Consider the following 144,179-nt stretch of genomic DNA (forward strand, 5'->3'; position numbering starts at 1 on the left):
TGGTAGCATCACCCAGGAGCTAAGGATCGACCATAAAATAATTTTAAGCCATTTCCGAAAAAAATTACGCAAAAATAATGGATTTATTATATTCAAAAATTTTTTTTGTAAAGCTATAAATTAGTAATGCCTCCCAAATTTGTTTTGATTTTTTTTCATGTTTTAGACAGATGAATATCCTAATCCAAAAGCTCGTAGTTTCATAAACAATTAAGGGGGGAGCCTGGTTTATACGAGTAAGGTCAAAAAAATCAATTTTTTTTTTTTTCATTTGAAGCGATTCCTAATATATTTCAGAATATTCACACAAAGTTACAGAGCCTAATTCTCAATATTTCCGTAGAGGTAGTTACGCTGTGACCGGACAGCTATAGTACAAACTTTATCTTCTTTTCTCGACTTTTCATTTTTATGATTTCTTTGAATTGACGTACATGAATGAAAAAAAACTTATGAACCTTTTGAAATGAATCATAGCTTGTTCCCTTCAGTATTAAATTCTCTTCTATTTGAACTAACAAAATAGATAAAAAAAACAATTTCAAGATTTTTATACCAAGTTGATGTGAATTTTTTTTTATAGAAAGGCGTTTTTTTCTTTAAAACGTCCAAAAAGTTGAAATTTTGGAATTTCTCTCAGTTTTCTTAGTTCATCCAGAATAAAAAATCATGGTAATTAGAGATCCATTTGCATTTTTTGCTTTAGGTAATAATTACGAGCTGTTTCTTGTACGCCAGTTGGAAACTCCAGCGTTGCAGCGCTCTACTAATTTCTATGTTAAACATTTTTTTCAACTTATTTTAACCAGTACAAAATTTTTTTATACTTTTTAAATGTTCATTAAAAGATAGAAAAAACTTTGCAGTGCTAAATTAAGTTTTTCCTTAAAAAAAAAACTCGCAAAGAGATGCAATTTTTAGACCTCATAAACCAGGCTCCCCCCTTAAGATAACCAAAGCCACACAGAAATAAAATACACCTTAACTTAGTATTTCCAACTTAATTTTTAGATTTTAACAATTTCAACCAGTTTCGGTACATTTCGCAAAAGCTTTGACAGTTTGAATCTTAAAAACTATTACTTTCCCACACAAAATAAATTTTCCCCACTCTCAGAAAAGCTATCCATGTACAAATGTTTGATATTTCCTGTGGCATATCCTCCCAAGTCTAATGAAGGCTGAAGTTATTATTTTATGGAGATATATGAGAATATTTTTTGGTATTGGTTTTGATTTGTTAAGGGTGATTTCGAATTTTCAAAAAATCGATTTTTCGTTTTTTCGATATTTCGAAAGTGTAGTATATTAAGAATATACTATGAAACTTTGATGTGGAAATTCCCAATATTATAGCTTCTACAGCCCATTAACTAGGTAGAGAGTTGTCCGCGCGCTCCTCTACCTCAAACATTAAACTCATTTATCTCAAAACGACTTTTTTCGGCACGGCGGGGATGAAAACAAAAAAACTATTCAACCGAATCACTTGAAATTTGGATATGTTGTTCACAATATGTATCGCTATTGTCAGAACTAGAATCATAATTTTATTTAAATAATTTCCTATTTTTTAAACTAAAAAACTAGTGAAAAAAACCCGATTTTACGAACTTTTTTTTCAAAAGTGCGCCATTTTGTCAATTTTTCATTTTTTCGATTTGTTCTAGTTCCGACCATAACTGCAGTCTTTCTGATTAAGAATTTTCTTGAATTTTGTGTTTCCGATGAGTAGAAGTCTCGAAATCATCTACGCCGTCCGGGTTCGATTTTTCGAGAGGGTCATTTTCAGCGGCATTTTTATAATAATAAATATTGTTTCAAAAGTAAAAAAAAAAAATTTTTTGTATGCTCAAAAAACGTACTAATCAGCCCGAATAGTTGAAACATCGTTTTTTTAATTTTTAATGGCAAAAAAAAAATCGTGAAAATAGGTGAAATTTTCGAGCTATGGGTACCCTTAATCTGCATTTGAGAGGGTATTGAAAAATTGATACACGCAAAGTTTTCTCCTGCTATCATTGAAGTGCCGCACGATTTTTACGCATATTTTATTTTTATTTTGTCTCTTTTGCCCAAGTTTTGCGGCTCAATAAAAATAGTATTGCTTGCTAACTTTTTTAGCTAAATTTTTCATTTCAATGCTTTTGAATGCTTTTTCTTTAGAATTTGCTGTGATATAAAAAATAGTTTTTCCGAGAGACAACACGGATTTATCAAGTAGCTCAAGATGGCCGACATCTTACATCACTTCTAGTTACTGCTTCATGGTAACTATTATGTTTTTCTATTATTTTTATAGCTTCTATTTATTAATTGACAACCCTATTTTGAAACATTTCCAACTAGTTAAAATCTACTGGTACAGAACTTTCGTGTAGGATAGCCGTACGTATGCATATTCATATGTGATTATATCTATGTATGTGTGTCTACAGGAATCGTGTGAGAGGATGTCTGTGTGTATTTGTTCCTTGCTGATTTTAGCAACCTTTGCCAACTCTCTACAGCAATAATCAAGTGTCCATAACTACACTGTTATGTGGCTGCAATCACTTCAGAATTTGTTACACACTCGCACATACACTCAAATATATATGAGTGTGTGTGCTTTGCCGCTTCACTGATTGTAATCGCAAAATTGTTATTGACCAACTTGTTTTAGTTATTTCAGTTATTTTAGTTATTGTTGTTCGTTTGTACATATTATACCGATTCTGTACACTCATACACAGATATATACATATATATGTATGTAGTTTGTGATTCGTAGCTTATGTTGTCATATATTTGGTGCAATTCCTGTGGCTTTTCCTTATTCAGAACACGTTTGATATTGTTTGTAAACTAAAATGTGCATTTCTGTTATTATCAAAAAATCAAAACCAACAACAAAATAAACTTGACCCATTAATTTTTATTAATTTATTTATTTTGATTACTTTCATTTTGAAAAGTTAATCAATCACTCGAAATTGCTTATTTTAAAAGGAAATATTTATCTAGCCCCACATACATTGCGAAATCGTGGTTATACTGTCACACATACCTGCATACATACATGTACATGTAAACGAAAAGTTTCTAAAACGGCCAATTTGAAATCTACGACCATAATTTAATTTCTATCATCAAAATTGCACGAGTATTTTCAGCAAATGCTTTAAATTTATTATTTTATGAAGATCTCTGGGAATATTGTTTTGGTAATTATTTGGTTTTCTGTCATTCTCATAACTTTTAGTTTTATTTGGGTAAATTTCATAATACATTTGAAGGGTAAGATTAATTTGCAAAGCATGCAAGAGGCTCCACTATAGGCAAAACTCTGTATTGTAGTAGATTTGATTAAAATGCCGCATATTTTCATTTATTCAACAAAACAATACATATGCATGTGACAGTTATGAGCTATGACAAGTCAGTTTCGTCCACATGCCTCATAAAAAAAGAAGTGTTTAAAATATAGTCGGTGAAACGTATGTTGCATTCACAAACTTATACTTGCGCGCAAAACAATTAAGTCAAGGGGGCATATATAAATCATCTAAGCAAATATTATGTCACATTTGATTTATGGGTTGGTGCATGACTATCATTCGGCAGTGCTTTGATTTTTTTCTAAGAACGATCGTCCATCGGTAGGAAATCATTAAGCTAAGAGTGGTTTTCTGCCATGAAAAAGCCTCTCACAAAAAACTAACAGAAAAAAGTGTCTTAAACAAACGCTGTGCGACTTACTGTATTGACTTGATCTTGATTTGCCGTGTGAATAGGTGAAATAATAGGGTAATAGGTGATTTGCCGTGTGAATAGGTGAATAATAATGCCCCTAGCAGGAATATGTAAAATGTGAATATATTTGGAATAAGAGCAGCTATGATTTCGAAACAGATTTTTTACGGTGAGCCATTAACAAATACATCTCCCTTTACAGTTTTTGTCGCCATTTTTATGCAACCTATCGTCGCTTTCTAGTCTAGTCTAGTTCTTTTTGATTGATACTCTTTTTTCCAATATTTTCTTAAATGGCAATAGGACTGATTCACTTGGTTTGATAAATTCTGCCTTAAACCTTTTCCACACCTACATGCCAGCTATCTGATGTCCTGAAACATGACCGTATCGCGAGACCAATTATAGATTGATGGTTGGCACTACCGTCTTCCATTTTGGACCCATCAGTAACCACACCTGTGCGTCCTGTTTTAGGAATATTTCATTGTGTCTCCACGCTGAGCGGTCACTAGTGACCACTTTGAATTTCTTGGAGAATTCTAGTTTCCTTTCCATCTTGTCGTGAACTGTCAGACACAGAGAGTTCCGGATTGAACCCAGAATCCTAACATGTCCTGTAAGTTTGCCTTCTTTGAGATGAAGTAGATTAGAAAGCCTTAGAGCTGCACCGATTGCCATCTCTTTGGCTACAAGATCCACGAGTCTAGTGACCATGCCTAAAGCTGCTGTGGGGCATGTTCGGATTACTTCCATAACTCTCAGATAGGCTATTATGTATAGCTTGTTAAGTGTTATCTGAGTCTTAGTTTAGTCTACTTTTGGCCACCGCACCAGAGAGGCATAGGTGATCGATGAATAGTTTGCCTATAAAGAAGAGGGGTTTTACAAGGTGCGAGGTTCAGCTGTGTATTCTTGACAAGACGAAATACTCGTTAAATCTTGGAATAAATTAAAGCCATTAAAGAAATTATATCATTTAGTACAACGTACAAGATGGTTCTTCAGAGCAGAAAGGCAGTAAAAGGGTTGGCAAGGGTCATAAGGGCATGGAAGCGAATGAGATAGTACACAATATAGCGAAAAACGAGGCCTTTCTATCCTCAGGACTTGTTAACGAAATAACAAAGACAATACAAACATTATAACAACCAAAAGAAAACATGATAAAAAATTCAGCACAAGACTCTCCCACCTATCTACTTGCAGGAATGCAAACATGACGGGAAATAGCCCAGTAGCAGCGTATGCTTCTAAGATAGGAGTCTCGGATAGCGAGGAATGTAGGAAATGTAGAGCAAAGGGCTTAAAGGAAACTGTGGAGCATCTCCTTTGCAGATGTCCTGCGTTACTCAAAACTCACTGAAAATATTTGGAGACACCACAGTTGACTCATTGGAAGACATCTCAGCAGTGGGTTTTAAATGTATCTTTCAACTTGCAATAGAAACAGGCACTATATGGGTCGAGTATTTTAAACTCATAACTAATGAAATCCATTTGGGATGCTATGGTTCGAATCGGTCTATGCATGACTGCAAGTCAACCAGTTCAAACTAACCTTATCTTGGAATAATTTCTACTTATGGAATAAAGAAATGCTTGGGTTTTCAGGCCACTTATTTAAAAGTATCCTTCTGTAGCCAGATATCCAGATATCATTTGAACATAAATGGTTCAGCAATTTGCAGTCAGCAGCCAGCAGGCAGAGCATTGTCCTTTCGTTAAAAATATATGCAGAATGAAATTCATTTAATCGAAACATCTTTCGTTAAAAATATATGCAGAATGAAATTCATTTAATCGAAACATCTTTATTGAGCATAAAAGCAGCAATAAAAAAGGAGAAAAATTACAGTTCCAAAAAGTCGGTGGGTGAGTGAATGGGCGCATATGTGCATACACACATATTTAAATGCGCGCACAAATACACTAGAATACTCAGAGGCCTTTAAACAAAAGTAATTAACTTAAAAATAAATTAACGACACAGAAAAATCAGTTTTCACTGAAGTGCACGTTGCAATGCGGGATACTCTATATTAAAGCACTTTTATCAAAAAAAAGAAGAAAATGGCCAAAGGAAAAAAGCCTTTTATTATATGTACATAAAACTCTCAGTGTACAGGATGAAAAAGGTTACAGAATTTTTTGTACGGAATTGGGTGTAAAAATGGTCCGGCAAGATAATTACAAGTATGAATGCCCAGGGCAATTAGTGGATCCATCGATTAAACAAAAAGAATCAAGTAGATAATTAATGTTAAATAACTTCCATAATAGATTAGTGAAAAAAAAAAATTTGAAAAGGCTTTGAAGTTACACAATTTAGTTAGCGCCGGAGGCGAGTAAAAACAAAAAGGTAATAAATAGCTGAGAAAATAAAAAAAATGAAAGAAATACCGCACGCTCTCTTTAAAACATGCACGACTAGAAACACTTTTAAATTTTAAGTTCATATATGGAACTTATTCCTTGTTACTATTTCTACTAATACGACAAAAAAAAATATATATAAAAATATTTGCCTTAAAAAGTGTAATTTTAGCGTTGTTAATACTGAAGTTTCAATTCTGGATTAGAGCTCACTGTTTGCACCTCTCAACTTGCTTCGATATTTTTAAAACAAAGATGTACGAGATTTTTATTTATATCAGTAAAGGCTATGAAATTCCTTCGTGTACAAAAGAAATATAAAAATTTGAGGAACATGTTTTTTTATTATATGATACTTGTAAACTTTATAATGGCAAAGGTCATAGGGATAAATATTTGAGCTTTGCTAAAGAGTTTAAGCGTCTAAATAAAGTTCCACAGTGTAATTAGGTATATAGATTTGAGTATGAAATTAAAAGGAATCTACAAGCACTCAGGCGTCATTTGAAATCCAGGAAAAATCTTTAATCTTCAGTAGAAAATCTGTTTCCTTTACTAAGAAGGGTGTAGACCTTTTTGTGGACTCTGTAAGTTCCAATTTTGACCTGCACCAGAATCAAGTAGATATGATAAAGGAAATACTGTTCCCTCTATTAATTTTGGTTCTCTTGTGCTAACAACGTTTGGGTAGCTATTCAGCACATCAAACGCTCATCAAAAGTCGATGTTGATGAATTGTCATCTTAATTTTTTCAAAACAGATCCAGGTTCTTGCCTATCCACTTCTGATAATCTACTTCTTTAATAAATGGTGGTTAAATTTCAAGGGCCGATGTTGAATGTGAACCACACCTAAACGTCAAGTTTTTTTCTGCATTTCATTTAACATTTTTCAATTTCAGACCAATTCAATTTGAACCATGGAAAAATACACAATCGAGCAACGCGTTAAAGTTATTCAGGCTTATTATGAAAACGGGCGTTCAAATCAAAATGGATATCGCGCACATCGTGAAGAAAATCATCTTCAGTGGTGAGGCACATTTTCACCTCAGTGGATTCGTCAATAAGCAGAATTGCCGCATTTGGGCGAATGATAATTCAAGAGTGGTTGCCGAAAATCCAAGGCAGCTACTAAGAGTGACTGTTTGGTGCGGTTTATGGGCCGGCGGCATCATTGGGGCCGTATTTTTTCCAAAATGAGGCCGATCAGGCAGTTACTGTGAATAGTGTTCGCTTCCGTGAGATGATAACGAACTTTTTATGGCACGAACTGGAAGATATGGATGGAAACAACGGCTCATTTGCGCGAAAAATTTGATGGCGTCGATGCTTGACACCGTTGGACTTCTTTCTTTGAAAGAAAAGATGTACGTCGATAAGCCGGCAACAATTCAAGAGCACATTTTTGGCAATCTTGTTTATATTGATGCAATAATGATAAAAGAAGTATATTTAAAAATCTTCTGGCGGATTTTTTCCAGCAGGACAACGATCCCAAGCACACCACGCATACAGTGAAGATCTATCTAATACATATAGTGAGTCAAAAATGTATTGGCACACTCAAAAGCTCAAAGTTCTCAGTGCTATAACTTTTCTTCTAATTAAAGTATAAAAAAATAGAAAACGGTATTTTCAACCTTGAAAGGTAAAATATGGCGCAAATTCACATCGAAAAAGTATTGGCACATTCTTTATGTTAGCTTATGCTTTTGGCGTCGTAACGGTTATTTTCACTATCGCTTTTTTTCGCGATTTAAACGGACAAAAACCAAAATGGGCGTGGTGCTGAAATTTTCCTAGAACTACGTCAATTAATGATAAAACCGTATTTAGAAAAAAAATCCTATCGCGAAATTGGCAAACTTGTCGATAAATCATGGTCCAGCGTTCGAAACATCGTTATGCATTATTGAAATATTGGCAAAATAGCTCCGGAGAGCAGATCTGACTGCCCAAAAAAATTAACCGAAAGACAGGAGCGAATTATGGGGTGAACGGTGGCACAAAATTCAAAAACTTCGGCTGTCAAATTGTGCGAGACCCTGCAAAATTCATTTGAAATCAGTTTTAACTCCCAAACTGTTTGTAATACCTCATATAAGGATGGATATCATGGCCGGGTTCCTCGACGCAAACCCTTAATTTCGAAGGTAAATAAGAAAAAGAGACTAGAATTTGCTAAACAGCATTTAAATAAGCGCGACGCTTTTTGGAACACCACCATATTTAGTGATGAATCAAAATTCAATTTATTTGGGTCAGATGGAGCACAAAAGATTTGGCGAAAGCCAAATAAAGAGCTTCAAGAGAACAACCTGCACAAAACAGTTAAACATGGTGGAGGAAATGTGATGGTTTGGGGGTGTTTCGCGGCATCTGGTGTCGAAAAGCTCGTGTTCATAGATGAGGCAATGGATAGGCATGTGAATTGCGGCATTCTGAAAGAAAATTTAAGTCCAAGTGTCGGAAAACTGGGTTTTAATGGGACATTTTGGCAATTTCAACAAGATAATGACTCAAAAAATTCGTCTTATCTTGTGCAGGAGTGGTTGATATACCATTGCAAGCAGCTTAAAACACCTAAGTCGAAATTAATTTTTGTTTGTTCGGACATGTAACAAATAAATACATTTAGAAAGTCCCGTTTACTATTTTTTTATAGTTTCATTAGAAGAAAAGTTATAGCACTGAGAACTTTGACTTTTCGTGTGTGCCAATATTTTTTTGATTCACTGTAAAGACCTCATTTGTTATATTCTATGGTTTTTTTCCTTCTTATTTGAGAATGGGATAGTTTATATTTTATATTTTCTTATATTTCCCACAGGAACAATTAACTTTTTTTAATTTTTAATAAATTTTAGCACAAAGATTTTCTATCCGACCATTGTTTCTAAATCTAAACTTAAGGAAATAGGATGCAAATTCTAAAGCATTTTTTATGTATTTTGTGCAAGATTTCTTATTTAATATCGTAACACACGTCTTACTGTATTGAAGCAAATTATACGCTGCGAGGAGTCCCGAAATTCAGAATTTACGGGATTACGTAAATATATCCCGAAATATCGGTATCAAAAATCACCGCTAATATGGGTATCCTTAATCACCAGGCATAAATCGATAAAGCCACAAGAAACCTTCAACGTTTGTGTATTTGCTGCTAAGGTGTTCAACCAAAAATAATGAAAACTTTAATATTTACTTTATAAATTACTGCTCAACTTTGAAACAGGTACACAAACGTGCGTATTCTAACAGAGAACCGTATCGCCAGTCATAACTTCAAAGTAAACAGCTCCAGCCAAGATAAACAAATTCTAAACTGTGCACATGCCTGCACATGAGTAAATAAAATAATAATTACAGTAACAAGAGTAGCGATAACAATAACAAACTATTCTTAAGCTAACCGCTTTGTTATTATTTGTTTTCATGGCTTCGTAGTTAGTAAATAAGTTTGAAGTCTAACCAACCGGGCAACCAATAAACTAATCCAATCGTTGGTTATCCAACACAAAATTTTAGTTTACACAGGTATATTATTTGTGAAAATATTTGTATACACAAGTGCATATACGAGCATATATACCGACGATGTTTCATACTCAAGCATCCATAAACAACTTGCCGCAGAGCTTCTATCTTGAGTGAGTGCACGTATTACAAGTACCTAGTTCTAAATACGTTTAAAATTTATTTACCCAATGTCAGTAATAAAAGCTATAGCAACGAAATAACAACAACACAACATATGTAACCAAGCTAAAAGAAGTTGTGCAATTATTAAATAAACTCCTGCAAATAAATATTGTTGCTTTCAAGTGCTCTGAATTACTCGTTTATTAGAGTATGCACTTGGAAGCTTTAAGAAAAGCATTGAATGCGTACAGGCGCATATGCAATTACCCATATATGCATTTTGAAATCTTTGAAAATTTGTAACGCTTTATCGACGTAATAGTAGAAACTTGTAGTGTTTCCTTTTCTCGAATGAAACAGTTCCTCTTCATACGGAAATATGAAAGTGAGAAAATATTGCATACTTCATATGAGAGAAGGACAAACAAATTCTAATTCAAACATGCCCACAAATTACATATTGAATTTAATAAACTTGAATGGTTTACTTGCAGTTTTTGTAACAAGTAGTTTGAAAATAAAGTCAATAAATAAGATAAATTAATAAAGAAAATGGGTTGAACCTCTTCCGAAAAAGAGGTTGCTTTTAGTTATTTTTGAGTAAATATTTTTATTGTATAGGGATTTTTAAAAAGATAATATAACACTGATATTCACAGAAAAATGCTATTTTTTAATACAAATGATTGGATGTTTATTTCAGTATAAAGAGGAAGGAATGTCGTTAATAGTGGAGAATAACATCAGGCAAATGATCACCACGACCACGCTTACGGGACAATTTCCTTTTCATGAAATTTTCCCTAACCGAATTGCAAAGTGGCTGCCCTATTCCCGGATAGCCTCATGAATTCCATCGTTGAGGTCTTGAAGCGACTCAGGGCTGTTGGCGTAGACCTTCTCTTTCAATTGTGATCCCCTCTTTGAAAGATAATGAGAAATAAACGTTGTACAGATCAATACCATCCAATTCCGGCCATAAAAAATCGTTAACCATCTGTCGATAGCGCAATCCATTCACCTGTAACACATGTTTTTATCAAAATGCACCAAACTTCGCCTACATATTGAAAGTGAAAATTATAAATACTGTTTTGATAATTATAGAAATTGGACAAAACCACATCTATCTGTCATACAACGGAAATTTGATTTCGAGCTGTTCAACTCCAGTAACTTAAACACAAATGCAAAGTACTAAACGTGTACATGGCTTTTCGGATATGGATGGGTTTGAAAATTATAAAAATTGGTTTGCAATAAGATGAAAGAGCAAAATGAAGAAAAAATCTTTCGAAATTTTTATTCACGTTGGGAAGAGAAGAAAAAAAATCTTCCTGGAAGTTTCGGTCGAAGATGATGACTTCTGTTTACAGCTTAGATATGCTCAATGAGTGCGCTTGTTTCAGGTCGTCCACGTGATTTCAATGATCTACTTAAGCTACCACATAACGAACGAATCAGATTATTATTATTATGAGAGGTTTTATAATGAAAGATATATTATTTCCCCTTCGAAATTTAGCTAACGAGCCCCTGCTATTTGGTCGTAGGTAGGTAGGTAGTAGGCGGCCACCGTAGCTGAATGGGTTGGTGCGTGACTACCATTCGGAATTCACAGAGAGTTCGACTGTATTTCTGCTATGAAAAAGCTCCTCATAAAAATATCTGCCGTTCGGAGTCGGCTTGAAACTGTAGGTCCCTCCATTTGTGGAACAACATCAAGACGCACACCACAAATAGGAGGAGGAGCTCGGCCAAACCCCCAAAAAGGGTGTACGCGCCAATTATATATATATATATAGAAAGGTAGTTTTTCTTAGGCTAAAAACATACTGGAGCGATGAGCAAATAGAAGAGCAATGCATCGAGCATGACGCAGTTTTACACTCGATATAGTCTCCATCCTTCCAACTGGGGTGAAGGTGGAATGAAGTAAGTATTACTTCACGCTTTGTACGTGATATTTACCAGAACTCGATCCTGTCTAGCTTTTGGTAAGTAGTCATTGCAAATATATTCTTTTTTTCTAATATAAAGGTCATATAATTATGTCCTCAGTGGAAACCAATATTTTTTCCATCTTTCCTATTATCACGAGCGGCAATAGAGTAGCAAAAGGTTTGACTTTCTGCTGCGATTACAGTTTTTTACACTTAACTTCACTTATGCTGCCGAAACAGCAGAATAACGATCGGAGTTGATGCTCGATTAGGAGTCATATACTTGAGCTGGAATTTCTTTCTTCATCTCGGCCAGGACAATCGGTCGTTATTCGTTAGCACAGATTTTTCTTGGGTCTCGTTTACCATATGCCCCATATAAGTGTCGCATTTGCATATTATTTTCTATGAGACTTTTATGTATGTCAAAAAATAATACTAGTGTTTTGAAGGTATATATGTATGTGAGGTCTCGATCGCAGTAGTTGACATTCGTTTGAAGCGTAAAGATCCTTTTTTATCTGACGTCAAAAATGTCTACTTTCGTCCTGAAAAAACTGCATTTGCGGGAAGTCTTGCTTCATTATTACCTTTTAAAGAAAAGTGCAGCTGAAACGTGTCATATATTGAACAATATTTACAGTAATCACGCTCCATCAAATACAACTTGTAAAGAGTGGTTTCGACGTTTCCAAAGGGCAATTTCGACGTTAGTGATAAAGATCGCAAAGGGGCACCGATTTTGCTGCATGACAACGCCAGGCCACACTTTGCTCAATCGGTCCAGACATGTTTAGAGGGACTGAATTGCAAATCTTGGCCCACCCGCCAAATTCACTGGACATTGCACCTTCGGATAACCATCTGTTTCGATCAATAGAGTCAGCCCTTATTGGAGAGCGATTCACTTTTTATGAGAACATTGCAAACTGGCTCAATGAATGGATCAAGTCAAAAGAATTCGAATTTTTCGTCAGAGGAATCCGTATGTTGCCTGGAAGATGGAGTAAAGTTGAAGCTGCTAATGGTACTTACTTCACATAATACAATGTATTATTGTAAAGGTTTAGAAAATTCGTAACTTTGGCGAAGAAAGGACGGAAACTTATTCCCATCCAAAATATATTCGGAGGTTTGTCAGCATCTGCTGAGTAGTGACTGCAATTAATAAATATATTTTTCAACATTTGGTATGTTTTATATATGAGAACATAATTGTCGACTAACATACAAATTTCTATCAACCTAATTCTACATATACTGCACGATTAGCCCTTGTTGCACGCAAATAATCAAAGTATACAAATTTTGCTTTAAAAATAATCGAGATTTATTTGTAACGGTTTTAGAAGCTTCAAATCTACTTATACCATATACATGCATACTCGTACATAGTTACAGTATGCATACAACGTTATCTTCCAATATTCTTTTAAGCACAACAAAATATGTATGAAGAAAAATATTGTAATTGCAGAATCCAGTGCTGCCTCCGGACGTTCAACATAATTAAGCTGAGCTACACACGAGTATGCACGAGTACGTATGTACGTGTGTATACCATGCATACGGTTGCATGTTTATGACTTCACTTTAGATTACATTAGGCGAGAGCGTAAAGCAATATTCCAAGTAGCAGCAACACTGGTGCTAACGAGCCATGAACCTTGAACATCCATTCACCGGCATTAATTCATTCATTTATGTGCATACTCGTAGTTGCTCACCATGGAGGTAGCGCAGGCCGATATCCCTCGCCTTGTGCCTTGCTACTGAAGTGTCTTCTTCAATCAAAATTTACGCACGTTCAAATCGTAACTTTGGTGGCACAATCCAAGTAAATTCCAATTATCTAACACGCAATGCGACAATAATCGAAATTAATTCCAGCAAGCTCACCACAATGGAATACACTGGATGTAGCGTGGCAAAAGCAAGACAATACACACAATTAATATCACACACACAAAATCGAGTAAATTGGTATATACAGTCTGTCTAATAGAAGCGTGACCGCCATAACTTGGAAACTATTAGACAAATTTGATTCTAACAAACTGCTTTGTATGGGCTTATTATATTTATTATACGCAATATTTGCAATAAAATGTATAGTCCCCACTATGAGCTATAATGGCTTCATATCTTCGAGTCATACTTTGTGTTGATTTCTCCGCAAGTAGTGGAGATAATCGTCTCCAAATCAGTCGAATTTGGCTCGATAACTCCTTGACCTTCCATAATTGCTTTCCTTTGAGTTTTTGCTTAACTATTAACTAATCTTGTTGATTCCACTCTAGACTCTTTCGGTTGCGTTGCTTGAGGTCATTGTCTTTTTGAAAAATCCTAGTTTGGATAGTTCTGCCTAACATCTTTGCAGTTGACAATAATAATGCTTGCCATTTTTGGGCCTCTAGGATCTGTAGACTTCAAGCTGTAATTGATAATAAAGGATATTCAACAAAGCACACAAAATTTTAAAAATTAGGAATAAATAGTTACTATTTTTAACTGCATCACTTAATCTGCGGCGCGAATTTTATGCATGTTTTGGTTTTTTTACATTACAATGAACACTTTACAAAAAATCGTATCTGTATTAAATGAGCTGTAAGTGTTTGTACAATGTACATATAAGTAGATATAGCCTGCAGGAAAGTGTATCTGCACCGACCTTGACTGCTTTTTGTACACTAAGAACCATGTCTAGTTCACGTTATTAAACGTTTCTATACGAGAACTTTTGAATTTTACACGGTGATGCTTTAGGGATTGACAATTTTGAGCCACCTCATCCCTATGGTAGTAGTTCCTAGTTCTAAATTAATACTTAGTACTAAAGGGTTTTCCAATAACAGGTGTTACAAGGGAATGGATTGCGCTATCGAGAGATGATTAACGATTTTTTATGGCCGGAATTGGATGTTATTGATCTGGACAACGTTTATTTTCAACAAGACGACGCTACGTGCCACACAATCAACGAAACCATTGATCTTTTACCGGAACATATTATCTCTCAAAGAGGTGATCACAATTGGACTTTTTTCTTTGGGACCACGTGAAAGAGAAAGTCTACGCCAACACCCCAGGATTGTTTCAAGACCTCAACGATGGAATTCGTGAGGCTATCGAGGACATAGGGCAGTCACTTTGCAATTCGGTTATGGAAAATTTCATGAAAAGGATATTGTCCTGTAAGCGTGGTCGTGGTGGTCATTTGCCTGATGTTATTTTCCACCATTAACGGCATACCTTCCTCTTTATACTGAAATAAACATCCAACATTTTATATTAAAAAAATAGCATTTTTTTGTGAATATCAAAACAACACCTCTTATTGGAAAACCCTTTATATGCTCAAAAAAAAAAAACTTTTGCAGCCCTGGCTAACGAAAAAATGAAACAATACTAGAAAAAGAGGCAACACTGGTTTTTGCTTATAAAGAGGAATAAGTCTAAGGGTAGTATAAGTTCAAGAGTTTGCGCTGATATATTTTAATAGGCCTCGAAGTTACGAGAAAAGCTTAAGAGTTTGAGTTCAAAGAGTCTTTCGCTCACCAAGTCGAGTTTGAGTTCGAAATTGTGGGACTTATATTGAACTCAAATTTTATGGCTGATACCCGTTGGAGATTCTAGGGTATTTTGCTTGGAAAATATCTATTTGACTGGCTTGCGTTTAAATTCTTTCCCGCTTGAGAGCATGCAAAAAGTTGTTTTTTTGTTGATCATTTTATTTGAGTAGATCGCTGTACCTCTCAAAGAGCTTATGAAATCTTGACTCCACAATTCACCGAAATATAAGGATCAATAAATTTATAAACAGATGTTTAGCTGCCGTACTGTTCTGCACTAACAAGTCTAATGAGCTACGAAGCTCAGAGCTCAATGCATAAATGAGCTCACCTAGAAGCTCAGGCAGCATTCCCGCTGTCATCTATTCCCCACTCTCCCTAAGTTATACAGGAAGTAGCTTTTAATGTTTAAAGTTTTTACATTTTGAACCCACTTCTAATGAAAAACACCATCTCATCTTCCATCCATACGAGGTAACGTAAAAATCAGTGCCAACGGCATGCTTTCACATGCTTTATTTCCAGTGGCGGAAATAATTGTCTTTACACAAATGGTCTTGCTACCTTGGGTACGCATCGATTTTGACTGTTGCGTCAGCAAAGGCGACTGAATGGGGGCATCAAACTACATAAATACACATTTATGTATGAAGTGTAAATGTTGGTGCCTGTATTATATAGCAGGGTCAATGTCACATTATTTGTCTCAGTAACTTCATTAGGAACCCGTAGCGGAGGCTAAATCAAGCAAACGCGTACTGTGAACCCTCCAACCCTCCTCTTAATTGACTTATGGGAAATTTCTTTTCGGCTTAGGTGTGCGATTTGTTTATGCCTCCCTTACAATTTCAGTTCGATGCCTTTTTATTCCATACCGCAATCACTTTGTCCACTCAGCTGACATTTTATCTTTGTTCATTGTTTTTTTCTTCTTACCTTCGCAATTACGCGCATCTCCGACCACTGGTTATCTTGCCCAATTTATGTGCATAATTTATGCGATTCATGTGCCATTTAGTCTCGTTTAAGTCGTAAAGTAAACGAACAACTGCTTCTTTCATAAAGAGGCGCGCAGCCATGTACAATCGTTTGCTCTGTAGTCAATGATTCGCGGTGGCACTTATTATTACCGCCTTCTTATATCCACAACAGTAACTTGTCTGTGGTTTAGGAAACTACGTTGACATTTGCTGCCCACAATATTCATGCAAACTAGGATGTATGCTTTTCGGGCTTAATATGTCCATTGGCGTACATACAGGTACATATGGATGTAAGAATGTTAAACAGTGTTCGTAAAACAGCTATGAGATAAGCAAAATGTATCGTGGTAACGTAGTCGCACTCACACAAATACTACATACATAGTAATCAGTGTTGCAGAAAATACTCTATTCGGGTACCGTCCAGTTTAAGTTTCAAATCGATTTTTGGTTTTGTTAACGCTTAAAGGTTTTGTTCGCACAACGGTTGTAGGAAACAACTTAAAGGAAACGAGATAGGTACAGAGAATAATGAGAGGAGTCGATTTAACCTTAGGTCTGTACTTTATGTTGCAGTAAAATTTGATAGTAAAGAAATTTAGTAGAGCTTTCACAAATATCATAAAAAGTACAACAACACAAAACTTGTTAGAACTAGCAAGTTTCCATAGCGCGCAATTGAAAAAACTAAAAAAATAAAAAAATTCAAATTATACTGCGATCTAGGTTAGGCTAGCCAGGCTTCTTGTCTAAGAAAAGACATCTTACTTTTGATTTCTATCCCTGAACTAAGGTGCTCAAACCGGTTGGGTCGTATTAAGGACTTGGATCTTTTTTAAATGTCTCCAGTGAGAAATTTTGCAATTTACGAGGTTTCAAATAAAAAGACATTTGGCATGGTTTCTTTGAAGTGCGGGACATTCACAGAGAATATGTTGTACCGGCTTAATTTCTTCTTCATTTTCGCAGTGGCTGCAGAACTCACTGTGAAGTACACTTATTCTACTGGTTAGTGTGCCAAAAGCGCAGTAGCCCGTTATAACACCTGTGAGTTCATTGGGAGTTGATTCGTTGAAACTAAGCAGACAATTTGTCCTTTTCAGGTTTAGTTTTGGCCAGAGGCACCTTCTATTGTTTTCGCTATTACGGTCTAGTCAATCGCAGTGCATACATAGTTCATTTAGAGGAATGCGTATGTCCTCTTACACTCGATGAAGGTGTAGTTAAGATCGTTTTCTGCGACACCTATCCACTCTTTCATTTCCGTTTACTCTAGAGTGGCCGGAGACCTTACAAAGTGTAGTGTGGTTTTGTTGGATAAGCGAGAGCGACCTTCTGCAACACATCTTGAGTAGATGCGCGTGCCAGTGCCTTGATCGCGGCTTGACTATCAACAAAACTGGTAAACCTTGCTGCAGGTAAGTCCATCCATCTTCGGTTCCATCCATCGGTTTTGCTGCATTGTCTGTAGCGTAGATCTGAACTTAGAAGACGCTACACCAGTCTGGTAGTCTAAAGAAGCAATTTAAGGATAATTGATCGGAGTGCATTCCCCATCCAATCATTCATTCCAGACATTGACGCGGGAATCTTATGACATTTGCATCTTCAAAATTTTCCAACTAATTGCGGGAGAGGCTGAAAGCCTTAACTGATGGCTGTGATATAAAAATATGCCACCCGATTTCGTCCATTTAAAAACGAATTCCTTTCATGTACCACACTTCGGATTACAAATTTAAATCTAAGTAAAAAATTATTGGCAGCTGTTTCTTTATTTATCTAAACATGAACCGAAATACTTCAATTATTATCTGTAGTTCAAATGTCCAATACCAGACAGCCACAATTGAATTGATTGTATTTATTGTTGGATTTTAAATTGACCGCATTTTACTTACTTAGCGGAGGCCTGTCAAAGAATATATTTATGGTAATTCAAGAGCTTTAAAGTGATTATGGGTTTTAAGTATGAAATTTTGTAACATAGTATTTTTACTTTTTATTCTTCCAAGGAAACATGTGAATTTTTTTTATTTATTTGCAGCACCAGCTGTTGCATTTGCATTCCATTTATGAACATGCTAGTTTATACGATTTTTTTTATATATAGGGTTGTTCAATAGGTGCGCTTCAACTCCGATAGGGTGGGCGAACGACGCAATATTTTTTATTTTTCGCTTGTCATTTGTAAACTTCATTAGTATACATTTCATCATGGAACGCTACACACTTGAGGAACGATTGCAAGTCGTGCAAATTTTTTATGAAAATAATCGTTCTGTTGCTGCTACTTTAAGAGCATTACGGCCATTTTACGGTCCATTTAACAAGCCGTCCCGTTTTGGGGTTATGTGAAGTCATTGGTCTACAGTAACAAGCCGGCGACGATTTGTGAGCTCAGTATATATATATACTTTTTTTATTCGTAAAGTTTACGAGTACGCATTTCATTTCATTCAGTTTTATGTTCCAAATTCAGTCCATTACGTTAGTGGAGAGTACGCAAGTATCCTCAGAGAATGTTACAATTGTGCTGAACACAAGAACGGGAAGATCTGAAGTTTATAGCAAGCAGAAAATAGGTCCAAGTATGCTGCCCTGAGGAACGCCTACATTCATTTTCTCTATGTTTGACGGTGCCTGTCCATGCTTTATTCGAAAATACCGATAATTGCCATAGGCTTCGGAATTCAGAATTCTTGGACAACAGGAGGTGGTATAAAATTATCAAATATTTCAAGTGGTTGCAAGATTCTTTCAAGATGTTGCGCGAAAACTTCAACCTTTACGATGTCGCTTTTTGCCCTAACTTGATAGTTAATTGGGATTTTTAATTGTAGGAATGTGAATGATTGGTTTCTTTATGTTTGCTGTGGCTTTTTAAATATCAATAATCAGATTTCTTATCAGCTTAAAGGCTTTGTAAATTTTTGTTCAGGAATTTGCTTCTGTTTTCTCGTAATTTGTCTTTGAGCAGCTTAGTTAATTTTTTAAGCTCAGATCTTGATGGCTTGTTGTTTGTCATTTTTTCCTTATTTATCATTTTTTGTTAATGGGACACAGAATTTCATGTGGATGTTAGAAAACTTAATCAATCAGATTTCTGTTATTGCATTATCAAGTCCATTATTTGCTGTTCAAAAGTATCAGGGCTGTTAATTGCTTTATTTTTGCTTGTAAAAGTGTCAGACCTATGTTTGAAGAACTTCGAATGATCCCCTAATCTGTCCACTTATTTGATAGTTCCCACAACTTTTCATTAGTCCTTATTTCACTGCTGATAGTTTTTAACATTATCTGAGTTTAGGTCTGAACCATCGTCTACAGTTACCAAGCTGATCGGAATTTGTCTGGCAATCTAGGTCTGTTGGCCAGTAAGTTGGATTTTCGGTAGAGATAAATTGGTAACCCACCTGCTTTGCAGCTTTCCAAATTCCTCGACACTTGGTTGTTGATAGGCGTGAGTCCCAATCAATCCGTTTCGCTTAAATTTTCCATCAATAATATATCTTCCTTTGTGTTTGCTAAATAGTTGTTTGTGTTTTCTGATTTTAATGTTGTGCCTTGGGAGACTAAATGCTGTAACTATATAATGGCGATCTCCTCCTCCTATTTGTGGTGTGCGTCTTCATGTTGTTCCACAAATGGGGGGACCTACAGTTTCAAGCCGTCTCCGAACGGCAGATATTTTTTTATGAGGATCTTTTTTATGGCCGAGATACACTCGGAGGTTTGCTATTGTCTGTCTGCCAAGGGGTGACCGCTATTAGAAAAATGTTTTTTCTTCATTTTGGTGTTTCACCGAGATTCGAACCGACGTTCTCTCTGGATCCGAATGGCAGTCGCGCACCAACCCATTCGGCTACGGCGGCCGCCTGTTTAACTGAATAGTAAAGCTTGAACCTCCTATAGGTCATAACCGGTGACGAATCATGGGTATATGGTTATGACATGAAAACCAAAAAAGTACGCCAAGTTCGATCAAATGTCCAGGTTTTGCTCACTGTTTTCTTTGATTACCATGGCGTAGTGCATCAGGAGTTCTTAAAATAATTAAGTTCGTAAAATAATTAATAAAGAGTAAACAATACCAAAAAACGCCATTAATTGTGCGAAAAAAATGCATGGTTTTTGCATCAAGATAATGCACCTGTTCACTCAGCTTTGCTTGTGAGATATGATTTAGCCAAAAACAACACCGTTATCATGTCTCAGCCATTATATTTACCAGATTTGGACCCCTGCGACTTTTTCTTATTCCCAATATTGAAGAGACCCATGAAAAGACGGCGTTTTGCGACGATTCAGGAGAAAAAAACCGAATCGCTGGGAGAGCTCAAGGACATACCAAAAAGTGCATATGGGAACTGCTTCGAGGATTGGAAAAAATGTTGGCACAAGTGTTTTATATCTGATGGGGACTACTTTGAAGGAAATAAAATGTAAATTGATGAATAAATAAATATTTTTTGAGAAAAATGAAAATTCACCTATTTTTTGAACGCACTATGAATAATACGGTTTGACACATAAAAAAGGTATTTTAGTTATTCGCTTTAGAGTTTTTAACTGAAGACGTTGTGCTATATTATTTCAATATCCGTATTATTTGCCAGTCTCCACGTTTGTTTCGCATAAGTCCAGATAAGCTCAAGGATGGTTTTATATATTTCTAATTTATTTTCTTGTAAAAGTACTGATTTTTTACTATTTTGCTCCCTCTGCGCTTTCAGATGATATTTCCAGGTGAGCCTTCTATCTATCGGTAACTATAGGTATTTCATATGACCAATTAGGATTTTATTTATATTTTAATTATTCTGCCCATATATACAGTGTCACTTAATGAAGCAACATACGGAACAATTCCTCATTTACTTATTGTCAATTAATAATAAGACAAATTGTAAATTTAACTTGAATAAAGAAAAAATAGATAGAACAAACTGATCGTTGAAAAACCGATTAATTCAGAAAATTCTACCTATCATACTTATGTAATATGGACTTGTATATACTTATAAGTGTAAGTATGCATTCAAAGAGCAAAATTCACATACAATCGATTGCAACTGCCTGCACAACGTGCAGCAATAAATTATATTTTATTGCTTTAATTTGAAGTGCCATGTACAAGGGAATTCATCACTTTGAAGCGCTTAACTGCCACTTGATTTGCGCTCAGCTACGTTATGCATCAAGTCAATGCCGAGAGGGCACTTAACGTGCATAGCAGATTCATTATGGTACAATATACAGCAACATGCTATTTTTACGTACATATATATGTATATACATACATATATGTATGTGTAGCTGCTGGTATATTTATAAGACTAAAGGTTCAACTTTCAGGTTGCTTGTTTATATCAGCTTAGTATCAGCTAGCTGCTGTGCTTCGGCTATTAAACTTAAGCTGAGTATATCCTTTTTAGCTTTTGAAATGTTGGCTTACTCTTTCGTCACAAATTCATATACACTGTAATCGTTAAAGTACACTTGACTGTATTTAGTGCGCTCTTGAGGGACTTTAGGAGAGTAGTTTTATTACATTTTAAATTGTTCTTAAAGGTAAATTTTATTGTTGGTTTAAAATTAAACGCTTTCCCGGGCGTATACGTAATTTGTACGACGCATACAAGAAAAACTTAGATAATTCAGTTTTTGTGTGGGTATCTGACAGATTATGCCGCCTTTTTATTAATTGTTTTTTTTTGTTTTTGCCGTTCTGGGAAGTTGATTTTAATAGCAGATAAGGCCTGCAAGCGCTCTCGACTACGACAACCGCTTCTTATTGCATTATGTGGCATAATTTTGATTCAAATGACATAATAGCTGAGCTCCAGTGGCCAGTGATCGGGATCTGGACAAACATTTTACATGCAAATGCAACAAGAGCGATGTAATCTGCTTAATATCTAGTTCAATTTATGATCCGCTCTGCTCATCTTGTTTTTCGTTGTTAGTTTTGCATCATAGCCCTTTGTAACTTGTAGCACCCACCGGGAAGTGAATGCATAAAAAAACAAGTTATTGTATAAGAAATAAATTAGAAAAGCTTTCATTTCAAATATAAATTTCGTGCTAAATAAGGTATAGAAGAAGGTATAGAAAATTGCTAGTCCACTATACGAAAACTATTCAGACGGTTTTTCTTTTCAATTAGTATTGAACCGCTTTTCACTTGATGCAGTGTGGTAGGCAGACACAACTCTCAGAGCTGGCGTCAGTTGTACTGATGCTAGGAGCTTACACGTTTGATTTCTCTCTAACGCATTTTCCCACAATTCAGCTCCGCATAAGAGAACAAGAGTGTGATAGCCCTGAATATTTCCCGTTTCGTTAGGGTTGGCCCTTCTGTATTTGTCCACTGTCTACGGAGCAGGGATGCCATCTTGGCGGCTTTCTCGGCTGCTTGCTTTATTAAGGGGTTAGGTGGGTTTGAAAATTTCAAAAAATCGATTTTTTTTTTTTTTGTCTTATTAAATAGTATAATATGTTTAAAATATTCTCCTAAAATTTCAAATTGATCCGAGTAAAATTCTACGAGATAGACCCTTCAGAAGTTCCGCCCATCAGGCCATGTCAGTGCAGCGTTTCACAGGTATACGCGTTTATCTCAAAACTCGATTTTTTAAGTCGGTGGACACGATTTCTCGAAAAGTTATAAAGTGATTTTGTTCAAATTTTGCACACATCTTTGGAATAACATTATCAAGTTATTGAACGAAGGATTTTTTTTTATTTTTATTACAATTAATTTTTTCGAGCCAACACATGACGAAAATTTGACCAAAAAATGTGTTTTTTTGTTCAAAGTCTGTCAAAAATTCAAATTAAATTTTATTTTTTTTTCCTTCGTCCAGTAACGAGATTTATCCATGTACTAACGAAATACTTTTGGTTTTTTGATTTTAAATGAACCAATAATGAGTTATGCTGTCCACGGCAAGAGCATTTTTTTGTGAGACGTTAAGGGAGATGAGGTACCAACGGCTGAGTTTTCGGAATTTTTAAATAAAAATTTCACAAAATACTGTTTAAATATGTATCTTTGATATGCTGAATTGTTTAAATAAAATATATGATTGTATATATTAAAAAAAAAATAGTAAAAATACCCTTTTTTTGAACCTCTGTAACCCACCTAACCCCTTAAGGCCTAGAAAGTTAGCGTTGGGTCCAGCCTTATGCCTAGGTAATTTATAACCTTTTTTGTGGTTAGCGTATTTGGGAAAGTTTGCGTGCTAACTTCTAACGGGATGTACTTCTCAGTTAGAAGTGTTATCTCCGTTTTCTCTGCGGCTAGTTTTAGACCATGTGAATGTAGATACGTTTGTGCTATATCATGACTTGGTTAAGTTTTCTATGAGCTTCTTCAAGTTTTCGTGCTGTGATGACTACGGCGATATCGTCTGCGTATCTAACTAACTATCGGGAATTTCTATATTGAATATTTTTTCATAACTATTGTTCCGTAAATATGGACGGACTTGTGCCGCTCCGGCTGTACTTGGCTTAACATTAATGGAACGATTTATATCCAAGAAAGGATTGTCATACTAGCAGTTTTATTTAAATATTTATGTATCCAATGCTGTCGTATTCCAAATAATAATTAGTATGAAAAGTACATTCAAATATATGTAATTATAAGCCGGAATATTTTGATCAGTGCTGCCTGGATCTATAAAAATTAGGCGCAGCATTTCGATGGGAATGGGATAACCCAAGAAAACATGATAAGACAATCACATCACAAACTTATCTCAACACACCAGAGAACTGTGAGTTCAATGACTTGACATTACAAATGAGCAATACCCGCTTGCCTCCAATAGGCTTCAATCATCGCAAGTGATCTTTCAAATTCATCGTAAGCGAAAAAATTATATGGAGATTTGTTTGACTACTACCTTTCGTAGCATGGGATTTCAATTAGCTAAATACGAAAGCACCTATTTGTAAAATGTTATTGTTTTTCTATAAAATAAAGAAAAGATCTAAACATATTTTTTCTACTCTCGAAGCATCATCCTCTTTGGGTTTTGGGTCGAGCTCCTTCTTTTTTGTGGCGTGCGTCTTTATGTAATACACTCCGTAATTTGCCATTCTCTGCCGAGGGAGGACCGCTATTAAAAATACATTTTTCTATAACTTGGTGTTTTATTCGAACCTACGCACTTTCGAAGGATACTCGCGCACCAATCCACTCAGCTGCGGGGGTCCCCGAAGTATGTCGTATTGCTTAAGAAAAGTTCCATTCTAATATTTACCAAAGGAGCTGAGAAAAAATGTTTCTGAAGTTGCAATTTTAGACCTTTTTAGGAGAAACTAGTTGAAATTTGAAGGGTTGAATTTAATAAAACAAAATCAAAACGTTTCAAACGTGAGAATTTTCAATAGTTTAATTCAATAATTCCATTGACCAGCTTGCTTGGGCCTAGTGCACTAAATAATTAAAGCAATAAGCGGATAGTTTAAACACTGAAAAACTTAACATTTAGTGACAATGAAACCCTTATTTAACTAACACTAAAAAAATAGGGGTAGTGCAAAATGCCCAACCCTGCTGACCAGATATTAAGATGACTATCCCCTTTATAGTGTCTGTGTAAAATATTTTGCCAAAATGCCATGCAAAACTAAATCTAAAAACATTTTCCAAAGCTTCTCTTCACTAATGTAATTCAATATTTTGTTTTAGTCATTTTGCACTTTGCACTTACAAAGCGAAACCATCCACACCTGCCCCTCTCAGTGCTCTCTCAGCTAAAGTTAAATAATTGCGTAACTTTACTGTCTGTTGGTATTTAATGTTTTATGCACTAAGTAATTTAATAATCAGGGACTTCCTGCTTCCGCGACTAGTATCAAATCACCGGCAACAACAACAGGAAAAACAAAGAAGCCACGCATTTTTATGCCAGCCCTTGACGGTTCTGATATGCCGCCAAAAGATATGCTTCGAATTTTGTTATATATTTCAGTGAAAACATTTTTATACTCCTCTACTTTTGCTGCCTCACCTTCAGTAACTAAAATGTATAATTAACTTTATAATAACTTTTAATATGCTTACCTTCTCACTGAGTCCCTTACACTGCACACTGCACATAACACAACGCAACATTGCTACTTAACTTACGAGTTTACCTAACTTTTCTTTACTTGTTTATTTTCATGTTTCTTTCTTCAGCTACTCGCCGCCATGCACTTGGAACTCGAATCTGCGCAAATTCGCTGACTATTACTGCTGTTGCAGTCGTACGCTTATCACCACCAACATAATATAGAACGTTGTTGTCAGTAGTGTTGTCGTTGGAGCGCAAACGTTGGTTGGCTCGTGGGTTGGTTAGTTGCATTGCCGTGACGTGACGATGCATATCTTGCCGACAACACTAATTCATGCTGAATTATGCGAGCATAACTCATTTTGTTGCTGTTACTGTTGCTGCTGCTACTATTGAGCTATTGTGTTGTAACACCATCAAAGCGGGCAGCAGTAACACCTCGCGCAGTGTAGTGCTTGTTGTGGTTCTACCAGTATCAGCGTCAGCCATTGCGTACACTCATAGAAGTGATGGCGCTTGTAACGCATCCATTAAAGGTAAGTAACTGAGTCAAGTTTTCTGAAGTTGAGCGTCGTTGAAGTTAGGTGAGGTTCTTTCGAGTTGTTACTAATTTTTAGTTACTTGCACCCTGAAGTACTATTACTGACGCTGTTAAAAGTGACTTTTAATGCTGTTGCCGCACACAAATCGTTGTTGGTAAGGTAGTGGTGCTTAAGTTGCAGTGAAAATAAATGTGTAATGCTGCCCAATAGTGGGTGGTGATATACACGTATCAGGTGAAGTAAAAAGTTCTGATTGTTTTCTGCTACAAGTCTGTGGTGGGTCATATCTCAGAGTGTATACAGCGCATCCGGTTATTCTATATGATGATTTAAAGGTGAGTGTTATAGCATTGCAAAATAAAATTGAAAAAGAGAAAACAAAGGTAAAAATAGTAATGATTCCAATCAACCAAAATATTAGTCATAGAAATCACCGAGTCGGCATATGAGAACCTCTTGAGTATTGGTACTGAATAAGGAACAGTATTTGAATAAAGATAAAATATAGGTTGTCAAAAAAGTCTTGCGGTATTTTTATTGAATTTTCAATTGTTCATAAAATTGGTTATAATAATGCGATTTAAGTCAAATGTGCGCCGTTTTGTTCGATGACGAGTTCCCAACGAGATGCCAACTTCATAATGCCCCTCTTATAGAAGCTCGCTTCCCTATTGTCAAAAAACTCGGAGAGCAAATTTTCACAGGACTCTCTTGTGGACAACTTCCGACTACCAAGCTCGTTCGCCATGGACAGAAATAGGTGGTAATCACTTGGTGCGAGATCCGGACTATACGGTGGATGCAAAAGAACCTCCCATCCGAGCTCCCGGAGCTACTGGCGCGTCACCAAAGATGTGTGTGGCCTGGCGTTGTCCTGATGGAAGACAATTCGGCCTCTGTTGATCAAAGATGGCCTCTTCTGCATGAGTGCTGCATTCAAGCGGTCCAGTTGTTGGCAGTACAGGTCCGAATTGAGCGTTTGGCCATAGGGGAGCAGCTCATAGTGGATGATTCCCTGCCAATCCCACCAAACACACAATCCAGGCTTGGCCACCGTCTGGGCAGCTTCACCGCTTTTCGACCACGACCGTTTGCGCTTCACGTTGTCGTAAGTGACCCACTTTTCATCGCCAGTCACCATCCGCTTCAAAAACGGTCGATTTTGTTGCGATTCAGAAGCGATTCGCATGCATCCATACGGGCAAAAATGTTTTTTTGCGTCAAGTCGTGTGGCATACCCATACATCGAGCTTCTTTTTGAATCCAAGCTTCTTCAAATGGTTTATAACGGTTTGATGACTCATGTCCAGCTCTTGGCCGATGCTACGGCTGCTACTATGCCGGTCTTTTTCGATCAATTCAGCGATTTTATCGCAATTTTCGACCTTCCAGACCGTGGCGCAGCTTCGATCACCTCTGCACCAGAACGAAAACGTTGAAACCATCGTTGTGCGGTGGAAATGGAAACTGTATCGGGTCCATAAACTGCACAAATTTTAATGGCAGCATGAGATGCATTTTTGCCTTTATCGTAGTAGTACTGTAAAATATGCCGTATTTTCTCTTTATTTTGCTCCATGTTTGTGACGCTATAACTCACGAACGACTAAAAGCAAACAACAATTAATCAAACACGTGTTAGCACGTGAAAAGAGCTTTCCAAAAAGCTCTAGCGTGAACCGATGCGACGAATACAACTAGAACTACGCGCTTGCAAAGACAAGCTTGCGGAAATACCGCAAGACTTTAACGCTATTTTAATTTTGGGGTTGAAATGCAGCGAAAAAACTTTGATTACTTTATAATTCGCCTAATATAAAAGGAAAAAAACGGCGGCCGTAGTCGAATACGTTCATGCGTGACTACCATACGTAAGTGCCTAGGTTCGAATCTTCTAATAATGGTCGCCCCTCGGCAGACAATCGCAAACTTCCGATTGTATTTCTACCATGAGAAAGCTCCTCAAACCATTTGCGGGTAGGAGTCGACTAAAAACTTTGGGTTTCTTCATTTGACATCAACATCAAGACGCACGTCACAAATAGGAGGAGGAACTCAGCCAAATACTCAAAAATAGTGTAAGTTGGTGGGAAACAATAACGATTTGTTTGCTGTTTGGCAAAGGGTAAGTATTCATTCGATAATTCTCTTTCTGCTCTACAAAACTAAGTCCATTGTATTTTTGATTTATTTAATTTTTTATTAGTTTTGAGGCTTATAAATGGAATACCCAGGAGGCAAAAATTAACATTTCCGACAACCTCTCTTCTTTGCTTTTCATCGAGGTCAAAAAGCTGGCGAAGTAGCCAAGTTCATTTGCGATGTGTATGAAGGAGGTGTCATAAACGAGTATACAGCACGGAAATGGTTTGCAAAGTTGCAAAATTACATCGATGACACGTCCCGCAGCGGAAGTTCGACTAAAATTGATGAAGAACGTCTCAGATCACTTTTGAAGGAGAACGGGCGCCAAATCAATCGTGAATTGGCTGAAGAAATGAACTGCGATTGTAAAACGATCCTCAGTCACCTTCATTCAATGGGATTTACAGAAAAATTGGAAGCCTAGAAGCCTCACGAGCTTAACGAAAAAAAAACAAAGAAAGTCGCCTTCAAATTACTTCTCACGCGGTCATAACCAGCGGTTTTTTACCGAGTCGTCACGGGAGATGAGAAATGGTGTCTACACATCAATATGAAGCAAAGAAAGATATGCCCAACCCGAGAGTCAAGCCGCATCTTTATCCGATACGATATGTGTTTGGTGGGACTGGGAGGATAAGGTGCACTGAAAAATGCTCGAAAATAAGGCGCGGTCAAAAAGGAGCTTTACCTGGCCCAGCTACACCACGTGAAGGCTATTCGACTGAAAATACCTGACCGACATAGTCAAACCATACTTCTTCACGACAACGCCAGGTTCCATGTTGCATAAGTCGTCAAAGCAGCGCTCCAATAGCTCGAATGGGAGGTCCCTCAGCATCCGTCGTATTCTCCGGACTTAGCACCGATTGATTACCATCTTTTTCGCTCCATTTCAAACCATGTGGAAGGCGTTAGAGGTCCTTAAAAGCTGGCCTAAAAATTTTTAGACACCAGGCGTTTTTTTTGTGAAACTGGTCGAGAGGTGGGAAGAGGTTATAAGCAGCAACCCAATAGATAAGGGAGAAAGGGAATAGAGCCGAAAAAAAAGTGTATGAATATGTATTCCAAGAAAAAAATTCGTTTTCCTATATGCAGTAGTTTCTACTTAAGTTTTGAGATAAACAAGTAAAAAATAAATAGTTATGATCGAAAATGTTCCACTCCGATATAATATATCGATCGCTTCTGCAGGATTTGAACAACGTCGACCTCTCAGTTTGTGACAAACACTGAACTCACGCACTGCGTAAGTTTCACTAACTGAATCCAAATTTTAGCTGAAGTGCAACGCACAGTAACTGTATGCGTGAACCAAGGGCACAATATTACGTATAAATAAAAGAGTATGAGAGATAATGCCAGTTTTGATAGTATGTTCGGCTCTGCTAGTAAGCACGGCGTAAGTCGGGTGCTACTGAATTTAAATCGTTCGATGCTGGCCAAAAGAATCGTCTCGGTGCGAGCAGAGGAAGATCAGCTGGAATCATCCGGGATTTATAGAGGTTGCTCTCAAGGCGCTGTACTGTCTCCATTGCTCTGGTGCATGGTAAGCGATCCTTTGCTCACCACCTTAAACGATTCGGGAGTCTACACACAAACATATTGCGGACGACGTTGCCTGTTTGGTAACAAGCACTTCGCTTATGTTTAACATCTGTAAGAAAGTGAAGAAAACTCGGGATATGATTAACAATTGGTGCTTATTTTATATCTTTTTTATTTTATTTCAATATTGTGTGCGTGCAGTAAGCCGTATATTCACGCAAACGAGCATGTGACATTCCACGCAAAAACTCATTTTAAGCAGTATGCAACAACTGATAACCTCTTATCCGCAGAAAACTATGTTTGAAAGTCACAGGCTTGTACACTCAACAAATGGATAATGCAGCTATTCATAGCATCCGTTCAGTAGAAGAGACATTAAGGGGGGAAGCTGGTCTAGAGCGCAAAAAATGGGCATATTTTATGAATTTATTTTGACTCAACAAAGGAATCAATCGAAAATCTGTGAAATAGGTTTAATAATATAGCTTTCATGGTACAAATAAAAAATTTTTCATCTGAATTAATTTCAAAATGGCCGCTGTCCAGCAGTTCTCCTAAGGCGCCTTTTTTTCTAGTGGGTCCATTGCCGAAGACGTAAACTCCTTAATTTTTGTCCTGGATCAAAAAATAAAATTTTTTTAGTTTTTATATAACAACAGAAAGAGACGTACGTAGGATTTTTTCGATATTTTGTTTTTTCGCGAAATGGTGCACGTTTGAACAAAAAGTTACAATTTTCACTATAAAGAACGACATAAAATTGTTGATTAAAAAAAAAACTATGTAATATAAATAAAAAATCCTACGTACGTCTCCGGAGAAAGGTATTTCGCATGTATTGTCAAAATTTCGTAAGAGTCGGTAAAGATTTGTTCGAGTTATGTCTTCGGCCAGTTTAAAAAAAGTGATTTCGAGAAAAACGCGTTTAAAGTTGTAAGTAGCGTTCGGGGCATACCTGCGAGGCACTGCCGTCGAATGAAAAATTTGGGCATTTAGACATTTTTGCAGGCATCCCTCAGTTGGTATATTATTTCTAAGACCCTAAAGCACCTTTTAAGACAAAAAAAAATTTTTCGATTTTTTCAAAATTCTAGACCAGCTTCCCCCCTTAAGTTGTGCGATAGGAGTGGGCTTGTTACATAGCAACTCTTCTGGTACATTTTAACTTGAACTCAGAATTCTGAAGTAGACATAACTATTTAAAATTAATTCATGTTTTTAACTATTTATGAGAATGCAAATTGCACTTCAGTTCAGAAGAAATCATTGAAATCACATATAGCAAGACATTTGGGAACAATACTCATGACGTTCGGCTACATTCAAATTTTCAACTGTTTATCTGTATATCTGTCTGTCGGAGTGAAACAGTGTCTCACAGTGAAATAGTCTATCTAACAGTAAAGCGAATAACTCGAGTAAAAATTCCACTAAACTGATATTGCTCTCTTCATCAGGTTAGTTGCTTTTCTCCATTTCAAATTTGTTTCATAACAATGCCCTGTATATTATAAATAAGTAATAAATACTTATGCAAAGGGTTATTATGGGTGTAAAGTGTTAATAAGATCAGATAAAATCCATGCCCACGTTTTATATGTTAGAAATAAATTTCTTTTTGTTCTTCTGATGTTGCTGGCGTTAACTCTCGTAGCCTAAGAGTTTTTTGATTAGACTTTAGTAAAATATGTGCGGGTATGTAGAGTTCTGTTCGAACCGAATTTTGCACTTCCTGCCTTGCTTAAACTTCAACCAGAATAATCATTACTTTACTCTTTACTCTCGTTAGGTAACTGACTCAGCTTCTTCTCTTATTTGCGGTGTGCGTATTGAGGTTGTCTCTCAAATGTAGGGAGCTACAGTTTTTGTCATTTACAGCCGCCTTTTTTTATGAGAGAGGTTTTTTCTTGCCATTTCTCAACTGAGGGACGTCCGAAACTATAAGTAAGAAAAAAAAAATTATTATTAAACAAAAGAATGTTAAAAAGGTCACTCTGAGAAGATTTTAGTGTTAATGAAAATTTGTTGGTTCTTATAAATTTGATATTTTGAAAGTGTAAGTTTAATTTTTTGCTTATTTTAAGGTTATGTTAGGAATATTAAATGTCCCTCTTCCAACTCTTCTTAACATTGAAAACCTGTTTTTGGGCAATTTAGTGCGTTTTTATATCCAAAGCTAGGCAACACTGAAGTAGCCAGAGAGAGATTTGATTGCTGAAAGCAGAAGAACACCAACAACAACTGCAAACGCTGGCAATGCGACCAGATGTCAAAAACAGTAAAGCTAAATAAAACTGAGTGAATTATTGAACAATTTTTTGAAAAATGTATATTTTAGAAAATTATAAACATTATTTTTAATTAGAACTGGCTAGAAAAATGACATTAAAAATAAATTAAAACTCCGCGATTAAATAACAAGAAAAATGCTAAATCAAGTTACGAAAATGATAATCTGGCCATACTGGTGCCAATACGACATAGCTCATTGTCAAATTCGCTGAGAGCAAAGTAACGGTAACACAATAGGCGCCATCTCATTATTCTTTCCATCATGGGGACGACCAATATTAGAAACAAACTTTTTTTCATGTTTATGGTGGGCATCAAAGACGAGCCCATCCAAATGGTAGGCGCAAATGAACACATTCACATGACAACATATACAATAACATATTATAAAGGGTGTTTTTTTTAGAGGTTAGGTTTTCAAGGTGGCACTACTTTTTTCGTAGATGGTCTTTTTGACAGCTGTCACTTGATTTATGCTCAGTTTGGTTTGCCATTTCATAATGACTAGACTTACACCTGAACATCGTTTGCAAATCGTGCAAATTTATTACGAAAATAATGGTTCGGTTCGCGCGACGCATCGAAGAAAATTTTGTTCAGCGATGAAGCTCACTTTTGGTTGAATGGGTATGTCAATAAGCAAAATTGTCGCATTTGGAGTGAACATAATCCACAAGCCATTGCTGAGACGCCATTACATCCTCAAAAAGTCACTGTTTGGTGTGCTCTATGGGCAGAGAGAATGATTGGTCCATATTTCTTTAAAAATGAAGCCGGCCATAATGTTACAGTCAATGGAGAGCGCTATAGAGCCATGATTAATGACTTTTTCGTGCCTGAATTGGACGATGTTGATGTGGACGACCTTTGGTTTCAACAAGACGGCGCTACATGCCATACAGCCAACGCAACAATCGATTTATTGAAGGAAACTTTTGGTGAGCGCATTATCTCGCGCCGTGGACCTGTGGCGTGGCCTCCAAGATCGTGCGATATAACACCGCTGGACTATTTCTTGTGGGGCTATGTGAAGTCGCTTGTCTACGCAGATAAGCCCGAGACGATTGACGTCTTGGAAGAGAATATTCGGCGCGTTATTGCTGACATACGGCCCCAACATAATGGCAAACCCTTATCTTTATAATAAAGCTAAATTCTTGGCCATAACATTAAATTATATACGTTTTATTTCATCTTGAAAACCTAACCTCTAAAAAAAACACCCTATATTAAAGCTGCTTCATTTTGCGATGCCTTGAGGCACGTCATATTTCGATATTTGAATTCAAAAACATAGAAGAATTTAGAAGTTAGTTTTTTGTTTTGACTGCTAATCATTTTCATGACAATTTCTCTCCAAATTTAACATATTCGAAATCTGATTTCGTCTTTGAAGTGGCGATCATCAGTTATAAGAACTTTTTAGCTCACTTTCTTCTTTATTCACGGTAGGGATCGAACACTTGACATGGCATTTGATTACTCACTGAAAGTTATGGAAATTCACAAAGAACTGACAAAAGGCAGCGAACAGCTATATTCTTTCATTGCTTCTGCTATTTTTTTGTTTCGCGTGGAATGCCTCGACATATTTATACATCTGTTGAACTGTTATTCAGCCAAAGCATTTTCTCTCTTTCATTGTGCTACTCATGCATGCATGCATGCATGTATGTATGCCGCCTAGAGCATTTGCATGTGATTTTGCCCCCTCTGGTGCGGCTTGCGGTATGCGTTCAGGGATAAGTGGCCACAAAATGCTGTTCAGCGGCAAAATTGACGCAAAGGAGCAGCAGCATCCGTCGCCAACTACAACCACATTTATTCCACGCGAGTTTTTCTGCTTTTCAGCCATTGCTCATTTATTTATATAATTTTTTGTGACAAAGAAAAGTTTGTTGTTTGTTTATTGGTGGTTTAAAAATAAGCTCTTAACTTTTTCCTGTCATTAAAAACACATACTTGCATAAATCCATAAAATTCACATGCACTGTACATATATGTATATGCACTGGCACAAAGCAAAGGTGTCTAGTATTTTTGACGATTTTTTTCTTATTTTGTTCTTTCTGCACTTGGCATTCTACTTTTGGATTTACGAAGTTTTCTATTTGAAACAAAAAACGTAGCAAAAACACTCTTACCAGAAGCTCCTCTTTGGCCGTATTTTCTTTTTGACTTCACAATCGTTTTACTTTGGTCGGGCTTTGTTGGATAGGATTATCCTTGACAAGTTTATGCGAAACCAACATGACTCCTTCAAAAAGTCGGCTTTTGTTTTGAAAGTTTTTAGAATTAGCTTTATGCGTACCTCACTTTCGTTTATGTGTATGTGTGTGTATAACCTAATGTGTACATCTGTATTCCACTTGCACTTGGTTTACGCATGCGGTGTATGTCCTTATCTTTAAAATAAAATTCAATTATTGTCGCCTTAAAAATATGAATTACGCCCAAAATCGCGTTTAGATAAAATTGCGTACGTGAGTTTTTTTAGCGAAAAAAAGTTTTAGATTGGAAAATGTACGTGATATTAAAGAAATTGGATAATTTGTTAGTAACAGAAAAGTTTAGGCAAGGAAAATTTGCTGAGGTATAATTTAATTAATTAGAATCAAAAACGTGTCTGTTAAGGAGTATTTGTTATAAGGTGGTATGAATTAATATGCTGATGCGCACATATCATACTTACCAAAGTATTTGCATACGAGGGCGATGCAATAAGTACCCGTGTTTGATGACCGAGGTTGTTCCTGAGGGAAGTTGGTATAAGCATCGTGGGCTTTCATCCATCAAACGACAGCTACACAAGTTTCAGACTGCTTGATAGCTTAGTTTGGATTTGGCAGCTCTTCGAGTAAGACGTTTTTCATGATTTTCGCTAAGATGGAAAAAGCGCAGTATCGTTTGGTAAATGATTTCTGTTTTTGGATGAGAAATAATGGGAGGAGATAAAAGCCAAGTTGGATACGGTTTATGTAGAGGCTTCGCTCTCTATGACCACAGTTAGATATTGGTTCAACGAATTTAAACGTGGGCGACATTCGTTTTTGATGAGGAGCGACCAGGACGCCCGGCAGACGTGGTTACCGCAGAAATAATTCAAAAAGTCCACGACATGATTGTCACTGATCGATGAACGAAAGTGCGCAAAGAAACAGAGGCCATTGGTGTGTCGGCCGGAACGGCAGTAATATTTTACATGGTAAGTTGGCGATGAAAAACGTGTCGGCCCGATGGGTGCCTCCATTGCTCACGGTGGATCACAAGCGGATGCTGTTAACTTCGAAGAAGTGTTTGAAGCAATTCAAGTAAGACCTGAAGGAATTTTTTCGTCGAGTTGTCACCGCTGATGAAACCTGAATTCATTATTACTCACCAGAAACTAAGCAACGATCAAAACAATGGGTTTCTCTCGGTGAATCTGCTCCAAAGGCCTAAGCTTTGGGAGAAGTGTATCTTTCTAAAAGGGAACTATGTATGTTAAAAAAAGTATTTCTAAAGAAATGGTAACTTCATTTTCAACACAGGAACTTATTGAACCCGCCTCGTATAAGGGCAAAACTAGTATGTTGTACCAACACCTCGGCGATCTTGACTCATCTTCTAAAATTGATAATGCGGTGAGTTTTGTTACCAAAATCTGTAACTCTGCTTTAAAGACATCATTTTCTAAACCCGTCTTAAGTCAAGACGGGACCACCCAGGAGAAATCAGGAGATTTCCACCTTGAGGAGAGAAGCAGGAAGATTTATTATTTAGCAACAAAAGCGACACCTAGGCAAGCTAAAAGGATGGATGCTCTCAAAATCTTCAAAACATCCCTAAATGAATCCTGAAAGGACTTCTACGAAAGTTATGCAGAAAGCTCTGAAGGAAATCGTTTACATAAATTATTACCGAAAACATCATAAATCATAAAAAAGTGTAATTGGCCATTAGGTCCTTCTAACCAAATAAATCTCCAGGACTAGACCGTATCCTTTTCCCTGGATCACAAGCGATCCGTAATCTTCTAAGCCGTCTTCTCACAAATACTTATAACGCTTGCCTCAACTATTGCCACATACCAAGGGGATGCACTATAACAACAGTGGCTTTCATTTGCAAATAATGTAAAACTAAAGGATTTTGGGTCAACAAACCTCACCTCCTTTCTTCTCGAAATCTTGCAGGGATTATTGGGAGCTCACATCCGACAAAAAATTCAACAAAATTGTATTTCAAAGCGTCAGCACGCATACTCTAAAGGCAGATCCGGCAACATCTCACGGCAAAAATACTTCTTTAAAAGTAGCAATTGAATTCATTTTCTTCTTAATGAGCTGGCTAAGCGGTGCAATTTCCTGAAATGTCTCTGTGCTCAGACATTTCAGGAAATTGCATGGCAGACAACCCGGTAAGGAAGAGAATTGATTCTGATAAACATGTTTTTTAAGACTTAACTCCCAGTATATATATCTACTCTAACTCTCAATTATTTCATCAATTTTACATCTTTTACACCACTCAATTATGAGATTCACAAGTTGTGGTAACACAATGCGCAGTCATAATATCGTATAATTTAATTAGAGTTTAACACTTTTGTTGCTAACTTGCACAGGAAAAGAAATTAAAGAAAAAAATACAATTTTAAGTGGTATTTGTAGGAGGTTTTATAATTGCTCAACTGATTTCTGTTGACTCCAATTGTGCTTCTGTGCTGTGTAAGACAGAAATTTCTTATGTGGATCTTGAAGCAATTTGGTACAACAAAATTATAGGGGCATTCACAACTTAAAAATTCGCTTTATAACTTTTAACTTTAAGAGAAAATGTGTATATGTGTCAGTTCAATAACACTACAGTTATATATAAGAAAATTAAAACAACTTAAGTTTGACCTCCACTTATGGAAAGTTGGTTTAAAATCGAGTTGAGTGGTTATGTCCTGATTTTGCCAAACCCAAATAATTGCAGTTGGTGTTGGTAAGATGTGTGAGTACAAATGCTTGCCCATGTTGCGGTATTTTAAACGAATTTATGAGCGCCCAGTGTGTACTAAACTATCGTAAAGGAAGCTAACCGCAGTACACCCACAAAAGTCTCCTCCCCCACATACTAACCCACTCGTGACTGCAGTTCGCAACCTCTCACGCCTCCACATATGTACATTGGCGTAGGTACTGACTCTCTACTATTTTATGCGCATTATTGGAATGACGTTGGTCACGTTTAGTTGCCTGGTTTTTGCTGTGTAGTCAGTCGTTGCAATTTAATCGATTTTGTGGCAAACACCAAACGTGTATGTCCTTCACACACATACTCACAAAAATACATGTGCACGCAAATAATGAATTGATATATCTTTAGGATTAAGGCTACTGGCTTCCACGCATCTACATACGTATACCACGAATATACGTACGTTCCATATAAGTATATATAGGGTTATTCAATAGGTGCGCTTCAACTTTTTTCCGATAGGGAGGGCGAACGACGCAATATTTTTTTATTTTTCGCTTGTCATTTGTAAACTTCATTAGTATACATTTCATCATGGAACGCTACACACTTGAGCAACGATTGCAAATCGTGCAAATTTTTTATGAAAATAATCGTTCTGTTGCTGCTACTTTAAGAGCATTACGGCCATTTTACGGTCCATTTAACAAGCCGTCCCGTTTTGGGGTTATGTGAAGTCATTGGTCTACAGTAACAAGCCGGCGACGATTTGTGAGCTCAGAGCCAATATTGAACGCGAAGTTGCTGGAATTTCGGCCGATTTATGCAAAAGAGTGGCCGAAAATTGGGTTCAACGATTGGACTTCGTAAAACGTGCACGCGGTGGTCATGCAAAAGAAATCGAATTTCATACTTAAATGTATATGTTCAAACTCGATAATAAAAAAAAAATTAGTTAAAAAAGTCAAACCGTTTGTGTTTTATTCAAAACAGTTCAAAAGTTGAAGCGCACTTACTGAAAAACCCTTTATAAGTACATACATACAGACTACATGGCAGACAAGTGGCAGCAAAAGAAACATGGTCTCCGGCGGTGTACCTTAAGGATCGGTGCTGGGATCAACTTTTATGGAACGTCCTTTACGATGCAGTTCTGAAAGTTCCGGCCAACGTCGATATTGTGAGATACGCCGATGATATTACCATGGTGGTAGTTGACAATTTAAAAGAAAAGCGCAATTATATCGCAACGATAGCTCAGTTAGAGTTAGCAGTTCAAAAAACCAAAGCAGTTCTAATAAATACTGGAGTGTGAAATTCCATTGAGCTGAACATTGGTAGCCACCAAATAATTTCGAAAAGAGCAATCAGTTATCTTGGGATCTGAATCGACACAAAACTTTGTTCAGGCAGCAGTTAATAAATCCATGCGCCAATGCAACTTGTGCGAATAGCGCGACTCCTCTCTAATATAGAAGGGTCCCAAGTTAATCGTGGGCGACTACTCTCATTAGTTGCTGACTCCATAATCCTTCATGCAGCGCCCATCTGTGCAGAAATCAAAAGATTCCATTAAAGTCACCAAAACACATTGGCAAGGAGTGCCTTTATAAGCCAGCAGGAGAGGAATCTGGACTCAGGTACTTGTTGTGTTTTTAAAGATAAATTCGGCTTTACGTTCTTATACTTCTGTGGTCCTAGTATAAAATTTAGCCGAGGTGAGGGAATTGTTATAGTATTAGTAAAGGCACGCCATACATACCATGGGTGCCTGGGCACCTTTGAGATGTTTCTGACATTTTGACTAAACCTCCTTAAAAAATGTGTACTCATATATACATGCATACTATTACTACACATGCATATTGATAAAAACGGTATACAAATGTTAGGTTAGAAAAGTTAGGTTAGAAAGATTTAATGGGAAAGAGTTCGGATACCGCATATTAGGAACTTGATAACCTATGTAAATACTTTTTAGTTTAAAACCGAATAAGTTCTTATACCTTCAAAACATTTTGAGCTTTACCGCGGCTTGACACAACTTTGTTGTTGATTTCGATGATTTATTGGCTGCCTGCTTCAATTTTCCACTTTGGTCTTTGTGGTATTGGAGATTGCAATGATTTTTTTTTCCTCTACTTCGGCACATTGAAACACAAGGCTGGTTTGAACGGACATAGAACTGTCAGATCACCCTTTGTTTTAAAACGTAGTGCTACCTTTAAACCACCGCGTAGGATTATTCGAAATCTTGAGATATAACTCCACTCCATTAAATACATGTGGCAAAAAATTGTCACAACTTTTACTTTACTTTTTACTTCCCCACGTACACTTACTTATTTTTAAATATATATTATATGTACATAAATAAAATATGCCGCCAGTAGAGTGTGCTAGTCGATTATAACATAACCTAAACGTCATAAACCAAGCTTAGACATATGGTAAACAAACTGCTTCGACACATTAGCGATTTTGGTTTGGTATCATATCCTTTTGGTTTTGTGAAAATGTCTGATTTTGTGCCGAATAATAGTCATTTGTGGGAAGTATTGATTTTCCTCTTTCATTCGAAAAAAACGACGGCTGAAGCTACAAAAAATGTTATGGAGATGCTGCTTTAAGTGAAATAACGGGCCGAGATTGGTTCCATCGCTTCAAAGATGGTGATTTTAATGTTGACGACCGTCCGAGTGAAGGAAAACCTTCGACGACGCTGAATTGGAGGTACTGTTCAATGAGGATCCGTGTCAAACGCAAGAAGAGCTTGCTCCAGTATTAGGAGTAATCCACCAATCCATTTTCAAGCGATTGCATGCTTTGGGAATGTTTCCGAAGCAGGGGACTTGGGTTCCTTATGAGTTAAAACCAAGGGATGTTGAACGTCGTTTTTTCGCCTGTGAACAACGGCTCCAGCGGCAAAAAAGGAAGGGTTTTCTTCATCGCATCGAGAAGGGAGATGAAAAATGGATTCATTAGCAATCCAAAGAAAACAAAGTCATGGTAACTGTCTGGTCATGCTTCTACGTCGTCGCCTCGGCCTCAGAATATTCACGCTGCGAAAGTTATGCTATGTATTTGGTGGGACCAAGTTGGTGTTATTTATTATGGTGGATCGGTATCGACTTCAGTTGATGCGATTGAGCTGAGCACTGCGCGAGAAGCGGCCGCAACACGCGGAGAGGCATGAAAAAGTGATTCTACAGCATGACAACGCTCGGCCTCACGTTGCTAAACCCGTTAGAACCTACTTGGAAACACTGAAATGGGAAATCCTACCCCACCCGCCATATTCTCCAGATATTGCGCCGTCCGATTATCACCTGTTCCGATCGATGGTACATGGTCTAGCTGACCAGCAGCTGCATTCATATGAAGACATCAACAAATTGCTTGATCCGTTGATAGTCTCAAAAGATGACCAGTTTTACCGCGACGGTATACGAGATCCACCAGAAAGATGGGAAAAAGTAATAGCCAGCGATGGGCAATACTTTCAGTGATTCACTTCTAACCATTTTTTCAGAATAAAGGTGTATTTTCATCAAAAAAACAGCGAGAACATAGTTGCGCACCTAATACTTATAGTGTATATACAGTCTATCTTATAGAAGTGGGATCGACAAAATTCAAACTAAGAGTTCCGTTATAAAGAAACATTATTACTATTATTATTCTTAAATTTGTATAATAACAAGTTATACAAATATGTACTATAAGAAGGCAGCAGCACTAGCAGCATGGACCATCGACTGCCTGATAACAAGAAATGTAAATCTATTTTAAATACGGTCTAATGTTAAGTAATTATTTGAGTGCTTGCGAGTATAACTAAACTAAGCAGAGGTAAATATAAGCTAAAATTTTAGGTCCGTCTTAACAAATCGTTGGCTTTTGTAGACAGTCAGTATATTACTTGCGAGAGGATCCGATAAGAATTGTTATCTGGAGTCTGGAAAATGAGTTCCGCCTATGAAAAAGGATTTGAAGCGTGTCCCTAAAGCTTTAAAAAAGTACATGTATCTGCACCAAAATATTTGAAGAAGTTATACCGAAGTTAAAACCGTCGACGACTTTCCTGGACGAGGAGCAAAGAAATACCACTCCAAAGCAAAGGCAGAAGATCATTAATTTGTTTGTGAGAAAAAGTCGAACTTATTGTCCCTTGAAGCTGAAGCAGTTTTAAGTTTATCCAAAAACACGATTCGTGGATGTTAGCATGCAGAAGACTTCAAATTCCATAGTGCATTGACAAAACATTATCACACATTGGAAAAGTACTTCCTGGGCTAAGGAAAGTCCAGAACGAAAGTGGCAAATGTAATATTCCAGGATGAATTTTTCTTTTGGGCGTCGTTGAAACTGGTGTAGTGTTGACAATCACTGTTAAGCAACTAGTTAATCTTCTTGTTTAGGGTTGCTTCAGCGAAATATAATATGGCTATTTATTCATGTTTACCGTCAATTTGAAAGCAGTTTTAAATTACCATGCAGATGAATAAAATTTACCACAATGAATTATTAGCGAAAGGTGCGAAGATGTTTTGAGGAATTAGACGACCTTTGATTTTACAAGAAGGTAACAATTTCAAGCATTGAAGCCGAAGGTGTGTAGAGTGGAAACAGCAAAACGATATTGAAATGTTGGATTGGCCTTTACAGTCGGTTGATGTCAGCTTTATTGAAAACATTTAGGCAACAGTTAAGCAAAAACTCAAAGGGAAACAAATATGAATGTTCAAACAGTTATCAAGGCAAATTAGATTGATTTAGAGGCAACTTGCGCAGAAATTGACTTGAAGATGTAAATCCATTATGGCTAATAATAGTGACTATAGATTTTATTGAATACATATAAAGTATATAATAAAAATTATAAGTCCATAATGTAGTTTGTTAGCATCGAATTGGTTAAATAGTTTCAATTTTATGGCGGTCACGCTTCTATTACACAGACTATTTAAGAACTATAATTTAGTATTTATTTTCTTAATAATTCAATGCCCCTAATTTAATCCTCTTCTTGTTAGAAAGTTTTCCCAAAACAATATTCATAAACAAATCGTGCTCCTAATCTAAATATGATACGAGTCTATGGAAAAGTTCCCATTTAAGTAGAAGCTCGAATAAATAAATTTTAAATTGTTGCAGCGACGAAATAAAAAAACTTCAACTCGCCTAGTAGAAGAAACGTAGAGTAGTATTTTTTATCTGTTACATTGCGGCGGATACAGTAGCAACGCTGTTTAAAAAACTTCATGAGGATCTCCAATATATAGCAGTAACAAGCGCAAGTAAGGACGTGGAAAGTTCCTCCATGCAATCAACCAAACGTCAGCCAATGCCAGCAACAACCTCCACAAGCAGCTACCCGCAAACATGCAATACTGGCCATGCACACAATAACAGAATATGAAAACAGAAAAAGGAAGGAAAAAAGTGCAGCAAAATTGCGGAGCATGCGAAAAACTTTGGCGTTACAACATAAATGCTTTCACGCTGTTGGCGGGAATGAATGAGCCACATTGTGCTGGCAGCAGTTGTATAATACATATACCATATACATGCTTAATACTATAAGTATGTACAAAACGAAGGTTCACTATGGCGTATGAATTGGCTTTTCTGCTATTTATTTGTATCTTTTTATACACGCGCACTTGTGAAGAAAGGTATCACATCATAAAGGAATCGATATAGATATAGACAAATGCATACAAAAATGCTCCGAAAGATGTAAGGAGGCAATTTTACCATGTCTGTCCGTCCGTCTGTCAATTTGGCCGTCCTATAGCTGCAGCAAAAACCTATATATTTTTTTTTTAAATCTGGTGCATATGGAAATGAAATCAGTTGAAAAAGGGCAAAATGGATTAATAATCATGCCCATACAATGGTATATTTAAAAAATTATTAAAAATTTGGCAAAAGTTATAAACTCAAAAAAGGATAATCGATGAATTTACAATTTTGATAAATCTGAATAGTGCAGCTCGATAACGACATAGTGAAACTCGCCCAAATTTCGGATCAGGTAAGAATTGCTCCCAACTATTTATATGTTTCAACTAAATTTCCATCCGTCTGCCAAAAATTAACAACCAGTCCAAATGAATGTTAAAAAAAATTGTTGGCGGGAACGAATATAGCACGGGGTGACGTGATAGTGCAGTGTGTGGCTTGAACAACGCACTTAAACACTCGTAGGGAGTCGCTATTATAACTCTAATAGTTATCGTTGCAGTTTTAAGCGAGTGCCTACCAATTATCCTCACCAGTTAGTAAAGCTGTAATTGTAGGTATACACAAACTAAAAACTTCTGTGTATACAACCATATGGTGAATGGTTTTTTTATTGATACGAAGTTCAATTCGTAATGTTTATGGCTATAGAAACTAGTATATCTTCAGTTAAACGTCGAGGGGATAACTTTTTCGCTACTGTCCACGGGCTAGTACATAGCAGGAACTTGGCAAAACAAAAATTTTAAGTGTAAAAAAAAAAAAAAACACGTTGCTACGCTACTATTCATCTACTTAAAATGGAACACTTCTCAAATTGTGTTGCCAGAAGTAGTGTTTTCTTTTTTTCTCGGACGTTTGTATAGCGAAGTGTCATCAAGTGGCACCTATGAGTCTCTCTCATTACACAATCATGATAATCCACCGAGTGAATAGTAATATTATAATAGTAAATTTGTGAATGAGGGTTCAGGAGGGTTCCGGAGCATTCTTCATAGGCTGGTCTGCTATTTCTTAGAAGAAATTCAAGCGCCAATAGGGAATAAATAGAAAATATTATCGTACTATTCGGTAGAGCGCTGTAGAGTTGAAGAAATCAAGATTTTCTGAATGTCTGTGTTGTATGTACGTAAGTTTTTGTTCTCCCAGATTGGCGACTTTAAGCGTTGAGTATTAAAAAAAATTGAATAAGTTTATATACTAATATTTTGACCATCAAAAGGTCTTTGTGGGAGTTTTCGGCTACGAGGTGTGTGAATGTGTTATTATATTTTTGGGGAAATTTGAGAAATTACTTTTCTAGACTTTCAGAAAAATTTGTTTTATATATTCCCTAGAAAAAAACCGAATATGTCCTATACTGTTCGCACTAAGCGGCAGTGTTGTTCCCTTATTCTAATATTGAGTACTTCTTCAGACTTCTAGCCATTTTCCTCATACCTATTAGTTTATGGTAAATTTTTGTGGGCTTCTATTATTCTATTTTTTTGCTATTTGAAATGCAAATGACGTGCATGCAAATAAGTCTCTAATTTGTAGTCGGTTGTCTTTAGCACATTTTACTGTGGCATAAATTAACTTACTAGGTGGACCATATAGCTTCAATGCTCGGAACGAGTTGATATAGCCAGCTTCCAGATTTAGACGGAACCCTTTAGTGGGAAAGTGCTAGACCTGAACTTTCACAATTTCCTTAGGGGCAGTAACCTGCACAGTATCAGCAGCGCATCCAACTATTTTGACTCTTTCTGGAATGAAGAAACGTAAACCACTATCGTAGGAAATGATCCACAAAAGCGAGAAATCTTACGGAGCATAACTGGGAACTTATACATTCCATATATACATTCCAAAGAGATAAATCTTTATTATATTTATGAAACACACTGAAGTTTTGATCGCCCTCGGTATACTAATAATGTCCAATTTAACAAATTAAAGTGGCAATAGTAAAAATCCGATGTTTGACGAAAGACAGCGATATTCTTTGAGCAATCATTGAAGCAGTTTGCGATTCAGTGTAAAGACTATTTCTGTACTAGACTTTAGGACAGTCTAATTGACAGTCCATGCACCGCGGCCACCGTAGCCGAATGGGTTGGTGCGTGATTACCATTCGGAATTCACAGAGAGAACGTCGGTTCAAATCTCGGTGAAAGATCCAAAATTAAGGAAAACATTTTTCTAATAGCGGTCTGAGTGTATTTCTGCCATGAAAAAGCTCCTCATAAAAATATCTGCCATTCGAAATCGGCTTGAAGCTGTTGGTCCCCCCATTTGTGGAACAACATCTGGACGCACACCACAAATAGGAAGAGGAGCTCCGCCAAACACCCAAAAAGGGTGTACGCGCCAATTATATATATTTATATATATACTAATGCAACTATACTAATTGTACTGTATATATACATATATATATATTATGTATATATCGTAGTATCTGCGTTAGCTCTCAAGTAGGCTATGAATTTTTGATAAATCAAATTGTCGTTGGAAAATTGTAAGCGAGCATATACGACTAACAAAGTCAGCTGCAAGTTACCTGTAAATTCTAATTTAAAATGATTGACGGGCTGAAAGTTTTCCTGGCAGTTAGCAAACGATACGAGCAAATACAAGTGCATCTTAACCCATTCATGTGTGTGTTTATATAGCGCATATATCCAACTGTACTACCTCATGCAAATAAACTGCAGATACACTAATATATATGGCTATCGATTGTGCCAAGCCACATAGACATTTACAAGTGAATTATTAATGAATGTATGTGTAAATATTAATTATGTATCGGTAGCTCAAGTTTTGATCCGAATATCTGACTAATTAAATGGCTTTACAAAGATAAACTATTGTTTAAGTGGTGCAAATGATACCCTGCGGCATTGTTTTACTTAATGTTTCCTTCCACAGGAGGCTCGGTATTGAGGCAACCAATTGCAAGTGGTTACCTTAGGTGTGAGTTGTAGGTGATGAGTCAATGTATGTTTTTGAGATTATCTCTATTAAGGAAAATATCTTTGATGGAATCCTTCCATACCATTGTAATGAACTACGAGTATATATACATACATATTTTTTTTGCTGGCGAATAAATACTCAAATTGGATGTCATTTTCAGTAAAACTAGTAGTTGTGATGATACATTCCTTTTCTGATGCATGGACATACAGTTACATATATGTCTTTCTAATTAAAGCAGAAAAATAATTTAAGCAAAATTAAGATAGATATGTGCCAAGAGGATCTAAGACTAATACTGCGAAGTATGTATGAGCCTAAATAACTGTTTCTATACCATAAGTATGAAAATTATATCTCCTAGCTCATTAATTTATAATTTAATGTTTTAAACGGATTATAAATTAACCATTCCTAAAAAAGGGGCTTGAAAACGTTGGGAAAATATTCGAATTTTTTTCAATAATTTCCATTGTACGCAACAGTAAAATATCCTGTCAATTCGTTCTTTATTTAAAAGCCATTTAGTATCGACATGCCACATCATTTTCGACAATGGAAAAAAAACGAGTATCGTGCGGTGATTGAATCGAACACTTCGGAGCTTCGAAGGTGCTTTGGAGCTTAACTGCTTTTGGAAGTATGTAGGGACAAAATTTATAAGATTCGAACACCCAGTAGAATTGGACATGTTTTGCAAGAAATGTTTTTAATTTTTGAATGGAAATACTCTGAATATGCTGCAAATATTTTATTCTATTTCACATTTCAAACTCAACAGATGTTATAAGAGGTAAGAGAAATCAATAAACGCCAACGGAATCAGACAAAAGCCAGTGAAATCCGAAAATGAGTTTTCGAGATTTCGATTTCGAAATTTGAACAGTCGTCGCAGGGGAAATGTAATATTAGTTTACTGTCAAATTTTGCAGAATTATTATTATTATTGCACTCTCTGCTCTGCACTCCTCATCATCGTTGCTGTCAGTCGTCGTAATATAAACGCTTAGCCTGCAGTTGAAATGCCGTGATTGACAATTGTTATGGTTGCAAATACCGTTCACAGTTAACTAAACAAAGCTTATTGTTATAGAGTTTAACTTTTTTTTTGTTTATTTGTTGTTTGCCTTGTTTCGCAGCAACCGTCTGTGTCAGTCACTCATGCATGGCATTTGTTAGCAACATGTCACGTGCAGTTAGTGGCATTCACGGATTTGAACAAATTTATATTACAGCCTTAGCGTTACGAGTCGGTTTGATGCTAACAAAAGCATGAATGCTTCACATAAGCAGCAAAGAAATTAAATTGCAAAAAATAAATTTAAAAAATTATACCTGCATTTTTTCTAAAACCTATTCAGCAAAAAGCTTAATATCCCAGCTTTTTAAACAGTTTCATTTTTTATTATACGTGCGCCAACGTGCACAAGGCATAAATTGAATTTTAATCAATATTAAAATATACGAAAAAATCAGAAAAATGGCGTCGTGGGTGAAGGATGGATAATAATATTTCTTCTTGTTTATATTTAATAAAATAATTAAAAATAAGTATGAAAAACCCATAGATTGCATTTTTATACTTTTTCTATTGATTATTTTGGAAACAACATGTGACTTAAAAAACAAAAGCATCTCTCCAAATGGCCCATCATTTACAAATATATGTTTCCACACAAAAATATATGTTTCCAACACGAAACGACTAAACGAATCACTTATTACCTTTTTTATAATAATTTCGATGAGGAGTCTATTTTCCAGCATGACAAACGGAAACCTACTATTTTAGAAATACCTGACTACAGCCTTGATCTTAAACCAATCAGAAATGTATGGACAATACTTTCTTAATTGGCGTTCACAAAGGGAAGACAGTTTGATAACGGTAAAACCCTTAGAAGTGCGATTAGATAGAGGGATATATGTTTATTTTATTAATTACATAACTGATACAAATAGTACATTATAAAAAAAATATTACGTTTAAAATGACATATTAAGTCATTTGCCGGAAAGGAGATGAATACCTTCTACTCAAATATGAACGAGACGTTATCAATAAAACGGTCCGCGGTTGACATATGGCAAAAATAAATTTTTTGTTTTTTTGTAGGACTGTTATAAGCTTACATGGCAAATTTCAGCGTGATATTATATGTCACATAGTTTGTTTTCTGTGCTACTGTCAAGCTCGAGTGTGTTCTTCGAATTTAACGATGGAAATTCAAGTTGAACAAAGAATTTGTTTCAAATTTTATTATTCCAACAAAATTTCGGCTTCAGACGCCTTAAAAATGTTGCAGACAACCTATGGGGACTCTTTTCTATCGCGTGCACGTGTTTTCCAGTGGTACAAATCGTTCAAAGAGGGCCGTACATCAACTCAAAAAACCACGCCAAAGTCGCTCAAAAATTAAGGTTATGCTGACTATTTTTTTCGATTACGAAGGTGTGGTGCACTCGGAGTTCCTTCCGCAAGGCCGATCGGTTAACGCTGAATATTATTTAGACGTTTTAAAGCGTTTGCGCGAGAACATTCGTCTTAAAAGGAAGGAATTGTGGGACAACAAATCATGGTTCTTGCATCACGATAATGCACCAGCTCACACATCACGTCTTGTTCGCGATTATTTGAACAAAAATAATGTTAATATCGTTCCGCAAGCACCGTATTCGCCCGATATGGCTCCATGTGGCTTTTTTCTGTTTCCCAAGCTCAAGTTGCCGCTCCGTGGAAAACATTTTGAGACAATTGAAGTCATAAAAGAAAATTCGAAGAACACACTCGAGCTTGACTTGTTTACAGTAGCACAGAAAACAAACTATGTGACATATCACGTTGAAATTTGCCATGTGAGCTTATAACAGTCCTACCAAAAAACAAAAAATTTATTTTTGCCATATGTCATCCGCGGACCGTTTTATTGATAACGTCTCGTTCATATTTGAGCAGAAATTGCCTATATCGCAAAGCACCAATAGCAAAGCCCGTAAGATTTCTCCAATTTGGATCATCGCTCTCATATTGGACTAGAAAAGGTTTCCCAAAAGCTGCGTGTCAATAAAATTTTCACATGGGACATCTTCCTAGAAAACGCTGGATTATTTCTATTTAATTTAAGTTACAGCTGGAGCAGTTTTTCTTACGCTACCCGTTGAGCATAATGCACCCATTGCTAGCTTAAAAATCAACGACATTCGGTACCTATTCAAATCATCTCTAAAGTAATTATATCCTATATTATGATCTAAAAGCTTATATATCCTGTCAGTATTGTTGATTCCATAATGCAAAATTGTTCCTTTGTTGGCTGTTTCAATGCTATTCAACATTACTTCGCAGTTATTATTCCAATTTCTTGTGTAATTTTCCATGTCATCCCATCTTAGGCCATAAGAATTTCCAATTTTGTTGAGTTCTCTAATCACAAATATTTTTCGCTTTAAAACGACTTTTGATAGAATATGAGACAGATCGAATTATATTTTATGTATATATGTAGGTATGTCAAGTGTAGTGCTAGAGTACAAATATGTCCTTTTCAAGATAGATAGCGTAAGAGAGTGCGCAGTCAGGTAGTTTTTAAATCTTCTTTATAAAATGCAAAGGCAATTTATGCACATCTTCAAATAATGGCCCCATACCTGAGCTACATAAGATTGAATGGCTCGACAAACAGCCTGGAATATTTTCCTTTTCGCAAAAAACTACTCCAAAGGCGTCAAACAGGGATGCTTATTGTCGCCAATACTATTTGCTCTTAACATAAACGACTTACATGAAAGCTTAGAAGAAGGATTAAGCATAGAAGGGAAAAATATTAGACTTCTAATGTATGGGGCTGATATCATTTTTTTTAGCGGTTCACCCAGGCAATCTACAAGTTATGATTATTAACCTTGAAAGCTACTGCAACCTGTGGAATCTTGAAGTAAACCGCTCAAAGTCTCAAATCATGGTGTTCAGAAAAGTTGGGAAACTTAGTAAACTAAGGAGAAATGGTATTATAGTAAGGAAGAAATACAGACTGTGTCTCGATATACTTACTTAGGAGTGGAAATAACACCTCAGATGAATTTTAAAAAACATGTTGCAAACAGAACAGCTGCAGCAAAGGATGGTATTAATGCTTCATGGACTTGTCATTAAAAAAAGAAAGAAATTTCAATTCAAGCTAAATGGAATCTTTTTCTTGCAGTTTGCCGTTCAATACAATCATACGCAGCACAGGTGTGGGGTTTCGGGTGGTTTGAAGAAGTTGATATATTGTATATGCACAAGTATTTTGTAAAGCGAATTCTGAAGCTACCATCTTACATACATACTTTTTTTGGAAATCGACATGCAAGAAAATCATTTGTTCACTCTAGAACTGTTCCTTAAGTATATGCCCAGAATATTGTTTATATACTCAGAAAATCGGCTGCCACATTATCTGTCCAAAATTGTAATAAAGAAAGAAGTCTTCTGGATTAGAGATCTAAAGAATTTGTTTAGTAAAAGAGATGTCATTTAGCGAACAGATAACATACAATCAGAAAGCTGGATAGAAGATTCAAACTTGCTTTTAACAAACCACGACCAGGCTAGGATGAATATGTACATACAAAAAGCCTTAAGTACATACTAGTAGGATATATAAGGAATTAGATACAGAGATTACTTAATAAAAGAGTTTAACTGGTTTTAAAAACCGTAAACCGAATAAGTGTTTTGTACGAAAAATAAATCGACAGACGGCTCATGCCATTGTCGTTGAATTATTGTAAATATTTTTTTTTTTTTCTTAATATTATAATAAGTAAATTTCAAATTTTATATATTTTACTTTTATTTGCAATAAATACTACTACTACTACTACAAAAGCTATTTATACTTGCTATTGCCACGTTGTTTTTATTTTGAAAATGCTTTTTAAAGTACATTTTTGGTGTAAATACTTATTTACTTATTTACGATTATTATTTCTTTTTTCATGGAGAGCCATTTTTTTCCTAACTTTCCCGCTTGACTGAACATCATTCTCGCCGATTTTGCAAGATTCACCTCCATATTCAATTTTTCGCAATATTTCTAAATTTTTTATCATTTTTCGTAATATACTTGTATATATTTTGTCCGAAAGAAGCACTACCATATATCATCCGCATAAAGTAAAAGTCTTATATTGTAACTATCAAATGCCGTGCGATTATTGACGCATGGTGAAAATTTATCAAAATATTATAGAAGACGATGATCAACGAGAGCCCTGGAATGTCATGTAAAACGATAAATGTTTTTGCTACGAAACTTGCGGCCAAGATTATTCTAATTATCATTATCTGAATATATGTAAATGGTAGTTGCGTTTAAGAGAATTTCTAGAATGAATTTGTACTCATCAAAATTCAGAAATCTAAGCTTTCGATTGGTTTCTTATTGTAGCAACAGTAAAAATTTCCTTCCTGTATACTAGGGGTGGGACTATTCGAATAAAAATTATTCGAATAATAAAATCTTTTATTCGAGAGGTATTCGTAATTCGAATAATATTTATTCGAATTTTTTATTCGTTTATTCGAATAATGCTATTCGAATAGTTCATTATTCGAATACCTTACTATTCGAATACCTCACTATTCGAATAGTTTACTATTCGAATACCTCACTATTCGAATACCTTACTATTCGAATACCTTACTATTCGAATACCTCACTATTCGAATACCTTACTATTCGAATACCTCACTATTCGAATACCTTACTATTCGAATACTTCACTATTCGAATATTTTTGGTAAATATTTACTTAGATTAGCGGACTACTAATCGGTTTCTGTACAAGTGCATGTACCTATGTATGCAAATTCAAAAACCACGCAAAGGCTTATATTAACACGTTCCCTGTCCCAATACAAAAATGCAAAATTGACCGTCAAGTCCAACAGGGTTTTTTGAAAAATTTGTTTTTTTGTAGTCATAGGATAGCTTTAGTAATAATAATAACTAAACAAAAAAAACGGATGCAGGGTATTTCTACCTGAAACACATATGGTCCATTTTTGCTTCTGCATGTTCATGAAACACATGTGGTTCAGGGAACTTTTTCTATGCTGACACACATATGGCTCAGGAACGTATCAGTGCTTATCAGGCGCACGTTTACTGAACCATATGTGGCTAAGCGTACAGGGAACGTGTTAAATGAAAATACTACCTACTTTTTATTGTGTCGGCGCTTTGTTTTTGTTTCATATCTTGGTAAATATTTACTTAGATTAGCGGACTACTCTTGCTTGAGGCATGAAATTATTTTCTTTTAGGTTTTTTGCTTTTCGCAGTACTATTATATGCACATACATACATATACCCATATACTCTACCTGCTACTGACTGACCTAAGCCCGATAAACGAGTGCAGACAGTCCTACGACCATGCATACGCTTAGGTAACTGGCGATGAGAATTATATATGTATGTATATGGACATTTCAGGCAATAAACTGCATGTGACACTGAAATACGTAATCTATTTCAGACTTATTTTTAAGAGAAATAAAAAATACATATATATTTTATTATCGAATTAAAAAAAATTGTTTACTTTAAAAGGAAGAGCGTTAGCAAAAGCATACGTACATAAATACATCAAAAACCATTTACTATGATAATTATTTATTACAAATAGTGTCTTATAACTAAATATACAAAGAAATATCTACCTACTATTGACCACTCAGCAGGGTAGGTACATGTACATATACATACATATGTCATGTATGTATCTGTTGTTGTTGTCATGTATCTGTTGTACACACATTAGCAACAAAAAGTAAGTGATATTTTTATTTAATTTCTTCTATTGCGTAATTTTTTGAAATTACATACATACATCGATACATACACACATGCATTTGCGCATCAATCCAATTTCAAAGCAATCTGCATGTGTACATAAATAAGTACATATATAATTCTATCCTATTGTTGGCCTTGAATAACTTCTAAATCTGTAGATTAAGCAAAAGAAGATTTTAAGGCTCCATATTTATCGTTTGAGAGAAAACCATTATTTCGATCCGTTACCGAGAATGTTAAAACCGATGCGGACATAGAAAATGTGAAATCATATTTCTCCATAGAATTTATATGGGAAATTGAAAAGTGCGGTGCGGGCCACCCTAATATTAATATTAAGGCGTCTAAACACAAGAATTGTTACGAGGGAAAACCAAATATTTTTTTAGAAACGCTCTGATGTTTTTATGCACATTTAGTTATGCACATACATATAAGTATGTATACCTGTCGATGTTTTATCAAGAACAATACCAAAGAAATATTATCATATTAGCTAATTGAAACATGAAGCGGTCAAATCAAAAAATCACAATGTTCAAAATTCGAGAAAAACTGATTAGCACCATCAGAAGGGCCAATGTAATTTTTATATTTTTAAAAGCATTTTCTCCCTGATATAAATGAATACAGGGTTGGCCATATTAAACTGACCCATGTGATTATTAAAAAAATATGGAAAAAGAAACATTTTTTTGTGTTTCATTGTGAAAAACATTTAATTTAGTTCAAGGAGATTCGTTTACATCACTTTTTGAATATGATATCGCGCAAGTGGTCGCCCTTAGCTCGTATAGCGTAATGTGCCCGTTTTTCGGCGTTTTCCATAGTTTTGGCCAGCGTCTCGGCCGATATGGCGGTTATTTCCCGTCGGATATTGGCCTTTAGTGCGCCTAGTGTCTTTGGCTTGTTGACGTAAACCTTAGATTTCAAATAGCCCCAAAGAAAAAAGTCCGGTGGCGTCAAATCCGGTGATCGTGGCGGCCAGTCAAAATCGCCGCTTTTTGATATCAAACGGCCAGGGAACAAAGTCTTCAATAAGTTGACGGTGGCTCGTGCTGTGTGTGGTGGTGCGCCATCTTGCTGAAACCAGAAGTGCTCCATACCATTTTCACGAACAATCGGCATCACAAAATCGGTTATCATGGCCCGATAACGCCATTCAAAGAAGAACGGCCCAATGACCATATCAGCGCAAATGCCACACCAGACTGTAACTTTTTGGTCGTGGAGAGGTATCTCTTCAATAATTTGAGGGTTTTCAGTGGCGTAGAAACGGCAATTTTGCTTATTTACGGTTCCGTTCAAGGAGAAATGGGCCTCATCACTCATAATGATTTGATGCCAAAAATCCTCATCAGTTTGGGCCATTCGGACGACAAAATTGGCATATTCCAAGCGACGAGGCTTATCGGCCGGCAACAGTTTTGATTTAGTTGTATTTTGTACGGGAATATCCCCAAATCCAAACGAATGATACGTCGTAGAGTGGTCCGAGGGATGTCCAACTGAGCAGAACAACGATTACCTGACGTTCGCGGCGATGACTCGATACTGGCTCGTACGGCCGCGATATTTTCGTTAGATCGTCTTGGCCGCTTTTTATTTGGACGTCGGGTATTAGCCACAGTGCCGGAAGACAAAAATCTTTTGTGCATTTGCTTGATTGCGTTCTTTGACGGCGCACTTTTTACAATCGAGAAGGAATTTTGAACGTACAGCTGAACAATTTCAGCGCGTTCTATTGGGGTGTACTGTTTCATGGTATAAATCTCCTTCGACTGACGCTTCCAACGCGGTATGTCATTAGCTGATCTGAAATTACAGTAAAAAGTTATAGGGTTACTCAATGGGTCAGTTTAATATGGCCAACCCTGTATATAGTGAGGTATTCGAATAGTAAGGTATTCGAATAGTGAGGTATTCGAATAGTAAAGTATTCGAATAGTGAGGTATTCGAATAGTAAGGTATTCGAATAGTGAGGTATTCGAATAGTAAGGTATTCGAATAGTGAGGTATTCGAATAGTAAGGTATTCGAATAGTGAGGTATTCGAATAGTAAGGTATTCGAATAGTAAGGTATTCGAATAGTGAGGTATTCGAATAGTAAACTATTCGAATAGTGAGGTATTCGAATAGTAAGGTATTCGAATAATGAACTATTCGAATTATTTGAAACGAATAGTATTATTCGTTTTATTCGAATAATGTTTATTCGAATATTATTCGAAAATAATCCCACCCCTACTGTATACCACTCACAATAATAAATGCATATTTTTATTTGACTTGTGTATACATACTTTACATATGTACATGCAGTAGATACATTTCCGCTATTAAGTGTAATGCCCGTTTTGGTGAAATGTTCGGCAGCACGCTATGAAGTTAGTTACACACGTACATATACTTGTATGTATGAGTGTCGAAAGTAGAGATAACGCTGAAAGGAGAATTCACGTCTACTTATTTTTACTCAAATATATGTAGAGTCCTCAAGAAATTATACACATGTTAAATACATACACACATATGTATATACTTATAAACCTCTGTAAGTGTGCGCCTGACTATTGCTGTATTTCTTGCCACAACATTTTATCGATTGCGGGCCATATAGAAAGAGCCCCGCAAGCAAATAAAAAAAAACACTACGCTTGTCGGTTGGTACGCATTTTGAATGATTTACAAGAAAAGCTCAAGCAAAAGGAAAAGTCAAAGAAATAAAACCAAAAGCAAATAAGGAAGTGCTATGGACAGAATTATATATATATATAAATTATATATATAGCCGCACTTAATATCATAGGTATTTTTAGAATGAATTGGAGTTGAATAGAAGAGCCAACCAAACTAAGCACGGCGATTGTTATCCTCATCATTCTGAAGAAACTAAATATTCTACAAACAGAAGCAAGCGGTGCGTATTTTACTTATCAATATATCGGGTGTTTTTTCAAGAGCTATCCGGTATATGTCCGCAACGGCTACGAGCCTTATGCTTTGATATAAAGTTTTGCACGTCGGTGCCAAATCAGGTGAATACAGCGAAAACTTTGAAAGTAAATATTCCCACAACCCTTAAGCGATGAGATCGAGTTTTTTATTGTATGCCACATATGTATTTTACATTAAACTTACCTAAATACTCAGTCAAAATGCGATACACAGTTACCTGAGCACTCTGAATCTCCATTCTGTGAAAACTATTCATTGACAAGTTTGCATTATTCTTATTGAAATTCAAGTACTCTAACAATTGCCTAGTCTTTTGGTTTAAATGTTTTCCATAAAGCTTGTTTGTATATCGAATTCAAAATTTTTCTAAAAGAGGGCGCCACATACTCTTCTTACTTATGTTATAAAAAAGTTCGGTATTTATTTTAGTAGAAGGTGTGTGTAAGAATATTCAATTTGACACAAAAGAAAATAAATGCTGACTTCTTCACACGCCCATTTGGTATTCTGCATGATTGGTCATTGATGTTATGTAAGCACTTGGATTTTGTTGTCCGGAAGTTCTAAAAATTAAAGCCAAATCAATGGCATAAACACGCACGCATAATAACGAAAGTACCTAACATATGAACGCGTATTATCTATGCAAGTGAGGTTCTTTCAAAAAGCATTCAGTAATACCCAAAGCCTCCGGGTATACCCTGTAGGAAAAACGTAAACTATTTAGTGAAATATGTTACTTTTATTACGAGCATGACAGAGTTATGGCAGGAAGTAAATGCAAAGCCCTCTTGCTCATTACGATAAAAGCGTTACCGAATGTAGAGTTAACTTATAAAATTTATGAATTATATACATATATGGCAATCATTAAAGAATGTGAGATTAAGTATAAAAATTGCGTATCTATCTCAAGAATCAAATCCAAGAGCTCTTGAGTCGCATACCCCAAGAACATCGGTGGCCTCTCAAGCCAAAGCACAGTATGGGAGAGGTAAAAAAAAGTTCGCTTAATAGATCAGGAAAGGGTTTGGAATGATATAAAAAAATATTGTACATACATATCCTATATATATATGTACATATATATATACCCTGGAGCGTACACCCTTTTTGGGTATTTAGCCGAGCTCCTCCTCCTATTTGTGGTGTACGTCTTAATGTTGTTCCACAAATGGAGGGAACTACAGTTTCAAGCCGACTCCGAACGGCAGATATTTTTATGAGGAGCTTTTTCAAGGCCGAAATAGACTCGGAGGTTTGTCATTGTCTGCCGAAGTGCGACCGCTATTAGAATAACCTTTTGCTTCATTTGAAGAAAAATTCACTAATTCATTTCTTTGATATTTCGTGATGTTCATTTATAGCACCTTTTCAAATGACAAAGCTGCATTGAGCCATAAGCCATTTAGCAGAAGGTATAGGACTGAAGGAAACTATAATGGCAGAAATATTTAGCGGCGTATATCCTTATGTATTTATATATTTAACTAGCCCGAAGTTCAAATAGAGTTTTATAATTCTCGCATGTAGTTACCAAGCGGTTTCAGTTCTGGGGTGGAGTCCCAATACAATAATTTAGGAAATAGGAGGTTGAATTAGTTTTAAAGGTGACACACAGATGGCGCTATTTATCACTTTATCGCGTTGGCAATACTGAATATATATTCATGACGAAGCCTCATCCCTAGGCTTTGTTTATCAGTATCTGTCATTTTGCTGAAGTATAAACAACGCAGTGTTTTCGTGCTCCGAGTATGTCAACTTTCGTGCCGTCGAAACGCAATTTGCGGGAAGCTTTGCTTTTCTGCTTCAATTTGAAAAAAAATACAGCCCAAGCCCGTGAATTGCTGCAGGAGGCCTACCCAGACCATACTCCGTCGATTTCAACATGTGAGTACTGGTTTCGACGATTCAAAAGTGGTGATTTTCATACCCAAGACAAGGAGCGTCTTGGCCAGCCCAAAAAGTTCGAGGACGCGGAATTGGGGGAATTGGTAAACGAGGACTCGTGCCAAACCCAAGAAGAGCTTGCTGAATCATTGGGCGTTGATAAATCAACCGTTTGCAAGCGTCTAAAAGCGATGGGAATGATCCAAAAGCAAGGACATTGGGTCCCGTACGAGTTGAAGCTGCGCGACGTCGAACGGCGATTTTTTACGTGCGAATTGCTGATCGAGCGACAAAATCGGAAGGGTTTTTTGCATCGGGTGGTGACTGGCGACGAAAAATGGATCCACTACGATAACCCAAAACGCAAAAAATCATGGGGTTTGCCCGGCCACGCATCAACGTCGACGGCCAAGCAGAATATTCACGGCAAGAAAATCATGCTCTGCATTTGGTGGGATCAGGTCGGCGTCGTATATTTTGAGCTGCTCCAACCGGGCGAAACAATCACGGGGGATCGTTACCGACTGCAATTGATGCGTTTAAGCCGGGCATTGAAAGAAAAACGGCCGGAAACGGTAAAAAGGCACGACAAGGTTATTTTGCAACATGACAACGCTCGGCCGCATGTTGCTCAACCTGTCAAAAAATACCTTGGAACGCTTGGCTGGGAAGTGTTACCCCACCCGCCGTATAGTCCAGACATAGCTCCCTCCGATTATCATTTGTTCCGGCATATGAGTCTCGATTTGGCGGACCAGCGGTTCTCCTCGTACGAGGCTACCAAAATTGGGTTGAGTCATGGATAGCCAAGCAGCGGCCAGAATTTTGGAGAAACGGCATTCGGAAATTGCCCGAAAGATGGGCGAAAGTTGTAGCTAGCGATGGCCAATACTTCGAATAAAATATTTTGTACCGTTTTTCACAATAAAGCCCCAAATCTTCGAAAAAAACCTTTAAAACTAATTCAACCTCCAATATAAAAAACAAAAACTTACTGAATGTACATATTTTCTTTCAGCAAAAATGGGTATTTCGTTATTCGTAAATCAGACAGAATTTACCCAGCATTTCTAAAAGATAAGCAAGTTTGTTTTTATTCCTTGAAATTCAACATTTTATTCGAGAAAATACTACCTCTAATCATTCCGTTTTTTAACCTCCATTACCTCTAATCATTTCCGTTTTTTCGGTACAAAAAGTGCTGTTTATGACCGCGTGTTGTTCGATGGTTAATTTTTTTCTCCAATTCATGGCTGGTTTGGCGACCGTTCTCCCACAAGAGTTATTTGCGACGTTCTTCATCGAATTCAGAAGACCTTGCCTGTGGGACGTGTCATCGATGTCCGAGCTACCAGTTTTGAACTTTGCAAATCATTTCCGTGCTGCATACTCGCTTCCTCCATACACGTCACAAGTATCCCCAGCTGTTTCGGCAGCTTTTTGACCTCGATGAAAAGCAACCATTTGTAAGCCTCAAAAATAATAAAAAATTAAATAACTCGAAAATACAATTAACATAGTTTCGTAGATCAGAAGAAATTCTATGAAATGAATACTTACCCAGACTTACGCAAAATATGTATAAGAAAGCTGTAAACTTATTCCCCAACCCAAAATTTAACTTATATCTAACTACAAACTAGTGAACTTTTGGCAAACTTTTAAGAAACTTATTTTAAACTAATTGAGAAGACATGCATAGTCGGACAATTGACTACTGCCTAAGACATCGAAATGTTAAAATAGCCCAAAGTAGGTATACTGAAATGCATTCAAATTTCGCTTAATTGGGTATATAAGTAAGTACTTAGAACGTCCACAATCGATATGAATATTCCACTTTCTTTGCACACTTCTATGTGTATATTTTCGACCCTTTATCTATGATTGCTTGTCCTTGCTATTACTCGTGGTGCCGTTGAAATGCATACACTTGCACGCATACGCAGAGCGTACCATAAATTGTTCGTATTTCCATGAAGAGATTAAGGTGGGAGAAAATTACGGTGTATGCTTTTCCATGCTTTCCTTACTGAGAATAAATAAACAGGTGAAATTACATTTCGCTTTAACACTGGCAGAATATTCGCCGAAAGCGAACTATCGCGAAAATGAGTGGATTTTAACAACTTCAAGGGAAACCAAAATACCCGCTTTTTTTAATCTTAAAAAGACGCGATGCATGCTAAGTGCAAAAGACGCTTTATGGAACACGAAAACTAAAAATTCCTATAATTTTAATATGATAGTCGTGTTTTTTAAAAAATTTAATATAGTTAAATTGGTAAATTTTCATATAAAGGCGTAAAAAGTACAGACACCTGGATTCTTGTAATTTTTTATCAGACTTATTCTATACCCAATGGTTGTATTTTGTTGTTGATGAGCGCGAGAGTACCATAAAGTTTCAAAGGGTGATTTTTTAACAGCTACAGTAAAGTTTTTCAAAAAACACAAGTAAAATTCAGAAGAATGCATGAAATTTTTATTTAAATCGATAGTACAGTCCATATAATTTAATGTTTGAAGAATATTTCATGCAAATGTTGACCGCGACTGCGCTTCAAATGGTCCATCCGCTTAGTCCAATTTTGGCATACTCTTTCCAATGTTTCGGCCGGTATCTCACATATAAATGCTTTAATGTTATCTTCCAATGCATTAATTGAAGTAGGCTTGTCTGAATAGACATGAGCTTTAACATAGCCTCATAAAAAATAATCTAAAGGCGTTATATCGCACGATCTGGGTGGCCAATTGACAGGTACCGAACGTGAAATAAAATGTTCACCGAACTCGCCTATCAACAAGTCCATTGTTACGCGTGCTGTGTGGCATGTGGCACCGTTTTGCTGAAACCACATGTCATGCAAGTCAAGCCCATGCATTTTAGGCAAAAAAGAGTTGGATATCATTTCACAGTAGCGCTCACCATTCACAGTTACGTTACGATTCGCAGCATTTTTGAAGAAGTACGGTCCAATGACACCTCCAGCCCATAAACCGCACCAAACTGTGACCTTTTCTTAGTAAAGCTTTAAACTCCTATGCTTGATTATTCTGTGTACTTTATACTTAAAAAGGTAATAGCCGTTGCGAGCCTTCTTTGCATTGAACCGCGTAACCAATCCTTGGCATTGACAGTTCTGCTGTATAGCATGATAATTTGAAAGGCGCGCCAGTGCAATTTAAGATATTTTTTTGTAATCCGGCAGTCCATATAACTATAAAAATGAAATTTTTTGTAACCTCCTATCATTTATCTTCTTATATATTTCTCCTTGCGTTGTTCAGCCCTTATTTAGCTTTAAGTTAAGTTTAAATTCCCACACCTAGCCCTGCCCAGTCTAATGCAGGCCGACACAGTACTGCCTTTTGAATTCGCATTTGTTTGTGCTGACAGAACTCATTGCAAATTCGTCTGCCGTTTGCCGTGGTTAGTAAATGACTGCCAATATGAGAGTCACGTTTACTAAGTACGTGAAGGCAAAAAGTTCTTCTTCGTTTTAGCCGCCATTTTTTAGCGTCTTCTGGGTATTTGAACACTTTTCTCTTGCATTTTTTATAGCCTTAAGGCAATTATTTTTGCTGATGTTGGTTTCGCTTTAATGGAGTTAACAATTCGCAGAATTTTTTGAAAAATACTCTATCGCTAATAGTTAATACCCTAAAGTAGTTAAATCATGTTAAGAATGTTTTCAATAAGAAAACAATAAGTATTTCTAGCAAAGTGAGGGGCGAGGCATTGTTTGCAAAAAAATTAAGTTTACTTAAATTTAGTAGATAAAGAAATTTCCTGTAAGAAGGAGGTATAATGATGGAAAATTAGTGAAAACAACCTTGGACTAGTTGCTAGAATTATAGAATTGTATATATGTTGGAGAGAAAATTATTATAGCAAATAAGTTATTTCAGTATACAAAAACAAAACATCAAAAAATTCATAAACAATAAAAAAATCAAAAAAAGAACAAAAATCACATATAGTATATTATAATTAGTATTTCATAAAAAATATTTTTCATAAATCAAATATTGACCTCCACAATTTCGCGCACTTTTCCATTTTATCAAACGGCCGATGTATGCTTTTAAGGAAGTCTGTTTAGGATGCTTGTCACAGTGGCTTGAATGATGTTTCGAGAATAGATAACAATTGTAGGGTGCCAAAAGAAGGGAATACGGTGCCATGGTGAACGGCGTCACGAAATGAATTGCCTCTTTTTTCTTCACAAATAAGCAAATAACGATGTGAAATGTATGCTAAACAATTTCTCGAAACATTAAAACTTAAATATTCGGTCCAAATGATTTCATTGTTTCCAACAAGGGATTTCTTATTGTAATGAACTAACGCACTTTTTTAAGGTTTCTGGTTATAATTCGCTGGGTGGACATATTAGCTACAGTTATTTATATTTGTACAATTGTTCGGGTTTGGCTCCATAAGCTCATTTTAATTAGAAGAATTTCATTTTGGTTAAAGTGATGGGTGAAAAAAGTGATTTTGCTTCTGATTACCGACTTAGTTAAGTAGGTAATAGTACATATTTCACTATTTTCTGTGGGAAGAAATTCCGTTGAAGCGAATCAATGGCTCTAAAAGTGTTATGGCGACTCCGCTCCATCAGAAACAACAATAAAACGATGGTTTACTGACTTCAAATGTGTTCATAGAGACACCGATGATGCACAATGTAGCGGACGTCCAAATGAAGTGCTAACATCAGAAAAATGCACAAAATCGTTTTGAATGATCGGAAAGTGAAGTTGCGTGAGTTCGCCGACATCGTAAAGGTATCAAAGGATCTTATTGATTTTATATTGCACGAACATTTGACTATGATAAAGCTCTATTCAATGTGGGTGCCGCGTTTGCTCAACGCTTGCTTGTTGACCAAGAACAAGAACATTCTGAGCTTTGGCAAAACTATTATACATATATAAAATTAACTTCAAATTGCTCCCACATTCACCGTATTTCCCTGATTTGGCTTCCAGTGACTACTGCTTGGTAGCAGACCGAAGAAAAATACTCGCCGGTAGGAAATCTCCCTTGAATGAAGAGGTTATCGCTGAAACTGAGGCCTTTTTGAAGCAAAAGATAAATCTGTCTACAAAAGCGCTATTGAAATGTTAGAGCGGCGTTAGAATGGTTGCGCTATTCTTGATGGAAATTACGTTAATGAATAAAGAAAATTTTGAATAAGAAAAAAAAGTGTTTTCATTGCTAGGCCCGGGACTTTTCAGCCCATGTGTTGCATATAGGAACGTATAATTTACGTTAACGTTCTTTATTAGGTGTTTGACCGTTTCACAAATAGAGGTGCCGACAGCGTTTTAAGGCAGATATATTCTTATGGATTTGCGATTACCTGCCGGGTTTCGATCGCTATAAGAAACAACTTTTTCTATCATTTGGTATTTCATGTCCGGGGCTTCGAACTTTGGCCCTAACGAATGGTAGTAACGCACCAACCCGTTATTTTGTTGCGTTTTAAGCAATTTGGTACACCTTATGTTTGTTAAATTTGCTTCTTCACTCAAAACAAAAATTTAAGCTCACTCATTTCATCCAGCGAACAAAGTCATTTCACTTCATTGCAATTGGAACTGCATTTAAGTCGCTCGCAATCAAAAACCAAACAGCCGCTGCATTTGTCCGCAAATAGGAGCGGAAGCATCGATGGCAGCACCAGTAGACCAGTAGCAGTAGCAGCAATTTCCCATTGAGCAATTTGCCATTTTACTACGACACTTCCAATTGGAATATATTCGTATGTACATACAATGCTTACATATGTATGCTTGTAGTAGTTGTATGATTCCAATTCATACAATCTACGGTTTACACCCGTATCTGGTAGACAGCGCAGCCAATTGGACAGACTGACGCATTTGTGAAATACATGCGAGTGACAGCAATCAGAAGCAATAAAAGCAGCAACAGTAGTCCAGTTAAAACAACTGCAATACGCCGCTCGCTCTTTAAGTGTTCTTAAACATTTTGGGCATTGGCTGTTGGTTGGCGCTACCATCACCACCACCAAACGGGGACCATTGAAAAAATAATCGAATTATTGGCAAATTGCAAAATTGCGAACTGAAGTGCATAATAAATAGCAAAATGCATATAATAAAATGGAATGAAAATCGCATTTATTGTAAGCGCACTATCATATTTGCACAAATACAATAAATGAAGGTATACCACATGCCCAACTGTAAAAACAGGGCGGCAGTCTACCAAAGAGAAGGTTTCGCATTATACGAATAGATTTCCTAGATAAGACCAGCGGTCGATATTAACCAAACTATCTGAATGGCGGCCGCCGTAGACGAATAGGTTGGTGCGTGACTACAATTCGGAAATCACAGAGAGAACGTCGGTTCGAATCTCGGTGAAAACACCAAAATTAAGAAAAACATTTTTCTAATAGCGGTCGCCCCTGGGCAGGCAATGGCAAACCTCCGAGTGTATTTCTGCCATGAAAAAGCTCCTCATAAAAATATCTGCCTTTCGGAATCGGCTTGAAACTGTAGGTCCCTCTTTTTGTGGAACAACATCAAGACACACACCACAAATAGGAGGAGGAACTCGGCCAAACACCCAAAAAGGGTGTACGCACCAATTATATATATATGTACATATATATATATATATATTACGCCTGCCGGAAATACAACACATTAATCTGGAAGCAAGCGCTTCTATACAAATGCGAGCCATTTGTGAATAAGAATTTAATAGGAGTAATGATTTTTTACTTTTTATACATTTTTAACAACACAGTGCAAAAACTGTACAAAAATGTTACCCTACACGAACAAGCGCTAGTAAGAGAGCACATCTCCTAGAGTAGAATTTAACAAACCTTCCACCTACAATATGAATTTTCTATCTTTTCTTAAAACGAGAATGATGAAAGTTTAATGAAAAAGACATTTAAATAGAGTGCTCCACAAAGATTCCAACCAAACAGTTAAGTATAAGTTAGAGAGTTAACATCTACTTCGAAAAAATGTCTCGGTAAGTTCGGAAAAATTGTTAAAATCTTTACACCCAGTGAGAAAAAGTCTGAGCTTTTGGACTACTACTGTCTACCTGTTTTGGAAAACATCCTCTTTCATAAATTTTAGCGTTTGCTCAGGTTGAGTAACTACTATTAGACAGTGTAATAAATAAGTCGTAGCTGCCTCTCGATTTCGTAAGCTGGTTAGGCACTTCAATCTTAATAAAGAATACATAGCAAACATGCCGGCTCCTCCTTAGCTATGATTGCTATCCATACATATTTTGGTAATCAATTATAAATAATGATACGATGTTAAGAGAAAGTTCTCAGCTGCTAAATTAGTTTGCTCCAGCAAAAACATCTCGTCACAGTTAGCAGTTCCTAATACAAGAAGGAGCAAAATTAATTATCCAAATTTGGTTTTCAATCACTTTTTTACTAAATAAAAAAAAAGAGTGATGGGAATATTTATTTTCTCGTTTACGCGCTTCATTGCTTGTCTGTTTGTATACTACAGCTGTTTAGTTCACAAGTATTGAATATGATCGTCATATGACGCCATTGCAAAAATTATAAATTTTCCGTGTGCCACCTTGTGTTTGAATAGTAGGATCTCAATTTTATATGGATAGTCTTTAAATGAGTTAATTAGTTGATATGTAAGTGGCTCCACGATATACGTACGTATTTCATGAATATTCGCGAAACTATTGACAATGCCGTGCAAATGAGATACTGAAACAAAAATGAGTGCCTGATGGCAAGACCGAATTCGCCAGAAAATAAAAGTTGCCCCAGTTAGAAATTACGATAGTTTGTAAGCACATGAACATAAACAGAGGTGCTGTGCGGAAAGAAATCAGTCCTAAGTTGAGGAATTTTTATTTTTCTTCTTAGGCCTTGTGGTAGCGTGTTACCCTCAAGTGGCCCTCTGAAAACAGGCTGAGTCTATTTACTTCCATCACTTCTCGCCGCGGAACTACCGTATTACATCGTGGAGAGAGAAGGCAATTAGCCGCCGCTGCTGTGTTGCAGTGTTTACAAACGCCTCATTTCTTTTATAGTATCGGCCACTAAGTCGCATGCGGCATTGCACTTTTCCTTCGAGTGCAGCATATGTTGCACGAATTGTAAAGTAAAATGATTACACACTGAAATTAAATATAGCACGCAAGTTATGTTGGTATTAGTGTGGGAGTTTTATTTCTGTGATTCTGTGATTTTAACAGTAGAAGTTAATAGTCTAAGGTTGCAACTACTAAAGCTTATACAAAGTTAAAGACATTACCAATCTGATTTAGTCCTACTAAAGGGTGGTTAAATTTCTAGGGCCGATGTTGAATGTGAACCACACCTAAACGTCAACGACACTGTTGGACTTCTTTCTTTGGGGTTGTTTGTAAGAAAAAGTATACATCAATAAGCCAGCAAGAATTCAAGAGCTAAAGGATGAGATAATTCGGCACATTAACGGCATAGAACCTGAATTATGCCTCAGCGTCATCGAAAATTTTATTCCATACGTAATTGAACTATACCAGTATTATCATAATAAAGAGAAATGAGAATAATTTCTTTAAAAAATTGTATTTTATTCAAAATCAACATCGGCCCTTAAAACTTAACCACCCTTTACAATAACATTTCTACATAGTGCCTTTCTGAGTAGCCCCACTTTGATATTGTAGGTCGAAATTGCTTTAAGTATTAATTTTATTTAAATGTGTTTAAAATTAGCGATTCCAGATATATATTTTAATAAGGAGAAATTTTTTTATATTTCAGATAAGGTACTATCTTACAGCAATGGTAAGTAATTTTTTAGAACATTTTTATTTGTCACTAAAGAGTTTTAAATAAGTCTGAGCTTATTGATAGTTTCGACCAAAATAACGCTTTTATTTGTCACTAAAGAGTTTTAAATAAGTCTGAGCTTATTGATAGTTTCGACCAAAATAACGCTTTCTATACGTTCACTATAGGTTCTATATACACTTCTATTAACACCAAGCTGAATTTAATTTATGTTTTCTTCTTCTTCTTTATTTGCTTATTCATTTACGAATGTGTAGCGGTCGCACAATATTTTATATATATTTGTTCCTTAACCAGAATGCATATTATTATGCACACATTAATTTATATTATTTACAATTACTTTATAAATATCTCTATTTTTAGTTGCATTCATAATTCTGCTACATAGCATACACCCGTCCAATGCCTTACATTTCGTTATCATGATAACTGCTTCCGGCCTTGGCATCGTTTTACTTAAATTTTTCCTTCCAGTATTTACTGTAGCATGTAGTATTTGGTGTTTCTCATTATGTGTCCAAGCTAAACTGTCTTGCGACGTTTTATTGTGTGTAGAGTTCGCGGTCTCGATTAGCTACCTCTATGTGAGAAACCATATCTGCTCAAAATGCGCCTAAAAACACATTCGAGTAAGACGTGTTTCACGATTTTCCACAAGATCGAAAAAGAGCGGTATCGTTCGGTAATTCGCTATTTGTTTTTGTATGGGAAAAAATGCGAGGAGCTAAACAAAAAGTGGATACTGTCTATGGGCACGCTTCGCCATCTATGATCACAGTTAGATATTATTTAAATATATATATATGTATATAATTGGCGCGTACACCCTTTTTGGGTGTTTGGCCGAGCTCCTCCTCCTATTTGTGGTGGGCGTATTGATGTTGCGCGAGGTAACAGAGGCCATAGGTGTGTCGACTGGAACAGCAATTAATATCTTACATGATTATTTGACGATGAAAAATTGTCGGCCCTGAGTGCCGCGATTGCTCATGATCAAGCAGATGCGGCTGTTAACTTCGTAGCAGTGTTTGGATCAATTTATGCGAGATCAGAAGGATTTTTTTTTCGTCAAATTGTCACCGCTGATGAAACCTGAATTTATCATTACTCACCAAAAAGTAAGCAATAATCAAAACAATGGATTTCTCTCGGTGAATTTGCTCCAAAGAAGGCGAAGACAGTCCCATCGGCATGGCGACGATTTTTTGGGATGCGAACGCTGTCAACATTATGAATTTTTTAGAAAAAGAAAGAACGATTACTGAAGGTTAAATACAGTGCGCTATTGGACCGATTTCACAAAAAAATTGAAAGGGACAACCGGAGTTGTGCATCCAACCGGAGTTGCGCCACCAAACTGCATGAATTGCTTAATGAATACCTGCCGCATCCCCCATATTCACCCGATCTGGCTTCCAGTGACTTTTTTAGTGTTCCCTTACATGCAGAAATGGCTCGCATGGAAAAAATTTTGTTCAAACGAGGAAGTCATCGCCGAGACAGGAGCTTATTTTGGAAAGCTCGACAAATCGTATTTTTTGCAGAGGTTAAAAAAATGGCGGATTGTTGAAAGAAGTGTATCTTTCTAAAAGGTGACAATGTTGAAAAAAAAATAATTGTTTGAAAAAATGGTGTCTTCATTTCTAACGCGGGTACTTATAGAACCGCTCTCGTACGTTAAAATTACAGAAATATTTTTTATAGCAGTCGTAGCTCGGCTGATTATGCAATGAATAAAATGCATAAAATTGAAGGTCCTTCCATATGTGGTACAACTTCAAGACCCACACCACAAGTGGGAGGAGAAGCCCGAATAATTATAAATATATATTTAATAAAAAGCTGTTAAGGAAACTTCTATTCTTTTAAAAACTCTCTCCATTAATCTAAAGAATTCTACGAAAGTTTTGTAGCCTCTGTTCTTTTTTAATACTGAATTCAAACGTGGCATAACTTTATGGACAATTGTCGAAGCTAAAGAATCGTATATTATAACGAATTTTAAACTGAATTATGTACATAGTGATTTCAATGCATTGGCTAAGCACAAAGCTTTCTTTTAACAATACGTTAAAACCGAGTTGATTGATGGTGGTGCCTCTTTCAGCCATGGTAAATTTCACATCACATTCAAAAAAAGTGTATTTCTGGTTCGACCTGCCTTTCCTTCAGCTAACATCTATATAAATATATATAAGCTACGGAATGAGAAATGCTTTTACAGAAAATCGAAGTGATACATACATATATCCCAGAGTGCTATATTACGTAGAGTTTCCCTGAAAGAAACACGCTATTTTATGAGAAGTTTTCTCAAAGCAAAAGCATTCAGAATTAGATTTGGCATTTCTAATATATATAGCTTTCAAAAAAAAAAAAATAGATTACCAACTATTTTAATACCTGACCGTTGGTATGGGTTTTGGGTCTAGAGCTAAAGTTAGTCCATAATGCTAAGCATTCAACGTTCTCGGCCAAGACGACCAGACTTCCTGTATGTCGTGGCATTTTTAAGTCGAGATCTATGCTATTAATATGGCGGCAAAGTTGGTAAACATCATATAACTTGCTTTATTTGTAGACAGTCACGGTGCAATGAAGGATCAAGTTACTAATGACTAACTTGAAATGTTTCCAAGTATGTATAAAACCACTAACATCTTTTCGGATTCCCAAACATAGCGATTTCGCAAACAAGCAATAGCGCAAGAAAAAGATAGCCCCACTAGATTATTTGATTCGGCAAGCTGAGCGCAGGGTTAAAGCACTACCAAAAAGTATTTAGTTTTCACCAGCACATCATCGCCGGCACTTTGGCCAACACTCCTGGAACGAAGAATACGGCAAAATGGTCGTCGCATTTAGGATCACGCACGATTTATGCAGAAGTGGGAGCTAGAATTTACTTAGCATTTTCTATACGAATGCAATGCGCTTCAGAGTTTAGATTAACCTCTTTATATGTTTAAGTGAAGCCTCGCTGAAGCTGCTAACTGAATTTTGACGAAGGACGATGATGGTTTAGAGACATGTTTGAAATGCGGACTGCTGGCACTACAATAGGCTTCAGCAGCAATTGGGTGAACTTCTTTTAAGACCTGGTCATGTAATATAAGCCGCTTTCTATAAACCACTTCTCTGCCCAAAGTGAATTCTACTGATCGTTAAGCGAAAAGTTTGTATGGTAAAATAACAATAGTTAAGCGATTTTCCAGCGACGTTTGTTTGAGCCGCTTCGTTTACAAGCGACATGCATAGGCCAGTGCTTCGAATTACAAGTGGGGATATCGATATTTTGCATACTTTTATGCGGGATGCTTTGAAAAGCAAGGGAGCTTTTGTCAAAACAAAAATAACGCCAATGTTGCCAAATTATATCCAACACTGACTTCAAAGGATGTTTTTGTTTTATTTACTACTCGCTAGGAGGTTTGTAATTCGAAAGCGTCTATTATCTAGTATTTGGCGCCAAGCTCTTATATAAATGGCTACGGTTGTCTATGGCCCCTGTGTTGTTTGTGGCAGTAAACATTATTCTATGAACTAATGCATCTGTAACATGACCACCCTTAAAACAATAAATCAACATTAATAAAAGTAGTAAATACAAAACTCGAAAAAATGTTCTTTGTTTTTTGTTGCTGTTTATTGGTTTGTCTGTAATAGTCGAATGGCTAACAACTGCAGATGGCACAAAAATTTAAGTTGAGATGCGATGTCACAGGAAACGAAAATTGTTTTCCTTTTTATTTGGGACATTTCGCGCACAACTAAACACTGTTTGAGAGACATTCAGCGCAAAGTTCATGCGGCATGGCTGTGGCTAACAAAATTTTTGACGACAGACCAAAACAATAAACGCGGTGGCAATAACAGTAACAACAAAACAATAATCATAACAGAAATAGCGACAACAATAAGGCGTTAAATGCAATAAGCAATAAATGGTTTGAATGGTGCAGAGAGTGAAATGTGAGGTCATGGAGTGATGGAGTAATGGCGCAGAGGGAGTGTTGATGCAAAGAGTGATTATGTCGAGGGAGGGGTGATGCAAAGGGAGAATTGAAACTTGTGAGAAAGGGCAGATGGGAAATTGCCGACAAGTTGAGTGGATGAGTTTTACACTGTGAAAACACAGCTGCCGTGTGAACTTGGAAAGGGCAGGTAGATAAATGGGCTAAGCCAGTTTGTTGTTCCAACAACGCATTGCCACATTTTCCGGGTATGTGAAAACAATGCTTCGCTGTTACGTTATCACCTTTAGACGGTAGACGTGTTGGCAGGCAACAGCCGCTGGCCATGACGGCATAAACGCAACACTTGACAGCTACACGCCAACGGCTGGGCGAGGTCATAATGCTACAAATTTCATGCTACATTTACGATAACTTGTTTATAATTTGCAGCAACCTAAAAAATGTGAGATATAAAAATTTTGGAATAGGAAGTTATGCCTCCCATACACAACCGCGCATAGACTAAAAAACGTAGGCCAATTGATAGGTACTCGTGCTTGTGAGCATGTTAGGAGTCCCGAAATATTTTTTGCATCGGGATTACGGGATTTCAAATGACTTTGAAATTAAAATTGCGATCCCTTACTTAATTCTTAAGTTGAAGCTTAGGAAATATTGGCTTGACATTCATTTGCAAGAAAGTTAAAAGCAATTCACTGTGCGGAAATGTTTCCTTTTGTAAAGGCTCAACAATTTTGAGGTGTCGGATTTTAAATTGAAATAAAACAACAAAAATTCAAATTGATTGGGCAACTCTTATTATTTTTGTGTAGAACCATTCATGAAATTAATTTTTTTTAATAATCTCTGGGCCGCAACTGCCCGGTAATTCGGTCATCCGGAAACACCAATTTTGAATGACTCGCTGGAGGACTTCGGTCGGTATCTCGTAAATAACTTTAGTAATGTTGACTTCCAATACCTCAATCGAAGCTGGTTCATCTACAAAGTATTTCCATTGAACCGAGACGAGAGTTTAATTGCTCACTGAAACGCCGACGCAATAAATATTTGTTTCACGGGCTGTATGGCAAGTAGCACCTTGTTGTTGGAACCAAATGTTGCGGAGATCACGGGCTTTAGTTTCCGACTTCAAAAAATCATTTATCATTCCGCGAGAACCTTCGCCATTCACTGTTACATTGGCACCCGCCTCGTCCTTGAACAAATATGTGCTGACGATTTCTCCAGCGCATAGGCCACACCGAACGGTTGATTTCAATGAATATAATGACTGCTCTTGATTGGATTTGGGCTGCTCTTTAACCCAAATACGGCAATTTTGCTTACTGATGCAGTCACTAAGTCAAAAATGGGCCTCATCGCTGAACAGTTATACACATTGTAAGTTGTTCTGAGTGCGCGATAAACACTCTTCGCAGAGTATCGATTTTCGTAATACAATTGTACGATGATGAAATGCTAATAAATATCGAAAAAATTTATCGTATGTTTATTATCTAGTTTGACAGCAGTCATGCGTGATCTGTCAAAAACGCTCTATTGGGAAAAGTACTATTTCAGCAGTAGGTTTAATTTGCAGTTTAAATCTCGTAAGCCATACATTTACTATAACTACCCAAACTTAGGTAAATATACCATTATACAATTTAAGCTTTAGGAATGATTAAGTTGGTTTGGGTTGAACTAATTAAATGGTATTCAAAATTTATGTATTTTTCTATCTATTTTCCGTAAATGATTTTATTTTAATAAGATTATATATAAAAATGCTACTATTTTTTACCAACAGAAGAAAAAACAACATGGCTTAAGATAATATACTTTTATAGAATTTACGAAAATTATTTCCGGTTAGTACTCCCAAACCCAAATTGTATATTGCATTAAAAAAAAATTCATTGATTTTATTTAAGAGACATTTAAAAATGTAACTTTAATGAAGTGTTCAAGTTCAAACTCAAATCTGAACTAAAAGCAATGCCTTACATCGCATTATCGTAAATTTCAAAGATTTGTTGAAGCCAATAGTCAGTGCAGTGAAGTATGTATAAAGAAATAAACCAGAAAAAAGTTTGGGTAAAATTTGAATGCCTTTGCTTAAGGGGTTAGGGGTGGTCAGAGACCCGAAAAAATTTTGATTTTCAATTTCATATTTCGACTTGACTTTACCAAAATTAAAAAAAAAAACAAATAATAATAATAATTGTAAAAGTTATCGCTGTTTGTGTGGAGCCCGTTTCTCCTAAAGTCCTTTTTTTCAAAATTTTCGAGAAAAATACCGGCAATCAATTGTTCAAAAAAAAAATTGAAACCTTTAAAAACAATATACATTTTATTTCATGCAGTTTTTAAGTGTGATCACCAATTCAAAAGACATAGTTTTGAGAAAGCGCATTTAAAGTTTTGCTATCGATTTATGTATGCCCGAGCGCTCTTTGTTAATTCTTGAATAACTCAAAAAGTATTAGTCGGATTCACTTCAAATACAACACAGTATTTTAAAGATAACATACTTTAAGAAAATGCAAAAAAAAATCAAATTTTTTGAAAATTCTGACTACGCTTGAAAATTATCACTCTGATGGCAACTATGTCTCCTGGCCTAATAAAGCATCGCAGAAGTTTTTAAATAAGCGAAAAGTGAATTTAATTTGGAAATTTAAGTTCGGTGGTATACCAAAACAACTGAAAAAATCAAAATTGTGAAAAACTCTGAAATATGTTCAGTGCATAAATGCGTAAAACAGACAAAAAGGCTCCGACGTACGGGTGGTCACTTTTCAAATATATAATACAATAAAGTTTCCACCACTACTTTTTTTCATCACCCGTTATTTTAAATGCAATAACAAAAAAAAATTTTTTTTTAATTATGACTTTAGTTACTGACGATTATTTATATTCGTTTAAGGAGTAGAATAAATGTGATTAATGGTTTTTTTTGTAGTTATAGTAGTATTTTTTTTTATTTTACAATATCTATAATACAGTGAATATGAGATAATATTTCAGAGTAGGTAGAACAAAAGTACCATACAAACAGCAAAAATGTGGTAGCCAATTTAAGAAAATTCATTTACAATAAAGTCCCTGTATCACTATCAGATATATATTTGAATAACGCATAATAGTAAAATAAATTCTTTTCCAATCAGTTTATTTAGTAGTGTAGGTAAGAACTCCATTATAGGAGTCAAAGAAAATTCTGATAATGGTGGCATATCTCCTTGCATTCTTTTACCTAGTAAACACCTAATTAGATCATTTCTTCAGCACGGATACGGTGAAACCTTGGTGTTGGTAGGCTTATGCATAGCACAATTCGGTTCGAGGTGTATCAATTAGTTTGAGGTGTTGGATGGCAAAAAGTGTAAAAGCTTCTCAACTTGAACAAATCTTTAAATCCTCCAAACGTGCGCCATAAAACATGATACACCTAGAGGCTGACTCAAATATTTTCTGTTTCTTTTTATATTTTTGTTTTTTTTCGTATATTTTTGTTTTGTTGTTGTATTTTTTTTGTTCAATTTTGATTAATGTATTTTTTATAATAATTATTACTTTCAAATCATTTGCATTCTTATTTCTGATATATATAAATACAATATATTATATGGATGCGTTCTTGATTCACATGGTTTTTTCACACAAAATTTCGAAAATGTATTACTTTAAGCTTTTTCTGTATGTAGTAGTAAATATTTTACTTTTAAATTTAGTTTAATTTAATTTTGAATAAGGGGAATCTTGACAAGTCCCGGGATCACGGTACGACTTTACAAATATCCCGAGGTCTCGGGATGAAAATTTGCCTCTTATTGGCATGCGTAGGATATACGCATGAATTTATTCTACTAAAATATATGTTTGCATGTACAAATAGCTGTAAGTTTGTCGACTAATGAAAAAAGTTTTCTTGCGTCAAAAACATTATCGCTTTGTGGCTGCCTTTTACGCTTCTCCTGGTTTTTGCACCCGTGCGCTATTGTGCACTTTTGTTCGCATAACGGTTATGTGTCATAGCATAAGGAAATCGATGTATACATTCATACCAAAGTGCTTAGAATGATGAAAACATGTAGCCGTGTCTCTTTCTCCGTGCGCACGATAGCTCGAGCAAAAATTAATGTGTTTCAATGAAACTTTCGGGCAACTTACTGTGAGTCCCTATATGTACTTGCTGATATTGAAAATGATCGAAATCGGTCAAAAATTTGCCATGCAACGGTAATTAAAAAAAAAAAAAGATAAATGAAGCAAAATAACCAAATTTGTTAAAAATGGTCGGCTCTAAGAAAAATAAAATAAATAAATAAAATTTTTTAAAATGGACAGTCTGCCCATTGTACATTTTTAGCTAAATGCAAATGACTCATTTAAATCCGGCATAAAGATAATATTATATAATTGAGGTCTTATGAAAAGCAAGTCCACTTTTTGTCTGCGAAAAATAAATTTTCTAATGTTACAAGCTATAACTCTTGTTCCTGTTCATGTAGCAGTAACTTTGCTTTTGTTTATGTAGTACACTTTGTAACAGTGTAGTGTAAATCGCCGGCCGTCTTCGTCTAGCTAATCTAACGGTAGGCCTAGGAAACCTGCTGTTTCGACAGGTTGGGTCCAAAGGGAGAGGGGAAGTTTTGACTCTTATGGTCTATGTCTTTATTTCATTCCACAAACTAACAGCCAAATAAATTTTATTAAAATGTGCGCTGGTATATGAAATTCGCTCATGTCCGAATTTAGCGCCTCCTTACTTGATTATTACCATATATACGTACATATAAACTTTTCCCAAATACCTACATACAGGCTCATTCATATCGAAATTCACAACTTTTTCTCCGCCAACTTTAACTTTCTAACTTTTGTTATGGCCAATGGCAATTGTGCGCACAACATGCATGCATACTGTGCCTAAATACTTGAGTTTTGTTGCAGAGTTTTTTATTGGTTTTGAACTGTAGCCATTTGCGATAGCCGCTGTAGTTTTTGGTTTTGCGCCTAAAAGTTTTTCATAATTTGACAATTTGCCGCTCACTCACGTTGAAAGAATTTGCAATACATATGAATCTATATATGCTGTTACATATATAACACCCGTGTGTCTGCCGGTTTATTCAAATATTAAAAAAAAAATATAATACATCTAACAATTTAAAGAGCAAAACTCGATATTAGAGTTAGTTTAGAGTGGGATTGGATAGACAATTTTATGACGGACAATTTTACAGTCACATACAGATGCTGATGGTCTTACTGCTATTTTATTTAAGAATTGTCCAGCGTTGGCAATTCATCTTGGGACTATTTTTAATAAATATTTATCTAGGGGCACTCTCTTAACGGAATGGAAATTAACAATCATCACACCTTTTTTTACAAGTGGAAGAAAAAATTATGTTCGTAATTACAGGTCGATTTCCAAGCTATCAATCCTCTCTAAACTGTTTGAATGTATTGTAAAGAACAAAATTTATTTAGCGGATAAGTCTTTAATTGATCCAAAGTAACATGGTTTTGTAACTGGGCGTTCTACAGCTACTAATCTTGCTGTTTTTAGCGAATTCTGTATGCCCTCGTTTTCTAAAGGACTCCAAGTTGGCTGCGATTACATTGAGTTCTCAGAGACATTCTAAAAAGTGTCACACCAGATTCTAGTAAACAAGTTGGCTTGCTTGAGCTTTCGCTCCACTTTTCTGCAATGGCTTAAGTCATATTTGACGGACAGACGGGGTGTGATAAAAATTGATGTAGTTTCATCGAACCACTTTGTTGCTACTTTGTTGGCCACTTCTTTTTGTCATTTTCATCAATGGAATAAGCAAATGGTTTACTTTTTCTAATTTCTTGCTCTTCGTGGATGATTTAAAAATTTTCTCACAAATTTTTGAGACGTCGGAACATTTTTAAAAAAACCTACACCTCTAATAATGCAATACAAAGTGTAACAGAGTTTAGAGATCTTCGAGTATTATTCGATACGAAATTTTCCTTTAGTGGTCACATTAATATTATTCTTTAAAATCGTATTATTCGGTTCTAGGCTTCATATCTATAAACCGCTGTTGACGGCTCTTGTTCGTTCTTACTTAAAGTACCCTGTTACCATTTGGATACCTTAAGACCAACTTTTGATTAACAAAATAGAGCGCGTTCAAAAAGTTGTTCTTCCCTAAGATTTGAGTTTTATCCTATAATTGTCGGCTAAAGTTAATTAATTTAGAATCTCTAGAAAAGAGAAGGACAGTCCCTTTACTCTCGTTTATTTTCAGTGTCGCTAATGGCATCGTCGACTGTTCAGATCTACTTGAGCGGTTAAGCTTTCATGTTCCAGAAAGAAGTCTTCGTAGTTATTAACATTCTTATAGGGAAAACTTTAAGAGTAAATTTGCGAGTAATGCACCTATTGCTCGGGCCCTTCGAGACTATAATTCATTATCTCATCAATTAAGAATCAGCTTACTTTACCTTGACGCCAGACTCGAGGAAAACGATTGGAGAGCGCCCATCTGCGATTATAGCTCCTCCTCCTATTTATGGAGTGCGTCTTGATGTTGTTTCGCTAATGGAAGGCCCTACAGTTTTAAGCCGACTTCGAAGGGCAGATATTTTTTATAAGGAGCTTTTTCATGGCAGAAATGCCTGCCTGCCTCGCGACCTCTATTCGAAAACAAAAAAATTTATTTCTGTATTTTACGGAGATTCGAATCTACGTTCTGTGAATTTCGAATAGTAGTCACCACATATTACATATACATAAACTTTTAATAAACTGACTGGGTCGCCAGGCAAACCTTCTTCATCAAAATGCGCCTCGCGCAAAACGTATTTTCAAAAAATGCAATATTTTCTAATGCCTCTCAAGTGGTCTTTAGGTGGTCACTCGGATACTTACTAACATTTAAGAATTTGAGCAGGCATAACACAGACTAATGCAAAGTAAACATTCATATCGTATAATGGAAGAAATACTAAAAACACCCTAGAGCACATTGACTGACAATGCAACTCAGATGGCTATTTCTTTGTTATTCCTATAAAAGAGAGATTTGCGTACTAGAGGATTAAAAACTCATTTAAACTTCAAACAATGCATTATGAGTGGCACCTAAAGCTTGCACTTCCAAACAATGTAATTCCAACATTATGGGTCAGTTCAAATCAAGCTAATTTGACCTAATCCTAAGCAGTAAGCGGATAAACGAAATACTGGAATTCAGTATTCTTGGTTCCTACTTTTTGCACACGCTTGATGAGATACGTGCATACACTATGTACGAGTATGTATAGGGTAGGTATAAGGCATATTTAGCGGCTTATGGAACTTTTATCACATTCGCAATACCTAATCGCTATAGCAACATTTTTTTCTATTTTCCTATCTTTCTCTTTCTCCACTCTCATATAATGGCAATACAGTGCAGTGTTGCCTGTCTAATTCTCGGTGGCTTCCACTTTTAGTCTGTAGCCACACGCTTGGCGGTGCCCTCCTTGCCGCTCTTGTTAAAAAAGGCATAACAAAATAGGCGCATGAAAGTCATAATAAAAATAATCTTAAACATCTACTTATAGTGACATTTCAGCTAAATAATATTTCCGTTTTTAGTTTTCACATTATTTAAAAACTTTTCTTGCCACTTCTGTTATCATTTAAGTGATGACAGTTGATCCTTTGGGCGTGCCAGTAATTTCTATGTATATTTTAAAATTTAGTCGTTGGTGTTAGCAGCCGCAAATGCAACATAAAAAATAGCAATCATAACAAGTAAGGAAGTGGTGAATTCGGTACGGGCCGAACTTTTGTAGACGTGCGTGGCTTGAATTTTAGTAAAATTCCATTTGGGGTGGCTGCAAGTTATAGAAATGAGAGTTAAAGCTTGTATTGTCAGACGTACAGACAGCCATTTTGCGATTGATGTTGTTAACCGATCTCAATAAAAATTTTGTCAGATCTAAATGAGCCAAAAAATAAAAAAAAAGTTAGTAAGCTCAATTGTGAGCTGATCTTCAGTGAAAAAACTGCAGATAGGGTGAACCTTCTAGAGGTCGATAATACATAAATACAAAGATGACAATAACTTCATGGATGAAGAGCTCTATATTCAATTCAAAGTTAATCTAAAACGAGAGCGTATTTGGAATTGTGGTATCACAACCGTTTCATTTTTCTGCGAATGATAGCAGAATGTATTGGTCTGGAAAAGCTTTACTCATAAATTTTCAGTTCTATTAAAGATACTTAAAAAACGGAATTAGTTTTGGACTCTTTTAGTTCCTAAACTACGTTGCGACGTTGTCTGCCTGGTACTTACAAACACGACAGGGTTCGTTCTGAATAAATGTGTCATCAATAGATAGTATAATAAAGGTTTTGTGCAGTTTGCTTTTTCAAGCATTCTGTATCCGCTGCAAGTTGTTTCCACTTGCATGCCAATAACAAGTTCGCGTTTAGTGGTAGGAAGGCATCCGGTGATGCTAGAATACAATACTAACGCGTGGAGAACTCCAGCGTAGTATCCCATTATTTTGTAGATCTTTCGAAGTCTCTTCAAAAGTTCTCACTGTTGGAAAGCGCGGAGACTTTTCGCCTTTACTCACTACTGCAAAATATCAAATGAGTCATTATTGAGGCAAGCGAGAATTAACTACAGTCAAATTTTACTACAGTCATATTTCTTCGGGTTTATCACTTTTACCGAGTTTTTTTTCCGTTATATTGGAGATGTGCGCGGTTAATAACCAATTTCGTGCATTTTCAATACCAACCTACCTTGGATAAATAATATTGTAATATGCGAAACATTTTAGTTTTTTCTTGAGCTATCGTGCTTACGTGTGGACAAACGGACGGACGGATGAATGCACTAACACGACTAAGTAGGCTCTTCTCTTCATTCTGAATATTTTAGTATTTATTTGATATATTTACAGTGGACATGTAAACAAAATTATAATACCCTTGTATTCATTTGTATGTGCGGGTATAACAACAACTGCCAACACAAGTTGAGCTAAGCTGAAAAGAACTTTCGGATTTGCATCACTAATGAGTTTTACAGCTAAAGCGGCGAGTTGTCGGCGCCATTACAAAGAATTTGACTTGACTTAAAAACACATTAAGATTGTACCTACAACTTAATTTTGCAGTTCATAAAGTTCCAAGCCACCCCAAAGTTTTAGCCATTTTCAGGATTATAAAATGTAAGGGGCGCGGTTACGATGTCTACGTTAAGGTTGAACAGGTTAGTGATTTTCATATAACGAAAAATCAGAGCACCCCTAATATGATACATTTGCATATATTTGTGTATATATTTTTATGTTTCTCTATGCGCCTGTTTTTTATGCAATTTCGCAATTTTGTAACTTTTCTGCCGCCGTTTGTGTTTACTTGCGTTTGTGTGTATGTGTGCCTACTTATATACATAAGTAAATACTTTAGTAAGCACAAAAGTTGCAAGTGCAGAGAAATTCGCGCATATTTAAGTACATATTTATTTCAAATTTTAAGACCGCAAAACTTGAAATTTTCACAACATTTGTTTGTAGTTATTTGTCGCATTAAAAGTTGTACGAGCGAACAGTTGGCAGTAAGTAATGTGTTGCATAAAGCACTGAGATAAAAGAATTGCAACAGCCTACTTGCTATGCAGCAACTGCTGCTGCATGCATTTGTGTATATATCAGCTGCATCACTCAAGAGTTAGCCAAGTGGAAGTGCATCCCTCCGAGCACCATGGCGTTGCCTCAAAACCTTTTAAACTTTTGTTTACCGCCTTCTTTTACATAAGTTTTCAGTTGTTCCTGGAAATTTTGTTTTTACATTCATATGTAATAGTTGTGCTGGAGTAGCTGTAATACATGCATGCATTGAAAAATCGCCCAAAGGCTTATCCTCACTTATAATTCATCCCTACCGGTCACTAATTTTAAAGCCAAAAGCACTCATACTACAGAAGTTCATCTCGGCGACAGTACAGAACTATGAACTAAATGGTCCGTATTATATTCGTGTATGATGATTATAGTTCACACATCAATTATGATCTATGGAGTTCTGGCCTGGTAGCCAATCCTTTATAAGGAAACGTCAATTGAGAGGCTAAATAGTATTCAAAGACGCAGAGAATGCCAACTTCGGATCTAAATGTTGTGCTGCATTTTTTTAACAAAATGGCCCGAATAGAACATGGGTCACACTAAGAGCCTACTTAAATTAGGTAGGAAGGATTTAAGAATCGTAGTAGGTGCCCTATTTGGCCACAGTCTAATAGGAAGATATGACAATAGATTAGGGGTACCATCCAATGACTCTGTAGAAGTTGTCGGGATGTAGAAGAAGAACCGACAGTCGAACATGCGGGTGCATGGCTCTGTGTAGGAGACAGTTGAGATTGCTCGGTCTCGCTTTTCTGGACAATATCGCGCATGTTGCGAATCTCAAACTAGCTAATTTAGACATCGCTTTAAAAACCACTCAATTCTTAGAGAGAACCAAGTATAGTAAGGAAAGGAAGTGTTCTCTAACTGGCCTAGGTGCCCCGAAGGACAGCCACTTCACCTAACCTAACCTATGATCGACCTGATGGTTTACCATTTTATCACTCAAGGACCACAGTATAACATGGTTAAACAGTTTAAACTCAGATGAATCTTTTTCTACCTCTATGTGACATTACTATTATTATGAGGGACTTAGCGCTGCAGCCGGAAAGATATATTGTATCGCTTCTTGGAACCACAATATTTCTCTGAGCCCAATTTTCTCGGTAAATTTTAGCATTTGCTCTCTTTTATAAAGCTTTATTTCCTCCTTTTGTAAAATATGTTTATGTATGTTTGTACCTCTTATGAATCAGTGCTGGATACGATGCTAGCATACGTTTGGCGGTTTTATCATCTTCCCTACATAACCTGCAAGTCTCATTGGAGTATATTACCAGTTTAGTCAGATAATGATCCAATCTTTAAGACCCTCTAGAATTTCAGATTGTTCTGGTCTTAGATATTTAAACCTTGAAGATACTCCAGCATCAGTTTTGATGTAACCTGGAAAGAGTTGAGAGCCTTGATTGCTGCCTGTCTATCAGTATAGTTGTGTTATACTTGCATTCAACTTTCAAGTGGGTAAATATTCCTATTGCGTAGATTTCTGCGAATATTTGTATTCTTGCACAGCGTTTCCGAGTATGTTTACCTTTCTCATCTTCACTTTCGGTGAAGTTACCGTCTGCTTGTATGAGGTTGATCGACAATATACAACTTCCCTTCGCTCATATTCTTATAAACTTTTAAAAACTTGTGAGGCTGTCATGTTACGCTTTCTTAATCTTCTAATAGTAAAGAGTTAGAGCGCGTTCGCATTCAGGCTTGTATTTCCTTCAAAACAAAAAAAAAAAAAAAACGAAGCAGATCCTGACAGTTCTTAATTGCTCTAAATCAGGGGTGGGCAAAAGCCGGCCCGCGGGCCGGATCCGGCCCTCTTGCTAATTTTATCCGGCCCGTTGAAAAATTCCGCACATAAATTTTTTTAAACTTTTTTATGAGATTTTGTTGACATCAGCATTATTAGTGTGCGTACTGTATATATAATAGTCTTAATAAAATGGGCGGTCGGCTAACTACACTTGAAACAATCCTCGTGTGTTTCACACGGGTCGCTCGCGACGATCGCTCTCAGGGCGGTTTTTTCGTCAAACACAAAGGAGATCGCGCTAGGTTCGAAATGCCTGTGAGTACGGCATATGCCATAGATGACTAGATGTGAAACTCTTTTTCTCGTGAAAGCGCTGAAAAATGTGCATTTTTTATAACATTTTCCACACCGGTAGAAACATGAATTGGGTATTTTTGAATCAAAGGTCTGGAATTTTTAGTTTCCACACCACCATTGAGGTTAGTATTTAGTGTGCGGTTGCCCAATTATATCACTCGTAAACACCTACATATACTAAAAATAAGCACAATCCGTACGAAATATGTACATAAATAAGCAAAAAATTAAAAAATTTATATGTAAATGAAATTATTTAAAACTGAAATACAAAAGTAATTTAATAGTAATAAAGTTATGAACCCGAAAAACATAAGTTATAATTAAAACATGACTTATTGCGATTTTTTAATATAACACAGAAAGTGGGTAACAAAAAAAAATTCTCAAACAACGAACAGAATAAGTTAAAGCAGATTACCTTTAATTTTTGTAAAATATCTCAAACACAAATTCAGTTCCCTTACCTACGCTTTTCAACCATAGAATATTTACGTATATATAAATTTACATAAACAAACACACAGTTTTCAATAAAATTACATTATGTACACAAGACTAATTAAAAGTAGAAGTCGAAAAGGATATAACGAGCTTTGGACTCTACAAACTCACTTAAATTCAAATTATTACATTTCAATTGAATTAATTTTAAGACCAATAATTATAAACATTTCAACACGTCATTTCTCCATTAAGCAAAAACGAACCGTTTTCGTCTGTTATTTTTGGCGCGTTTCTTCTGGCAGTCTGCCATTTCATTGACTGGTTTATCTAATAGGCATTTATTTATAAAAATATTTCTTTAAAAATTACGTGACATATTTTATTCAAATTGAAATGATACTTAGTGTTTTTGTCAAAAAAAAATTGGCAGGGAAAAAACTCCATCCAAAACATCCGCTTGTGCAAAGCATATGCGGTATATTCCTCCGGCCCGGGAGACATTTTGAAAATTTCATTTTGGCCCGCGCTTTAAAGTATTTGCCCACCCCTGCTCTAAATGAATGAACTGATATTTGTATACATTTTTAGTTTTCGTGATTAGAAGCTCATGATTAGACAGAAAAAATAAGAAAACTGAAGTATTGAGAACAAACCGGTTTATATCGGAAATTATTACCCCATTTTTATAAATATTTTGTATGAAAATTGTAAAATTCCATGGCAATCAATATTATTTTCAGTGCATTCAAGCTTTGGCTTTTACGTTGTTTATTTCGATTACCTTTCTTATCACGTTTGATCGAAATTTTAAGTTTTGCAATAATTTGATTTGGCACAGTACCAACAACTCACTCAACTAACTTTTCAGCTACTGGTTGTGAAGAACTTTTATAGCTGTATTTTCGCTGTGCTCGCATACAAATTTTCTGCCTTTTAATAAAACTACTATTGGTGGTTGTTATTATTATTGTTGTTGTTGTTTAGAGTGTATAATGGTTGCACTGAACCATAGCTAGATCCTTGTCCCGTTCGAATGCGAACTGACTCAAAAAGGAAAGAAAAAATGCAAACACACAATCAGCCGACACAAAAAAGTACATTTCGAAACTGACAACCAGACGTGATGAAGGCTACTCCATAGTCTAAATAAGTTGTACGTGCATTCGAGTTGTTGCCAGTAAATACTTGTTGTAGGTACGTAGTCATTGCGAAGCAATTTTCTGTCTATTCTGTTGAGTAAGTTCATCCGACTGCTGCTTGTACTAGTTTTACATTATTTTTTTGCCGATTTGTGGCGTCTATCTACCTGCAAACTGGCAAGCAGTTGATGCACTTTATGCAACCACCATAGCACGACCATCCACCTCTTAGCAGCTATTTCGCTCATTTGGGCCCACCATCAACTGTCTTTTCGATTGTCTGCCAAATGTTGGCCTGCGAAATATTCGATATTCCAGCTTCGAGTCTACTTGATTGTATTTATTCCTTTATTTATTTTTCTGCTTTTTTAAGTTTTACTTCTCTACAGTTCTATTCATTGTTTGCATATGTTTGGGCTATAGCCTTTTTCGTAATATTTCCGCCTTTCGCCAAATTTTCCTGCGGCTATACACTGCCAGAAAGTATTATAAAAATGAATTTACCTCAGTTTAATGAATCATTTGCGCCTTTTTGTTTTGTATCTCACGGTTATTGTTTATCGTATTTTTTAACCGCAGGATATGACAAAAGTTTATGTACAAATAAATTTCCATAAGAGAAAATGGACGCAAAAACTACACCTGATTTCGATTTTTTTATTCTTTGAGGGTGAGACTTGGTAGATTCATATGTATTGAAGAAATAAAAAAATATTAGAACTTCTAAAACTCATGCAAGAGGTCGAATAATATTCGAAATATATTCGACACTAAAAACTCGGCCAATAGGAAAAATTCTTATTTTGAAGTTTTTCATTAGAAAAAACGACTGAAAAATACAATTTACGAATTTCCCACTATTTATCTGTAAAAAAAAAATTTTGCTGATCCGGTTCGCTGCTTGCTGGTGACACCAAGTACTGCCTGATTATTCCTCACTTGATTTCCCCAACGTAGATTAGGTTTTCCTTTTGTGACGAGGGACAGTATGTTTTGCGCGACTGCATACAACGGAACTTAGCACAAAATAAGCTTATTATGGATTCCTAATTTACCCAGAAGAGTAGTACAGTTGTCCACAAGCCTTGGAGTTCTTTTTTGTACATTTGTTACTGTAGAGGCCGCCATAGCCGAATTGGTTGGTGCGTGGCTATCATTCTGAAATGTGAGAGACATGTATAAGTTTACGTATGTCCATGCTAGAAGTGATGCATTTTTTGCTAAAATATCTTCGCAACACTGTTTGTAAAAAATGAATTTTGTATGTAAAAATATTATTAAGGGTAATTTTAACGGTGTCACCTAAGCGAACCAACAATTATCAAGGAGACAATTCTCAAGGGAGCCTAAACCATGCCAAAGTCGATTCAAAATAATGGTTTTGTTGAAACTTATGCTTGATTGTGGACGCGCTGTGGTCTACTATGACCAAATTCTAAATAAAGGGTATTATGTGAGCTTACTGGAGTGCTTGAAGGAGAATGCTTAACGCGGAAGGCCGGCATTGTGAAAAACAGCTCATAGTTTCTTCAACAGGACAACAACCCAAGATGCACGCGTTAGTACAGTTCGAATCTTCGTACCGTTCGTATCTTCGTTGTATGAATCAGTAGCTTTTGATGACTTTACTCTGAACGTTTTTGTGCGTCTGCGTGTTGCGCACTCAAATATTCAAGAAATAATTTAGGTAAATGAAAAAACTGAAAAAGTTAGGAGCTTTTAATTTTACATAATTTTATATATAATAGTATATATATATATATAATTGGGCCTTTTTGGGTGTTTGGCCTCCTCCTATTTGTGGTGTGCGTATAGATGTTGTTCCTCAAATGGAGGGACCTACAGTTTCAAGCCGACTCCGAACGGCAGATATTTTTACGAGGAGATTTTTCATGGCAGAAATACACTCGGATGTTTCCCATTGCCTGCAGAGGGGCGGCCGCTATTAGAAAAATGTTATATGTGTATAAATGTATAATAATACAATTACATATATTTTAACTAACGAGCAATATTCGTTGAATTTTGTCTAATGCAAATAATTTTATGCGTGTTCTACATAATAGCAGAGATGTTGTTTACCCCAGGACATTATGGGACTTCTTTCATGTAAGCCTTGTCTTCCAATTGCTTAGGTCAGACAGTACCGAAGCTTTGCTGTTTGATATACTGTTGGTCTACGTCAACAGCCCAGGGTCGATTCAATACCTCAAAGATGGAATTCGTGAGGGTATTGAGGACATAGGGCAGCCACTGTACAATTCGGTTATGGAAAATTTCATGAAAAGGAAATCGTCCTATAAGCGTGGTCGTGGTGGTCATTTGCCTGATGTTATTTTTCACTATTAACGGCATACCTTCCTCTTAATAATGAAATAAACACCCGATCATTTATATTGAAAAATACCATTTTCTTTGAAAATCAAAATAACACCTCTTATTGGAAAACCCTATATATTTCATTCGCGCTTACACTGTGTATTCGGTATTTGGCAACGGGCCTCGGCAATTGGTGGTGTGTGTTGTTGTGCATATATGCACATATGTTAGAATCTACAGTTTTTGCCAATTCCGAATGATTTTTCATGAGGAGGTTTTTCATGGCAGAAATATATTCTGAGGTTTGCCATTACCTTTCGAGGGGCGATTATTGAAAGAAAAACCGTTTCTAATATTTTGATATTTTTGGTGAGTCCCAAGCTTAGCGCATAATAATATATCTCTGGATTGCTTTGCCTTCAGCTGCATGAAAGGGAGTTACCTATATGCAGCGATGTCTGAATGATGTCTGTATGGCGCAGAAGCGTGGACGATGACAACATCCGATGAGGCGTCACTTGGAGTGTTTGAGAGAAAGATTCTACGGAAGATTTTTGGACCTTTGTACGTTGGTGACGGCGAGTATAGATCATACATACGACGACATCGACATAGTGAAGTAAAGATTCAGCGGTTATGTTGGCAGGGTCATGTCGCCCGAATGGATACAACAACTTCGGTTCTGAAAGAATTAGATGCGGTACCATCTGGTGATAGCAAAGGGATAAGAGGGCTAAATCTATGTCGGACAGAACAGGTGGGGAAGGACTTGGCTTTATTTGGTGTGCCCATTTAGCGTCGGTTAGGATGAAAAAGAAATGAATGGCACACTTTGTTAAACTCAAGAAGAAGAAGAAGAAGGCTTGGCAAGCCATCATAAATCATTTAACGGCTGGTCAATACTTCCAAATTGTAGACATTTACTTTTAAAAACAAGGACATGTTTTCACGAAGATCGTAGAGGACTGGGGCATCATCGGTTCTTATTTATTTTGAAACACGTTACGGTGAATAGTGATAGCTATCGGGACATGGTGAGTAAATTTTTTTTTCCAAAAATTAATCAGCTCCAGCATTTGGTTCCAACAGGACGGCGCAATTAGCGCACTTAACAATCGATTTATTGGGCTGATCAAATAAGCCAATTAACTCGTAGCCGCGGCGGTCATGTGCGCATATCATACTCAAAAAATAGATGTGTCGAAATTATAATATACAATTATCAGATTATAATAAAAAAATACATTCAAAAAATATTTCGATTTTGTATTATCATTTAAGTTCTCAAACTCTATAAAAACTCCAGTTACGAGTACATACTTGCGCAGGTACAGTCCTTGTGCACAAGGATTTTATAATTTTGTAAGGGTTGCATTAAACGGCATAAAGCCACCGAGAAAAATATTTATTTATTTATATACGGATATGTAGGGATGTATGGACATGTATCGCAATTTTTTACATCGTACTTATTTATATTTTAACTTCATTTTGTTACAAATTTTATGCATGAGAATTAAAAATATTGTTGGGTTCTATTCAATTTTAGTATAATAAAGTGCAAGTTTGAAGTGGTTGAAATACTTGTTGATTCTTGAGAAGTTTTTCCTTTCACGATGTTGCGCATTTTCTGCATAACACTGTGTTTCATATGTATGTAAACTATAGATTTTACATAGTAATGCTGCGCGCCTAACTTTTAATTTTCTCACCAATTCAATTTTAAAAAGGTTTAACATTTTCAATAAAAAAGTTTTAATTCGTATGCCCACTCTATGATATGAATACGAATTTCAAACGAAAGACGAGATATACACCTATTGAAAATAAGTTGTTTTTTACTTCGCAACTTAATTAGTTGGTGCGTGACTATAATTCGGAAGGTTCGAATCTCCGTGCATGAAACAAAATGATAGAAATGTTATTTTCTAATTTCGATTGCCTCTCGGCAGTCAATGGCAAACCTGCGAGTGTATTATGGACCATGAAAAAGCTATTTACAAAAAATCATTTGCTGTTCGGAGTCGGCTTAAAGCAGTAGGTCCCTCCATTTGCGGAACAACATCAAGATGCACACCGCAAATAAGAGAAGGAGCTCGGCCAAATACCCAATAAACCATGTAAGCGGCAATTATATACACACTCGTATTACTCTACATAATATTGATGACTGTGACTGTCGACTGAGCACCAGTGTTATTGCTATCACAAGAAAAACTGGGATATATATAAATTAATAACGCTTCGGAAGTTACTATAGAAACAGTCTTACTCGGAACCCACAGTTTTTCTCTAGCGTACAATCGTAGTCAGTATACAGATGTGCAAAGCAAGCAAGGGGCATTAAATTTTGGCTTCATAAAGTAAAATTTTTACGCTTGTTATAAAACAGCTGCTATAATTGCAAATATGCACACATACTCTTCTACATCAAACTACTTACACGCATCGATGCGAACTCCATTTCCACTATCCTTTCATCTGAAGCGGATACTGAAAGCAAAAAAGAAAGGTTTGTGCACATTATCATATCCTTTATACACTTTGCGCTACTTATTAGCATTGTTGCTATGCTATTTTGGCTGCTATTACTATTTTCTTTGGCTTATGGGGCGGTTTATATTTTATCATAGAGTTATAACGTAAGTGTATGTATTAAACATTTTTATTCGCCTCGTGCAGATTTTAGTTTCGCATATTTTCGGCCTTTCTGGGCTCACAATCGATTCAGTACACATACTAAACACACAAGTATATTTTATGCTTGCAGTACATAAATACATGTTATATATACTATATACATGTATGCCTTCTAATGTCTCATTCCTTTGTGTATGCTTTTTTTTATAAAGGGTCTTGAAAAAGATGCGCCTAGGTGTTGTTTTAAAATAAAGGATGAACAAATTTAGATTATTTTAGGTTTCATTATTTTTATTCAAAATATGGCTCTTAACAATTACGCGCCTACAAAAACAAACCACCAAACAGTCGATTCATGAATGGCTGATTGTTGAAAACGTCGAAATATCGATGTTGAAGGTGGTTCAGCCGCACTTTGCGCTAAAGCAAAACCCTTGAATTGTAGACTCATTCGGACGATTATTTCCATAAAAAAATATAAAAAATTTCAACGTTGTTTGATTGTACGAAAAACTTTCAAATTTCAAATAGCTTGGACGCTGACTCAATGACAATTGGGAGAACTAGAGAGGTCCATAAGAGTAGAGAGATCTTAAGTTGCCATAACTTCGATATGAATCTTAAAGTTCGTTTTGTGAAGTTTTATGAATGGTCTGAGGTCTTATATGGCACTCAAAGTCGCAGATATGCATCGATTCGGGCCTTCGGAAGGTGAATTTTTAGGCAAGTTTTGAAAATTCCGTGGACCGATTTCGTTTCTAACATAGGGGTTCTACCACGAATTATTCGAGACCGTGAACTTCTAAATACACACAGTAAAACATCGCAAGACGGCGTATCTTGAACATATATTAAGAAACACCAAATATCTCATGCTATAATTAATACTGGAAGGAAAAATTTAAAGAAACGGAAGTAGTTCTCATGGTTACGAAATATAAGGCATTAGATGGATATATGCCACGTAGCAGAATTATGTAATACAGCTCAAAATAGAGACATTTGTAAAAAATATGTAAATAATATAAATTAATATGTTTTATGTAATATATATAGTTGCGGAACAAAAAGATATTAAATATTTTGTAAAAAAAAAGCAGTCTAGGAACTTTTCACTATAGTGAGTTTTGAAATACCCTTTAGTGCAATTAAGTTTTCTGTTTATAAGTATTTGCAGCTGTTGATATTAATTCACTTCACATGATTGTGATTACGACTATAACAGTTTGAAGTTTGTTTCTTGGGTGGTTGGTTAAGTGGAGTTGGAATTCACATTATTTTCAGACAATCAATTTAATGGATATTCGCGTTTAAGCAGACGCCAATCATTTTTTTATTTCGTTACATTTTTTAGGAAGAAAATAAATGTGTGTGCTTTTTGGATACGATGTACGTTTGGCCAAACTCCTCCTCCTTTTTCTATCACTTGACGTTTCGAGATCGAAGCCGGGCGCTTGTAAATGGTATGTAGTTTATGAAGAAATTCATTATCGATGTTTAATTTGCTCAAAACTCCCCACTATAGAGCAAACCATTGCAATGTTTACTTAACTGAACTATTGTTAAAAGAAAATTCTCTACCTTAAAACAATTTAAAAATCTATATAATTGTTTTAATTAAAAAAATGTATATACCTATTATATATATATATATATATATATCTATATAATATTGGTGCGTACACCCTTTTTGGGCGTTTGGTCGATCTCCTCCTCCTATTTGTGGCGTGCGTCTTGACGTTGTTCCACAAATGGAGGGAACAAAAATAATCAACAACTGGAGGCAACAATTTAATAACAATCCTCATTAATTTTTTAGAAGCTTTGTACAGTTGCACTTGGGATATACAGAAGGATACTAATAAATTTCCATTTGAAATATTAACTTGTTTTAAGAAGCATTTTACTCGCTTACTCGATCTTAGGGAGTTATCAGGTTCTACATAGACTGATACGAATTTTTTTTTTACTTTCCAATTGGTGTGCTAAGATCACGACGAAGGTTACTATTTATTATATACACCGTACAAAAAATGATAAGACCAAGCCTATTAAAATGAGATCTAGTAAGGTAATAATAGAAAAATCTCCCAAATTCTTGTTCGGTCCAAAGCGAAATAATTAAAAGGCCAAAAGCGCTTGCTTTTAATTTAAAAGTGCAGAATGTGAGTTAAAATTATTATATTATAACTAATTTCGTTTGCTTTATCTCTTTCTGAAATTTATTTGGTTGCCAGATGGAAAATAATTGTCTGAATTTGAGCAAGGAAAAGCGTTAGCATGAAGTTTCAGCATTTATCTATATATAATATAAATCAAATAGCCTTGGAAGTTACCAGGCGTCATGCCCAACGAATTTTGCGAGCGGATTCTAGAGACTTTTTGGCAGCGAAACAAATCCAATTTTAGAGTCGCCTGATGCAGGTTTGGCCTTAACGCAATCGAAAATATATGGACAACACTTTTTTAATTGGCTTTCAAAAATGGTAGACCGTTTGATAGCGCTAAAACCCTTAGAAGTGCGACTGTTATTGGAATAATAAAGTTTATTTACTCATTATAGTCCCCTCTGGCCTCGATACACTGTTTTGCGCGATCTCAAAGCTTTTCGAAAGAGTGTTTCAACTTATCGACCGGAATGTCGTTGAGAATGTCGGTTGGATGGCCTCTACGGACACAAAACGTTTTCCTTTCATGGCCAAATGCAATTTTCTGAATAGGTCGAAGTCACAGGGAGCCATATCAGGCGAAAACGGTGAGTGATTGATGGTTAAAATGCGATTTATGATCAACAAACGCTTCAAAATGCCAAGATAGAAAATAACATTGACGGTTCACTTGGCACGAACTCCTTGTGGACAAAAAATAAACTCCGATTTGATTTTTGACTCCTCCTAACGGGATGGTGGTGGCTCGTTTGGGGCCTCCCATTCGGCACTCTGACGCTTAGTTTCTAGTTCATGCTGGAAACACCACCTTTCATCAGCAGTTACAATATTGTAAGGAAAGTTCTCGTAATTTCTCGCCTCTTTAATAAGGTCTTTCAAATGTTTAATTTTGAGCCATTTATGGTCCTCAGTTAACTTGTGCGGAATGAAATGTGCACAGACCTTTCGTAAGTCCAAATGATCAGTTAAAATGCAATAAGTCGATGTTTTGCAGATATTCAACTCCAATTCCATGAATTTCAACTATGATTTCGGTTAATTTTTGGTAAATTTACGAACGATTTTAAAGGACTCATGAATTCTGGTACGATATAGACAATCATCGCCATAAACTTTTTTCATCAATTATGTTTCGGTAAACGTTTCACCGATTTTAAAGCAAATTTTGGTATTAGCTCTTTGTTCCAAATTAATTTTTGTACCGATGACACAAACATACTGACACTTTAGACGCAATAACTTCGCTTCCATCATACCGAATGTCACCAACCTTTGTCTGTAAGTCAGCTAGCTTCCAACCACTAACTCAGTGAAGGAAATGTTCGAATAAGTTTTTCTTAGGCTTTGTCAAGTAAGAAAAAACTGCATACTACAAATTTCGAAGTGGCCTCAAAATCTGTATTCAAGGTCGTTAAACTACTTTTTAATAGACTGTAGCATTTGGTTACATTATAATCTTAAATGTGTTTAAACTTAGTTTAATCTTACCCTTAATTCAGCTTAGCTGTACTCTTATAATTATTTACTTATGCTAACTCTTATTTAAAACTCTATTTTATCCCACCCACACTTTTCATTTGTACTATACATTCTAACATTCAACCTCCATTCACACATTCAATATAAATTCATACATACCTTGCTAGTTTTATTCTCTCCCATTCTCATTAAATGTATTACCCAATTTTAGGTAAGCTTTAAGCTAAGAAAAGTTTTTGTACAATAAGAAGTTTAATAAAGTTCTCCGTATGCTTACCAGTAAATTTCCATTTATTTATAGTACTCGGCGAAAAAGTTTTATATGCCATTCCATAGAAGACACTCAGCTGCTTCCCACGGAATATAAAATGTTGATATATCTTAACGAATGCCGAAGCACGAATTTACATTTTTTTTATTTTTCGTTTTATTTACCGGATTATAGGCGAATAAACTATTAAATTTTAAGAGTTTTAAGCTATTAAAATCAACTGAGGCTCAGCGAAGACATTTGGCTACTTTATCTCATTATAAAAAATATTACTCACATGCCTGCATATTCTGAAATAAATAAATATATTAGTTTGGGAAAAAAGAAATCAATTATTTTGGCGTACATTATTTTCCTCAAATGGTTTAAAGCTGTTTTATGGTCGATATTTAGCTCCTTGGCGATTCTACGACTTTAAAGATGCCGGTCAACTTCGATTATTTATGTGTTTTTATCAACATTTTCTTTAACTTTAATGCTTGAACGGAATCGTTGAACAAAAATTGTACGTACTTAGCTCTTATAGTATCGGCACCATAAACACTATTGACAACTTCAGCGGCCTGGCATTTACGCCTTTATCAAACAAAAAAGAAACAACTGACTGCAACAAACACAAAATAGCAAAATAATTTTTTTAGTGTGAAATGTCATCTTGACAACGAGTATAAACTTTAAATTGTTTAATCAACACTTTACGAGTTATCGATCATTACAGCCATCTATCGAGAAAATAATGGATTTCGTTTTCCCAAAACTGATATATGATATATTCTAATAAATACTACTGACCAAAATTGAACTAAAACACGGAAAGTGTGTCTGGGGGCTAATACTATTGAGAAGTTTTTTTAATGTTTCTTGTTGGGTTTCATATACAATTTCTAATTACAGAACAACTCTTCCAAATCGTGAACATTTACTTACTAAAAAAAATAGTTCTGGCGGCATTATTGGTGCTAATTTATTTCAAAATTATCGAGTCACACTAACTGAATTTTTGTTTCCAAAAATTAACCAGCTAAGCATCGTTGACATAATAAGATGGTACAGTTTGCTATACAGTGCGCTTAACAACCGATTTATTACAATATTTAAGCGACCATTGACGCTATATGACCAGATTTGTTGGGAAAAGTAGTTAAAAAATTCGACTGACCGAATGGACGATGCAACTCGTAGCCGCATAGGCATGTATTAAAAGAATTAAAAAATATTGTTTTATCATTTTAAGCTTTCAAGTTCGTAGAAAACACCCTTCACATAAAGGGTTTTCCAATAAAAAGTGTTATCTATCGCTATCGAGAGATGATTAACGATTTTTTATGGCCGAAACCATTGATCTTTTCCGGAAAAGTTTCCGGACCGTGTTATCTCTTGAAGAGGTGATCACATTTGGTCATCGAGATCTTGTGATTTAACACCTTGTGACTTTTTTCTTTGGGGCCACGTGAAAGAGAAGGTCTACGCCAACAGCCCATTCAAGACCTTAAAGATGGAATTCGTGAGGCTATCGAGGACATAGGGCAGCAACTTTACAATTCGGTTATGGAAAATTTCATTTTTTTTTTTTTTATTATTTTACATTGCGACTAGTTACAAAGAAAAAATTTTATTAACTAACGAGCAATTTGGTTGGTTTTTGGTTTTTTAACCTTTCATCATGGGCTTTTGCTATCTTTTTTATCGTGTCTACCACCGAGTCAATATTTAGGTCGCGTTCAAGATCGGAGCTACGGATATACCACGGAGCACCGACTGCACATTTAATAATTTTGTTTTGGAGCCTTTGTATAGATTGAATGTTACTTTGGCTGGAGCAACCCCATAACTGTGCGCCGTAGGACCATACAGGCTTCAGAATTTGTTTGTATATAATCATTTTATTATTGGTGGATAGTGCTGATTCCTTTCCCATAAGCCAATACATATTTCTGTATTTTAATTCCATTTCTTCTTTCTTTTTCTTTACATGGGCTTTCCATCTTAGCTTGGCGTCTAGAGTCATGCCCAGATACTTTGCAGTATTTGAGTATGGAACCATTTAATATATTGGAACATATTTGATTTTGTTTTGGGTGAAATTTATATGCACAGACTTGCTTTCATTTAATTTAATATGCCATTTATTGGTCCAGTCATATATTTCATTTATGGCTAGTTGTAATTGTGATGTCGATGTGTTTTCCGTGTTTCCTATCGAAAGAATGGCTGTATCGTCGGCAAAGGTAGCTGTTACGCAGTTTGAATTGCATGGCAGATCGCATGTAAAGAGCAAATACAATAAAGGGCCAAGTACGCTTCCCTGGGGCACCCCTGCTTTGATTGGTTTGAGACATGAATATGAATCTTCTTGTTTTACTCTGAAGTAGCGGTCGGATAAATACGAATGTAGGATGGTGGAGTACTGCTTGGGTAGCAACGCATTTATTTTCTTCTGTAGCCCATAGTGGCATACTTTGTCGAATGCCTTGGATATATCAAGGAATACCGCAGAGCAGGTTTTTCTTTCTTCGAAAGCTTTTTCTATTATTCGCACTATCCTATGTACTTGATCGATAGTCGAATGCTTCGTGCGGAATCCAAATTGGTGCGTCGGTATAATTTTTTTGTTTTCTATTATTATGTTGATCCTTTTGATTAACAATTTTTCCACCATTTTCGATAGTATTGGAAGAAGGGAGATAGGCCTGTATGATGTTACATCGTGAGTATCTTTACCTGGCTTATTGAACATAACGACTTCCGCTGTTTTCCAATATATTGAAAAATATTTTAGCTTAAATGTGGTGTTGACGATATTCGTCAATACAGCAATAATATTGTTCGGGAGCTGTTTCAATATTTCAGCAGTAATGAGGTCGTAGCCTGGCGATTTTTTTATCTTTAGATATGAAATTTCTTCTAATATTTCGTCTTGTGAAACCGGAGGGATCTCATTTATAGCATTGCTATCGCCGTCGTGATCCATATCATCAGCCATTACCGATCCATATGGTGTGAACGTCTCCTCGAGGTGGTTTGCGAATGTATCTGCTTTTTGTTTATTTGTTTTGGCCCACTTATTGCCATGTATCTTGATGGGTACGTTCTGAGATAACGGTTGTTTTAATTTTTTAGTACATTTCCACAGTGAATAATTTGTCTTCCGTTCATTTGTTAACTCTTGCAGGTATTTTGTGAATGAACTGTTTTTGTACGCTTTAATTTCGTCTCTAAGTGTTTTGGTTATTTTATTTAGCTGAGCTTTGTCAAGAGGTGATCTTGTTTGATGCCATCTTCTTCGTATTTTCCGTTTCTTCAATACCATTTCCTTTATTTCTTTGGTATACTTGTGACCTGAAGTGATTTTCCTTATAGTAGGTGTACTCTGCCAAGCTGCGCGTTGGATGTTATTTGTCAATCGAAGTACTTCGTCATCGAGTTGATCCTTTGTGCTGATTATCGGCAGGTGGTCATCTGGGCCTTCCAAAATGTGTTTAAAGTAATCCCAATCTGTAAGGTGGTTAGTCTGTTTGAATGGATGTTGTATTGTCGTTACATTTTCGTGCAGTGTTAGATAAATAGGAGAGTGATCTGATGACATATCCATGCCATTCTCAATGTTTACATAAGCGGTTGCTACTTTTTTAGCGATGAAAAAATCAATTCAGTCCGGTGTTTTATGTGAATCTGTTGGCCAGTACGTTGGGCTGCTCGTCGATATAGCAATGCATCCTGTCTTCTTAAGTGCATCGTAAAGTTCTCTTCCTTTGGTTGTTGTGAGTCGCGATCCCCAGTGAGTATGCTTGGCATTGAAGTCGCCACCCATTATAAATCTATTCTTGTGGCTGTTTATCAGTTCAATATATTGGGCGCATTTGATTGTATGTCGTGGAGGGCTATATACCGCGGAAATTGATATTTCAGTTTTGGCGTATATCGTAACAGTTGTTACCTGGAATTCTTCCGTGAATATTTTTTGGTCTTCGTGTTGTTTCAAGTTTCTTTTGATTATAATTGCACGGTTGCTAGGGTGGATAGTGTGATAAACATTGTAATTTTTAATTTTTATTGATGACTCCTTTGTGAAGTGTGTCTCTGCAATCAAACATACATCCACTTTTTGAGAATCTAAAATAAATTCCAGCTCTTTTTGATGCTTTAAAAGCCCGTTTGCGTTCCAGAGAATTACTTTCAGGAAGTTTGGCATTATGACTTATTTTGCAGATATTTTTCGACGTTTTGCAGTCTTTTTTCGAGTACCAAATTGAATTCATGTTGTTTTGTTAGTTTCTCTAGGATCAGTTTCAAAATGTTATCTTCCTCAATTTTGTTAGCCTTCAATGCTTCTGCAAATGTAAGCACCTTTGGTGCCGTATCTGATGATAGCAGGGTTTGCTGTTTATGTTCTGTTTCAGGTAGCCCATCTTTATTATCGGCTTCAGCTACTTCTTTGTTTGGATGTAAAGTTCCGGTAGTAGCTTTATTTTTGTTAGTTTGCTTGTCACGTATCTTTCGTAGCTCTTTTGCTACAATGCAACCTCTGTAACTAGCCGGATGGGCTTCTCCACAATTGCAACATTTCGGTTGATGTTCCTCCGGTTTTGTGCAGAGAGAAGTTTGGTGCTTGCCTGCGCACTTAACACATCTAGGTTGCTTTCCGCAGTAGTTATGTGTATGTCCGAAGGATTTAATTTAATTTAATTTTAATTTGTTTATCGCGTTGGTTATTTTTAATCCCTGTTTATTCAAGTCGGAAATTATATCCTTGGGGTCACATGAGTGGTGTAAATTTTTGGCTATGACCTTAATTGGTCTTGAATGCTTATCTTCATAAGTGTACCATGAAATATTTTTGTTTTTCAGTGCTTTCGTAATTTTCCTATAATCATTTGGGTCCTTGGTAGATACTTTGTAATATTTGTTGCTAAGCAGTTTAATTTGAAACTCCTCGCTTGCCTCAACTTTCGCTATGTTAAAAAGCTGTTGGTAATTACACTCTACCGAGACCATTATAGGTGGAGGTCGATGGGCCTTTTTTTTACTTCCTTGGTTTCTTGAGGATTTTTAATAATTGGTGAAGAAATCAATAGTTCGGGGGAAGAATCGGCTTTCCTCTTTTTGCTGGATCTCTTTTTGAGTATCCATTCCGTTTCACGGGTTAGCTCTTCTTCATCGGTTTCATATATTTTATCATTTGCATTTTCTATTTGAAGAGCATTTTTTCCAACATTGGATTTATAATTGGCAATTTTCTGATTTAAGGTGTACTACTTCTTTTTTAAGATCGGCGCATAGCTTTTCCAAATTTTTTAATTTCTCTGATAACTGATTTATTATTGTTTCATACTGGTTATTTTTAGTTGCAATTGGCTTTGCTTGATTTCCGCCACCTCCCGGTGGAGGTGCACGATCGTCTCCCATAATAACGCAGAGTTTAGTTTATGCGATTTACTTAGAAGCAAAATAAGTTTAATCTAAGTATGGTGTTTGTTGTAATCGTAAATCGCGAGATATCTTCAAATACATCCGGATCAACTTTGTTAGTATGAATTAAGCAATAAATACATATATATAAATTTAAAAGATGATTTTAGGGGTTTTTCAACATAAACTCAACGCTTATATCAGAGAATGTTAATGCAATTGCATTAACATTCTCTGATACAACTGCTATTTATTATGTTTTAGAACCACAAGGAGCTTTTTAGTACTAAAATATAAATTTCTACAAATACAGCAACACCTGCTCGGGTCAAAGTCCAATCGCCGTTGACAGCTGAGTAGGAGTCCCACGTAGGAAGATTTGTATTTCAGCACTTTTGGTTGTATTTCACTGGCCAACTTACTGCACTTTAGCTTCCAGCTTTCCCTTCCAATAGGTGTTTTGAATTTCCTTGCTTATAAGTTTTGTTTCGACAAAAAACTTCGAATATTTAAATATATTTGATTCACACTGCACAGAAACAGTCTTTATCGGAAAATTTCATGAAAAGGATATTGTACTGGAAGCGTCTGTCATTTGCCTAATGTTATTTTCTACCATTAACGGCATACCTTTATATTAAAAAATAGCACTTTTCTTTGAATATTAAAATAACACCTCTTATTGGAAAACCCTTTACATACATTTTATTCCAAAAAATAGTAACAAAATAAAAAGAGGTTATTTATTGAGGATCATTAAATAAAATTAAAAATAAGTAACCAAAACCAAGCAGAGGAAACATTTGACTTGCCCTACTGTACATACATATTTTTCCCGTATTTCGTAGGTGCATCATACAGCTCGTTACCAGGTTCGTGCACTTGGACCTGGTATGACCTTTTTTCCGCTCACTAGACTATACCGAGCGAAGGAAATTTCTTCGCCCTGCCAACTTGGCGCGAATTTTCCTTTATTCATCTTAAACTTAGTGATTTATTGAATTTAAAACTAAGCAAACAATATAATAAGACATGTAATAATTATTATTGGGATATTCGGGTAAATGTGTGAGCTTACGAATCGCGTGTATTTACATGTTTACGCAAGCTGTTATACAAACGCACCTGCGAAATATTTATGTCGTCTTCGTTTACTAGCTGTTTGACAAAAACAATTTACATTCAGAAATGCTGCATTCTCTGTCTGGTGAGTTTACCAGATTGTTTACGAGAAAACTCAAAGAAAAACTAAATCAGACTGTGTATAAGAGTTTTCATGACTCGCACAAATCACTCTGAGGCTGACGCGGATGCCACTTGAGACGTTTGACGACTTTTTTTCAATGTTAATTTGGCGAAAAATTTCCTATACATTTATTTATTTTTCGTGTGTTTTTTTGTAAAAATATTTTATAACTCGAGTCAATTTAATAACTATTAAAAATACATTTTTAGTTGAGTTGGATGACTATACGCATGTACATATGTAGATATTATTTAGTTCGCTGAACCTAACCACCAGCTTATGAAATAATTTGTAAAAAATATATATGTACATATATACACAAATGAATTTATTATTAACTTTGGTGAGCTATTTTGAAGTAATCTTCTAGTTCGTGCCTTCTCTATGACTGCCTTCTTTGCACTAGATTGCTTCCAAATACGTTTTTGGGTCGTACATATATGGTAGGTGCTATGTGAGCTGCTTGAAGTGTATGTAAGCATTGAGTATCACATTACAGTCGACATAATATTTGTGACAGCAGCCGCATATCTCTATCGAAGCACAGAAATCACTCATATGCCACTCATCAATTCAGGGCCACTGGGAGGGAATTAATCGAGAAGAAGAACTATTTAATTCTTGAGAATTGATACGTTACACTTAGAAAATAATTAAACAGCAAATGCCTCCATCGCTGAATTCTAGTGGTTTTTTCATATCGATTGATAAAAAGCATTATTATCTTTCACTTGTGTGTTTGGAGAAAATGTACACTTCTTTCGTTTCACAATTGGTTCTAGTTGGTCAGCTAAGTATATATTTATATATACATATATAATTGGCACGTACACCTTTTTTGGGTGTTTGGCCGAGCTCCTCCTCCTATTTGTGGTGTGCGTCTTAATGTTGTTCTACAAATTTAGGGACCTATAGTTACAAGCCGACTCCGAACCGCAGATATTTTTTATGAGGAGCTTTTTCATAGCAGAGATGCACTCGGAGGTTTGCCATTGCCTGCCGAGGGGCGACCGCTATTAGAAAAAAACTTTTTCTTCATTTTGATATTTCACCGAGACTCGAACCTACGTTCTCTTTGAATTCCGAATGGTAGTCATCCACAAACCCATTCGGCTACGGCGACCGCCTGTCAAAATGTGAGGTAAATTTTATAAACTGAATATTATTTAAAGCTCTGCCAGAGCAACAGTTCAGTAAAATTCATATTTTTCAATAGAAGAGAAAATTAATTTATTTCGGTAATTTGTTTTCAATTTTACATTTTTAATCTGTACATACACCATTTTTAACGGAGTCATTAAGTCCTGATTTAACCTATTAAGTGGCATAATTTAATTAAAACTTCTTACGCCTTTCAGAATGAGGTCGGTGGCATTTTACTCGCCATTAATCAGCAGCAAACAGAAAACGAGACAAAAAAATTACAAATAAAACGAGCTGCCCATGAATACAATGAATTCATCAATCAATCAGGTGGGAAACGGTGCATCATGTGTATGTAATTACGTATGTATGTCCGTCGCATGCTACTTGCTTGACTGCCGTTTTATTGCAACATTTAAAGTTGTTTAATTGAATTTATGCCTTTCATTAATGGCCACTAAAGCCGACAAAAGGTGCAAGAAACACATCGCACATACACAAATACACACAAATGCATACAGGCATTGCACGCGTTAAGTAAAAACCGCAAACCCATTTATGCTAGAAGCAATGTGCTTCTTACATATCTGAGTTAAGGAGTTAAAGGCAAAAGCAGTAAGCACACGTAACACACATACATACATATGCACTTTGCATTCGAGCTCAAACCCGTAATTTGATGTGGTTTGTCGCTGCTGTTCCCTTACCTTTCATTTCATCCCTTCTCTTCGTCCATTAAAAAGCACTTGCATGCAACCAATTTATGTATACGTGTGTGTATGTGTGAAAATGAACATATGGGCATGTGTGTGCGTCACATAAGGAAGATTAATTGCCTGACACCTTTGCGAATTATGCAGCGTTCAAGTTTATGCAAATGCCTGGGCCATCGCTTGGATTGTTGGTGTTGGTGTTATTGTTGTTCCTTTTTGTTTTTGTTGACACCATCATTGCTGGTGACAAACTTATTGCCACTTTTGCAATTGTTTTTGTTTTTGTTTCTTGCTTTATCTCCTGCTGCTAGTTGCTTTTGGCACTTTAGCTGCTTCACACTGTGGCTCCTGCTTGTCGGTCTTCTGCTTGAAATATTCGTGCCGCTGCTGTTGCATGCCACACGACAAGTGCTACGAAAATCCGAAGTTTAACTTTGCATTTCTTTTCGCTTTTTTCAATATATTTCTTTTACACGCCAGCTAAGAGAGTTTTCCTCTTTGGCTGTCTATAATATGAGAAAGTAATATGCGAAATTTCATTATTTTTAATTCGAATTTTCTCAGGCTAAATAACAATGCCACTGCATTTTATTACTGCCATTTAATACATATAAGTGAGTACTCTTTCAGCAAAGGATTAAATTGGACTGCCATAATGAGGTAAGTTTTAAGCGCATCACACACATGAAAGCCATTATAAATCTTCTCTGGATTAGCTCTTCCTTACTTCGATGAAGTGTGCTAGTGAATTTTCTGTTTCACGCAGCAGCCCAGGTATTGATCGAAAATAGGTATTGATCGCTTTTGAAAGCAGCCTAGACTTTTCTCTACCCTACACTAGATCCATAACGACGGTGCTGGGATGTAGCACTGGTCTGCATGAAAGACAAATGAAAATATTTTTCTTAATTTGTGTTATTTGTGCAACCTCTAGTACCGAATAATTCTGCAATCACATGACAATATCTGAAAAAAGCAATTCTAGAATGTTTTGAAAGCTGCCATGTGGCACAACTCTTTATTCGCAAATTCATTTATTTTTCACTACTTAGGTGATCTTTTAAAGTATCTAAACATTGTATAGTTCTCTACATTGCGGAGTTACAAATATTTCTTTGGTCACGCAGAAAAAGGCTCGAAATTATTTTCAACCCTGACTCATCGATTAACGACGTGGGCGAGTTACAGGGAAAGTGCAATAATAATCAACGTACGAGTATTATGGAATACAACCAATAGGTAACGAGACGCTTTACAATTTTTAGCGACAAATGAGACTTAAGTTTTGAAACTTTTTCAAAACCGTTGACATAATAAAAATATCACAACATTCGGTTGGCGGTAGATCTATCAAAATTAAAGCAATGTTGAAAAGCTCCAAATTTATCCATACATTCAAATGTGTGCCTATTCCCATTCAGTAGGTATTTTTAGAGATGTTATGAATTCAGATCTACGGTAGATATAAGACTTTTGGAACCATTCTTCTAACAAAAAGGGAGGGAGGTGTTGAAGCACAACCTGTCGAGCTAAGGCTCCAGAAATTATTTCGAGGCGTTAACGTTCATTACACAAACTGACACTCTGATGGTTGGGAGGCGTCTTTCAAATAGAACTGTTCGACATATTTGTGACCGCCGCAGAGTTGCAGTAAAGAAGGAAAACGAGAGTCGGGGTCATTATTTGCTCGAACTTCAAAGCCTGCTCAGCTGTATACTGTCGCTTACATTGACGCACACAATTTGAAACAGAGACACGGTGGGAGAGGACGCATAGATCCGGCAGAGATGGCGCTCTCCTGAAATGATTCGACAGTGAGTGATAACAGGTAGATACGATTTGTGACGTATTTCATCAGGTCAGTCACTGATATTGAATGTAATGCTCATACCGCCTCCCGACGAAGGTAAACTGCTACTTTGACAGTAGGAGGATTAGTTCGGGTTAGAGTCCTACACTGACGTGGTCAAGCTTTCGATGGTTCCTTCTCTTAAAACAAAAACCCAAAATATTCAACTCATGATGATAGAAGGTGATTGTTATAAATGTATATAACAGCTCCAAATTTATCAAAACGCCCACATAGAATTGCGCATTTGAAGTATGTAGCGAATTAAGACGCAGGATGCAGGACAGGGTGTGTACATCGAAGGATGAGTTTAGGAATGCATTGGAAGAAGAGTGGAACAAGATTGGAAGAAGAGTGGAACAATTTTCGGAAAGAAGAAAGAAGGTGCAACGGAGTGTTAATTTTTTGTTGATGTTGTAAGTCTTCAAATATTTATATAAGTATATCTTTCATGCATGTCTTGTCCGGCTTTCAAAGTGCTGGCAAAATATGCTTGAGCGAGCTTGACATGTAGGAATACCATTATTTTAGTTATATGGAAACCAATATTTTTATTTTTCCTCTTTTTCAGTTAAGACATATCGAACTGCAGCCTAGGAGAAATGAAGAGACATGCAGTTATCGTCGCCATATGCGCAAATCACACTGATCTATAAATCTCTAATTTTCTTAATTGCGTCCGTTTAGTCATTCATAAGGTTCGCCGTGAATATAAAGTATCAGGCGACGATGTCAAATCTGTTTCAAAACGCAAAAAAACCGGAGTAACTTTCTGACTTTCTGATCCGATCTGTAGTATGTATTCCACAAGTGTAAGCGATCAATGACGACATCTTTTCGAAATCAATGAGTGCCCTTTCGCGCGCGCTTAATATTTCTGAGAGTGTTATCCGAGGAGTTTTCCAGGAAGATCTTTGGTCTAAATTCTACTTTACGTGCAGAAGGCAGTTAAATGCGGACCAAACACGAGAAGAGCGCGTTGTGCGATAAAAACGCCTTCTAAACAAAATTAAACACTCTGAAAGGTCTGATATGCTAGAGTTTTTTTCTAACGAAAAAAATGTTGACCGATGCCAACAAATGACCGCGCAAATGACCAGAGTGACAGATGGCTATGTTCCAATCCTACTGGGGTTTCTGTTGTCCTGTACACGAAGTTTCCCACCACTGTTATGGCTTTGGATATTGTGAGCAACAAATGACATGACATGCTACTACACTTCTTTACTCAAGGATTTCGTGTGAACTCTGCTACTCGTATATCGAAGTTCTAGAGACAGTAGTGATACTCTGGATTGATAGTGCGCGCGGTGACAGCCCATACATACTGCTCCTTCCCACAAATCCATGGCGACATAAGTTTGGTTTGGTGAAAATTTCCATGACCACATAACACAGAACTTATGGCCGCCTAACTCCCCATACCTTAATACCCTGGATTACTACGAATGCCTCGTAACACCATTTCTTCTCTGACTGCTGTTATTAATACCGTTATGGTCAATATGAATAAAACGCATTGAAATTATTGAAATTCACTATACAAATCGTGAAAATTTGGCAAAGACGGTTCGTAGAACTCCAACATTTTTGGGTCTTCGTGAAGCACCTTGTCGGACCGCAATACAAAAATTGGTGGAAAAATTCGAGCTGTTGGGAAAAGTAAGTGATGTGAAAAATAAAACCCGTGCACGTCGCTCAAGAACAGACGAAAATATTGCTGTTGCAGCCGAAAGTGTTGAAGAAAACCTAGGTTTGTACATTCCTCGCCGATCTTTGGAAGAAAACATTCCACAAACGTCATTACACCGTATTTTGTATAAAAATTTGGGTCTTAAGGCTTATAAAGTCCAGTTAACACAAGAACTCAAGCTGCCCGATCATCAACAACGTCTTGTCTTGGCTGAGCGTGTCGTTGAAATGCATGAAAATGATTCAGAATTTCATCGAAAATCATCTTGATGCTCAATCTGTTTTAGTGGAGAATTTAATTGGTTCGCAAAGTTGTAATCAGCCGACGATATACTATGACTCCCTCGACGGTTTTAATACCTGTCGGCAGTTCAAAACGCGAGTGATTTTGTGCAAACATGATTTTCAGCTATTGTTGGTCTAATCATGGAATATATTACCTTCGAAAGCCATTTGACATTTTAAGGCGTATCGGAAAAGTATCTCAGCACCCTCTACTATGATCGCTTCCTATCGCCAAACGAATAAGAGCCTACCGGGTTTTTGCAAAAAGGTTTCACTACATCAAATATCCTTTTTAAAGCCTCTTTTTCCTGAAAAGCAGGTGTACTCGTATCCTAATTTTCATTTTGAAAAATTAATCTGATTTAGAACCTCAGCCGATCGACACTTTGGTGCTCGTATCATATGCTAATTAATATTTTATATGCAGCCAGTTATCGTTGCACTCATATATTTATTTCTAAGTTAACTTATTGTCAGAAGATTTATTTCGATGCAATTAACTAAAATTTTAGTCCATTATATTCAACACTTTTCCTGGCTTTTACCTATTATAATACAAATACGTCAAGGCAAGTTTGGAATAGCTTTGGGTGCTGTAATGTTTTTTTAATGTCCTACTGCTAGTGTTATCTGGTATAAAAAATAAGTATATGAATTTATCTAATTTGGCCTTTTTGAGCAATTCCATTTTACAAAAAAGTTTAAATTTGCCTAAATTGTGAGCCCTTCACATGCAAAAGTCCTCAAATTGAAATGCAAATGAATATAAAAACAAATCTACAAGCATACAGATATAAATAATTGCTTTAAAGTGCACCCTCATACATACCTTCGCGCATTTACAGAATGGAATGTACGTACATACATGAATTCCAACACGTAACACACTTTTTTATGCTCACTCAAATACATACAACAGAGAGATTGAAGTGCTTGCGAAGGGTGCGAGTCTTGAGCACACACAGAAGCACAAACAAAGGGTGAACGCAAATTTAAATGAGTGAAAATATTTAATCCAGCCTGTATGCAAAAGTGTATCTGTTCGTTCTCACACATACATGAATGTAACTTACACGCGCCCACGTCGTGTTGCTGAGCCTGTAGATGTCATACCGACACAATGTATCACTCACACACTGGCGCATAAATATGTACATATGTGGATGGATATGTATGTGTGTAGTACATATTTGCTACTGTCTAAAACACACCAAAGTCAGTTGAAACATTCACACTTTCAACAGCAAAACATACACACGCACACACAAATGGAGCACTGTTTGCGCTTCCGGTTGGAGCATTTAATGGTTATACAAAATAAGTTCGCCCTTCTAGACTTCTCGTTCACGCCTTTTTATTTTATTTTGCTATTTTCCTAATTTTATTTTGAACTTTTTTTCATTTCTTTGTTTTGAATTTCATTTCATTTATTGTTTCCTCTTTGTTTTGTTGCCGCAAGCATTCTCTGCGCTTAAACCTTTCAAAGGCAATATGTGTGCACAGTTTCCAGTTGCAGCGGTTTTGTCGTTATTATTGGTTCAGCAAAATAAGCGAGTGTTACAATTGAATTCCTTCATATTTCTCATTTCTGGTGGTTTCCATATTCCAATTTTATCCTAAATCGAGTCCAAAGTGGATTTTCAACTTTCTAGGACCGGGTCAGATCTGATTTTTTCAGCTTGAAAACTTTTTACTCCCCATGTTTTACGTCAAACAATTGTATGTACATATTTCACGGTATCCTTAAGTAAAAAATTCAGAAAATATTTAAGTTTAAGTCGAGGTTCAATAACAGCGTGCCTTGCGGAGCAGATGCAGACATGGGATAACACACCATCAAGGAGATGGATAGGAGTGAAGAGCTAAGGCTAAGGGAGATTAACTCGCACCAAATTATTACGATACCCTTTACTGGCACCAACTGATTTTCGACATTTCTGCGACCAATCCCAAGAGACTCCAATGCACCTTCTTCTCGAATGAGCCACTATAGGAGAAGGTTGAGCCATCTCGGTCAAATGCAGCTAAAAGAAAGGCACATACGCTCAATCCAACCCCTCTCTATACTGAGTTTAGTAAGGGAACTGGGTCCGGATGATGTACTATGACAAGCAGAGGGCATAAAATACCATGACGTCGAAGTGCAAACCTCGAAGTAATCTAAATCTAAAAAATTTCTCGACTTTAAAAACTCGCTTTATACAGCTAGCTGGCAGGGTATACTAGAAACCCTAGCTATATTATCAGAAAAAATGGGAGCTGTTTTACAGATCGTAAACTCATGTTTAGAAGCAACAAAGGTGATGAGAGCAGGCCCACTACTATGAAATCTTGTATACCACGACGTTCTAATACTGGGCATACTTTGCTGAACCAGAGTCGTTGAACTCGCTGATAACATTGCGGTGGCAATGGTGGCGAAACACATCCAAAAAATTGAGGTTTGAGCATAAAACAGACGTAGTCCTATTACAGGGTTTGATTGAAAAGTAATGAGCCTTATTTTTTTAATATTTTTTAATATTCTTCAAAATAGGATCCTTGAGCGTCAATCGCCTCCCCTTCAGCTTTCTTTTCATCTCCTGTGATACAATTTTTTAAAGTATTATCCTGTTCGTCACTTTCCAATACTTCACGACTCTTTTCCACACGCAATTGCTTTTGTTCATCAGACAAAACTTTTTGGAACCTATTTGGCACACACTTTGCGCATTTCAAGTTTTTCGGTCACGATTTCTCGCACATTGTAATAAGTTAAATTTAACTCTTCACTGATCTCACGTAGACTAGCACGACGGTCAATGTTCAAAAATTCACGAACCCGGTTCACATCTTCATCTGTTTGCATCGTCGAAGGCCTTCCAGATCGCTGTTCGTCTTCGACGTCCTCCCAGCCTTCCTTGAACGACTTGTGCCACCGTTTTACTGGGCACTGGACAGACATTGGTCCCCGTAAGCCTCCTTGAGTAAGCCAATGGTTTCGGTACCCGTTTTGTTTAGCTTTACGCAAAATTTGATCGAGTAACGTAGCTCCAACGATCGCTGTATTTTCGCCACTGCAAAATCCTAACACACTTTTAAAACAGCTTTCACGCGCGGAGCGATGTTGACTGCACCGCTGTTGCCAGCGAACTGGGACCGGTTTCTAGTGGAAGAGGAAGCTCCAACGATCATTTTTTCCCCACCAGCCGCTTCGGTTAATCGCTTGGCAGACGCTCCTCGCGGGAAGACTCATTACTTTTCAATAAAATCCTGGAAATAGTAGAAATGCAATAGAATTTATTAATCTAAATGTAGACACTCAAACTAACACGTCTAAGTCCCCTATCAAATAACTAGGGATGATGATTGAAAGTCATTTAAAGTTTAAAACGAATGCTGTTAATGTGATTTGAAGAAGACATCGATTGTGCAGTCATGTTTATCTCGAATAAAGCCAAACAACGGCAGCTGTGGTCATAGTAAAAGAGTTCAGGACTTGTCCGGTAGACATATTGGCAAATGAAATGAGAATATTACACTATAATAATATAAGGCTCTCTGAACACGCTCGGCGAAAAAATCTTCAATTACAAGAAAGACACTGCTCAATTGCACTTTGGTAAGACCAGTGGAACAGACAACTAAGGGCAGATGAGCACACTATTTATTACCCATCCTTAGAACTTGGCTTGAAAGGAATCATGGTGGTACAAAGTAAAAAAATGTTGATCCCGACCTGTTCCAATGCCCACACTATGCTTCCGAAAACTTTTTAAATCTGAAATGGAAAAAATATTGTTGATTTTGTGCTGCAGTCAGCTGATAACTGGAAGATAATTTGTGCTCATCATTAAAATATTTGTGATCTAAAGCGTGATGAGTTTCATAGGCACCAACATTAACTGGCAGCCTAAAGTTACTCATCTTGAAGAGGGTCTTGGCAATTCCGCGGGAAGAGTGGTAAATAATGAAAGGGTGTGCAAGGGCTGGAAGTCGTGAAACATGTTAGGTCGGTATAGCATTACTTATGAGAGTTTACTCTTCATGGCCGGCATCCCAGAAAAAACAGACAGGCGGGCAGACAGACATTGATAAATAGACTCATGTTTCCTTTGCCGTATTCAGGGAGAATTTGACGATTGCGATGCAACAAACGCTTCAAAACGCCAAGATAGAAAATTAATTAATTAATTAATTAATTATAAAAAGAAATTGACGGTTTGGCCCGTTGAGACGAACTGCTTGTAGACAATTTCTTTGGAATCGTAAAAACAAATGAATAACGACTTGATTTTTGACTTCTCCAAACGCGATTTTTTGGGTGGGGCCTTCCATTCGGCACTTTGACGCTTAGTTTCAGGTTCATGTTGGAAACACCACGTTTCATTACCAGTAACAATTTTGTAAAAGAAGTACTCATCTGTCCTCGTCTCTTTAATGAGGTCTTTCAAATGTTGAATTCTGAGCAATTTTTGGTCCTCAGTTCACTTGTGCGTAATGAAACGTGCACAGACCTAAGCCCAAATGATCAGTAAAAATGCGATAAATTGAAGTTTTGGAGATATTCAACTCCGACTTCATGAATTTCAACGATAATTTCGTTTAATTTTTGATACATTTACAACCAATTTCGATAGAATATTTGGTGGTTACTGATTTTGGGCGGTCCGTATGCTCATTGTCATTTATGTCCTTACAACCATCTCTGAAACGTGTAAACCACTCATGAACTCTGGTACGAAATAGACAATCATCGTCATTAACTTTAATGTTTCGGTCAACATTTTACCGATTTTAAAACAAAATTTTTATTAGCTCTTTGTTCGAAAATCATTTTTATACCGATGACACAAACATACTGACACTTTAGATGCAATATCTTCGCTTCCACTGAACCGAATGTCACCGAGCTTTTACTGGAAGTCAGCTAGAGATGTAACTTCCAACGCACTAGCTCATTAAAAAGATGGCGCCATCAAAAATATTCTTATGATGCCAGTCTTGTTTATTTTGGTCTTCACCTTGTACTTAGGAAAAATCCTGTGAATTTTCTCAATCCTGATGATTGAGTATTGCTGATAAGGTCACGAAGTAATATTAGTATGCTCAAGTTGAGAACGTACAAAAAGGCGAAAAGCAATATCTATGTGTGAAATATGAGAATCTGGCGAATTGGCTATTTTATAAGCCGTTCCATCCTAATAAGGAATGAAATTTGACCCGCCAACTCTCAAAAAATAGAAAAAAACAAACTTAAACGTTGAATATGTCGTATAACAGATATTAACATAAACAGTTACAGAACCTTTTTATTTTTTTCATGCTTGAACTATACTTTTCCGTAATATTTTTTATTTTATTTTGTTGGTTATCTGCCCAAATTAGCTGTATTTCTATAGCGGAAATGACGTCATATGCTCGTTTATGCTCTTGTTTGGGTTTGTTTGCGCAACTCTCTCACATTACTTGCAGCGCTCCAGATGTGACGCAATATTTTTCACTAAAAAGTGCATAGCCTTAATTCGCAATTTACAAAAACTAATTTGCAGCACTTGCTAGATAAGCAAATGCTTAATTTTCGTTCGTTTAAGTTTCATTGTTCGAGGCTTTGCTGTGTGGTTTTAACTTTCTTTCTTCCGATATGCGCGCAATTTCACTCGCTTCGCGGAATTTGTTCTTCTCGCATCCCCTTCTTTCTAAGTACAAATGAAAAGTCCGTCTGCCCAGCTGGCGTACAAGCCACAACATGTAAGGACTTGCAACAATTGCAACACTTACAGCACCAGACGAAAGCAAACAAAAATCAGTTAACTTACGAAAGCAAGTTGGTAAAAAATAAATAAAATAAAAAAAGGATGGAAAACAAAAAACTACTACAAATAATGCCTTTTATTTTTGCGTCCAAGTTTTTGAAAATGTTAGTTTTGCCCTTTCCGTTACACTACTGCAACTTTCTTGTACAAATTTTCTGCATCTCCATTGCTCTGTTTACATTTCGCTTGTGTTCTTTCTTCGCCCATTCCCTTCGTAGAAATATTACAAGTGAATGCGCCAATTTCGTATACAGTTGTAACTTCTGCGCTTTGGTATTTTTACTGTTATTTTTATGGGTGTGGTGACTGTTTTTGGTTTGAGCCTCAATTATACCCGGCAATGGCTCGGGAATCAGCGCGTCTTTTAACTTCAAGTATTTCGTTGCTATCCCTTTAACAATAATAACTGCAAACACAAATTGGCAGCTGCAGCAACAGTGTTGCTTGCAAATTGTCGGTTTATTATTGTGGACCTTGAACCAACAAATTTCGTATGCACAACAAGCAAACGCAGCGAGAAAAAGGCAAACAAAGTATTTACATATATAGAGAGGAAACCTCGCCATTACCATGGTCTGGCGTTAGTACGTGAGGACTGACACAGTGTTATGGCTTGCAAGCCATTTAGAAATATTTTCCAATAATAAAACATTACATTGCGTAAACGAGCATATAAATAATTTGAATTTTCAATAGAAAATGTTAGGTAATTATGGGGTGTTCCGTTACAAAACTGCTATTTGTAAAATAACAAGGGATAACGGCTAGACCAGCTAGAAGTCAGTGCCATCGATAGGCTAGACTAGCAAACCTACGTACGTCATTGGGCCTTTTATAATACCACAAATTACCACAATTTAAATGAAAAGTTATCGCAAACAATTAACAGCATGAGGAGTTCTCAACTACTAATGGTCTATGGATAAGTTCGTGCGGTTTTACAACAGATGGCGTAACTTGATTATTATTCCATCGATCCACATTTCCAAACATTCATTGGAGAGCTACTGTCGTAAGGCACAAACGTCAGTATAAGTTTTTTATTTGAAGCGTAAACAACAATATTTTTACCACACTTGAAAATGTCGAATTTCGTGCCAAATAATGTGTTTTTGCGGGGAATTTTTTAATATGAAGAAAAAAGCAGCCGAAAGTCATCGTATCTTGGTGGAAGTTTATGGTGAGCATGCTCTAGCTGAGCGAACGTGCCAGAAGTGGTTTGCACGCTTTAAAAGTGGTGATTTTGGCCGCGCCGCCAAAGTTCATGGATACCGAATTGGAGGAATTGCTCGATCAAGATCCGGCTCAAACGCAAGAAGAGGTTGCAAAAACTTTGGGAGTTGATCAATCAACCATTTCCAAACGTTTAAAAGCCATGGGAATGATCCGAAATTCAAATTTCGAAAAAAAACCGCACGAACTTATTCATAGACCTATTAACTAACTAACTACTTTTTTTATTCAATATAGTTTTCACACTTTTAATGCAGTTATTCCATTTACCTTCCAAAATTTTTATACCATCCGTAACCTCAGCAAAACACTGCTCCACACCTGCAATAGCTTCTTCTGGACGCCCAAGAATGATAGAATGACTGCGCCCTCCGAATGCGCTGTGTCGTCTGGCTCCAAGAATGAACAAACAAGGAGAAAGGGAACTACTTGTTTGTGATAGGAGTAGGCGAAAGCCAGAAATTATACCAAACACATTCATTCTTGCCACGGCGTCATCCTCATTAAACCACGAAAAAAACTGAAACTGCATTTGCGGGCTTCATATTTATTTGTGCTTTCACAATTTAATACGCAGCACTTCGTTTTCATTATTTTGTTTAGTTTAAATGTAACAAATCACAATATATATTTTTTTTGTTATGTTTTGGAGACGCCATCTTCCGTATTCAATTCGCCTCATGGTGAACAGTCTTTTAGAGGTGTGCTCTTTAACAGTCCACTATTCGGCTCTGAGCGAGTGCGATAGAATCAGCCGTCGTCATTTGGGATGTGTTTGCAAAAAAACTGAGATTGTGTTGGTGATATACCAAAAAATCAACCAATGACACTTCGTTGCCATCTGAACACCGACTGATTGGGCGAGTGTGTCAATTCATGTGAAATGATCGTTCAGAAAGCACCTGCCGAATCTCCGAACTAACGCGGCAGCCGAAGTTCCCCTCTCAGTTTTCTTTTTCACCATAGTTGAAGAGCAAATCTTGTAAATCCATCAACTTTGAATTCGCCTTGCTTGGCGCAAAGTATGATGAATGTGGTGCGTGTTGAAATAATTCGTACTTCAATTTTTTCGATCATCAAGCAGCGCTGAGTTTTTGTGAATAAATTTTTATTGGATGCGGCATTCTCCAATCAGCTTTTTCTTTCAATCCGTTCTTCACGTAAGATGTGGAGTGCTTATGGGGCTAAGTGCGTATTAATCAAACTCATAAACAATAACAAAAACTTGGTTAATGATATCTGGTATAAAATTGTTTGGTAATGAAAGTCAGTCTTCAACGCTTAATTCATCTTCAACACATGTACGATGACTTTTGAAGTCTAAAACCCATCAACAAAATCACGGTTGAAAATGAAGAGACACTTTTTTGCAACTTTTACCATTTTTTAAGGAATTTCTGCTACTTGTAAATCTTCTGAAGCAAATAATTTCATCACTGCACGATATTCGGTACTTCCGGTGTTAAAAAAAATACACTGACAAATCAACTTTAAATGGCTAAACAAGTAATGAATTGACAGATGGAAAAGCAATTAATTGTGTGTTCAAAGGAAGGATGGCGTATAAAATTATATTCACCCATAAGTAAATAAATCTCTCTTTAAATATTTTTCAACCAAATAAATGTATAGTAAAACATTGAATATATTTTAAATTTTACGTAAAAGTTACTTTTTATGGTACTCAAATGCTGGTTTCAATTGGACGAATTTCGACCACTAACTACATAGGTTTTTTGATCTTAAATACGCAAAATAATTTATTTTTATTCACTAGCAATAGTTCATTAGACAAACTCATTAATACAAAACTAATTTTCTTATATTTCAGAAATAAGTGTAAACAATGCAAACATCCAGCGATGCGTGGTGGCCCAGATAATGAAAATTGCTATAAGATTGTAAGTAATTGATCCAGTCTATTTTTGCATAATTTGTACATTTTCAATTATTTATCGACAATAAGAATACATTTTTTATTTATCGCTGTGTAGCGATGAGTAGCTGTTCGAATAGACATAAATGTAGACACAATGCGACAATATGGCAATTATAACTAAACAATGGTGTTTTTATACTCTACTTTAGTCTAGGAGAAAACAACGAGCTTTCTTACAGCTCCTAGCGTATTAAATTTGGATTCAACGTTGCTAAATGTTCCAAGTACGTGCTAAAAAAATACGTTTTTCATCCTTTAGCTTTAGATTTCAGTGAACATCGAACACTGAACCAACCGAATGGTAATCCCGCATAAGTCCACTCGATTACGGGGATCGCTCAAAAGCCACCAAAACAGTGTAACATCCTAATAAGCCTAAATTCTTGTGGGTTCTGTTTTCGGCTGCGTTTCAAAGCATTCAAGCCTGCATTCATTGCTACAACCTATACTATTTAAATCCACTCCTGCTAGCAAGCAAAAATATCACAACTCTTGTATGTGTGTTGATATGTGTAACTTCTCTGCTGCACTGGCACTCTTGAAATTTTAACTATCGGAATGCTTCCTTTGTACAAAATCTACATATACTTCTGACTATAAACTAACTATTCTACTTCATCTAACTCTCGCTTACCATCCCTGCCTACCTTTCACTTATGTGGCTACATTACAAATTCCCTTTTTGTTTGCAATTGTATTTGATGTTGCACTCTGTGAATTTTCAACATCTGTTCGCTTTCTTCATGAACTCTCATACTATCTTTGCAGTTCGCAGGAAGTGCGTTGCAAGTAGGAATAGTTTACAACTGTCTGAACTTATTTATATTTGAAGGTGTGTTGTGTGTTATTTGGATGCAAAATAAAGTGGTTGGAAATGTGTACAGTTTTATTTAATTTTTGGCTAATGAATTTATGTATGTACTTTGTACATTCAGATCCAAGAGAAATGTTTCACTGCAATTTTATTTAGTCTTTTCTTTGCTTTGCGTTTACGTTTATTTCATCTTGAAGCACTTTTCATGTGGCACTTACTACTTGCCACTTACTACTTGCTACTTGCCGCTTGCTATTTACAAACTACAAAAAGTTTCAGAGCAGTAAAGGGATTGGCTGTAAATCCTTTCAAGTTGTATTCGTTTTGTGTTTGTTTTGGTTATTCGCTGTTGTTGCTTTTGTGTTTATGTTGCATTATCACAACAATTGTAGCTGTCTGACTTAATGTAAATTTAAGCAATCTGCATACTGTGGCTTGTACAAAATTTATTGATGAGCTTAAGAGTTAATATCAGCTATGGAGAGAGAGGAAAAGTTAGCTATAGAGTGTAAGAAATTTGTTGCCGGCATAGAATAAGTAAGTGAACATTCTTTATACTCGAAGAAAGAATCGAAATATTTTATCTTTGAATACATTGGAGACCTCAATGGCCCGCAAGATGGTTCGCTTGTATTAAACTGATTTTGTGCAGTCAATCCATTCAATCGAGTTTCAGTCATTGTCGATATAGGAGGCGGCTATCTCATCTCCAAATGAAGATTGTTCATCTTCTCTTTTGAATAGCTATAAATACATGTACATAGATTAGTGGGACGAAGTAGGGAGATCTCATCAATCTAGCTAAACAATTCGTAAGCCTTACTTCATCCAACAAAATACTGATAACGCCAATTCATGCATGACTTCAAAGTGTTTGACCAGTTCTTAAAACATTTCTGGAACTCCATTTTTGATATAGTTTCAGACCCGTATTCGAATTTTCTTTTACTTCCTCGACTCGGTCGAACAGAAAAACTCACAGGAATCAGAATCAGATGAATTCGATGGCTGTTATGGTATTGGTTTCATTCTTGGCCACATATTCACAGATAATGATTGCATTGTGACGGTTGTTTTCCCATAAATCCTTTATTTTTTTTGGCAAATTGCTTCACGCAAATGCGTCATTACGACCTTATTAAGTAGCCCTTATTATTCTGGTACAATACATTTGCAATCTAGCTCTTTTTCTTTGGTCTGAAAACGACGTTGTTTTTTTGGTGTTGTTTCATTCGGAGCTCCCCACTCACTCGGCTGATGTCTGGGTTGCGTAACTTATTCATCAACCTACGACTCATCCCCAGTAATGATGCGTTTGATGAATGTTGGGTCGGATTCAGCTTTCGAAATCATGTCTTTAGCGATATAAACGTGGCGCCTTTTTGCATGCAATTCAAGTCCTTGGGCGCAAACCCAAATCATTAACTGCAATATCTTGAACGGATCCATAAATAATGTTGGGTGTTTTGTAATTTGTAGTTTTTGATGAACTTTTCATTCACTTTATTAATGTTTTCATCAGTTTTTGGTGTCGATGACCTGCCACTACGTTCGTCATGCTCGATAGACTAACGATTTCTCCTGAAGCGTTCAGCCACTCTACTTTTTAAGTGTTCAGGCCTTTTCAACATATCTACGGGTTTTGCACCATTGAATCCATCCGTATGAAGCAATGTCAACAAAATTTTTAAAGGACTGTTAATTACAGATATTCAACCTAGCAAACACAAAGAGCTGAACTCAAATCAGTTGACTTAGAGTCTCATCTGGCGGTGAAGCTGGTATATGAGGAAACGATTTTCGATGTTATTAATATGCGGACATATGATTTAAATTTATTAAACTAAGGGAAACCCACTAATGATATCAAAAGATAAGCTTTTGGGTTGCCCCTTGCTAAACTTTACTTGAGTTTAGTTTAGTTTAGTTTAGATCAAGCGAAGGGTAGTAAATAAATTTAATTACATGTAATTGGGCATATAACAACTTTTTTTTAAACTGTTACCGAATTATATATTTGATTATATCTTCAAACTTACAAAAAAATAGGCTATTATTTTTTTATTGAATTTTTGGATTCTCCATCGTCGATTTTATATGTGGTCCAAATTTTGTCAAATTCTAGTTCCACAAAGTGGGTCAAAACGTCAGTCAAAAAATAATAAATATTTACAGACATAACGAGATTTGAGTGAGAGCTACTTTCGACAAAAAGTTTGAAATTCATTTTCTCAAAACATCAAAAAATGTATAGGCTATTTTAATACTAAGGGGACGATTTGTAAACCTTTGTAATCGCTTTTTTTTAACGATTATTTGGATGGCGGGATGAAAACCTACAAAACGCCAGGGTATTCCACCGTATGTGTGATCACTATTTGAGTTTATATAATCCAACTTAGTAATATATTTCGACATGGAACTGTGCTTGTCTGTACCGTTACTACGGTAGCTCATAATTTTCATTTCTAGTGTTATATTTTGAATTGGGAAAAATTAATTTTATTTCAAATCGCTGGTTTGATACTGCCTTTGTGAATCTGATTCCATTTATTAATTGAAATTTCTTTTAATTTTTCGAGTGTTTTTATTTTGTATGAGCTTGATTTGGAAATTAATTAATTTTGGCCAAAAATGTAATTATTTCATTTAAATTTTTTAATTAGGTTTTTTTAAGGCATGACTTGGAGTCCAAAATCATTTTAACATGAAACTTTTCCGGTATTGGCGTTTTTTTTTATTAATTTCAGTTCTTTACATTTATTTGTTTTACTTCTCTTTATATTGGCTCAATTTTATCGTCCGATAAGTCTATATGACCATCTAATTGAGGAACCATTTTGCGACTCTGTGTAATTGCTCGGTGCCATCTTGTTGTAATAGTACACCTTTTCTATCCATAATTTCTGGTCCTGACGACCGAGATCTAGTTAATTGTTGACGATCGAAGCCCAAAATTAGTGATTGGTCGTTTGGGAGCGGGCCACTGTGAATAATGAACGTCTGATCTTACCACAACACAGCAGAACTTTCTTGGCTGTTTATCCAGGCTTTATAATCTTTTGGTGCGGCACACTTCGATCAGAACACGATGCTTTTCGATTCTTTTTTTCGTATGTGTCCCATTTTTTGCCAGCTACCATGCATTTCATTGTCGATTTCATTACGTTTCAGTAAAGAATCCCAGACTTTGATTTGGTTCTAATAATTATTTTGGCGTAAATCGTGCATCTTCTAGAGACCGGTACTATGCAAAACTATAGGATACTACTTTGAATACAAATTTATTGAATTATGACCCGCCACCACCATCCGGAAGTCACGTGACCATTTTCTAAGCTTGGTGGTATATTCATTAAAGATTTGCTAAGTAAAGCGGAAAGCTGCCTTTGAAAGGATCTCTGAGTCGGAATACCCAATTGTAATAAATTTTAGTATTTCGGGGCTAGAAATATTTTAAAGTCATTCATAAATTACTAAATTTTACAGAGCTTACATAGGCTTACTATTATAACTAAATACATATTTGCTCTGGAAAAATTGTTTATGTATATACGTGTATGCGTAGGTGCGTGTATGAGTAGGTGTGGCTCTTGTTTATTCGCGGGCAATCATGCAACACTGCAACAATGTTTTTATTCCGCTTTATCGCTCTGTTAGATTGTAATTTGATTAGCTGCAGTGATAATGGAATGGATATGTTAAAATTGCGAAACAGGAATGACACAAAAAATTATAATAATTCAGAAAAAACAAATTGCGCATAATTGATAATTTGTAATTTTAACAAACTGAATTGATTTTATATGTGGGCGGTTTTTCCTTTTTAATTTGTATACCAGCGCACAATGGTTCACAGCCGTCATTAAGGGAACCCGGTGCTCTATAGCAAGGAAATTTCACCCATTTACGCGATGTTTATTGTCATTAAAAATTAAAAAGAAAGATATTTCAACTTTTCGCAGTTTATGACTACATCTATTAAGCATAAAAAAGTTTAAATTTTTTATTTTATTAAAATTTTATTATTATAACAATGCCGCTGAAGATGACTCTCTCAAAAAATCGGACCCGCATGGCGGAGGTGATTTCGGGGCTTGTACTCATCTGAAACACAAAATTCAAAAAGGTTCTTAATCAGAAAGAGTACAGTTATGGTCGGAACTAGAACAAATCGAAAAAATTGACAAAATGGCGCTCGTTTGAAAAAAAGTCCGTAAAATCGAGTCTTTTTTACTAGTTTTTTGTGTCAAGAATAAGAAATAATTTAAATAAAATTATGATTCCAGTTCCGACGATATCCATATATATTTTGAACAACATATTCAAGAGATTCGGTTGAATTGTTTTTTTTCATCCCCGTTGTGCCAAAAAAAGTCGTTTCGAGATAAATGAGTTTAAAGTTTGAGGTAGAGGAGCGCGCGGATAACTCTCTAGCTAGTTAATGGGCTGCAGAAGTTATAATATTGAGAATGCCCTCGCGAAAATATCACAGCATATACTTGAGATACTATAATTTCGAAATGTCGAAACAAATCGATTTTTTGAAATTTCTAGACCGCCGAGACCCCTTAGGCGTCATGCGTATCCCCTAAGAACCAATACCGAACACGTTAATTTGCTTTCGAAGGCGCTCTTTCGACATTTCGTTCCGATACCTCTACTGGTACCGGAATTATAGTCTAAATTATGGTCGCAAGAAATTATGTGATCCGTTAGGTAATCAAACGTATTTTAAGTCAGATATAACTTCGAGTTACTACCCAGTCAAAAATAATACCATTTCATATACTTTTTTAGAGAGAGATTACTTACTCTGGATGAATATATTTTTATGTTTTGTTAAGTACCGGATGCTCAGTGGTAGAATTAGGCCTTAAATTAAAAGTATGAGCGATAGCGGGACCGCGTTAACTTCCCTATTTGTGTAGGCCAATTTCAGCTCCGCGAATGTTTAGCTAGTGTACCCCATGGGAGCGGTATGGGTTCCATTTTATACTTAATTTTCTGTAATCGCAATTGACTCCCTCCCTGATGTGGCTCCAAAAGGGATATGATGAAATAACTCAATGGCTCAAAGACTGGAAAATAAAATCAAATCAGACAAAATCTGTACAAATTACCTTTGCACTCAAGTGAAATACTTTCCCACCCGTTAAATCAATGTATACTTTAATCGCACCCGACATAAGACTTCAATCGTACCCAAACCCCTTAATTACAGAAATTACAACCAATCCCATTTCTTTTCACAGATTGAAGAGGAAATCAACAATAGATCCCCAAAATGCTTTCCATGCATTCTCGTAGAGTATCTTAATTTCAAATTTAAATATTGTTAAATGTTTTTAAACAGATTGCAATAAATAAATGGAAATTCTTTCAGGTTATTTCTACTCACGATGTTGCAGTGGACGTGTGAACAGAGTGCATTCGCAATCGAAGCGTATTTCAAAGCCAATGATTCATGTGCAACTACTCTTTGTAGATTTTCTTCGACGTTACCATAATCGACGTTTACATGATGTCCCAAGTGAATATTTGATTACTTCATGGGAGCGAAGGTTCCGGGCAATAAATTCGGTGGCAAATAGCGTGAGCCTAGCCGGACATCGAGAACAAAAGAAAATAATGAACTCGTCGCTACAACTACGCGCGATAATCGGCGTCAGTCCCTACGTAAAAGAGCAGCTGCCCCAACGACTTGCAAAAACTATTGTTCATGAAATATTGGGAAATTATCTTAGGCGTCAGCCCTTCAAAATTCAAATCGAACAAGCGTAAAAATTTCTGCGAAACAATGTTGGAGCGATTTCGTACGATAAACTCTATCTTTTAGAGTGATGAAAACTATTTTCATTTAAACGGAAACGTAAAAAAGCAAAATTGCCATTATTAGTCACCTAACGGACAAAACCTGGACATTAACATAGAAACGGACACTTCACAGCCCCAATGGTTTCGTTGGCGGTTTGGAGTGCATTGACAGGCAGGACCATTTTTTTTTTTAAATCGTTACCAGCGTTGTGACCCTGCTTTCAGAGTTAGAGTGTAACCGCTGTATTTTAACTCGCCGCACTATGTATTTTAACTCGCCATCGTCAATGCGATGATCTGTAAATCTTCCGGACAAGTTTTCTCTAGAAAACCCTAATAAAAGCCGTATCTGTTGTTTTCATACCCCATTCCTTTTGAGCCATACACCAGCCCGAGCAAGATGAGTTGCTTATGGAAAGTAAATTTTGTGTGACAAGAGAGGACGTTTCTTCTCAAATTGTCTACTCATTCGAAGTTAGGAAGTACTGAGCACGTAGAATACAGAATAAAAATTAGTAAAACTGTATCCATGCTCTTTCGATACAGAAATAACGCTTGAGTAGTCTCGCTGGATCTTCGAAGCCGATGCGCTTATGTATCCGTTTCTGCCGTGTACCGATTTCAGCAGAATCTCCGTTTTTTGGATCTACTGAGATGGTCCTGTCCTTTTGGCATGTTACAAATGAAAAAGTTTCTCGAAACGTGGTAAACACAACTAGTCTGCTTCGCAGTTCGCGATCAACTGAAGGCTAATGACTTATTAGAAAACTTGAACCCTGTATAGGCAAAAGTCCACACCCCTTCCTCCGCCCCAACAATAGCTTAGAACGGTCAAAATGAGATTCTAGGAAAAAAAGATTCGCCTTGGAACGTCAATAGGCCATACAATGGGAGTCGACAGGCCAGCTGCAACGGCAGGTCAATTCTGACCTGTACACGCTCGGCTTTAATTCTCCGTAACTTATGGAGATTTCAAGATTTCTCGAAAATTCCTCGGAAAGGATTGCAGAATTAAATAATAAAAATTTTTTTTTTTTTTGAAAACGAACCATTAGAGGGTGTGTGACGTTACAATAGTTGACTAGTATTGCCACCCTTTTGCTCTTTGTAATAAATTTACTGCTTTTTTATACCCAGTAAATTTGGTGTTTGTTTATTTTTTTAATTTGAAGCTACCATAATTAAAAAAATTCATAATTAAATACATAACGCTAAAAATGACCGCTCTGAGAAGATTTTAGTGCTGTTGAAAATGTATTCCTTCTTTTAAAATTTGATGTTTTGAGAGTCCATATCTAAATTTTTGCTCCTTTTGGGGTTATGTAAGAATATTTGATCTTATTTCAACTCTTCTTAACATTTAAAACCTTTTTATTAATTTCAAAAAGCTTTTAAGTTTACTTAATATGAATTAGAGAGATGTAATAATATCCGTTGATCAAAAATGACCTGGAATGTTTAATTTAAATAAACCGTGTACGTGCAAACCGGGAGTATCTTCTATCGGGCAAGGCAGTCAATAAAGAATATTATTTATCCGTCCTGAAGCATTTGAGGAATGCTGTACGTCGCAAACCGGGAGTATCTTCTATCGGGCAAGGCAGTCAATAAAGAATATTATTTATCCGTCCTGAAGCATTTGAGGAATGCTGTACGTCGCAAACGGCCGGAAATGTGGGCAAACAATTCTTAGATTTTGCATGATGATAACGCGCCATCGCACCGAGCCTGAATTGCAGTGGATTATTTGACCAAACATCAAGTAAATACCATCGTACAAGCACCGTATTCACCTGACTTCTTTTGTTTCCCAAGTTGCGACTTATTTTTGTTTCCCAAGTTGAAGTTACCACTTCGTGGAAAGAGATTTCATCCCTTCTTCGGCTTACCAGGGGTGCATGGAGAACTGTGTTAAACGTCATATATTGAAGGAGATAAAACAAATTTGCAAGACATTTAACTCTGTTTTGATTTATTTAAACATTTCCGGTGCTTTCTGATCACAAGGTATAATAACAAAGAAAATCACGTATTTATTTCAAAAAAACACACACAGTAAAGACTATTTCTCACGCATTCAACGTTCTTTAAGTAATTCAATAAAAATTTGGTATTTTATTTTCTTTAAATGGGGATTGGCTTTTTTATATCCAAAACTAGGCAACACTGCAGTTGCGAGAGAGAGATTTACCTTCTCGAAGGAGAACAAAGAAAAGCACACTAAAAAAAAGTTTTAGTCAGAAATGTTTATTAAAAACTCAAAAATGAGTAGTAACTTGAAGTAATTAATCTATGATCCTCTCTATGCTTGTAAATGCAATGTAGAAAAGCCTATAAATGCAATTACGGATAGTTGGAAGTAAATGAGATTATTGCATGTTTGAGTAAAAAACTTGATCAAATCATAAGTTCCTATATTTTCAGGATAATTTCTTTGGTTTATTGGAAATATTACTCATTGTTGAATGTAGGTTAGATTATGGGGATTGACGCCAATGTAAGCAGATTTTTTTATGTATCATTATTTAACTAAGGAATACAGATGTTCCACCCTGACCAAATTTCGTACTCATCAACTCCAGAAATGATACATTTGATGAATGTTGGGTCGGATTTACCCTTCGAAATCATGCCTTTCGCGATATGGTCGCGGTCTCTTTTTTATGGGGCCAATTTTACAGTAACTCCACGCAAACCGAAATTATTAAGTACAAAGTTACAGTCTGTGATCTAATGGACATAGCTTCTATACATTTTGGTCTATCTGTGGCGTTATTCTGAAGTGCTCTCTGAGAGCTGAAAAAACTTATCATCACTATTGACGTTGTAAAAATAAATTTATTATATTTAGTTATCATTGCAATGCGCATGGAATAGTGCACTAAATTCAAGTGTATTCGCTGATAAATAATCAAAACACTCTTTTCCATTGCAACATATTTTCTTTAAATTTGCCTTCTCTTTTTAATCTCTGATATAGCAAAATGGCGCAATATTTGGTTAAACTGTCACCAATTACGGCTATCAAAGTTTGCCAATTAAAGAAATTTGCATAGAAAAATTGCACCAAATACAAGCGTATGTGGCGGAAATAGATGCAATTTGAGTGCCTGCCTTTTAGCGAGAGAAAGTAAAAAAGTATTTTAAAAAAGTTTTCACATAAAATCGACAAAATAGCTGAATCACTGCCAATGGAGTTTTAGGGAAGATCCGAAAATACCAAAAAAAAAGATAGAAAAGAAAAATAGTGCATAACAAAAAGTAAATTTATCACCATTATAAAAACCATTGCCATTGTCAAGCCCCCACACTCATGCCGCGTGCAACTTACCGTAAATGGCAATTTGAAGCATGCCACAATGATAGAATTGCAGTAACAACCAAAACCCAAAGTGTCGCTACTCTTTTGTAACACTCCTTCCACTACTTCTTTTTGCAGCGACAATTTTTGCGGAATTTCATTTAATTTCATTTCACATTGGTTTTTATCTCACAGCGCTCCAGCTTGGTTAGCTACTTTTGTTGCCATGTGGAACGAATAACAAAATTAAGGCTGATTGCCTCTGGCAATGCCGCATTTAATTGTGCTCATACATGACAAAATTCTGTAAGTATTCTTTAAAAATTGCCTCAAAAAAGTTTCGTCAATTTTGTTTCATATTTAACTCACTAATTAATATAAAGAGTTTGGAGTAGTGGAGGCCATAGTTGAATGGGTTGGTGCGTGACTGCCAAACACCCAAAAAGGATGCAAGTGCCAATAATATATATATGTGGATAAATATATAATATAATTGTATATACATCTTCGCATATGTTATGCTATCGAATAGGAATAGGTTCGATCACGATCACAACATCACGTGCTTTAGCACCTCTAAACTTTATCTGGTGTAGATTTCTGAAGTCCCAGATATACGCCAATAAACCGGAATTGACTGATACCTTCAAAGTCGTCATAACAAAGGCCCATTCCCAATTATAGCTGAATTTATGGATTTTTATATCTTCGACATGTGGTACCAAGGGAAGCCACGGCATACATAGCAGATCTCTTAATGTAACTCAACTAACTGAATATTGGGTTAACCGACTTATTCGGATTCCCGAAATTACGACTTAGACCAGCCGGAGAGTCGTTTTGCATCGATTAGCCACTATTGTCACAATGAGAATTTTATTTAACGAACTTTCATTGAATGTTGCGTTTTTGAAATTTCAAATAATAATTTTGTGCTTACAATATTTCTTATTGAATAATTCACCACGGCTGGGCCTAAACATATTGGGAAAAAATACCAAATCTGCTTACATACTGTTCCATACATATGTATATATGTGGCTGAGTGTTAAATTTTAACTCGGATCGATTAATCGAAAGTCAACGTCAAACAGACTAAGCGAAAAATGACGGTTAGCCGCGTTCGTCTAGTTGAATTCTACTACAATTAGTCGTGTAATGTCGACAAATATTTCGAGCCCTAATACATAGGCCGCCGTAGCCGAATTGGTTGGTACGTGATTACCATTAGGAATTCAAAGATAGAACGTTGGTTCGAATCTCGGTGAAACACCAATATGAAGGAAAACATTTTTCTAATAGCGGTCACCCCTCGGCAGGCAATGGCAAACCTCCGAGTGTATTTCTGCCATGAAAGAGCTCCTCATAAAAATATTTGCCATTTGGAGTCGGCTTGAAACTGTAGGTCCCTCCATTTGTGGAACAACATCAAGACGCACACCAAAAATAGGAGGAGGAGCTCGGCCAAACACCCAAAAAAAGTATACGCGCCAATTATATATATATATATAATACATAGGCCTATCAAATAAAACCAATAAAACTTTGATAAAACATCACACAAATCGGAAAACCATTTCCATTCAACTCCCTCAGTGGTAGTTCATATCTTCTTCTTTCCATTTACGCTTAATCGTCTTCAATCCATCAACTTCCGCTCGCCTCATACAACGAGCTGTTGAAAAGGCAAAAAGTGTGTGCATGTAGAGTGGAGGCATAAATTAATTAAAAAACTTTTGCAATTATATGCAAAAGTGTTTAAAATTTGCTTGCTGCCTGCGACCTATCTTCCATTGTGCCGCAGTTGAATGCCACATTTGCTACGCTGACATATTTTCATTATTGCCTCCTATAGTTTGTGCAAGCAGGAAGTAGAAATGGAGAAATGAAAATGTGGACCCTTAAACTACTTTAAGGCAAGTATTTAAGTGTATTATAGATAGAGTTAAAGGGTACGCTTCGTTTATTATTAATCACATTAACATAAGTAGTTCTGACACAAAGGGTGGTAATCAAATTTTTTTTGCATTTTTTACTGAAATTTATTTTCTCAGCTCAATAATTTCATTTCTTTAAAGAAAGATGAAAATTTATAATAATTTTTTAGCAGATATATATGTCACCTGAGTACCTGCGTTACCTAAGCGACACCAACTACTTCTTCACATACTCTTCAAAAAGTAAAAAAAAACAACAATTTTATAGCTTGAAGTGCACTTTATTATTCAGTATAGTTTCCCTTAGCATCAACAGAATGCATACAATTTATGAACACCATCCCTAAAATGAAAATCTGAAAGGGCTATAAAATAAGCTTTCACAGTTGTTATGACCTCGTCATTTGATGAAAAATACTTTCCACGCATTCTGGAAACAGGTGGAAGTCGATAAGCGCAAAATCTGGAGAATGCGTTGGATGCTCCAACGATTAAAACATTGAAATATAATTCTTTCTTTTGTAAACTGGGCCTTTTTTCACGAATTTTTTCTTCAGTTGATCTAAAAGGTTACAATAATATTCAGTATTTGTTTTTTTTTTAAGTTTGCAAGTGATCCACAAACAAAATTCCTTTCGCATCCCAAACAACTGACGCTAACATCTTCTTGGCCAATTTCTGGACAGGAAGAGCTAGGTTCACATCACTCGTTAGCTTTTTGTTTGGATTTAGGATCATAGCAATAGACCCAAGTCTCATACATAGTGTTGAATCGACGCACAAAATCCATTTTGCCCTTTTGAAAACGTTCTAAATGATGTTGCGAAAGTCGCATTCGAATGGTTTTTTTTTCATTGTTAGCGAATGCGGCACCCATTGTGCGCACAGCTTTTTGAAACCCAATAATTCAGTCAAAATATTGCTTACACTGCCCAATGAGATGCTTAGGGCTCCTACTGAATCTCTTTCAGTCAATTGTGTTTTTTCTATAATTTCTCATGTTGTTGCTGTTTTTGGACGCCCTAGACACGGATGTCTGCAACTCTTATACGTTCACATTTAAATTAAGCAATCCATCTTTCAACTGTCCTAATGCACTTAGGATATTTTTCATAAATTTCCTTTGCTTTTAAAATTTCCAAGAATAAAATTTCAATTACGGCCCAATACTTGATTTTTTTCAATGTAGAAAATACCGTGACATGTCTTAGCGTCGACGATGGCTCGTAAACAAACAGTTAATTGCCAGATTGAAATGAAACTCTACGCCCGTTTATATGAAGAGTGTATCAACATAACAAAAAAAAAGAAATAGGTTAGTAGCAATGCTCGCTATTATCGAATCGCAACACTTATTGAACAACCTGGTACTCGCTTAATCCTACTCATCTAGCACCGCTCTCCTCTTGGTTGAACCCTTCAAAATAGTTCGTTTATTGATCCTATCACTTCGTGTTATTTACAGGAACTGATGGTTCTACTGTTCTAAGTAGGGTTTATAAGCTACTGCAAAAATAACAAAATCCCTTTACTCAAAACGTGGTCGTGAGAAGGCATGAATGCATAGTATTTAATTTATACATAAAGTAAATTACTACTGATTCAACGTAACAACTGCCTTTAAAAGTCAATTGAATAATTATTTATTTAAAATGTTAGATTAAGTTGGTTTTAGTTACGTAAGGCAATTCAGATGTAACGAAATGTATTCAATATTTATTCATTATTTCAAAACTTCTGATACAAAGCGCTACTTGCTAATACCTATTTAGAGATATGCTTAAGATTTGTTCCAGGTATCGAAATCGGCCTTATATGTAAGTATATATAAATAGATAACAATTTGCTCTGGCTTTGCATGACTGAGACAAGCTCGTTTTAAAATTATATGTTTTAAATTATTGCGAATGGACGAATTTATACAGCAGAGTTTGGCCATGGACAGAAAACTCCAATATAGTTATTTTCACTCCGTAACCATATTCATTGCGTTCAAAATAGCAACGCTTGTTACCGCGACCAGTACACGTACGAAATGGAAAAGTGGATTTCCATGAACATCAAGATACCCGTAAAGTATGCATAGCTACCAGCTTTTAATGGGTTTCGGTTAACTACATACTTATCGCACGCTCAATGTGTGCAATACTAATCCATGAGCCGGAAAGCTTAACCTGCGGCTGACGAATTTCCAACATCTGCAAATTTGTAAAAACATCCTTACCATATTAACACGCCATTGAAAAAAGGTTGCCGTAATATAATAAAAGAGTACAGGTATTTGGGAATTCTCCTATGCTGGCGGTCATTTAAAAACATGTCCTTTCCCCAAAGTATTTGGAATTTCATTCCCAGTTTTATCTTTTTACATCACGTTATATGACACTCAACTTTTAATCGATGGGTAAAATCAAATGTTATTCACACTTCTTTCTTACTGCACCCTAGCACGCCTTAATTTTTATCAACCTCATGTTTTTGTTTTTTTTTGTTTTTGGGTTTATTTTTTATAAGCTCAACCTATTGTTTGCTTGCACAGGCCGGCCCAGACTAAGCATTTTCCAATCGTTTGATCCCTTTGTGCATTGAAACAGTTTTCTGGTTCTTGGTTTATCAACTTTTATCTTGCCTGAAGCCAGGTCAAACTTATATTTGCAACCGCAACTTTGAAGCACAAAAGTGGTAGCGGTGCGGAGAAAAAATGGTTTAAATGTTAGAGCGGAGATTTGCATGTGGTTTAAAATGAAACTTTTGTAACACATACAACGTTAGAGTCTTCTGCAGAGATTCTATTTTATGAAAAATAAATGAAATTATTTTTATTTTTGCATTAATAACAATGGCGTGCGCCTCGTTTATATTACTGTGACATTTTTTACAATTTATTTGCCATTCGACAGAATAGCCGCGAGCCACAGTACCGACCGTTGCGACGGTGAGGTATTTTCGTATATTTACATTTTTTATGCGCTGCAACTGGCCAGTAGGAAAATAATCTCGTTTAAAGCTGGCTTTTAATGGTTTTTTATGATCACAACCTTTGACTACTTTAAGAAAAATAAGTGGGTGGCCTCTTTTTTTGCTACCTTTACTTTAAGAATTGCTGTTAAGCCGGTTAGTTCGAAACCAGTTTTAAATTAGTCACGCTGAAACATAGTTGGGCACAGTGCACTCTATTTTAATTAATTATTAATGATTGAATACATTACCATGAACAGCTTTTTTTCACCACCACTAAGCATTTAGTGATGGTATACTCCAAATTGGATTTGGATTTTTTAATAAAACTGTATTTAGGCATACCAAATATTTACATGTATTTATTTATAAAAGGTCTTTAAAAAGTGGCGCCTGAATACCAGTAGATAATAATTAATAGGTTTTATCTTCTATGGCATATCTGACATTTGCCAAGTATACAGATGCTGAACTTTGCCCAATAAAACAACGCTTTAAAATTATAGAAACTTATTATGAAAATAGTTGACCTTAAATAATAACATATCGCAAAACTGGTAATTTTTTTGGTGAAAATAATCATTCGAATGTGTCGACAATTCAAAAAGGTTGGTGTAATTATTCCCGAAACTGGTTTTGTCGAGGATAGAAAAAGCATTGGCGTCGCTATCTCGACATTCTCAACAATTAGGCATTCATGAGTCGATTTGAAGCACGGGCTTATGGTGAACTTTTAAATGACGCCATTTTTCTCATATATATAATTGTTAAGCGCCGTATTTTGAATAAAACATCATCTGGGCGGGTCTTTTGAAATATCCTTGATAATTATATTGCATTTGTATTCGCGTCGGTCGGTGCGCAGAGTGTCGAAACAGTTACGTTCCATTGGTCGCAATTTGCAGCTTTTAACTCTATCTCTCTATCTATCATCACGTGAACGAATCGTTAATGGTCGTGATTTCATTGATTAGGCTTCGCCTTCATGTTTCCTTTTTGATCGTCCTCTACGGCGAGAGCCTTGTGAGTTCCAGTCCAACGGCATTTTGCTGGTGTCAGTAGAAAATTTACGGATTGTGTTACTAATTCATTTCCATTTCCTTACAGTTGGTCTATGAACAATTTGAGTAAGGAGCTCGCCATTCGATATCCAGTTATCAGGCCCCCACGATTTATAACAGTTTGTATTCTTTTTGTGGCTGAGAGCGCTATAGACCACGTTTCACAGGCGTATAATATCACAAACCTAACACTTGAGTTCGTTTTTCCAACACTAACACATTTAGCGTGTGTAACATAAATTATTTATTTCGGCATCATGGAAATATTTTCTGTAGAAGCTATGACCGGTAACTGATCTGTTTTTTTAATTTTTGGTATGGAGGTCAAATAAGGCATAATTATTGTTGATATATACAATTATAATATAGTAAACAATATGAATAAATCAGTCTATAGAAAACAAAACAATTTTCCTAAAATTAAGAAAATAAAATCGAGATATACATATATTGATGATATACCTATATATAAGTTCTTATGGTTCCGCGAGGCCCTAAAAGGCCATGATATACTCATTGTGTATTATTTATCAGTTTCTGAACTTAAATCCTCTGAGGAAAAACATATAATTGATGCAAAGAATTTCATGTTATTACCTGTTTCTTCATTTTCAACATGTATTGCTTAGTACTTAAATCCGAACTCGTTGTTAATTTGCTTCCTTGTTCTAAGTTCCTTCGAGGTGAAACTAATGGATCTGACGATAATAGCAAATTAGTAATTAAATTTCATTAGTATGTACTCCTCCAGTTTTTCGAGTATGAGAAAACGATATTTTGCAAAGTTTTTGTGAAAACTTTCTACAGCTTCTACAGATAATAAACCTGCCAAAATACCTTAAAACAAATAAATAAATAACTCCGAAAATATTACCTATTGGTAAATCCAAGAACTTAATCATAATTTCTCCATGTATTGGAATTTTTTTCAGCAGAACTAGGCATCTATTACCAGCTTTAATTTCTGAGGTATAAATCCCAACTCATAGGTTTTTATGTCTTTTCCACAAGAGAGGGCTTTTAGCTACAGAGAAAAATTGTAAATTAAATATTTATCCAGATAAGTAATTTCTGCGATAACGTTAATATTTGCAAAAATAGAAAAGGAACGTTGAACGTGTTTTCATCATTGGTTGTACCAAACTCATGTTTGGCATGACCACTCACTCATATTTCACATAATTGCTGTATAATTTATTCAAATGTGACTTTTAAAATAGAGAAACAATAAATAAGATTCGACTTTTCATTAGATAATGAATATTAAAACCTTCTCCAAAAACATTTTTAAAAGAAGATATTCCTATATCTCTCCATATTGTGATACATTTAAATTAAAATTTCACTTTCCTAATAGATCTGAACCCTCTTTAAAAACCTAAAATATTTTCGAAATGTTAGCCAGATTTATAAGGGATCCGTGTGCCAAAATTTTATATAAGTCCGTTTAACAGTTACGGAGTGAAGAGAAATCTCTCATGGTGTCGGTTCTTAATTTTGTCAAATTTCAAATCACCTTGTACTGCTAAATAGAGTTCTAACTTCCAAAAATAAAAATAACTTCATTGCACACAGCTCTTTAATTCACCTCACTTTTGAAAATCGAATAAACAATGCAGGTCTGATGGCATTCACAAAAATGCTTTCATATATTATAGATATTTTTAGATAAGCTAAAACAAATACGAAAAAAAGGCATGCAGGCACTTTTTCAAAATGAAGTATTTTCGCGAGGAGTAAAATAGCGGAAAAAAATATTACTATCCTCTAGTGACAGAGTCCTAAAATTGCCATAAGACTTAAAAAAATGTTAAGAGGTGTTTTTTGTCTCTAATTTTTCCCAATTCATCTTACAACGCGGATTTACTTAATATTTAGAAAAAAAATTTTCTCTTGAAATTTTTCATCGGACATAAATTTTTGGGTTCAACATAATTTTCTTTCTATAAGTAAAGCAGTACGTCTTGTTAAGGATAAAAATGTATTTTTAACAAATTTACAAAATAGATTTCTGCAACTGATTTAAAGTATTCAAGGCGTGGATATTCACTTTTGTCATGGGGACCCATTTTCGACTGTTTAAAAATTGAGAAACACACAAAAGATAAAAGTGTTTGATGAGGTACGAGCGGGTGGTAGTAAAACAAGCAGTATTGCAAAGAAGATGATTCTGTATTGAAAAATTCAAGTGCTGAGAAACTTGGCCTCACTTGGGGTTTCCAATTGGAGTCAGTTTGCAAGTGAAAAAAAACGACTGTTGTTCTTATTTGAAGTCGGCCAAAACTCATTAGGAGGTTAAAATTTAATTTAAAAATAAACTAATTAGTTTCGATCTTGAAATTTGAAAAGTCGAGTCAAGGCGTACCGAGATATTTGGCAACTTCTAAAAATTTCGTACTAAAAAGCCTAGTATATTTAAATCTGTGGAAAGTGAAAGGGTAGATAGTCAAGGAGGAATGGAGAAAAGTAACAGAAGGAAAAGTGCAAGCTTATTTTGTCTTACAACAGAATTAAGCTTCTTTTTTACATTATTCAACCATCTTTGAAATGTACTTTGTTTCGACTTTACTTTCGGAATTTTTCTTAGCTTTTTTGTCACATTTATCCGCCATATACTATGAAGTTCAATACATAGTTCATAGTTCAGTGTATTAGTAGTTTCCTAAAAAGTGTATTCTAACTGTATCATTATCTATCTAGGCGTTAGGCGTTAGGCGTTATATTTTTCCGTTGATGCCCGTACTGAAGCATTCTCTGAATAAGATCTAATTGACGTATCTAGCTTCCCTCCTGCTGATAGCTATAAAGCAAGTTTTCCTCAGGGGAATAAAATAATTTCACATAATCGTTTCGTTCGTATATACTCTATATACGTACCAGCTTCTATAAGTCCTACAGGGTAAATTTCTAAATGCTTGTGGGTAGTGTAACTTTGACAACAAATCATATCGGGCAGTCCATAAATTTTGTTTTGAATTGGTCGTTAGGTATACATACATACATACACATACTATTTAAAGTGGAAGGAGACGAGCGTGTCACTATAGACGTTTAAATTATCTTGTTTATATTATATAATTTTTTATTTGTATTCCCGCGTTGCTTGGACAACCATTATTTACACGCAATTTCGGCCAATAAAGTGAGCTTCAGTAAAAAAAAACATTCACCCTGCAATAAGACATAAAATATTGAGCTGAAATACAATGCAGACTTGATTCATGAAAACATACATATGCACATATATATTTCGTACAAACGTATATAGATAAGTATGCATGTGACTCAACAACAGTTCTTTCTTATCCACAATATAAAATTCCCAAGAGTAAAATAAAAGTAACAGCAAAATATTTATATCGAGGACTGTAGCCGTAATTGCAAGGATACGGTAAAATCACCCACATACCGTTCGCCAACAGTCCTCCGTCACTCGCATACGTACAAATGCACACATACATATATACATCACATATCAAATTTTTTCTCTACTAGCTTTGATTTAAATATTTACATACATTTGAATAGCTACCACGGCACATGCATTTCGTTTTAATACGCCCCCTGTCCCACTGTCAACAGAAATAAACTAAAAAGCAAGAAGAAACATGTATTTATTTTTTACGTAAATATTAATTAGGTGCGAATTTGGCAAAATAATAATTTTAATTAGCTTCGCCATTTATGTTGAAGTTACTCATATTTTATGCAGCATGAATTTTAAGTTTACTCTTGCGTATGTGTTATTATAATTTTTGCTTATTATAATTTAGAAAGCTTTTAATGTAATTTTTGCGTTAAACTTTTAGACAAAAAAAATAAAAACCTACCGAAGCAATAATGCGATATTATTTTTGTTAGTTTTTTGCAAGGAAAATCAAAATCACACGGTAAGCTTTGTTGGAGTAGTTTTGTACAGCAATAACAACAAAAATTATCAAATTTCTGGTTATTTAATAAACAGTTTAGAAATTTTGTTTTCGCCTTTCGGCTTCATAATGCAAATGCGATTATAAACCAACTTTTAATGATAAAAACTAAATTAATATCAAAATTGGCAAAAATGGCAAAAATGTAAGCAAATGATGCAACAATTATTGCTACTCACTTAATATTTAAAAGACTGCACATAAAATTAGTCATATCAAAATTAAGTGTGTAACCTCACACGCTCTTATTTACTACTAAAATTACTCAGACTCTATCTATGGATGTGCCGATAGTTCATTTGTTTGATATGCTTATGTTTCAACTCACTTAATGAGAGGCTCCATTTTTGAACATTTCTCTTATTTCCATCCCACTTCGATGGAGTAGAAGGCTGATATTATATGAGCCCGTTCAATGCACCTACTTAGGCACAATGCTTCCTTCACGATATCATAATCGCGCTTGATAATATTTATAATAATATATATAATAATAATTGGATAGGCCAGAACTAGTGTCAGAGTGTATACGTGACGACACTGAATGGTATTACCAGCTATGCCAGTATTGGTAAGGATTTCTCCGAGCTACCTGATATCAAACCAAGTTTCATGTAGGATACATTATTCAAGTTGAGGAATCTAATCGCTTAGGTAGCACTTAGATGAATCCATAATTACATGGACAAAATGGCCTCAACATATGTAAGGTTAGTCCTACCTTCTCTAAAATGATTAGAGAAGCGAAGCATATGGGACTGCAGCTGAACGGAGAGGAAACTAAGTTATAGTAATGCGATTCGAAGACAAAAGTGTAGTTTTCTTCAAAAGAGATGTAAAATTGGTCACTATTTAAAATATCTGTCTTTAATTATTTAAATTAAAAGGATGATCGGTATATTTTAATCAAACTTGAATAGGCATCTAAAAATTAAATACACATAGGTACATATATAGACACGCAAATAATTGGTCTTCACACCCTTTTCAGCTGTTCGGTCGAGCTCCTTTTAGAGCTTCTGAAAGTGGCCGTTTTGATATTTTTCTACAGATGTGGGGGTCTACAATTCTATGCCACCACCAAACGGCATATGATTTTTTATGAGGCGCTTTTTGCCATTGCCTGGTGTTTCTGTTAAAATATTTCAATGTTATGCGCGGAATAATGATTTCGCAAGTATTAACATTAATTAGAGAATAACGAAGAAGCGAAGGAAAAGAATGTGTAAGAATGAGGTTGCCACATTACATGAATAAGGGTGATGGCAGATTTGATAGATGATTTCTAACATTTTTCCTCAAATGTGGCACCATTCACAAAATTGTAGTAGAAATAAAAGTTTCACATTTCATAAAAAGATTAAACAAAATTAAACAAATTCATTCCAGATGAAGCGCAATCCTAATTCTGCGGCGGGCTTCTCATGTTTTTCTGGTGATATGTTAGGTTAGCTTGACTTGGCTGGCTGAAAGCCATCACATAGATCTATTGGTCCGTAGTGGTACCAGATGGAGCTTGATCCTTACGTTGTCGTGTAGTAGACTTCTTGTAATAAGCCTGCGTATTTTGCGAGTCTAAGTAAGCTTTGAAGCCGTAACCCCGAAAAGCATTCTAACCTCTCATATTGTAGAGCTCCTAAACATTTCATTCGGGTTCTAGCTAATGCAGGGCAAGATTTCAACTTGTATGTCTCCTCTGTCAATTGTTTCACGAATGAAGTGATGACCTATGTCGATATGTTTCTTACGGTTGTGGAAAACTTGATTGTCGTTGTAGATTAAACAGATTCGCTTTGACCTAGCAATTCATGGAAAATCACTTAAAGCCCTTCAAATTTTCTGTAGATGCCTTGAATACTAGACTTAAATCTTTCGTGTGTTTAAGATATCGAAGAACCCGCTTCGCTGCCACCCAAAGTTCTTTGCCATAGCTGGTGTTGAACCGGCTTAATGCGGTGATAGCATGTGCGATGTCAGGACGAGTGCAAACAGCTAAGTACATATGTAATCGGATAAGGTTCTGGTATGGTAGTTTTTTGGTTTCCAATATTTTCTTCGCTGTTCGAAGACATGCACTTGCTCAATTTAATTCTGAATTTGCTGGAGTCCTTAGAGGTTTACATTGAGTCAAGTTCAATTGTTCGAGTAAGACAACAGAGACTATTCCTATGCGAAACTAACCATAGGGGGCAAAACAATAGAGAGAGTAACAAGTTTCAGGTATTTGGGAGTATGACTGAATGAACAATGGGACCATGATCATGAGATAAGAGGCAGAATAGAAATAGCTAGAGCGGCCTTTATGAAGATTAAAAAGATACTGACACGCCGGGACGTACCAATCGTGTTAAAGACAAGATTTTTAAAATGTTATGTGTTGACTCTTATATGGGTGCGAAGCCTGGACATTGAAAACCATAAGCATACACCGACTAGAATCTTTCGAAATATGGTGCTATAGAAAAATGTTAAGAATAAGCTGAAATGACAAAATATTAAATAACGTAGTGCTAAATAGAATGCTAACCCCTAGGAACATGCTAACGGACATAAAAAGAAGAATAGTCGCTTATTTCGGACACATAAGAAGAGGTGATACATGGTAAGATATGATGTTATATTTTAAAACTGCTGATACAAGGAAAAATTAAAGATCAAATAGGAACTGGTATTAAGCAAAACAACAACAAAGAGTAGACAGGTCTCAAAACAATCGGCGAACTAACAGTAACAGCGAGAAACAGATAAAAATATAAAGACATCATTCATAATGTATATAATCGCGAACATCCAGCATACGCCGACTAGGAAGAAGATTATTTACTTCCTTATTTGCAAATGTAAAATCAAAGGTACCCCATGCCTTAGTTAAAAAAAAACGTAATTATAACTTTTTTTTTTAAACGATTCGGAAAAGCCCTTCAAAAATGTCAAAATTAAAAAAACTAAATTATTTATTTCGTTGTTTTTATTTGTAGCGTAAGAAATTTTAATAACAAAGGAATGTACTATTATTTTGTTTTAAATTGTTTCAGCACTTTATTGTTGGCATTTCATAATTTGTTTTTGCCTTACTTTGCTTTGTTTGTTGTTTAGTGTTTTAGTGTATGTATTTATTGTACTAGTAACAATATTTAGCAGTATAGTGTTGCATTAAAAATTGGTTGGACAAATTATTGTTATTATTTATTAACTTTTGCCGAAGCGTATTAAAATAATTGCGGTTATATATTTATTCTTTTTCTTGTTTTTGGTTTTTTCTATGACACACACAAATAGTAAAGATTTGTTGCATGAAATAAAAATCTAGCTAAAATTCAACAAATAGCCGCACTTTTTACTATTTTTCTACTAAATTTTCTTCTATATTTTTTATTAAATTTTTCATTTACGAGCCAAATTCAAACAAAAAAATTAAAACCCACAAAAAATTTGAATTTTGAAAAAAGTATTAAAATGTGAAAATGGTGAAATAAATTTTCAGGAGCTTTTCAAATACAACATACGTCCCACTAAAAACGAAGCAAATACACACACAGAGATGCTTATTCAGCAAGTTTTGCAACCACTTGTGCCACATCATTGAAGAACCATTTTAACAAAAATACTCTAACAACTTTTATTCACTAGCATTTCTCGAACTTGCTTGACTTGCATGCACAATATGCGAAATAAAGCAAATGAATAAATGCAAACGGATTGCAACATCCGTCTGTCAAACAGCGGATGTGAGTATCCTTTCCGCTCACGCAAAAGGCAAATAATTGTGCATTAGGGAACAGCATTCAAACATTCCGGTTTTTTATTTATTTATTTTGAAAAACTTTTCCTTTTCGGGAAAAATTCTCAATTCAATTTAACTTAAACTTGCAACTTCCTTTTGCTTTCTTAACAAACTGGCTGCATAGTCTTTGGCCAAACGAACCTGACAGCGCAATCACCTATTTACCCACCGACAACCGAACGGATATAAAATAATACAAATATAATATACTTAATATTAAAAGGGCGAGTGAGCGAAAAAAGGAGTGATGAAATTAAATAAATAATTTTCATGAAAATAAAGAAGAATTTTTTCTTCTTTTCTGTACAGAATTTGCTTGCGCCGACAAAAATCTATTATTGGGAGGGACAATGAAGTGTTTACATGTATGTATTTGTGTATGTATTTATATATTAAATTCTTTGAGGACGAGCAAGCCCAGTCTTGTAAAAATGTACCCACAAATTTCAGTTACAGGGACGCTGTTTTTAACAAATGAAACTAAGAAAAAAACTTAGTAAAAGCAAATCTGGTACGATGTGTCGAAAATTTAAAGATTGAAACAAAAAATACCGAATCATAAAATAATGAAAAAAACCAAATGAAAATGGTGGAAAAAAAGTATTGAAACTTCAATAAAATATCGCAATGACAAACTTTAATGTTTATCGAGCAGTTGGCACATAATAAATGAGAAGAAACAACCCATTCAAATTTAGTTTTCTATATTAAATTTATTAATTTGCTTATAAAAAAAGTGTACACAAATCCTTAAAAAAACAAAAAATAGGTAAAAAAGTGTTTCTAATGTTTTAGTATTCAAAAGCTTCGAAATTTTATTTAGATTAAATTTGCAACAACAATAACCAGAAGCTGATGAAAATATCAATAAAGGGAAAGAAAAGTTGAGCTGGCTCTGTCAGAGAACTGGAAGAGGACTTGAACATTGCTTATGGATCCGTTCAGGACATTGTAGTTAATAGTGTCGTGTTGCTGCAAAGTTGGATCCAAAGGATATGTTGTTCGGGCATTATGAGATGTTTAAATAATGCAATTCGCCAAAAATAAATGATTTGTGGAAAAATAACTCGGGATTTTGCGCCATTATAACGCACGGTCGCACGGTGCCTTCATTATTGGTGAATTGTTGGCCAAGAACCAAACAAATACCATCTAGCAGCCATCGAATTCCCTTGATGTGGCTCTCTGCGACTTTTTCCTGTTTGATCGAATCAAAAAACCTGTATGGGGAGCCAATTCGGCGTTTTATCAAGCGAAAGGAAGTAATGGAAAAATTGAATACGGTTCTGATGGTTATACCAAAAATATTGTTCTAGAAATATTTAGAGAGCTGGGTGAAGCCCTGGCATGCGTTGCAGTTTATGGGAAATACTTTGAAGCCGATAATATCACTTTTGAGGAATGAATTTCTATTTTAAATTTTTAATGAATATGTTCCGTCAACTTTTAGATCAAGGTGGGATATTCAAAGAAAATCCTTAGGTGTCATCTTAGATTCCATACTCTGCTGGAGGTCCAACGTAGAGTACAGGGTAAAGAAAGCGAATATAGCATTTTATACGTGTAAAAGATTGTTGGGTAAAAAATGGGGTATCCAAGCAAAACTATTCAGTTGGTGCTACACAGCCATTGTAAGGCCAATCTAGTTGCCCGCAATAGAAATACAACCAAAGCAAGCTGAAGAAGATACAAAGAAACGCGTGTACGCACTATTACCATTAGACTTACATATAACAAAAAATAGTTTAAAAAAACTAAAAAACACGCTTTTATTGCTAATCGAACTAAAAAGTAGAAAATAAATTTTAATGACAAAGGTACATATAATGAAGTAATAGCAAATCGAAGATCAGTCATAGTCAACTACCTCAGAACAGAATTATAACAAAAATTAAGATACAAATAGAGTAATTCAAATTAGAGTTAAAAGCGTGGGATGCTTGATATAGTAAATATTACAATCATTCTATTGGCAAGCACCTATGTACAGAGGTTTATGAAAGTGAAGCAAAATGCATCCCACGCTTTTAACTCTAATTTGAATTACTCTATTTGTATCTTAATTTTTGTTATAATTCTGTTCTGAGATAGTTGACTATGACTGATCGCTCGATTTGCTATTATTTCATTATAGGTCCCTTTGTCATTAAAATTTATTTTCTACTTTTTAGTTCGATTAGCAATAAAAGCGTGTTTTTTAGTTTTTTTTTTTAACTATTTTTTATTTTTAGTATATGTAGGTGTTTACAAGTAATATACTATTACACAACCGCACACTAAATACTAACCTCAATGGTGGTGTGGAAACTAAAAATTCCCTATTTTTGTTTAAAAAAATACCCAATTCATGTTTCTACCGGGGTGGCAATATTGGCAAATGTTATAAAAAATGCACATTTTTCAGCGCTCTCACGAGAAAAAGAGTTTCCCATCTTGTCATCTATGTTGTGTGTTCCGAGTCGATCCGATTTTTAGAAGCCAGTGAAAATTAAGCTCAAAGATTCCGTTAGATTCATTCATACATACAACCCGAGCTAATAAAAGTGTGTTAAAAAGTTTTTAAACTATTTTTTATTTTCTACTTTTTAGTTCGATTAGCAAAAAAGCGTGTTTTTTAGTTTTTTTTTAAACTATTTTTTATTATGAATGAAAATTATTATTATCTTTGCAGTCAGTGAATAAATGATTCGATATATTCGTGTTATATTTAATTTCTTTCTTATCGACTGTGAGTCTAAAGCTATGCAGTTATTGGCCGTGATAAAGAAGTAATCGGGATGAAGAACTTATTTCGTGGAGGGAGCCTGAGAAACTGATTTACAAGAATAAATAAAGAGTTTTCATTTTACAACCAAATTCACCTTACTTTTTGCCCACAGGTAATAAAAGAAAATATTAATCCTGGCAATCCTAATAAGGATAATGGAAAACTTTTATCAAATTATTGCATTGTCATCGGTCCTTGATAGGTGTGCAAAATTCCAAGAGGATCCGATTTTTAGAAGCCAGTGAAAATTAAGCTCAAAGATTCCGTTACATACATACATACATACATACAACCCAAGCTAATAAAAGTGTGTTAAAAACAATCGCTACTTGCAGCGCGGTATCACAGCAAGATCGTCCTGCAGGGACCCTCACTGCTCGAAAAAAAGTCAGACTATATAGTCCCCGACCTTAACTTCAAGAAAGACTTTACGGTACGTTTTCCACCGAGAGCCGAATGGAGGAAATGAAAAGTTATTGGTACATTCGACATTGAAATCTACACTTACGGTGCTAAGATGAACAGTGGTGTTGGAGCTGGCCTCCGCTCGTAGCTCAATATATCCAAATCAATCCGACTTCCTAACTATGCCAGCGTGTTCCATGCAGAACTACTAGCAATGAGAGAAGCAATAAAATCACTAAAATACTACAATACAAAGTAATTGGTGCAAGAGTAGCTATCTTTTCAAACAGCCAAGCAGCTATTAAGGCCTTAAATTCGAATTCCATTTCATCCTAGTTAGTTTTACAGTGCAGATAGAAACATAGAGGATAATGAGATGGCAGATGAGCTAGCAAGAAAAGGTTCGGCACTAGACATAGCAGAGGCGGTGGCGGTTGCTACCCCTTTTAACAAATAAAAAGAAGATGGAAGCAAATAAATACGTGTAGTACTACAAGACTTAACGCAACCAGACTTAACCTCCCTTTCAATCCCATCTGTAGAAGCTGTGAGGCGGAAGGGGTGAAAGATAGTCTATTCCACTATCTATCCGAATGTCCAGGTCTACCTAGAGCAAGACTTCGCTCTTTCGGCAAGCCCTTCTTACAGCAAATTAATGAAATCTCAGGCGTAGAGATGAATAGTGTCACTAATTAATTAATAATTTTCTCTCATACTGCGAACCACAAATTGCTCACTTTCTGCCCATCTAGGCGTGTACATAAGTATGCAGTTCTCAAAAGCAACTTGTTCTCTTCGCGTATTATTTCATTCGCCTAGCATAAGTCTGCACCGCTCCACTAACTTATTTCTTTCGCCATAGAAGCAGGATTTTTTTCATGGAACCTCCGTATCAAAAAGCGCAACATGGAAGTTAACCCTGTCGTGCTGGGTAGCGCTAATGACGCACCTCAGCTTCGAAACTCAAATAAATAATACCATAGCAGAAGGGTAGCAACTCGCGCTCCCTCCTATTTCCTCCCTATTTCATATTTATTTACATTAGGATGGCTTTTAGTTTGCACCAATAGCCTAAAAACTAAAAAAAAAGTTTACGAATTGGGTTTATTTTCGTGAAATACTATCGCAAAACCTTAACCCCAAAGTCCGCCTAAATAGTGAAAATGGCATAAGCTTCGCAATCGTATACTTCAATGGCAGTATAATGTATGCAACACCTACCTCCACACTTATACATAAACACTTATAAATAATCCTCCGAGTGCATTCTGCAATGAAAAACCTGTTCATAAAAAACCATTTGACGTTCCGAGTCGACTTCAAACTGTAGAAGTGTACGTGCAATTATTTATTGTTATTTTGTTTAAAAATGGATACGGACAAAAAATTTGAAAAATATATCGGGAAAATATTCGTTGACTACAGTGGCGGATCCAGGATTTCATAAAGGGGGGGGGGGGGGTCCGGGGTATTTCAGAAGGGTGTTTTTATTAAAAATCAATTTCGTGAATAAAATATGGCATTATTAGCGCTGCATGTCGTGACTAGCCGATGAAAAAACTAATAGCTCTAGATATCTTGTAAAAAAATTCTAAAAATAGTAAAGGACTTTGATTCAAAATTACAAGAATTATTGGCGGTTTTTATACATCGTGGGACACCTTCATAAATAATTACGCCTATTTAAGATACAATATATTATAACATGTGTTTGAGCCAACTTGCAATTCAACCATGTATAGTTTAAGTACGAAAAAAATATCAACCCTGTTTGTAACTTCTTTACTTCTTCTTCTTGTATTAATGCTTACAGTGACTCAATTCACTCCAATAAAGTTCTTCAAACGAAACGGTCGTGTTTATATATAATATTATATATTTAATTGCGCTTTTCTCTAACAACATGTGTTGCTATATAACGGCAAGAAAGTTACCATGAAAGAGCCGTTGCAGCTTTTCCTTATCGTAACGGCGACACCCTGTGTACTGTTAACTCGAAATTTTAAATAGCGCGCCAACGAAATCGCGATGACGGCGCCGAGTGATTTTTCCCTAAGTTTTTTTGGTGAATAACTAGGCTATCTTTAAACATGCATGTTTTTGTTTCTTTCAACGAGCAGAATACATTGTGTCGAGCATTTGTTGACAAGTAGTTAATGTGATTGTTAATACGCCTCCTAACATGAAGAGAACATTATTTTCTTATTTCGCCTTGATCCAGAATCAGAACCAAAAATAAAAAAGAAGGAAAAACAGGTAAAGTTAAAAATTTTTATCCAAAAACAGTCAGTGTACAGTTGGTGCTCAAATTAATAGAATCACTATGAAAAATTCAAGTTTGAGCCATTTAACTGATAATAATCAAAGAATAGTATATTTTTAATATGTTGTTTATTAAATTTCTATAATACGACAAAAACAATATTCAAACCAGTCTTTTATTAAAAAAATATCAAAAAAAAATCAAAAAATCAATATTTTGCGTGACCACAATTAAATATGGCGCACGATCTTTCGAAACTTCGCTTGAAACTTGTTATTGGATCTGCCATTTTGAATTTTAAAAAACTAACATCAGATTTGTAATCATCGACACCAATGTCGAACATACATAGTTTTCTAAGAATCTGTTGCGCCATTAAAGAGGGCGTTAAGAAAATGAATTTGCATGTCTAAAAGTCTTAAATTCAAAATAGTATAACTTTTTTTTCATTCATCCTAGAAGTCTTTTAAAAAATGGATTTTAAAGCTACAGAGTATTACTTTGCGATTCCGTTGTGGAAAATAAAAAAAAAAATTTACCTTACTCAAAAAAAATTCATAAAGATGTCCAAAATCGGCATTTCTTGACTATTTAACCACAAATTGCCAAAAGTCCTGACGTGCTGGAGCATTTTCAAGATCAAATTCGTTTTCAGCACAAAAAAAACTTCAAGAGACACTCGTAGCCGTTTTAGAAATTGGACAAAAATGAAATTACGCAGGCCTGTGTAATTATTCAAAATTTTGAATTGCGTCCGTCGTATTATAATTGTTTTTATTATAAAATAAATTAAAACTGGAAGAAAAATCTAATAAACTGCTAATGCATATAAAAAAATATTGTTTTTTTTAACTTGACTCATACAGAATTGAAACATAAAATTTTAGAGCATGATTCCAATGGGTGGGGTCCGGACCCGAAACCCCCCCCCCCCCCCGTGGATCCGCCACTGGTTGACTACTACAAAAAACATTTACTAATCAACATAATAACTAAGGCATTGATAACTATAAATTTCATGCTCACCTCACAAATAACATAAATACACCAATTAAAAAATAGCTTCGAAAGAAATACGCATAGCAATTGAGGCAAAAATTGACGTAAACAAATTCCAAGGGTACGATGGAATCACAGGAATAAATTATGAATGAAGTATTTCCCTTGCCTTGCAAAGTTTACGAAATCATTACAATACCTAAAGCAAATAACGACACAACTGAAGCTTCTTCATACAGACCAATTAGTTTATCACCATCATTATACAAAGGAAGTCTGGTGGAAGACTACTATCCGGAAGACTATACCAGATTAAAATCCCTAACCAGACTACAGAGAAGTGAGCGATTGTGTATCACAGATGCTATGAGTATGAAATCTGGTGATGCCCTTAATACAATCCTGAGCTTGCAACTCTAGATCTTCAAATTCGAAAGGAAGCGATGAAGGCGGCGCACAGGTACAGGCTCAGGTTAAACGAAGTCTGGATAAACGAACAATATACTGGACACTGTCAGATATGCCACCAGTTGTCGGAGCGGTGTATACTGTTCTCGGGGTTCATTG

The 144,179-nt window shown here is 35.9% G+C and overlaps 1 pseudogene; it reads left to right on the top strand.

The window, feature by feature from the left end:
* Positions 1-25,671: 25,671 nt before the first annotated feature.
* LOC129242025 (uncharacterized) lies at positions 25,672-78,666 on the top strand (annotated as a pseudogene).
* Positions 78,667-144,179: the final 65,513 nt, after the last annotated feature.

This window comes from Anastrepha obliqua, chromosome 3, assembly GCF_027943255.1.
Source record: "Anastrepha obliqua isolate idAnaObli1 chromosome 3, idAnaObli1_1.0, whole genome shotgun sequence".
Classification (NCBI taxonomy): domain Eukaryota; kingdom Metazoa; phylum Arthropoda; class Insecta; order Diptera; family Tephritidae; genus Anastrepha; species Anastrepha obliqua.